This window comes from Strongylocentrotus purpuratus, unplaced genomic scaffold, assembly GCF_000002235.5.
Source record: "Strongylocentrotus purpuratus isolate Spur 01 unplaced genomic scaffold, Spur_5.0 spur5_scaffold_3, whole genome shotgun sequence".
NCBI classification, from domain to species: domain Eukaryota; kingdom Metazoa; phylum Echinodermata; class Echinoidea; order Camarodonta; family Strongylocentrotidae; genus Strongylocentrotus; species Strongylocentrotus purpuratus.
The window spans coordinates 15,953,036-16,097,214 of record NW_022145609.1 but is presented as its reverse complement, the minus strand read 5'-3'; the positions used below and the strand labels follow the sequence as shown (position 1 = coordinate 16,097,214).

The 144,179-nt window shown below is 37.0% G+C and overlaps 4 protein-coding genes across 4 annotated transcripts in view; 2 read left to right on the top strand and 2 right to left on the bottom strand.

Moving 5' to 3' along the window:
- Window positions 1-25,700: 25,700 nt before the first annotated feature.
- On the top strand, window positions 25,701-73,620 carry LOC593964 (zinc finger protein GLIS3). The gene is made up of 8 exons (XM_030996320.1): window positions 25,701-27,405; window positions 37,610-37,771; window positions 44,498-44,608; window positions 47,050-47,218; window positions 47,792-47,936; window positions 49,178-49,314; window positions 72,374-72,736; window positions 73,243-73,620. The coding sequence occupies exons 1-8, from the start codon at window positions 25,717-25,719 to the stop codon at window positions 73,383-73,385; spliced, it is 2,919 nt and encodes a 972-aa protein (XP_030852180.1). The 5' UTR covers window positions 25,701-25,716; the 3' UTR covers window positions 73,386-73,620.
- Window positions 73,621-79,075: 5,455 nt separating this feature from the next.
- Window positions 79,076-89,970, bottom strand: LOC764926 (tax1-binding protein 3). The gene is made up of 4 exons (XM_030996259.1): window positions 89,727-89,970; window positions 87,401-87,502; window positions 84,851-84,928; window positions 79,076-82,503 (listed from the first exon to the last, which is right to left on the bottom strand). Exons 1-4 carry the CDS (start codon window positions 89,757-89,759, stop codon window positions 82,387-82,389), a joined length of 330 nt encoding a protein of 109 aa, XP_030852119.1. The 5' UTR covers window positions 89,760-89,970; the 3' UTR covers window positions 79,076-82,386.
- Window positions 89,971-100,583: 10,613 nt separating this feature from the next.
- On the bottom strand, window positions 100,584-115,277 carry LOC581087 (alpha-N-acetylgalactosaminide alpha-2,6-sialyltransferase 3). The gene is made up of 6 exons (XM_781106.5): window positions 115,108-115,277; window positions 112,207-112,518; window positions 103,832-104,003; window positions 103,066-103,321; window positions 102,533-102,640; window positions 100,584-101,801 (listed from the first exon to the last, which is right to left on the bottom strand). Exons 1-6 carry the CDS (start codon window positions 115,207-115,209, stop codon window positions 101,144-101,146), a joined length of 1,608 nt encoding a protein of 535 aa, XP_786199.4. The 5' UTR covers window positions 115,210-115,277; the 3' UTR covers window positions 100,584-101,143.
- Window positions 115,278-133,797: 18,520 nt separating this feature from the next.
- Window positions 133,798-144,179, top strand: part of LOC578795 (nucleoporin NDC1) — a 13,321-nt gene continuing 2,939 nt past the window's right edge. The window contains exons 1-11 of the mRNA XM_778944.5: window positions 133,798-133,923; window positions 134,865-134,985; window positions 136,410-136,511; window positions 137,018-137,247; window positions 137,918-137,983; window positions 139,138-139,246; window positions 139,630-139,808; window positions 140,411-140,585; window positions 141,573-141,755; window positions 142,746-143,003; window positions 143,724-143,900. Of these exons, the coding sequence (XP_784037.4) occupies window positions 133,891-133,923; window positions 134,865-134,985; window positions 136,410-136,511; window positions 137,018-137,247; window positions 137,918-137,983; window positions 139,138-139,246; window positions 139,630-139,808; window positions 140,411-140,585; window positions 141,573-141,755; window positions 142,746-143,003; window positions 143,724-143,900 (1,633 nt within the window). The 5' untranslated portion in view covers window positions 133,798-133,890. The remainder of the gene's footprint in view (window positions 133,924-134,864; window positions 134,986-136,409; window positions 136,512-137,017; window positions 137,248-137,917; window positions 137,984-139,137; window positions 139,247-139,629; window positions 139,809-140,410; window positions 140,586-141,572; window positions 141,756-142,745; window positions 143,004-143,723; window positions 143,901-144,179) is intronic.

Here is a 144,179-nt window from a genome sequence, read left to right as displayed (position 1 = left end):
ATCTAGGATTTACAGCATTTTTCATTCACTCTATTAAGTCCAATTCGTTGAGTAATGATGCCAAAAAATGCAAGCAAAATTAAAATCAAGGATTTACAGAATATTGAGATATATTTCCTTGCTTTTAATAAATATCTACTTATACTTAAGACATGAAAATAGTATTTATAATTGATATAATTCATGTACAGTAAATATTTTGTCATTTTGCTATAAGGAACAAAAAATGTACTTATAAAGTGTTAACCTGTCACAAAATTTCACAGGTTAATATGCATAAACTCAATCAGGTGTCTGATATTTGGAATGTGATACAAAATAGTAAAAATTCCTTTAAGACCAAAACAATTTCAAACAAACCTTGGTCTTACAGAGCATACAAACAAACAAACAAACATACGAGCAAGCAGACAACCAGCATACACAAACAAACAAACATTCAAGCAGACAACCAGCATACACAAACATACAATCAAGCAGGCAACCGGCATACACACAAACAAAATAAACAAGGAGACATAGAAACCATGACCTTGAAGAATGTTCATGTTCAGATGTTCTGAAACATTCTTTTTTGTTTAATCTAGTATGAAATGCTATATCATCATTAAACATCAAGCCATTGATCATATCCATCGGAGCCCCTAAAATGTATTAGGCTGCGTTCATGCTTAAATTTTGAAGGCAGAATGAGCGATCTGAAACGCTCATCGTAAACGCTCATCGTGATCGCAGTTCCACGATGTAGTGTTCATGCTTACTTCTCTGGCTCCCAAGGCAATTCTACGTGTGTGGCCTTAATTGGTCTTCCAGCTGGATTCGCAAACCTTCACTGTGCATGCTACGTAGACCTACTAGAGGTCAGTGCGTTGACCCCATTTAAACGCGTTTACAAATTGTAAACGCATCTTTTTGTGAGTTTACGATCGGCGATCGTGATCGCCGTTTTTCGGTGATTCTACAAAAGTGAGCTAAGACGCAACCGTGTTTTAAACTAAACGCGTAACAGATGCCTGATTCTGGCCGTCAAAATCAAGCATGAACGCGCCCTTAGATGGTCCGGAGGCTCATCACCAAAGCAAACATGTAATTCTCAAATGATTAAATCAACCGTTCTTCTCCAAACTGAATGAACACCGCAGATATTAATTCCATGTCTTTCCACATTGTAAGGATGCAATTGTTTGATAGAACTTAATACTTGTGAAACAGGTGTTGATGCTTTATTTTTCCAACAAAATGCTTTTCTGTAAGTTTCAATGGGGATTAAGAGCTGTTTAGCGGATTTCTCTGGCCTGATTTAGCCACAAGAAAAGATTTTTCACCCTTTACCTAATCGTGATACTCATCCGAGAAGTAATTTATCTATTAATCTTTGGAAAGTTGGAAGGCTTCTACTATGTAAATGCCTGTGATGTTATGTCAAACTGCACGTCGCCCCCACCGCCCTCACCGCCCTCTGTCACTGTCACTTGGTGTATTACATCAATCGATCAGAAATTGCATAACTTGCAGCATTTCAATATAGAAAAGGGAAGGAAATATGAATTAATATTACTAAATAAAGTTTATTTTGTATTGTTATTTAAAGAGTGAGCTGAGAAGAAGAAATATTTCGTTCAGTGTAAAGTTACCCAATTTTGATCATGTTTAGTTGGCTGGCATGAGTAAAAAAATGTATGATGCATTTATGTAGCACATTACATGAATATCTCATTGTATGGGAGCACTGAGTGATTTCACTCTGTAGCACTCCAAAATCCATCTAAAATCCATCTAGAATCCAGCTTAAAAATTAGGTACATAAAAATGTCTGAAATGAAATTTGAACTTTTACCATATAACAAACCAAGGAGGGCTCCCCTTAGAGTTTTTTAGTTTAATTTTTTTAAATAAATATAATGACATGTTTAATACTATCAAGATAGTTGATTCTTTCATGTTTTATTTTAGATCCAATTATCATTCAAATTGTCAAATTCCCATGTTATGAAGTAGACATATTTTGAAACATGTATCATGTCCATATTGAAATCATATCACATTGACCTCATTTACTTCTCAGATATTAGAGGGTAATTTCAGTTCTAAGACTTCCCTCTCTACTGTTGTCTGTATTTTAACTTGGGTGAAGTTGTACAGGTGCAATTAGCGTAGTCTGTAATTTCAGACCCAAACCAGATATTCTGATATTGCATCAGTTTCTTCATGGAACATATATGCTGTCATCATTTATATTTATCACCAAAAGAGTTTTGTAGCTAATTGATCGCTCGGCTTTGAACTAATTTACCTTGATCCTGAGCATAAAATCAAGTTTCTCTCCATTAATTGAGAGTCTGAATATATGAGACATGATTAGAAAAGTCAGGTGCTTGAAGACTAGTGGACCAATTAGATACAGGTGGGCGGAGCCTGCAGGTGGATCACTGAATATGGCATGAAAAATATTTTTTTTGTGGTTTCACTTCATAAAAGCACACTTCATCAAAGAAGAGAGATCTTTTTTTCACAAGCGGCCGGACAACTTGCCCACTCTATTAAAAATGCTTCAGGTTGCGATTTCTCCAACGTATGGTGGTGAGTTAGCAACTTTAGGTATCATTTCACAGATAGAATCAACATTTTTTACTGCATAATTAATCTGTAGATTAAAAACAATTCATGGTGTGTTGTAATTATGGATGCACATGTTTTTGAATAAAAAAGTATGTCTTGTATTATGGTCCCTTGGATTAATTGTGGATTTCTACTTTTTTAGTTTTATTTTGTATTTTGTATTTTTGTATTTTTTAAGGGGTACTTTTATTATTTTATAAAAAATATTGCTTTATTTATACTTTTAACAAAATTGATGAGGTTTAATCGAAAGAGGTTGCACAATGTGGAAGGCATCCATATTTTTGTTTCAGTGTTTTTTTTCTTCAACTTCGTGAGAATCTTGTGAACTGTAAATGCTCCAGAATATTTGGCAAGAAATTTGTTCAGAATGAATCTAAACCCTTTGTGGAAATGTTTGAACACAAACTTTTATTCCCAGTTGGCTCTATTGCTTCCATTGTAAAACTCAAGATTAATGTGAAACCTGCAGCAAGATCTGTTTCAGTTTCTCTTTCAATCTCTCAAAATTGTAATCAATTCTCATCATCATTTTTTGTTGTTGTTGTTGTTGATACTTTCTATTGTCTGTTGGAGAATGTGGAAAATAGAAGTTAAAAAAAAAGGCTCTTCATACAAATGAATCTTGTGGTTTTGTGTGCAAGTCTGCAGTGCCTGTGTGTCATTATAACAATTTGTAGAAGTCTAAATTGGAGCAAAGCTTGATCACCTTTACATGCTTAAATCAACATAGCTCCATGTCTGTGAATCTAGTATAGGGAAAGTTGTCAAACTAACACTGCATTCAGACTAGCAAAATTCATCGCATAGCTATACAATAAGTTATCAAATTTATCTTGTCTGAATGAAAACTTGATAAAAATCAGGGTCCATCTAATCTGAATATTATATCTTACTCAAATTGTATAATTGGGTTGGGCTTATCGTGAGCATGCAAGTACAGATGATTGGGTAGCTGTCATGTCAATTGACCTCAGAATTTTTTTCTTTTTATGACTTTTGTTTATACGTTTCTTTTTACAATGTTGTATTTTAGTATGTACGCCCCTTTTATTATATGATGATTCTTTAAACGATGTTTCTTTATACAAGTTGTGTACAAATTTCTTCAAGTCTGAACGGACTATGACTGCACAGGTGTAAATAATGGCTGTAGGATTGGGGAACAACCAACAAAAGACGCTCTTTCTTGTTCTGTGGGTGCAGGACTTAAATGTTTGAACTCAACACCCAAATGCTATGTGTGGTGATCAATTATGGCTCATTCTTGCTTCCGATGTAAAGAACTTGTGCAAATTTATCTATAGCACTACTGGAATTAGGAAATATATAGCCTGGCTGCTGTAGAAGTAGAACTTTGCATTATACAATGATGTGGAGATGCAGTGACATGATCGTTAACTGTGACGATCCAAGTGAAAAAATGCTTTTGTGTGGATGTTGTTATCCTTAATTTGATTTAAGGCTCGAAGCTGATGATAATTACAAGTATGCAGATATTGTGTTTGACTTTGGTCTCCAATACAAGTGCTTGCTACAGTAGAAGTTATTTCTAATTACCCTCTCATGATCAACTGAAAAAATTTGGAACACTTTTCGTCTCAAAACGCTCATTGTAGGAAGTACATCTTCATAGAATATCAGAAAGGCAGGTAAAGTACAGTGAAACATGTCTATAGAGAGTGCTTAAGGAAGACAAGAAAAACAATCTTAAAGGTAAAGACCAGTATTGGAAAAAATGAAATGGAAGCTCTTGTTTACCAATCATGTGAAAAAATATGTTTTGACCCATACATGATGATAACAATTTTGCCGGGAAACCGCCTACTAATTGATAAATTTGGTAAATTAGTTTATCTATTGGTGTGTGAGAGATAAACGCACGTGTCGCGCACGTGTGCGCAGTCCCATATACATCTGTCTGTGTACAGTGCTTGTATCTTTACGAAGACTGGGCCAAATTTCTTATCATTTTGATGATTCCAGAACCTTGCAGTATATACCCCAATACTTATATGCTAGATGATCAACCTTTTCTGATCGGTTCCACAACGTTTCTTTCACAATGCAATCGCATGACCATAACTGGTCTTTATCTTTAATAGGCAGGTATCTTTAAATAAAGGTTCCTTCAGTACACATTTAATTGGGAATGCTAATCAGGGGAAACAGAAAACGTGGTCTTTATAGACAGGTGGTCTTTCTATACAGGGGGTTGCTGAAGCAAGTTTGACTGTATTTCTTCATTTTTGTTTAAATTGTATTATTATTATTATTTACTAGAGCTCTTATTTAGTTTTCTGGTGGAGCTTCCCAGAGGTAAATTGGTCTCTTCTGTGAACTGTTTATTTCACTGGCTGTTTGTTGTTCTGGATATGTCCCTGTAGGACTATATACAGCACAATTATTAATATTTTAAGGGTCAGTTACGGCCACATTAGCGGAAAACAAAAGGGGCTTCCCCATCAAATAACTGCCTCTGGTGAATAGCTCGCAAGATTTCTTTTTGTTTTCAGTCTGAGTGTCTGGATCAAGGGGTCGAAGCATAAGATGTGTTGGTATGTGTTTTGAGACAGCATGTAGATTAAAGACCTCCTACATTCATCACTATCATTGTATTGGCATCTAGGGACTCACACATTTGTGTAAAAGTTCTATTTATGAAATACTGGTGTTGTTCACACTTTTAAAAGACTTCTGTTCTGAAAGTAAATTTAACATATTTTTGCTCATGCGACTGATCGATTTTTTCCAGTGAAGAACATATGACGTTGTTTGAATGAGTAATATTAATTTCTATCTGTGCTGAATACTGAGATGGGAGCTGGCAGGTGTATTTGCAAGAGACCTTAAATGAATATTACTGCAGTTGCTTCAATGTAATTATGATATGATTATTTTTGTGAAAGAGAAATCGACACAGAGGTTGGCAAAGAATGGTGCAAGAACGAGGAACAGATTATGGTTGCATATAACATTAAGGAGATAAACATTTTTTTAATCACTCCTTGTGGAAAGAGTTTCATATCTTCTAGTGATATCATAGGTATCACTGACATTTATCGGAGCTTAATTGCATCAATTAGCTGTGTACCTGCTGACTTATCAAATTGAGTATGATTGTGACTCGATTGTAGGCCTATATAGAGTCTGTTTCTGCCAAATTATAAAATAGAACATGAATGATACGACCGTTGGTCATTTTGCAGTCTGTCCTTGCCTGTGAACTAATTGGGTGTAATTGAGGAGAGTCCAATCAGGGCCTCAAATTTGGTAGAGTACATGTATACTGGTATGTATGAATGGGACACTGTATTGCTTTAATTAACCCTGTAATAAGACGCCCAGCATTCATCGTATAGCTACCCAAATCTTGATAAATAAAAGTTTCCCTATTCAATGTTGTATAAAGAAATATTGTTTAGCAAAGTGCCTGTTTGATCATCGTTTTGAACGAAAATCTTCTAAAGAATCGAGATCCTGCTCTATAGTCTGAGCCAAGTATGGTACAAAAATCATATAACTGGGCGGGGCTCATCGTGAGCATGCACTAATGATTGGCCAGGTTTCATGTCAATTGACCTCGTCATAATTATTTATTTCCACAACATTTCTTCATACAATGTTGTTTTTTAGTCATGTACACCCCTCTCACTATATGCATGTATGATGATTCTTTATACGTTTCTTTATACAAGTTTTGAATAGATTTAATTTAGTCTGAATAGATTGATAGTGTCTATGTCTATGTCTATGCTTATGTGGAACTGTGTGAGGTGGGTATGAAAAACAGGCTATATATACAGCCTACCCTTCTAGACAAAATAATAGGATTTTACCTGGAGGAAGGGCAGAATTTACAGAAATATTTGCTTGGCAAGCACCCAAATACCTCTTGATGCTGCTCGAGGTGAAATTTGATATGTATTCCCTCAACGATGAAAAATCGTGTTCTATAAAAAAAACATGGAGAAGAAATTGAAAGGTATTGTGTCCTTTTTGATAGATCTATTTATTATGGATTGATTGTTTTAACATGAAGATGACCCTATGTTAGGCATGGACAGATATGAATGGTAGATCTGGTTCAAACGTATGATAACAGAGCAAAAAGATGTGCGATATGCGATCTGACGCAAAGCGAAAACACAATTAAGTTAGATATATGAGAAATCGAGTGAATGATCGAGAGAAAGAAAGTCAAGGATTACGAGAGAGAGAGAGAGAGAGAGAGAGAGAGAGAGAGATATAGGTATATATATATATATATATATATATATAGAGAGAGAGAGAGAGAGAGAGAGAGAGAGAGAGGGAGGGGGGCCGAGTGAGTGAGAGATTGAGAGAGAAGGGGATAGATAGAAATAAAGAATGCTATTGTATATTTGGTTGTCTTTGATGTACACAAAAAAAAAAACATGAATACAGTTCTAATTATCTGACTATCTTGATGCTATTGCTAATTTATGAGTTTATGAGACTGTTCTTAACAAGTGGCTAAAGTTTTTATTTCAACCTGTAAAGAATTAAGAAGGCAAACTTCCTCCCACTCCTTAATTCAAAGGTTCATAGAAGCTTAAGCCTCATGTTATAACTACCGACCAAAGTTTTCTATTTCAGATGTTTCTTAAATGTTTTGCTATGGGATCAATTTCAAGTCATATTGCTAATTTGAACCCCATATAAACTCAAACAAAAAAGTACAGCTCCACTTTACTATGCGCTGCCTCGATCATGTCTGCCAAGTTGTCGAACATGACCGAAAAAATGTCAATAGTTTTGGGGGATTACAAATGGAACATGAAATTGAGGTGATCAAATTCCCATCTGTAACGCATTTCAATTCCGTCTCGGAACATGTATCCCATCTTGATCCTTGTCAAAGTCCCCTCGTCAGCCCCAGACCTTGCGTGCGTAAATCTGGGCTTTGAGCCGTGGTAGTTAGTCTTGAATTTGAGACATATCGTTGCAGGTATAGAGAGGAACATGTTCTCTGCTGCTCAAAGATAATGTTGGGTTCTGGTCATGCGATTCAATTGCATTGTGAAACGGTGTGGAATCGATCAGAAATGGTTGATCATCTAGCATATAAATATTGGTGTGTACTGCAAGGTTCTGGAATCATCAAAATGATAAGAAATTTGGCCCAGTCTTGGTAAAGTTACAAGTACTGTACACAGAAAAATGTATATGGGCTACACGAATAAGTGGCATAAAAATCTGTCCCGATTTTTATGTTGTTACATGCCATATTTAAAAAATGAAAGCATTCGAAGAGCCATGCTTTTCAGGGAACATTTTTTTCTCTGATGTTCTTCCATCTTTGCATAATAACAATGATAACGCTCACAAATTATTATTCACCTCTTCCCAGAACTCAACCTTCTCTTTAAATAAGGAAGAGAATGGTAACTCCACCATCCTTGTAAAATGTACAGGAGTTTTTAATGCCACTCTGGCTCTCAATATCCTTGAAATCTGAGCTTTGAGAGATTTGGCAGTTATTCCCTTTTTTCAGACGTGGCAGGTAGACATGTCTCTCTTCTTTTTGTGTAATAGCAGGCAGGTAGACAGGTACAGTACTTAAATGTCTGATTGTCTGCCAAGTGCCAGAATGGTGTTAACTCTGAGAAGAAAAAATCAGGAGTTTATGCCCTTCTGGCTCTCAATCCAGAATGAATCTGAGCCTTGGTCGGCAGTTAGTCTCTTCGTTTAGATATCATCGCAAGCAGAGATGTACGTGTTCTCTCTTGTGAGTCAGAACGGTGTTATTTCTACATTAAAGTGAGTTAATGCCCTCTGCCTCTCATCTCAACCTGGTGTAAATTTGAGCTTGGAGCAATGATGGTTTTGGTAGGGACAGAGATACATGTAGGGTCTAACTATTGTCAGATTAAGAGCCAGAATGACGTTAAGTCTTTTTAATATGTGTTAATCCCTTTCTTGCTCTCAATTTTAGGAAGCCTCCCTCAGTTGAATGACGAAATTCTGATGCCTCTGTCAGAAAAGGATTTTTTTAATTTTTTTTTTTTACTTGTGTCGAGACAATTGTCATTCATCACTCACTGTTTGCGTTAGAATCAGATTCTCAATTTTGTTTTTGTCTGGACCAATTTTATTTTTCCTCTTTGAAAACTGAGCAGTATGATCCTTTTAATTAGTGAAGCAAACTATTTTTCTTGTGGTTTCAGCAGTTTCACGATTTCTGTACGTGACAATGAATTTATTGTTGTTACGCCTGCTTTCCTCACGAGCCAGCCACAAGCCTTACGCACGAGTCAAGCGTGCATGGACCAATCTTTATCAATAAATGTCTGACTTAATTCTATGGTGATTAGAGGCTCTAATTCAAAGGAAGACTTAAGAATCTACAAACTTTTGTATTATAAAGAAAAAAAGGGGAAAAGTTAGGAAAACGCTTGAAGTAACAAATTTTCAGATTGTGGTCTTCTTTAAACATCAATCATGATCTCGTAAACCTCATGAATTTCTGAGGGGTCTCTTTATTCTCTTCTTCCTTTTCAAACGAAAATGGCAGAATTTATGAGCTTCTATTGAGCTTAGTTTGCTTTATGTTCATGCATGATGATGCGATGCTTTTATGCAACACATTCTTACAAAAACAGGTGTAAGATTATGAAAAAGATTTTTCCTTCACAATTAATGCCTTTTATAAATTACTTAGCAAGTTAGGGAAAAGGTATTATTAATCTATAGATTAATAGAATCTATAGAATACCCCAATTGTTCATGAATTTCTTAAAGGTTAGCAAAACTGTGGTGCCGGTATTTCTTGAAACTGTGAGACATATTTTAACATAGATCTGTCAAAGCTAATCTTGAGCTCTGGTATGGGAATCGTTTTTTTGAGAAAAAAATTGCTTTGATTTATTCTGGATTGTTTATCCTTGCAGAAGGCAGAAGTCAGTGTTAAATGACAGCCTCTTTCACTTCATTATACATTTAAATTGAATTTTGGCCATCAATTTTGTTTGGCGTTAATGAAACATACCCGGATTTCCTTATCTTTCTATATGCTCATTACTCAGCCACTATACATTTTCTACCAAAATTGTTTGGCGCCATGTCATTTATTTGTAATCTTGAACATTCAGTGTAAGTTTCATTGGATTCTGTGGGATTTTGTTCCTATATTTACCAGAACTCAAATTTATCTTTAATAATGAATGTCTATAATGCCTCCAGGTCTAGCATTTAAGTAGATTTTTTAAAGCCCAAATTGTTACCAACACATATTGGAAGGAATTCACTCTGGCCTTGTCATGCTCATCAATCGTGTGATATCTTGACCCCCAAACCAAATAAGTAGTCTATTAGCTTCAATGGACAAAAAAGCTTATAAATGATAAATTTGCTTCAAAATGTGTTGCAGCAATGCAGCTGAATTTGCATACTTTTTGTATTGAGATAAATTTCTTGTATTTTTGCATGGCTCTAGGACACTATCTACGAACAGTCACAGGAGTTCCAGATATAACTTTGGCAATGTAAATTTGAGATGATCTGCAATCAGGGTGGGTCTATATGAAAGACAGTCATACATGGTGGAGGAAATTGGATGGGGTCAGGCTGGGTCAAATAAGAAAATGTAAACATAGCTGAAGGTTGCCTAAAGGTTGAGGTATGGAGCTGAAAATATGGAGAGAGAGAGAGAGGAAGAGAGAGAGAAAGAGAGAGAGAGAGAGAGAGATAGATAGAGAGAGAGAGAGAGAGATGGGGAAGGGGGGATAGAGAGAAAGTGGAGGGAGGAGGAAGAAAGAGGAGAGAGAGAGAGAGATAGAGAGAGAGATAGATAAAGAAAGTAACCAAGATCTGCAAAGACGAAGAAGCAGTGAAGAAATAATACATCGATCTGGGCTTCAAGGTGATTTGCCCATGATTGCTAAAAGCTTAAAAAGGCCATGATCACAACTGCTATCTAAACTATTATTAAAACTTTTGCACGCATGAAATGTTCGCAATTTTTGCGAGTCATTCAGATTTGCAAAAATTTCATGCTACAAAGTAATTTTGATTGCAACTTACACAACCCTGAAGTTTCTGCAGATTTTAAAGTAATATCTTGCCTTTCTCGTTCACAAATCTCAATAGTTTCATGCTACAAAAGTTACCAGATTTAGTATATTTGTTATCATGGTAGCCAAGCTAATTTTGGCTCAAAAGTAGCCCTCGGAAATGGAAATTCCCATTCTTTTCTGAATTCAGGAAGAAAGAGAGATGAGGAAGGGGGTTTAAAGAGATGGATAAAAAGAAACAAAACCTGTTGAAAATTTATGGTCACATCTTGACCTGCTTAACATTGACCTGTATTTTGGGTTTTCTTTAAAAGAGCAGCCATCTTAATATCTGTTCACTTCCAATTTACCAAATGTGACGGAAGGCTGACAGGTAAAATCTAACCGTGGGGCAAACTGTAAATCAAAATCTCAAAGCTTTCGAAGAGTCATTCATTATGCAGCCGATCATCTTTCATACCTTCAGAATGAACAGGACTCGTAACTTAGATTAAAATTTTAATCACCCCCAGAAAGCGTGAGATTGATATGAAATTTTGGCGTATTTTGATAACCAACATAAAAAAAAAGTTAAATCTGTTCACGCTTCATTTAAAAACGTGAAATATCGTTTTCTTCTAGAACAAATTTTTTTAACGATGCTGTCTCTTCAACACGTCTGTATTTGATTCGGCCCTGAGGCGCCATAAGTATTCCTCTTTGTATATGTCAATGAACAGCTTATATGCATTTGCCAGATAGCATACATAACCTCAGGGTGCGCTCTTTCACGTTTCTAAGACAGCTACTCAAACATTCAACAAACAGATGTTTAAGACTTCTTCTGTCAGGTTTTAATCTCCTCTTATCATATCCACTTTTCATAATTTTGGGGTGAAAAAATGAAGTCATTCAGGTTGTCTTTTATCAATGTCTGGAGCATTGTCAGTCATTGTATTGTGCTAGAAAATTTAAAGTGAGATATTGGAATACATTTCAAAATGTATGATAGAACGCGGGGGTTTATAGCGGTTGTATTTAGGGTTGGTATGACAATATGGTATGATAATGTGATATGATGGGATATGCACGTAGGGTACCCTCATCTGTATTAATAATGCCCCTTGTAATTACCCCTGCATTGCTGGGCTGGTACCTATCTAATACACCTGGGTTTATACGGACAATTTGGGTGAACATCTTGTCCAACAACTTCCAATGATGTAAATGAAAGCTCCGATCGTGGATGGAACCTAGGACCTTTATTATAAGATCCAGAGCTTTCACTGTTATTCCATATTGCTGTGTTATTTCTACCCCCCCCCCCCCCTCCCCCCCCCCAAAAAAAAAAATGAGGGTGAAGTTTTCCTCCAAAACAAGATGATTCACAGTCTTCTGCTACTGCTTGAAGGACATTTACTCATATCGCTTAACACCGAGTTAACGCTCTTCTGGCTTTCAACAATTATGCCATTTCTTTCATTTAATAAGCTTAAGAAGATATGGCATTTTTCATGGACGATTTCTTATTTGAATCTGTCTTAGTATTCTTTGTAATGATGTGTAAATTTGTCAGCCATGGCCCATCCATAACAGTCCAAGGCTCACTGCTCAAAACCTCATCTCCCTCAGGTTCGAGTAAACTTTAACCATCTCTGTTTGAAGTTTACAAAAGGCAGCCGAAAGATTTTTATCTTTAATATGGCGTTCGTGTCGCTCTTGTCACTCCCCATCCCATCACAAAGGAAGTGTGTGCTTCACGAGACTGCCTGACCTTCAAGGAGAGTCATGCCATTATCAATCATTGTTTGGTCACCTTTTCACGGGGTATATCCATGACTGTAAGTCACGCAGGATCTTCCAGCAGTTTCTCTTGACGTTGAAAGGTCTCCTTTGTCGCGTCTAACAATGCATGAGAATTGATGTGCATCTGCATTCAGACGCATGCTTCGCGAGGGCATCTTTCCCCTTCAGAGACATGTTCAACATTTTTGGAAAAAAGGGCCGAATGATTGTCGTATCGCGTTTGAAAAGAAATCATCAGTCTTGGTGCCCATTGTGTTTATGACACCATCAAAGGAGTTGTAATCCAATGGCTTTTCAGCGCATGAATGGTGAAGTGAGACTTGTCTGTTTCTATGGACCTGTTCCCTTTTCAAGAGACAATACGATTTAGCGCGATCTCTTAAAGGTGAGAACTGACGGGTTCCCTTTTGCTAGGTTCAAAGGGAGGGCCATGCACGGCTATCCACCATGGAGTGCCTAATGAGGATGCTATATTGTGTACAGAAAATAATGTGCGCAAGATCGATCATGCTTCTTCTGAATAGCTGCATTTACACTGGACACAAAAATAATCATTTTTTCTCACATTCAGGAGTTTCGTCGAAGAATGAATACGATAATGAGAATATTTTATGAGAGTGAATAACTACAGCAATGGCGGAAGAAATTCTACCTTGGTTATCATGTATGTGATTGCATCTGCAATGTTCAGTATGGTACATGAAGCGTCAAAGGAAGAGAAACGCTCAAAAAACCATTACACGTGACTGCAGATGTGTACGTGCAAACTGCCAAGTGCTTGTGCATGGCGTCACCGTCTACTATTGTGAAGAGAATAGGGTTCAAGAAACCCCCCATTATCATGCACAGTCTTAACGATCATTTAATTCCTTAGTAACAAGAAACAGTATGGGAATAAAAGCTCAAAGCAGGATGAAGATTTTAGTTCTGAAAACAGGAGACCATACGCAGACCACCGCCCCCCTCCCCCGCCGTTAGTTGCACATAGTTTGGCAGTCTTAGCTTTCTGCTTCATTACACAAGTTTAATGTTGATAGTGCTTGCATGGTATCCATATAAAAGAAAACTTGCTATAATTTTTTTATGTTGTAACCACCAACAGAAGAAAAATTGAAGAGCAGTACGTGTGTGAGAGAAAAAAGGATGAAAAAGCCGATTAAAAAGTACATGATTCCCTTGCGCCTATTGTAGTATCCAGTATTGGCAACTTTGAGGTGAGACAGCTAGCCTATATTGAAGTAGAAACTAGAATTATGAAAGTAAATGAGTGAAAAAGAAGCTGGTATACACCTGACAGAAAGATAGGGAAAGAGGGAAGAGGAGAGAGAGAGAGAGAAAGAGAAAGAGAGAAAGAGAGAGAGAGAGAGAGAGAGAGCTGAAGAGATACAGCAGGTGGGTGAGGGGACCGAAAAGGAAAGACAGATAAAGAGAGACAGACAGATGACCAGAGAGAGACACAGAGAAAGATAGAGAGAGAGAGAGCGAGAGAGCGAAAGGGAGGCAGAGAGAGAGAGAGAGAGAAAAAAAAAAGAAGAGCTGAAGAGATGGAGGGTTACAAAAAGATGAGGGACTTGGTTGGATAACCCAATGCACATGATCAGATTCAGAAGTAAACTGGACAAGGAAACCAATTTTTAAGTGTTGCCCGGGGCTACCAGACAACTTGACTGGTGTTTCGAAGATAAACCGTTTTTTTCTTTTCCCTCTGAAATTAAATGGTTTGACAAGATTTCACAGAAGCATGTGACAGCCTACTTGACATTGAACTTGGAATCCAAGAAGCAAAATAGTGACAGAAACTAGCTCTAATAGGGTCTCCTGGTCTCCTTGTTTACTTTGAAGACCAGAGAAACCTAACCTGTTTGCCTACTTAGTTTTTGTTTGAATAAAAAATTGGAAACAAGCGTCCTAGCTGTAGTCAGTTGTGCAGGAGTACTGTTACATCAGACACTTTAAAAGGGGCATGAATCTTTTTTAATGTGGGCCATGTTTCATGATGGGGGAAACTGTCACAAATTTAAAAACTCAAATTTTTTTTTAAAGCTTATAAAAAGCAAAGATGCTAACAATTCTAAGTTGATAAGATCTTTGGCGAATGTTTATATATATGACTTTTAAAACAATTTACATCTATCGACAGTATCTACATTTGCACGATTATGTGCGGTCTATCATGCTCCAAAGATAATCTCTAAACGTGTGATTATTTTCTATGCTATTGTATCACAACAAAGTTTAGTGTAGGATATAAAGAAAATTGAATGTAGACATCGATGAGCGAATGAATGCTTAACGCTCAGGTTAGAATCACAGTTCAATTCAATTCAATTCAATTCATTTATTTCACATCTCTTAGATATCATTTTCAAGTTTTCAGTCATTCTGCACCCCTCAACCCCCCCCCCCCCCTCCCTTCCTTCAAGGTGTTGAACTTGAGGTTTTGCATTAAGAGTCCACGTCTTGGGCACATGCTATAAATTCTTTTTGTTATAAGCATGTTGTTTTAGGTATGAGGAATGCTCAGCATAAAGTGGATAGGACTAGAAATGATTTACGGCCCAAACAAAGCTTTGAAGTCCTGATTTATGTTATGTCATTTTAGATGTCTTGGTATTTAGGTCTCCAGATTTTGTGTCACCACTCTGAACTAAAGGTAAAGGTGTCATTTGATTTTGGTATTGTGATTTTGCCGTAAATGAAGATTTCCAAACATGACAAATAAACACATGCAGATGATAGTGTTGCATAGAAAACATGTAGAAAAGGTAGAATGCTCAGCTTTGATTAACTTTAAATGAAAAAATATCTATATATATATATATATATATATATATATATATATATATATATATATATATATATATATTTGAAACTATTATTGAGCGTTAAACTGTATAACATTAACAGTAGAAAAACAGCTTTTCACGATTCAATGAAAAAAGTACAATGTAGTGTGGATAATATATATTATTTCTTGTAAATTAGGTAGCCATGGTTTCACTCAGAAGACAATTCATTTTAAAGAAATGTGAATTCCACAGGGGGTGGCAACAGAGAAAAAGATATAAAGAGGATGTCATATTAAAAGCAGCAATAAATGAGATCAGAATCACATAAATTATGATACTTCTTGAAGCAAATTTGAACAGCAAAATGAAGTTTATGGAATTATCAATGCATGTGTATACATAGATACTGGTTTGGGTGATTTATGGCGCCAAATCATGAACTTGGAGAGTGGCTGATTGGTTGGGGATAGTGATGTAGTGCTATGTGGGTTAAGGGTTACAGCAATAGGGAGTGGTATGCCAGCACTCTATAGTCTCACTCTTTCAGACAAATGTAATACATTCATCAAATTAAAACCAATGTAACACTAGCCTTTATCAGGGTGGACTTCCCCTTAAGTTGGTTTTAATAAAAGCAGAGAAATGAAACAAACAGGTCGGTGAAAGTTTGAGTAAAGTCTGATTAAGAATAAGCACATTTTCACCCGAAATGTAATTATTGCAAATATGTTTTTATACAACCCCTGTATAAAGCAAGTCTATTCTGTCATTAATAACTAAGAAAATAAAAAGTTTATAACATTTTCTGTACATGCATAGCCAATTGGAGAGAAGTTTGCCAGATATGTCACAGTGTTGCGATTTTGTGTTTCACTGATGAAAGCTTACAAAATTCATAACTTTCCAATTTTTAATTGGATATTGCTCAAACGTTCACTAATCTGCTTTTATTGTTTTTCTGTTTCTCTTGTTTTTCTGTTTCTCTTGTTTTTCTGTTTCTCTTGTTTTTCTGTTTCTCTCGTTTTTCTGTTTCTCTTATTTTTCTGCTTTTTATTAAAACCAAGATCCATATGGAATTCCCCTAAATAGACCATGTGAAAGCTACATGTTAATGATGTTTGATTAGTCTCAAATCAAGGAGCCATTTTAAAGGAAACCAATAATATACTGTATTTATAGAAAGTCCTATTATAGCATGATACCAATGAAATTTAATCCCATCGCTCACTACTGATAAAAAGGTTGGCTGACCCTCAAATAAAACAATACAAAAAAATTATTCCACCCCTGCTCCTATTTCCATCTATCCACGCAATAGTAACCATGGCGACCAGGCCAGCCTCAGTTCAAGTGAAATCGGACCTCATTTTCCTTATTTGTAGAATGCTGGGCTTCTTCTCTCCATATACCAGGCTGCAATTTAGGCTACTATATTTAGCCCAGAAAAGTATGTATTCACCTGTTGTTTACCAAAATGTATTCCAGGAGAAAGTTTCAAATGACGTTTGAGGCACAATTCGGGACAGACTTTTGGGAGCATTTAAGATGGGATGATTTAAAAGATTACAAGGATGTTTTAGAGGAGACTCATAAATCAGCCCAGCTCCATGTTTTCCCCCATTAGAAAGCAAACCAAAGAATTGTTGCATTGTGGAAAAGTTATAAGTACAGTGTTTATGAATTAGTTAATCTATAACACTGCATGTCTTTGAGTAGGGTACTCATGTATCTGTGTGACATTGATTATCAGTCCTCATAGCCTCTTTAGATTAGACAATACCATATAATTTATAAACTTTTCATCATGATTATAACAATAGTAATGAAAGGAAATTTTAGAGAAATTAAACAAAATACAAAAACAGACACATGATCATACTTTAATCAATGTTCGTACTTTAATCAATGTTTTTGAAATATTACGGAAGACTGTTCTAAAAATAATGTCAACTTTTGAAAAGATATAAATAAAAGCTATAAATTGTCCATGTCTGAATCAACTGATGCGGAGGGGGTTGTATAACGCGATTGCTTCTGGCTCTGTTACAGCAAAAGGGTTATCAATACAGTGTCCTTGATTTGAACTCATCTCTATGACATCTCTCTGTTTAACTCCCTCAACACCACCTTCACTTCCATCAACACATAAACCCTTATACATTTAGCCTAGCAGTAACAGAAGGATTAAAGAGTCCTCTGTGTTTACCCGTTGTGTTATGTCACCCCCTTATACCCCATTGTGTTCATAGAATCTAAGGAGCACCCCAATAGCTGCAACTGGTAGACAAAGGGGTAGGAGGAAGCCCCCTTTATTGATTAAGTTGTGAACCTCTTCTCTTCGATTCCATGCTAATCCTCCTCTCCAACTTTCTAGCTCTTATTATATACCTCCCCCTTTTGGCTTAAGCCATGGAAATCAATTAGATCCATTACCCATTGGTGTGCTCAGTTGGATTGAAATAGTTGTCTAAGTAATTTTCTTTGTTTGTTGCATAATATATCTGGGAATGTAAATGGCTGTTATTACAACGAACAAATTTCTCCCATCCTCCTTTTATGCCTGCACTTACGTGCATGTATTGTCTGCTAATAGTCAGAAGGGCAATAACCCTATGCAAAATTATATGAGTTAATGCTCTTCTTGCTCTTGATGTGATGATATGTCAGTGAAGGTACCTGGTAATTGTGTGAAGAAGCGTGAGCGTGTAGCATGAAGAAGCGTTATTATATCTCGGTCGCACTGCCAAACCGGCTCCTCAGTGGACACGTAGTGTTTTATTTTTTGTTCGGTCTGGTGTGGGTCTGGTGTTCATCTGGTGTCGGCCTCGGTCGCACTGCCAAACTGGCTCCACAATGGACACGGAATGTGTTCTTTCTTGGTCGGTCTGGTGTCGGTTTCGGTGGTGTGACTGAAGTATAACAGTTCAATATGGATTGAAGTTGCATTGAAAGTAAATTGTATCTGGTTCCACAAGTATATCTGATGAGTGACATGGAAATTATACAGACCTTATATAATCTGAAGTCTATCCTTTTTGTCTTGTTTACCCATAATGAAATTATGAAATATACTTCCCAAGTTTTAATTATGGAATTGACTTGTAGAACATATCAGAGCATTATTCCTTATTGTCTACAGACTTTAGGAAACTGTTTGTTTGGTGAAAACTTCAATTCTGCTTGTTTGAGAGAGTATTTCTCTGCTTGAATAATATCTTGATATATGTCCCAAATCAATAAATTGGACAGATTGCAAGGCTAAATCCCATTTAGCACTATAGTTCTCGTGATAGTCTGCAAGAAAGAGATTATCATTCAGTAAATGTAACTCCAATGAAGGGCTTACGCCAGCATTGTTAAGATGTCCTTCGGGAAGGACAGATGTATTCATGCAGTAAACACTTAAAGACACTCCAGGCGTATTAATGTTTATTGGGCGTCAATTTGTAAGTGTTCAGAGTTTGATTGTACAGTAGAAGGCTAGACAGAATCTTATTGATGGAAAGAAAAATGATGGGTACCTGTTCACCTGATTCTTTGAAAAAAGAAAAGAATCTTTCAAAAGTTCCAGGTGAACACTTGAAAGAAATAGAGCAAAATGTTTTGATACAGAAAAGGTCCTCAAGATTGCAAAAGGCTTCAGTCAACAGACTGAATCCTTTTCAAAGCAGTATATCCCTGGTTCTCTCCTTGAGAGCCAATCTTACAATTTGTACTGGTGAGGCTGAGGTGCTTCATTTCCTATTAGTGCTTCAGTTTGTATCAGTTGACTGAGGTCCCAACTATCGGTAGACTGCTGGCAGGTCCCTGCAGGACTGGTCTTCAAAATTTCAAAGCCCGACCAGACATTTGGCAAGTCCACTTGGTCAGAACAAGGAGTTACCAGCATCTCCTTGGTCAGAAGTTGGTGCTGCAGTTGGTGGCTCTTCTGTGATGTTTCTGCAGTGTTCATCCAAGGATCTTTCAATCCAAAGGCTACTCCGGTGTTTGTCCGGTGGATGCCACTTTCTCACCATGGACAACCCAGGGAAAGATTCCTCTGGTGTTCCTCTTGAGCTTACCTCTTGTAATCTTCCTTTCAAACATCCAGTCCACAACACGGGAATCTTGCAGGAGTAGCATCCAGGGATTATACCTTGAGACTTTGGTTTGATCTGGACGTCAAAACATTTTGTTTGTTGTACAACCCTTTTGTATCTATAGATATATATACTTTGATGGAGAAGGAAAATGAAGAGCTCCTTCTATATATGTGGATTGGCCAGTTGTTTTACGAACTTGGATGACCAAGGATTGATATCACAATGAAGCATTATAGTATTAAAACTTGTTGGTGATTGGTTTTGACCCAAACCACATTTGCATAACATGGAGTGTGTGTCTTCAGTGCTAATAGGCAGTAAGTAAGACATTTTCCCTCATGTGTGAAGTTACTACCCTATTCAAAATAATAAAGTCTTTAAATAGTCCAAAAATAGTACAGAATATATACATATTTTTCAGTTTTAAAATAGTATAGAAAATAAACACATTTTTCCAAATATTATTTTCACTTCTGAATATTATTTTCATCTAGATTATGTTCCAAATCCGGAGTAATATTAGTCTTTGTTGGTCTATTTTACATAAGAAATAGAAGAAAAATGGTCCAGTTTTCTAGGATTACCATAAAATAATAGAGAAAATAGCCAGGAAATATATTTTTTGCATGTAAAAACAACTAGGGTATATACATTTCACATCATCTTAGAAGAGCAAAAAGGTCAGTAATACTGTATTATAGGATATGAATTACCACCTTTCTTGCCCTCACAACCAGCAGGTAACTATATGGTTTTCAAGGCTGAGGATAGAATTAACAACGTATTAAATCTATATTGTAAATGGGACAAGTGCCTTGGAAATAGACAAATGGCTATTTCCAGTATTTCCTTTCTAATTACTACAAGAAGTCTTGTTAGCCACTGAATAAATCCGTCTTTTGTCCTCAAAGGATGTTCCGCTCCATCTCGTTGCACTTTTACTAGACTGTGCCTAAGCTGTTACAGAAAGGGAAGAATGTGGGGAGGGGTGAAAAGGAAGTATTTGGGGGAGGGGGGGGGGGGGAATGTTTGATCATCACAAGATGTAAACACAAGTCTCGAAACAAGAAACTAAATTGGTAGGACAGGATGGACAAATAATGAAATTAAAGATGTTATAATAGTAAGGATTTTTGTAATCTAGCTCAACTTGTGCAGCAAATATTCTTTTTTGGTCATTAGATGCACATGCCAGTCATATCTTCCCTTTTGTTTCTTTAGTCAGCCCATTGGACACAGTTTTGCCTATGTTTTATTGGTTATCTATTGATCAAGTTCATGGCCAATCAGGTTGTCTCTTTCCAATGTCCATAACAATTCAAGCTTTTTGTTTCATAATCTGGTCCCAGGGGTGTAGCGAAGCTCCCGTTTGTTGTTTATTTGATGAGCGTCTAGCCTGCTCTTTTGTTGCTTCTGTCATGCCACCTTGAGCATAAAACATGACCTACATCAGCTTCTCTATCATCCCATTGTGGACAGGCTTTTATCATATCGTCGGTGGACAATCGTGTTTGTTTTACATGGACGATGATAATAATTTCATGCCCTAGTTACAAGTTTACTGCGGTTGTCATGGATACTGTGTATACAAATCTCCAGGATGACGTCTACTCCCTTTGACATCGGACCGAGTGTCACATGAGCTTTGCGCAACAATCCCCACAGTTATATCTCTGATTAACTTTTCGATACGTATCAATATTGGGTCACAGATCTTTATCTTAATCATAATCACAATGTTGATTGTAAAACTTTGTCGACCTTTGATAGAACTTACAGGTACCGGTATCTAGATTTGTAGATTTGACTCGTCTGTTTGTTGAGATGATGTAAAAGGGTTTTGATATTGCCAACTCATGAATCCATTGCTCATACGCATCAATTAATTTATTACCGGTACACATCGTCTACACTATCAATTAGAATAATATTGTCATTTATTAAATTGTTAAAGTTTTGCATTTACAGTACCCGGTAGTTCACATTTTTTGAATATTTAACACCTAAATTAGTCTGTTTGTATTGGCACCTTTTAATCTCAGAACTTTTATTGAGCATATGTAGACAACTGTAAAGAACTTTTTCGAAATAGGAACTCGATTGAATAAGATGATAGGAACTGAATTCAATAATATGATTATACTAATGAGAAATTGGGGGGCTTTGAGAAAGGGGGCAACTTTCACTTAGCCCCAGTGTATTTGAGGGTTGGTCAAGAACTTTGTAGGTGTTGCTACTCAGGGAATGCTAATTCCCTGTTAAATGCAATGAAAATCAAAGGTTTCCAGTGTGCTTTTGTTCGATAGGCAAAGTTTGCTTCTATGATTGCATCAATCAGAGGTTACAGGTCGAGTTCTAATAGGAGCTTTGATAAAAGAAGCGACTTCTAAAAAGTTTTAAGCTACCCCAACTAAAGGACTTCTAACCACTTTGTATGGGTTGAGTCTGTTCAGGTGTGAAAACTTGTATTTGTTCCTGATATTTAAGGACAGCTTTAGGGGGATTAAGAGAGCAAGAGAGGATTAAAGTTCTATGGTTGTTAATCTGTTAGCATAACTGTTAACAGTTATAAACTGGAGCAGTGTAGGAAATGTTGGTCATTTTGTGTACATAGGGATATTTCTGATGGGAAATGAAATGTTTACATGAAGTTTAGATTGATGCACTTCAAAAATGATGAGACACGCCAAAATTTCTTTTAAAAATCCCTTTTGAAATATTCAACAAACATTTTGATTAAAACTATTCATTGTGTTTCTTTTCAAACAGTTTAAAGCAATGTTTGACAAAGAACATATTGAAATAAACAAAAAAGGGAATCGTTAAATGGGTTAAAAGATCCTGCATAAAGAGATTTTTCGGTTATTTTGACAATCCTTTTCCTTGAGATGCATAAAAGTGTGTGTTCCTTTTCAAACAGTTCAGGGAAAAAGACGAAGACAAACATTTTTGGTTATGCTTGAGAATGTTGAATTGTAAGTTGAAGAGATTATAGAGCTCATAGTTAGTTTGGATATTCCCTTTCCCCCTAAAAATGTTTTCATTATGAAAGAAAAAAATTGCGATCAGATGCTTGGCCTCATCAGAGAGTTCACCCCCAAGTGTCTTGCTGATAGAGCTGTTTCACTTTTAAAGAGATGGTCCAGTTCTGGTAGAAGATGAAACAAAACATGTGAGTTTATTCTTGCTTTTATGTCAGTTTGGATGGATATCATTAACTGCATTCGCACAGCAAGCAAAAACTCACATTCTGGAGTTTTGTCAGAGTAGCTATGCTATTTCCCATATACATTACACAAACTCACCTCTGGATTGTTCTTTTATTTCCTAAAAACTCCCTAAAAAAACTCCCTAAATACATGTAAACCCTGAAATAATTTCTCACTAAATATGTGCAAGCAATGAAAAGACAACTTTGAGGCAACTTTATGATTAAAGCATACTGTTTTGGAATGCACTGTGTAGATTTGCAATACCTTCAAAGCTATAGAATATGTGGAAAATTTTGAATTCAAGAATAGGTTGGATGTATCAAATTATCAGCAAAGACAAAAAAGATGTTGTGTTCATGAATATTATGATATGCCAGCCTTAAGATTTTGAAACCATGTTGAATCTTCATATTTCTACCTCAGAAAATATAGGTAAATAAACAAATATGAGATGATGGTAAGCTCTAAAAGTTGGATCTCTGTTCTAAGGTGGTTTAATTTTTGTATGAAAGTACCTCTCAAATCAATAGCCATATTCTCTTGAGAGCAGACTCGTGAATGATTGATAAATGTCATGCTGTTTATAGTCAGCCAAAGCTCAATATATCCTTACTCCCTGCTGCGTGATGAAACAGATAGGTTAAGCCTTTTGTCAGCCTCTCTGATCTTTAAATGTGTATCTGAAGTGCTTATTGATTGTTTTAATGATAACAAAAAGTTATTTCGAGCATTGTGTATTGACCTATGTAGACTTTTATTGATAATTTGGAATTATTGAAAGAATGTTTACAGTTGTCAAGTCAATAGATGTATTGATTCCACTATTCAACAACCGTTCCTAATCAAAAAAAAATTGCATTTACTTTGCGTGACGATTGTCCTCACTACCGTCACTTCGTGAAAACGGACGAATTATCAGACATTATACTGTTTATGGTGAAGTAGATATACAAAAAGATAGGAACTTTGTATTGTTTTACATCAATTAGGTTTATTACCAAAGAACAGGTGGTTTAAGGATACTCTAGTTAATAGGAAAGATATCAATTATGAGAAAGTGAAAGAGTGTGAGTATAATAATTTTGTATTGAAAGATATTCCTCAGATCCCAGAGCACCTTTTCAGGCTAGCTGGGCTAATGCCTGGGTAGTAGTATTATGCAGAGCTAAGAAACATTAGTATTATGTGCTATTAAATGTAGTACTATTATCAGCATTATTATTGATTGGAGAAAAGTGAATTTAAAAAAAAAGGCATATGAGATAGATGGAGAGAGAGAGGGGGGGGGGGGGGGTAAGGGGCAACATTGTATGAAGTGGAATAAGACGGGAAGAGAATATCAAAATAAAAAAAGGATAAATGGAGAGAGGAAGAAAGAAAAACGCGTTTGAGAAGTTGGTATGGGGAAATACCGGTAAATGACTCCACCATGACATAGTATATTAAATTCTAACAAATATAAGGAACAATTCAAAAAGACATTTTCAATTCCTTCCCTATAGATGGCAAAAGCAACAGTGGCTTTTAATATAATGTAGGGATCATATTGAATTGGGAAAGGATACAGGAAATGGCTCTATTCAATGAAAGGCACCTGTCACGACATATACCCAAATCTCTCTCTCTCTCTCTTTTTCCCTCTCCCTTCTTTCTCTCTCTCTTTCTCCCCATCTCTCTATTTCTCACTCTCCCTCTCTCTATTTCTGTCTTTCTCTATTTCTTTTTCTCTCTCCTTCTCTCCCTCTCCCTCTCTCTCTCTATCTCTCTCTTTCTATCTTTCTCCATTTCTCTCTCTTTTTCTTTCTCTATTTCTGTTTCTCTCTCTACACCAGTTTACTGATTTAAAAAAAAAATGTAGTTATAACATTTATCCAAATAAGTAATAAAGTGATTTATGTGAATCAAAAGATAACTGACCCTAGCTTACTTTAAGAATGAAAAAGTGGGAACACAGCACCGATTTCATTATGAGCCTGAAGAAAATTATGAATGGTGGGTGAATTTTTTTCAACAGATGATAAGACTGTGTAGTTATTTCAACAAATGTATTGATTTTGAATCCAATATTTCATCAAAACCTTTGAGTAGAAACCTCACATTGACCTGTAGAGAGCCCAGGGCGCGAGAGGTTCAGCCCATACATTCTAACCCTTTTCAGGTTTCCTCCTTCTTTGTGACTCCATTGCTGCATTCATGAAAAGTACTTGTTGATTCTTGATGAAAGATTCAGGCACATTATTTCCCTGACTTTCTGAAACCTGCAATGATTTATTGATTTGTCATCACCTTTCCTCTTTCTAAAGATCTCAGTGTCCTGGGCCCCATTTCACAAAACTTGTCATCGGTAACAAATGACAGTTTATGTTATAAGCTACTGAAGTCCTTGCTTCTGATTGGTTGTCAGCAGATTTGTCACTGATTTTCGTAAATTGTCATTGAAAAAAGGCTTTGTGAAACATCCCCCAGATTATGACTTAACAGGAATCACATCTAGGATAAGAAAAGATTTCAGTGCGTTTAAAATAAAGAGGACAAATCTAGACCCGGATAAAAATGGCATGGATTTATCTCTCTCATTTCTCCCTTCAGCATTTATCTTTGTATTCTTTATTTATCGTTGATTCCATAACCATCATTCTCTGAATGTATTTGTAAGGTGAACGATTCAGTGTACAATTTTTTTTTCTTCACGTGAATGATTTTGTACTCTACATTGACTGGAATCCTTCAGAGCTAGATGTTGTATTTGCCTATGAGAAATGAAAAAAATAATCAATCTCAATTTACACTGAAAGTGTATTAAAAATTATCACATTGTGTTCTTTATGTATTTAAAGATTTCTTCACCAACATGTAATTTGTCATGATTCCATTAATGATTATGTATAGCTTATGATATGAATATCTGATTTGTGAATGAAGTCTTCTAAATTGCTCACATACCTTTACCATAATGCAAACCATCTCTTGAGCTTTGATCTTCAGAGATACCATTATTCCACCAAAGATCCGGATTGATTCATAATTGTGTTGACTCTCTGATAGCTTTGATAAGGCACTTTGTTATCCTATTTGATGATGATATGGACTTTGCCCAGAAATATGATGCACTTCAGAATAGAGGTTGGTTGTAGATTTAACATGTTCTCTTCTTTGTGTGCTCTTTGAATCGATAGATGGACGATGTGGCAGTATGGAAGTGGTCATCACCAGTGCTAATGAGACGTCGATGCCATGCCCAGCGGCTCCGGGTGGCAACTTCAGGCAGAACCGCTTCCGCCAACCGGGAAGCCACCAGAACCAGCAGCAGAGCTTCAATTCAACTCATCACCGGCAGGGCACCTCGGAAAGGAGCGTGTCGCCAGCGGCCAGTGACCTCTCCAGCATTCGCCTCGGTCAGCACCATCCTCCCACCAGTGCGTCCAGCGACAGACATCTCCTGGACGTGAAGCAGGAATGGGGGAGCAATCGACAGGGAGGACATGGAGGTGGCCCAGGATCTCAGGCAGGAAGTGACGTTGCTGACCAATCCTTGATGCCCCCTGGCTCAGCCATGTCTCACTATGCCAGCAGCTTCAACTCTCTCTCCCCATTCCCCCTTGAACTATCACCATCAGGTTCCAGTTTTGCGAGTCCAAGACATTCTGCAAGGTCTTGGACTTCTGCGTGGGGGTCGAAGAAACGATCATTGTCCATTTCTCCACTCTCTTCAGAAGGCATGGACTTGAACTCTCTCATTCGCACTAGTCCAACATCCCTGGTGGCTTTTATCAATGGCCAATCCAGAGGATCATCTGCTTCAATATCACCCTTCCAGGGGTATCAGGTAGGTGATTATGGTCACCTGTCTGCCCACAATAGCAGCAGTCCCATGTCACAAGTGTCCTCCTTGGGATTCACCCAGGTGTCTGCCGCTGGGTCGGTGAATGGAGACAAGATGCCTCCTCCCTATCAACAGCTCAAGCAGGTGTCCCGCCAGTATGGGGTTACGGACCCGCAGATCGTCACACAGCAGATGCAAGCCATGGAAAGCGCAAACACCATGACCAATGAGACAGGGATGAACAGTCAGTTGATTGTGCAGCCACAGGAAGAAGCTCTACAAGATTATGCAAACAACTTTCCAAGCTACCAAGTGTACAAACAGGAGCCTATAGAGCAAGGCTTCAACGAGACCTCAGGCTTTTCACAAGGGCAGGAATATCCGCAAGGACAGTTCCAGCCAGGGACGGAACAACCCCACCAAGTGCCACCTCAACTTCCCCAGCATCATCACCCACCACAAGCCCTGCCTCAACATTCCCCTCAAGGAGCCCAGAACCTTCCCCAGCAGAGTCCAGCCTTCTCTCAGAACCAAACCTACTCCAATTCTCAGACATACCAACAAAACCCTACCTTCACCCAGCATTCCACCTACCCACCCAACAACAACTACCCTCCGATCCAGGGGAACTACAACCCTCCCATTTCTGGTCAGTATGCACTGGCACCAGGACAGCTTCCGTCCATGACTACCCACCCCCTCCCGGCCAACATGCCCCCTCCTCCACCCTACCACGCCCAGCACTTTGAGTCCAGTGCCAACCACTCGCCCCCCATCATCAACACCAACCCCCACGGTTCCCCCATTTCCACCTCCACTCCCAAACTGGGGTTGGAAGTGGAGGAGAAGATCTGCAGGTGGATCGACTGCAACGCCTTCTTCGAGGAGCAGGAGGAACTCGTCAGGCACATAGAGAAGGTGCACATCGACCAGAGGAAAGGGGAAGACTTCACCTGTTTCTGGCAGGGGTGCACGAGACGCTTCAAGCCTTTCAACGCTCGCTACAAGCTTCTCATTCACATGCGCGTGCATTCTGGAGAGAAACCTAACAAATGCACGGTGAGTAGACAAAACTAAAACACTTTAACCCATTAACACTCTCTTTTCCAGAAAGTTAACATATCATTAATTGTGAACATGAATTCATTATGACAGTATTTACAGAGTTATTAGCATCTGTACCAATCATATTTCCTCACAGGAAGCCATATCAATTCCTATCTTCTTTTTTATGAATTAAAAACAACCAGTTAGTATGAGGCCAACAACTATATATAGATTTATGGAAAGCTTGTGTATTTTTATCAGTGTATCTCATGATAGCGTTCACTTTTTATAAATATTGATTCTCTTGGGAAGCCATCTTCTCAATCAATTTTTAATCCACCTGTCAGGATTAAAAAAATATTGACTGTTTCTTTAAATGGGTGAGCTAGGCATTAGTGCATAAGGTGGAAGCATACATGGGTATGCATGGCTTCACTTACTTTGATTTTTCATTAAAATTTTGAGGAGAAGGGTAAATTTTGGAAAGTTGAAAAATTAATTTCTAAGCTTTGATGTTCTCCTTATATTATTTTCAAATTTGGAAAATTAGTATAATAATAATAATAATAATAATAATAATAATAATCTTTTAAAGTCCACTCCAAATTTTATTAAACCGAAAATGGAAATTCTTTTGCCCAATTGATCGTGAGCCCGGCAGCCACTGAGCAGCGCCAGATCGACGTTGCTCTATCCTCTATTGTTGAACGCCAAACAAGGTAGCAGCAACTCCCGTCTTTTAACGTCCTTTAATGTCCTCTGATAGTGATTGGTCTTCAAATGCCTTCATATTGACAAATATGAAAAGAAATGGATGCAATAGTGCAAATAATGTTTAGCAAGAATGTTTCTTTTTTATTTTGATCATTCCAAAACCTCACAGTGTAAACAAGCTCTCATGTACTGCAAAATCAACTTCTCCAGATTGCTTCCAGACACTTTTCAGAATATGGTGCAAACATTTTTAGGATCCACGATATTTCAAACGATAGTTCCGTTGGGAACCTCTATCCTTTTGTCGATGTGTCTCCCAATCATTTTCATGAAATTAAATGTTTTGTTGTATAGTGCACTTAGCATTTAAAAAAGTACCCTGGCCTTATATTATAGGAAAAATTCAGTCATCTTTTCTTTCTATCGCGATAACAGGGTTGTTTTACAGGGTATTTCTGCGGAAATCGTAAAAATTGTCTGATCTTTATATCTATGCAGCATCTCCCTTGAGTCCGACCCTCTCCCACCATCTGTTCAAATGCTCAGATCTGTCCATAGAACTGACAGAAATAGAAATTCCACAGAAGAGGAAAATATATTTTAATTCTTTCACCCACCCTAGCTGTCTAGTCCTTCATCCATTACATGGTTGTTATTTTATCACCTTGCCATAAATTGACTGCCCTTTTTGGCGCCAATACCCAACGGAATGTACAAATTCTCAATTCACAATTTTCCTGTTATGTAAAGAAGGACTTGCTTCAATGAGAGGTGCCTTCAGAAATATACAACTTTCTTTCTTTTTTGTAAACTCCCCTGAAAAGCATGGCTCTTCAAATGCCTTGATATTCTAAATATTGCATGAAATGGCATAAACATTGGGACAAATTTTTATGCCACCTGTTCGTGTAGTCCCATATACATCTTTCTGTGTACAGTGCTTGTTACTTTACCAAGACTGGGCCAAATTTCTTATCAATCGATGATTCCAGAACCTTGCAGTACACATCAATACTTATATGGTAGATGATCAACTTTTTCTGATTGATCCCACAACGTTTCTTTCACAAAGCAATCGCATAACCAGAACTCAACTTTATCTTTAAGACGACTTTATTCTTAGTAATGATCTTGTAGGCCTAATATGACATTATACAACTTTTTTTAAAGGGGAGAAGGTCATTGAAAATAAGAAGAAGGCATATAAAGTTGAGTCACAGGTTGGAGTATTTACCCCATACTCATTGGTCCTATAATTTATGTACATCCTTGCCCTGTTTATGGATCAAGTTCAAGGGTCAGGAGCTTTGGATCTGTGACTTTGACCTCTGAACTCTCATACCTAAACTGGGTCATTGCTAGACCAGTCCCTGTTTGATGTCATAGGAGCCGTCGGCCTTGACCCTGAACCTCCTACGCACACCTGTCCAACGATCAGTTTGAACTGGAGACTAGCTTGGAGTCTTTTACATAAAATCCTACTTATACAGTGTTCAGCCACAGTATATAGACGTTTTGAAATACGTTTTTATGAAACAGGGTCAGTCCTAGACCAGTCCCTGTTAGATCTCATAGGAGCCGTCGGCCTTGACCCTGAACCTCCTACGCACACCTGTCCTAAGATCAGTTTGAATTGGAGACGCTAGCCTTTTACATACATAAAATCCTACTTAGTGGTCTGTTCAGCCATAGTTTATAGACGTTTTTAAAAATGTTTTAAGAAACAGGGCCCTGATGGGCATCAACTCATATAATTGTATATAGACTTAAATAATGCCCTTCTGGCTCATAGCAGATGAACTGGTCAGTGGTCACATTAATATGTGCATCAGACTCACTCCAATTTTTGTCTCTGCTTATATACAATAATTCATGTGTACAATTTGAAAGCTATCAAAGGTAGATCTGATGTGAAAAAGAATGTTATATTAAAACACCACAACTTGCATTAATGATGGGTATGCATGCATTTCAATAATGCGAAAAATTGCAAACGTGCTCATGGAATGAGAGGGTTAATTCCGGATACCAGGATTTTCTTCACAACTTCAAGAAGCTGTTTTCTAGCCAACCTTCCCAGTCCCTTGAGCATCATGCACCTCACTCCCTAGCCTCAAAGGAGGAGGAGTATGAAAGATGCACAAGCAGAACATAATCTGAATGTGACATCTCAGGTCAGGGGTCACAGGTCACAATGTCAAGGTGAGAGATATCTGATAAGACAAGACAACATCAGAATGCCTTGAGTTTTTCCCTCACACTTTCATCCAGTGTGTCCTTGCTCATCTCTCCTCACCCAGGAGTCATTTTTTCATTACCACCATCGTGCCATCTCAGGATGCTTTATTGTTTTTAGCATACCTGGAGGGAGGATCGAGGGCGCAACTGAAATAGCTAGGCCAAGTTCAGCTAGAGGCCCAGTCTTTATACGACTTGTGACTGGGTGTAGGAACAGAGATGATATATCTCTCATTTCTATGATTACTTCAGTGTATACCTGGAGGGAGGGAGGACGCAACTGAAATGAGAAAGACCAAGTTCAGACGCCCAATCTGAGTACAACCTGTGACTGGTAGTACCATCACATCCGACTGAAACTGACTGGAAAGAACATCTGAAATGTGGCACATAATTGCTCTTTGAAGTATGTAGGCCTATATGATAACAACTAATTACTTTTCTTTTCTTTCTTTAGCAACTTTGTGTAAAAAAAGAATTAGTAAGAAGGCAGCCTTTATATAGCCCTTTATTACTCTTGTTTAAAGTTTACAGACGAACATAAATATAAATTTTCTTTAAATTCCTCTCTAAATTTTGACATCTAATTATTTTATTATGAATTGTGAAAAATTCCACTTCAGATTGAATGAATTGGCCAGCCCTGGTGGATAGTTTGTTACTTATAATGACATTATACTAAAAACAATTATCCACAAGCATTTTGTACATTTGTAAACACTGCAGTGAATTATTAGTTTGTAGTAAATACTAAATGAGTGGCCTTCATTTATGTTTGCGAATTAATTCCTAAAGGTTTGATCAAAACCAATGTCTACATCATTTATTCAATATCATTCGACTTTCATCAATTTTCTTACTAGATGAACCACTCTTGGACTTCCTAACTGAATTCCTTTGTGGCCTATGACCTTCCAGTTAAGTGAGAACAAAATGGAGCTTTGCTGACATATGTATTTAAATCATGAATCATTCCAGATTTTGCCACAAGTTCAAGCCAACTGCATCATTTGGAGACCATAAAATAATCTCCCCAAGGCCCCAAATATTTTTGTCTGAGGAGAGCAACATATATTTCTTCCCGCTGTATTTGTTGGTCTTTTTTTCAAGGGGTTTGGGATCCTGGGAGGGGTCGAGAAGGTTATTGGGAGGTGTGATTATTCTTGCAGTTTCGTAACTCCGAAAACATTGGAGGAAGGAGTCAAAATGAGGTCAGATTTTATTATGAGTGCACCCAAATTGTTTGAGAAGTTAGGGTGTCAATTTATAGTGCTTGACCTGAAACAGACAGGCTTAATGTTAGCGCTGGGAGGAGAGCTGTGTTTTTTTCCCCCCAAGAGGTCGTTTATTTGCTGATTTGAAATGCTGATTTATGTTGCATTACCATCAATTATTTAAACGCCTGAAGCTACCATTTGACATTTTAAAATTCATGTTGAAAGAAATAGATTTTGGAAAGTGCTTGCTATAGTTGATTGTACTGTAGGCCTATGCCTATTGTATTCGTCCACAAGTGATTAATTTAGGGATGTAATAGGAGTAGAATTTTTAGTCTTATTATTAAATCATACAAAAGAATCAACACTTTATTTTTCTCTATCAAATGTTTGTAACGATATAGCGAAATTAGGGATGTTTTCTTCTTGCTTTTGAAAAACTCTGTCATAGTTTTGACTTTTGATAGGTCTAAGGCTAGAGTATGAGATTCACTTATGTTGTTATAATAGTGATCTGTAGATTATCTGTGTCTGATTAACCCCAATACTGTCAATAAAAGGCACCTTATGCATGTAGCCTACCATTTTTTTTTTTTTTATACACAACAGTTCTTCATCTAATCTAAGTATGGGCCCACAATCATCTTGACTTTTAAATATTGCCAGCGAAGAAAAAAAACAGAGGGAAGATGATGAAAGCAGATCATTGTACAGTAGCATCAAGAAATTCGTCTTCCATTCTCTGCCACTGTCTATGGTTAATTGCACCAGCAGAGCTTCACTTTGTACAACGACAAGTAGTTTGCCTTTTCAAATCAGGAAAGAAACCAAGAAAATCCTGCAATTATTGGATGCAAACAATCAAGGCCCTGATAAGGCATCACATCCAATTCCACTTACGAGGAGGATGTATTCCATATTCCTCCTGAATGACGAGCATATCCCGAAATATTCCATATCGCTGTGGTTTCTGGATAATTCCTAAGTAGAATTTGTAGCGTCTGATTAGAAGCTTGGATAGGGAACAGTGGGGCTACCTCTTCGTATTTGGCCACAAAAGTTCACCTCTGTCATTTTCAATTTGCAGATAATGGGTGGCAAAAATGCAATTCCAGTGATTTATACCTACCACAATTGGATGCCACTTTAATCCTGGAGTTAAATTCTAGAAGTTAGAACTATTTTTGTGCAGACAAGTTCAAAAGTTCTATAGTTTTTTTCACAAGTGTCTTGATTTTACTTTTGGTCATAACAGAAGGATTAGAAAATTCTTGAAAAGTATATCTCCCTTTTCCAGTGCTCTATTCTTTAAAGAAAAAATCTTATCAGGTGAATTGCCTGTAGATCCCACATATTTTCTATCTACGAGATAGGAAAAATCTGATTGTCATTATGGTATTTTGAATGAAATCAAATAATTTTTCTCTCCATGAAACTTTTACAAACTGATAAAGATAAAAAAAAAGAGCATAACAAAAAGCTCACTATTGCGTCAGTTATGATACAGTTATTTTGAAGCAGGAAACTTCAGTAAATCTGAATCACAGGCATTAATGAGTAATGACTCTCTCCTGAACACAAAATTCTAGTGTTTTAGAAAGCACTTTTCCATTAACTGACCTTAGTGCTTACATTATTACATGTATTTTTATTTCTTTTGTCAGATTTTCTCAGTAACAGGCTTGCAGGATTTTGAATTACCAGCCGAGCTAGGTCTCACAATTGTCCCTTGTGTTCTCTCTGGCACACATCTTATCATGTCCATTTTACTCTCTCTTTCTCTCTCTCAGATAACATGGGTGTCCATTTTTTAGGGTAAACTTACTCCCGTTTCTGAGGTGGAAATGACCTTTGCCAATGAAATACCCGCTGTGAAGCAAAATTAGAAAAACCGTAGAGAGATCAGGTTTTGCCCGAACAAGTCTTGGGCTGAAAAATGGCGGGATGTCAACGGTGGGTCGGGCATGGGTCAGTAGGTGCGTCATTGGATGAGGGATAATGTTCCATTGTCTTTTAGTGGACTTTGAGGTGATAGCATCGATCGCTTTCTTTGGTACCTCAAACGAATATGAAATTTCACCCTTGCAAGATTGGAGGGTGTTTCAACTTTAAGTTTTTTTTTATTTGAAATTTCAACTTAAAGGAAGTCCTTGGTCTATTTTGATATTTGGAAACAAAACATCAAGTCATCCCTACAGAAAAGCAGCAAAATACAAAGATGCATGAAATTTGAATATTTGTCAGAAAACAGAGAGAAAAGCTGAAAGTCTTTCAGAGATTAATATTAGCACTGTTATTTGATAATATGGTCTCACACTCTGATGCAAAATATAAGATGGAGCTCTATTTTTCATATGAACTTCATGAACTTTTCACAGGTGTAGGACATTTCTTTTGTAGAATGGCAATTGAGAATAGATCTGTTCTATGGAGTTATTTACATATGGCTGAAAAACAGATGGCTCAATATTTTGACTGGGTGTTTATCTCTGGCATATGTTGACACTTTCTGCTCATCTAGAGCAACATGATCTGCGGAGTCAGTGACCGACAACATCATGAGGTCAAAGGTCAAAGTCGGGATGATTCCAATTTCACTTATTCCCGCTTTGAGGAACATGAAGATGAGCTTGTTTGTTTCAAATTCGAGTGACGCACATGTAGCCCGACACCCAACATCGGGTGCCACTTTTTCTTTGTTCGTATTATATTCATGAAGGAGTTGGATGATACATAAAGACATTGGAATGTGAGATCTCTCTCTAATTCTCCCAAGACTATGTTTTACAGTGATGAAAAAAAGCCACCAAAGCCAGCCTAATATGACACTGATATGCCTATTTGACATATTTTTGTGTCATAAATCAACACATTTCTATGTTAATTTGACAAAAAAATGTTGTATCATAAATACATTTTTACATAAAGTAGGGGGAAAGGACAGGTGAAGCCACTTTTAATTGCAAAAGCTGCTTTTCAAGGAGCATGCATTTATACAAAATGCATCGGTTTTTTCTTCACATTAAAGGAAAACTTGTACAGTAAAAGGTCATACATACATATACATGAAGAAAGGTCGTAAACGCACTATATTCGTATCATATGAAATGTCATATAAAGAAGCTTCTTTTGGGGAGAGCAGAGAAGTGCAGGTTAATTACATATATGTGATTCAAAGGAAGCCGATCACAATTCATTATTGAGATTTTGTTTAAGTGCGATTCCCAAACATCTCTGCTTTGCTTTCTATTTAGTTATATTATAAATACAAAGTATATGTACATGTTGAAACCCACATGGGAGAATTTTTGATACTCATCTTCTTGCTATTTATCTATCATCCGAAAATTCATTGTTCTTCATTACTTTAGAATGAAGAGATAGCGTATATTATATTCTTATCGATGCATGGAGTCACGGCTAGGTTTGTGTATACTCACGCAGCTCTTGACATTCCGTCATGTTCTCTCGTAAATGAAAGATTAATCTGCAGACAGTTTGAAACCACAAATACTGCTGTCTATAAAACATGCGGGTAATTCATGTAGGATGCTTGCATGACATGCATGTTGGCATCTGATTTTCCTCAAGCCTGCCAAAAATTCACTAGGCCTGTCCTCATCAGTTCGAGTATGCCAAATAACCCGCTATTTTAACTATCCCGATCGCAAATTAGCCTGTTAATTTGCGTCATCAGCCTGCAGTTGCAATTAGCAGGATATGTGGTTGAAAAAATTTCCCAAGAAATGTTGGTCTTGTTTCCAAAATATCCTGCTATTTCGGAAACAGCAGGCTAATTTGTGCCCGTCTGAGCTAGTTTGTGATGAGCGTATCGGTCTGGTGAAGACGCTTCCGGATAATATCCAGAGTCTGAAAATAGCGGGTTTATTTGGCAAACTTGAGCTGATGAAGACAGGCCTAATGTTATACCCTTGTCTATATGGCTGAACAGTTTTTTGTCTTCTGTTGATGCTAAGTTGGAGTCCATAGCAATAAATCATTATGTTATTTCAAAGAGTAAATCAAAGAATTTTGTTCATTGTGTTTGAAAGTTGTATTCATATACAATCTAGTTTGGGGAGTTTCGAAGAACCAAATTGCCCTTTTTTTTCTCTGTAATTTTGTAGTTTTCAATGTTTTATATTGTAGAGAGAGGTGAAATTATTTATTATCTTAAAGGTGAAATAAAGTTAATACTCAGCCTTCTAAAATTGAAATGGGAGTCATTCTTCTTGCTAGATATTCTGTAAATGTAATTTTTGTAAGTGTACTATGAATTAATGTTGAACAACTTTCTTCAAATTGAAATTAGTGTGAAACCAACCATCATTGTCAGCGTTTCCAGTACTTCAGATCAGTTCAGCCTCTTTTTTCATATTTCCACATATTGCAAGATTATAATATACATGAAGAACAAAATAATCCATAGTTACGTATGTACCAGTGAGAACACATGAGTGAATGTGTTTTTTTTTGCCCATGTTGCTAGCTTGCTGTGTCTTTTCTGACCCCGGAGTCACTGCAAGAATGCCCTAATTGGCTCAAATATCACCCCCTTTTGTCTCATCCCCCACCGTCTTCCGAAGAAAGAAGACAACAAAAAGTTTTTTTGTGTGTTGCAAAGATTGACTCAGCGAGGGCTTTTATCTGGTAGTCTTCGTTTGGAATCAGAAGGGGAGAAGCATTATTTTTCTGTCAGTATATCGATAGGACTTGAGTATAAATGTTTTAAAAACCTGGGAAAAAGATTACTAAATTTTGTTCTGGACAATTTTTCTTTCACTCAAATTCAGAAGTTTTTAACATGTAGTTTAAACAAAATAGATGAATTGTCGTCACAGAATTTTTGCACTGTAACGTCAGTTCATATATTGTGTTTGAACTACAAGTTAAAAAGTTCTGAGTTTGTCGGAAAAGAACTTAAGAAGAAACAAAACTTAATCAACCAGGAACAGGATCTACAGCATGTTGCGGTCAGGATAAATGGGAACAAAGTGGAGCAGATCACAAAAAGGCATTCCAGGAAGATCTTGACAAAGAGAAAGAGAAAGACAGACAGACTGACATACAGACAGACAGACAGACACAGAGACACAGAGACAGAGAGAGAGAGTGAGAGAGAGAGAGAGAGAGAGAGAGATAGAGAGGGGGAGAGAAGGAAGAAAGGAGTGGAGGAGGAATATGTTATGCACCTTGTAACCCTCATGAAAACCGATCTGCTTTACGTTGCTAGGCAACTATTGACTGCCATAAAATCCCTTTGCAGGCGTGATATAATAGGAGCCACATTGTTAAACGGCATCGAAGGTGCACATGCACTTTACGGGTTTGACAAGATTGTGGTACTTTGAGAAAAGAGCATATACACAAGCGTTATGTGATATGTATGGCATTTACTATTGGATTCAATGTAAATTTTACCAGTACTTTATCTAACTATTTTGTGAGATTTTATACTTTGATTGAAAAACATTGCTTGGTTGACCTCGCCCCCCACCCCCTTCCTCATTTCGAATCCGCGGATTTATCACTTGATAAATTAACCTATCATTTATCCATCATAAATGGATTTGCTATTCAAGTAATATATTACAAGTAGAGATATGAGAATGAATTCTCATATTTCAGAAATGCTATTTATGTAAATTCAAGAAGAGATATGAGAATTCATATTTTAAAAAAATTGAGATCAGATTATTTGTTTAAACCAGTAAGTTTCCTGAAGTCATTCAAGAAATGAAAGGATTTTTGATAGGACAGTGGCCTAATTAAGTAGTAGTAGTAGTCAATATGTTTTAAACTTTATTTCTGTTGCTAGGAAATTAGGAATGGTTCCAGGATCATGCTAACTTAGTTTGATAAAGCATTCTTGGGGGGGGGGGTGCACATAATTCTAAGATTTATGAATTCTAATTGAAATGAAAGTGTCCTCCATTGATAATTTCTACCAAATGCCCTTCTAACTTAGTTTGATAAATGTGTATCATATTGTAATCCTGCTAAATGTAATTCTTATTTTTCTTCTCTGTTTTTTCTTTTTTCCGCAGTTTGAAGGTTGCAATAAAGCATTCTCCCGTCTGGAAAACCTCAAGATTCACCTCCGCTCACACACGGGTGAAAAACCATACCTCTGTCAGCATCCGGGATGCTCCAAAGCATTCAGCAATTCCTCTGATCGTGCCAAGCATCAGAGAACTCATCTAGATACGGTAAGAACATTTGTAAGAACATGAGCTAGGTGTCATGGTCTAGTGGTTCATTCACTCGACTCACAATACAATGATTGAGGGTTCAAATCCCAGCCCGACACTAAAGTATTTAGCGTTCAGAAATGCCTCTGATCGTGCCAAGCATCAGAGAACTCATCTAGATACGTTAAGAACATTTGTAAGAACATGATGGAGGTGGGTGTCATGGTATAGTAGTTCATACACTTGACTTACAATCCAATGATTGAGGGTTCAAATCCCAGCCCCACACTCTAACGTCCCTTGAAAAGACGTTAATCTATATTTGCCCGTCTCCACCCAGGTGTAAACAGATACCTGGCCATTGCTCATGTATTATTAATTGCAGGGCCTGTTCGAAGAGTGACAAGAGGGATATTGTGTAAAATTCACCTTGAAATTGCATTGACTCCACTGGTATAGCCAAGACAATGATAGGGGTGGTCACTATCTTTGAAAGAAAAAAGTCCTCAAAGGGATAGAGGGGCATTTTAGAAGGAAAAAAAGATTTACCACGTAAGCTCTTATCTGCCCTGGGGGTATTGTAATTTCCACTTTGGTTCTATATTTTCAATGAATCATTGAATTTTTTAAAAAGTATAATAATCCCCCTACATCATGATTCTGGTTGACCCAACTTTTGCCATGCTCTATTTCATTTCAAGCCATGGGTCTGTTGATTCTTTAATCTTCTGTACCATTCATAATAGCTGATTTTTTTGTTTTGCAATAGCTATATTATTTTTTTATGTTGAGATTTGATGACTCTATACAGCTTGTTTGCATTTCAAGGCAACCTAGCCATGTTTCTTTATTGCCGTATAATCTGTAAGTGAAAAGAGAACCAATGGTCCATGACTTAACATGTTTTAATATTTTTTTAAACCAAGAAGAAAATGAAAAATTTGAATGAAAAGATGCAGTCAAGGTTAAAGATTCTGCCATTTTTTTCATAGAGATAGAAATATTGGAGAATTAGCTGTCCTCGTTTCGTCTCTGTCCCAGCTCATTATTGGATCTTGACCTACATTTGATTGAATATCTGTCAGCGCCCGCACAAAGGAACAAGAAAGAAAGAGAAACGTAGGAAGATTAGGATCAGTTGCTTTTGTCTGACTTTGTTCCAGCATTCAACCAGGACTGTTTAAATTTGAGGAACATTAACCAAAATTTGACAAAAGAGTCACCATTAGGTAGGTCGTGCCTTGCTTTTCATGACCCCCGAAAAGACGAAGCGAGCCCCTGTGGTGTAAGTGTGTCCCTCTGTTTGCGCTTGCCATGCATGATACCTCACTAAAGGTGCTTAATAGCTTGTAATTGAAGCTGTGCAAATAGTGGTCTTCTTTGATGGAAATATCTGGCAAATAGAAGTCGAAAAGTTGACTCGCTTTTGAAACGTGACTGCAACTTTCTTTAGAGTAATGGCCCTTTTCATCAGGTGCAAAGTTGCTCAATCATCCTCCTGTCATTATCTGTTGGCTTTTCTGCACGTCGTCATCCAGTACCGTCATCAGACAGACACCTACTCTGATGTGTATTTCATCCACCTGTCTTCTCCCAAATACTCTAAAATACTTTTTTTGCATTTGAAATAGATTGATGAATATACCCTCCATTTCTTCATGGAACCAAGAGAAATCTGTATCTTTTTGTGGCAGAATAGACCTCTAATTTCTGTATTGAAATGAAGAGAAATCCATACATTTTTGTGGCAGTACCTGTCTTTTAAATCAACTACTGTATATGTACTTCTCATATCAGAAGATGAACAAATTATACAAGTTTTTTAATGAGATAAACAATTTATATTACATTATATTATGGGTGAATATGAATGCTTGATATGAATCGTTAGTCCTGCTTTCCTTTCTGCAATGAACAAAATAAATTCTTGTTGAAGTCATAGCACTCATGATCTTGGAGTAATATCTTCATTATTTAAAAAGCTAGGTAATATGAGATAAAGTTAAATTGTTAGACCTCTACTGCTCATGCTTCTGAATGTCTTTGAATAGTCGGTGGAATAATTTTGAAGCTATAGATACCAGCATACCATCTTATGTTGGCACCTGTTGATAACATACTCGTGAGCTGACCAAATTCTATTTTCAAACGCAATTTTAAAGGCAGTGGAGGAGTAATGTACATGTATAGTGAATATTCTATAGAATTCGATATTGATGATAACTGTAAAATTATAATTATTTTGCGTCATGACATGATAAAGGGGGGGGGGGGTTCAAGTATTTCTTGCAGCGATAGAACTTTCTGAAGCCTCAGAAGTTTCAACTATTAAAGTCTGGCGATCACCAACTAGGCCTAAATGTATTACTATCCAGACAAGAGAAATATGTGCTTTTATTATTGATGGAAAGAAGAGGAATTTAAGTTACCTCATTGCATAAACCAATAGCTGTAAAATTGCCAGGGCATAGTACAAGACAGATTGATCTTGAGTAGCGGGCTAAAATTGATGACCAATATTAATATTTACTTTTTTTATATGATTGATATTTTGGTTGCAGTTTATATTATAGTGAGGATTTTTGTATCTTATTTCTTTGGGTCAGTTTTGGCTGGACACATGTTCAAGCTCTCACCTGTTCTAGTGGTCAGTTCCCAGTGGTCACACCCATGACTAGTTCAGCAGGTGGTCACTTTTGTACCCCTTTTTTTAATGCTTCACCACGCCCCTTCAGACTTCAGATGGTGACCGTTTTGAATTCCTCTACTAGCTGTCACCACACCCTGTTATATGTCAGATAGTTACTGCCTGAACCCCCCTCCCTTTCATCCTGGTTTGAGTTTCATTGTCTGCGCCTCTTATTGTCTCTACCCCCCCCCCCCTCCCACATACATTTCTCACTAAGCTTTTCTGCAGACTATCATATTCTTTCCCTCATTAATGAAAAGCGACTCTTCACAAGGTAATATCTCTATTGTTGAACAAGATTCAGATGCATTGCAAGATGGGGGCATGGGATATGACACCCCCCCCCTCCCCCACCTTATACATTTTATGTTGGCAAAGTCATTATTTAAATTGGCTGTCTTTCTTCAATGGTCCGACAACTCCCCCCTCCCCGCCTTCTTCATTTAAAATTGTCTCGTAATACCTCTGACCAGACCAACATTGGGTCAGAGCAATGGGCTGAACCCTTCCTCTTCTTGCAACATTTTGTGCCACCTCCCCCCCCACCTCCCCCCCACCCCCCCCCCTCCCAAAAAACTCACCATACCCATAAGCGGCTGGTTTGAATCTTAACAGGTATAATTTGTGACCTGGCCAATCAAAATATCTGTTACAGATGATGTGAGAGATTTTCTTCCATTTTGTCCATTTTCTACCATTATTTGACCTAAGAGATTGGGGATTTTCCAATCAAGTTTATTTATATGAACAGAAATGTGGATGCACTGAGCGCACTTTCATTCTTGATCTCTGCAATGATTGAATTGTGCCATTAGAGGCAAGCAATTTGTACCTGTAAACCTCATGTGACAGCTTTTGTTACCACTAGGTAACCACTTTGTCACAGCTTTATTTTTATTGATGCATTTATTGGTGATTTCTGCAGAGTTTAGTACTTCATTGAACAGCTGAATGATTAGTTCCTTAAAAAAAAAAAGCAGTCAAAGAAAAGAAATTACAAGGTGTACCTTTAAAAAAAGTAGATCTTCAACCAAGCTGACAGTTGTTCGATAATATTTGAAAGTGACCTAACCATTTTCCCTTGACATGCTCTATTACTAAATAGTAAATTTTCAGGAAGTTATACTCTAATGCTTCTTCACTCAAGTTATAGATGTATTGAAACATTTTTGTTGTCGTAATTAAGTGTACACTTCTAGAAAAAACGATATTGGGAAAGGAAATTGAAACTGCAGTGTTTGAGAGTTTAGTCTTTTGGGTTCAAGTGTGACTGCGTGCTATTAAGGTCTCAGGATTGTGTGGGAATAATCTGCAGGCACTTAGCCGATGCAATTGAAACCAATACGGATTTGGCTGAATTTCGGGGATGATGAATTCATCATTACTAAGCCCGGGTCAAATGTTCTTAGATGGGTAACAGATGTATTCATGAAAGGAGCGATGATTTGTGATGAAAACATAAATATTTGATTCTCTCAATGAAGCTGAGGAATGATGATGAGTGTTTGGAGTTTTTGCGACTTGTGTTCAGTATTTATCCAACTCAATTTACATTCAATCTTTGTTGAAGGCAAACCAATCAGATTTTTGTGTTATTGTGTTGGGTAAGTATATAGTTGAATAATGAATCCATACTGTGTTTAACTAATTTTCCTAAAGACAGTATCCATATTGCACAAGTATCATTATTATGGTCATGAGTGTGCATGAAAAACACAAATATCACATTTTAAAACTAGTTCGGTTCAAAGTTTGCTCAGAAAAGTGCAAATTTATGCATAACTGATTCTCTGGATGTCAGTGTAGGGAAAAACAAAGTGAAGACGTGTCTTAAAAGAGAAACTGGGTTAAAGGACTCTTGTCACGTCAGACTCTGTTTTGTGGATAAAGATTAAAAACATTAAATTTGAAAGAAAAAATGGGGTAGAGAAAACAGCGAGTCATACCTCCTACAAAGGTGATTTGAAAAACTCTCTAGTTTAGTAATATATTTATATCTAAAAGTTTAGTGACATATTGAGGTTTAGTCTTCTTCACGGAGATCTTGTCATCCAACATAATTGACAAATATTTGCGTTCGTGTCATTTCATTCTTCAAAACCATGTAAAGGATTTTAAAACATTATCAAGAAGTTCTTTCGTCTGGAAGTGAAATTGAAGGAGAGATCCATCACACCATGATGATTAGCAAATATTTAGTTTGGTTCATACTCTTTTTATAACTATGATCCATGTCCCACTGCCAATAACCAGTCACTTCAACTGTAACAGATTTTTGTTTTCTATTGCATCAGGCTATAAGTAACTTTACAGGGATGCATTTATTTATCTGTTTCGATGATTTGCTGTTAAATAGTTCAATAGGTGCATCACACTGTGGAGATTTGATTCATTCTTTTTGAAGATATTGACTTTCAAGATATTGTTTGTTGCAGCACGAGGCATTGTAACTCTACAATAGTCCAACAAGAGATCCGATTTTTATCGCTCTGATAAAGATCAATGGCAAATCGGCCATCCATGGTGTCGTATGATTCAATGTGAATGCAGGCGAATGTTTCGTCTTGTCTGCGAGCTGCTGTTGCCATGGTGAAAATGAAGCTCCGCCCAATCGTTCTCTTAAAGAAAAAAAGTAGCCGTCGTGCAAGAGATCGTTATCTATCGCCATCATGATGAAAGAATGGTCACGTTTCTTCATATAGACCTTCTCTCTAGAATTGAATGGACTAATTCACTGTAATCAGTGTGCCTTGACTAGCATACAACATTATTACAATTGAATGACTATTTGCAAAGGGGCAATCGGAGAACCGCGCCATTTTGAAACGCAGAACTTCAACCATGTCAGCATTATTATGACACCATTATGTGCAACGTGCAGAACCCAACATCAAAGGCATAATAGGGCTTTGTGGCAGGGGGAGGGTTAAGGGGTCTTCAAGTCAAGTCCCTCAAGGGTGAATACTGTGATAATGATATCTCGTCTTTTGAGATCCAAAAGTGCATTGACTCATATCTTTTATATACCGCTAGTTATTGTCCTTCCAAGTATTGCTCTTATCAGGGGGTGATAGTATTAAAGATAGCATTAATATCCAATTTAATGTCTCTACGATTCGTTTCATGTTTTTGTTTCATTGACTTGCTGAAAAGCATATTCTTTACGCTGATGTCGGCTTAATGTTATTAAATAAATTCATTCAATAAATCAATCAATCAGTCAATAAAATGTCTGATTTCTAGGAAGAATAAATATAAGGGTAGGACACAATTCCCCTAAAGTTCTCCCCTAAAGTTCTCCCCAAAACAATGAACACACACTATGCATAGGACAAATTTCCACCAAAATTCTTCTCCTTCTTCTTCTTCTTCTGTATGGGTACAGGCTACCATGTTGTGAGTGTATCTTCATACTTTTAATTATCCCACGAACAACGGACACATACATATGAATGTAGGACACACATACTCCTCCAAAGTTGTCTCAAAAAGACGTGTATTTTGTAATGAGAGTAGACATATCAGACTCCTGATTTTATCATTATCCTCATCTTGGCACTGCCTCCCAATAAAATGGGTTAAGTAGCAGTTATCAATCTCAATTTGTGGCACGTGCCCAGCTTTTTCCAATGAGTTTCACAGGCCTTGTTCCAAGTTCTGAAACCAAGGATGTACTCCAGTTTGTGGTAGTATATCCATGGTGAAACCCCACTGTATGCTGTTGAAAGCATCTGAATTTATTGTGAAGTTGATGGTAGATTTAGGGAAGGTTATTGGGGTAGCAATATTCAAAGGTTCCAATCTGAAATATATTCAATAAATGATGAAAGGATTTTAAAAGATATTTGATATCTGAATTAATATTGTTTGTTACCTGTTGATTGTAGCGAATTCGTTTGTAAATCTTCCCAAATAGATCTACATTATTGAAACTTGTTATCTTTTTTAGACCATCAAACAGAAAGAGCAAAAGCCATATAGAAGCATAGCGGAGATCTTTGTCTCTTCATCCATTTCATTGTTCTCCACTTTTTCTTTCCTTTTCCATTTTTTAGAAACCTTATGCCTGTCAAATTCCCGGTTGTACGAAGAGATATACGGATCCCAGTTCTCTGAGAAAACATGTCAAAGCTCACGCTGCAAAGGAGCAACAAGCAAGAAAAAAGGTAAGACTAACAATGCCGGCAAATGTCATAAAATATGTCCTCATCAGCTCCAGATTGCCAAATAGCCCGCTATTTCTGATCTGGGAAATATAAAGCCCAAAGTTACAAATCGCGTCTTAATCAGCTCGAGGTCGAGAAATTAGCTTGAGATATTTTGCTCAGCGTTTGCGCATTAATCGTGTGAGTCTTTGGGCTGGTGAAGACGCACCGGACAAAAAGCAGGATATTTTGCAAACCAGCCCAAGATATCGTGGGATGATGATCTTGACCAAATATTTGTTTTAATGTAGTATTATATTGGTAATGAATATTGTCTCTTCAGAATAGATTTCTATAGGTTATCTTTATTACAAATGGCAAAATTCTTGATACCAATTGCTCCTTTAAATTTCTGATGCACTTTTTTTGTGGACTTCAAAACTATCATTCAATATGATTATATGAATATGATCTGTAGGTCCTAGTGTGACCGTGTCAAAATATAGATCAATTTCTCAGAAGACAATAATCTCTTCTAAATTTAATGTTGATAACAATCCATCTTGCGTGACAAACATAATTGGGTGCCCTGCTAAGACATAAATTGTTCAGAAATTATTTTTAGAGTTGATAAAGAAGAGTTGAAAATCTGTTGAAGCTTGATAAACAGGCCCAATTACACTGCAGAAAAAGCCTTCAACTGCCATTTTCATTTTTTTTAATGCCGTTTTTTTTCCGCTAATTCTGGTATTTTGGGTGAGCTGTTCAATGAAACCCCAGAATGTGAGAACAAAATCCAGGGTTTTTGCTTGTGGTGTAAATGTCCCTAACCTTTATATAGTAGACAAGTTTTCATCCACTTCAATGGAGGTTGGAGGCTGGAGTAGGAGAGTGGGGGGGGGGGGGTAGCATGCAGATATGAAAGATAATTTTGTCAGCTTCATACTATAGTGCCAGAACGGCCTGATCGAACTTTTCATTTAACATGGGGGTACAAGAATATATATAACACCCTTAATTCCGCCGCTTAATAGTTAATATGAAGCTGAAGAATAGAGAGAACAGAATGCTAAATTAAAAGGTGATCAGGGCCCTTCATATGTTATGCCTATAATTTTCTGAGAAGACTAGCAAGATTAAGAAATTTGTAAACTATTTCATTTAGAGGGGGGTACGTAGCACATCTTTAGCAAAAGCTGGTATGTAGATGTTAAGACAAACCAGAATGCTGTGTGTGCAGAAATGCTCTTAAAGAAATCTTTGCCAAGTTTCCTTTGTTTCAAGTTACTTCTAAGCTACTTACCCTGGGAAAATTGTTATTGTTTTGGTGGAGGGTGAAAAGAATAAAATAAGGTTATCGCTACTCTGCTGGATAAAAATGAGGAATGGGGGGATGATCATAGGTGCCTAGAAAAGCAGCTTTGTTGGCTAGCCATAACCCCTTTCAAATGGCCTTGATTTTAACTGTTGGAGTAGACATTCTTGCATTGATATTAAATGCTGTTTCAATATAAAACCCACCCTAAGGAAATCTACCACTTCCATTCGAAAATCCAAAACGGAGCTCCCGTGCACGGAAGGGTAATTTATGCACCGACTCCCGTGCAGCATCGATCCACTCGTCTTAACGGGATCTTGGCAGACAAAAAGACAAAATGTAAATACATGAAGAGAGAAAAAAATGGAAGTTTGATCAATTTAGAGGTCGCGACCTCGCATTACCACTTAGCACCTTTTTCGGTACACAATAAGTTAGATGTCCTTGGGATGTGTAACATAAGGGATCGGGAAGTGAAAATCACATTATCTCCTTGAGGAAGAAACCAGTTTGCGCGAGCTTTCACTCTGGGTTGAACCCCGCCGAGAGTCTTGAAAGTGGATACCTCTTATCAAATCCAATATTTGAAAGCATTCAGGTTGATATTTCGGTACTCACTTTGAAAGTGAATACAAGCTAATGTTCCTTGCATGTATGTATCTCTTGACCTAGTTTAGCAGTGCAGGCACCAAGGATGCTGAGCTATGTTTACCAGGAAGGTTGCTACTTAAGAGAGAAAGTTGTCTGGGTTATGCCAGTAACTATTCTGAAGAAAACATGATGAAGTGAAACTTGTATCCAACCCTGAGTTCTTGAGGACGTTTTTTAGACTTTGCAATGTCATGACACTTATTTATAATCAGATAAATATGGATACCATTACTAATAACTTTACTAATCCCAAAATAGATTCATAATACCAAAGTTGTTATAATGTCACTTATTGTTCTCAGTGGCAGCCCGTTATGAGATGTCTACTTAAAGGGGGAGTCTTAGCTTTCAGTAGGAATTTGGTTGTTTAGGCCCTTGGTATGAAATGTGATACAATTGAATACTATTCTAAACATTCTGCTCTATTTAGGAGTACCGGTACTGGTTATTCACTACTAACCTTGTCAATAATTACAATCTTATATTTCTGTAGCTTCGAACAAGAGATGAGTACATCCATGGTGACATGCTTGGGGAGTGCTTGACGATTCAACCCCTCCATCCCCTAAGCCACGGAGACAGTCCTCTGGAACTCAGTGATAGTGGTTTAGGTAGATCACCTCACTCCTCAATGCATGGCACTTCTTCAGATATGTATCCTGGTGAGTACTCCATCATGACATGACAGTTCATCTGTTGAGCCAGAAGGGCAATATAACTCTGTAAAAGAATATATGAATTATCGCCCTTGTGGCTCTATAAGTAGATGATCTTGTAATGGAAATAACTTTTAGCAGTCATTGTTATTGTTATTGTTGTCATTGACAAAGCCACCTGAACCTCAAGCACCTTCACCACCACCACCACCACCGTCGTCGTCGTCGTCGTCGTCGTCATCATCATCATCATCATCATCTCCATCTTCCCCCCTCCCCCTCCTTCCCCTTCTCTATCTCCTCCTCCTCCTTCTCCTTGTCCTTCTCCTTTCTCTTTTCCTCCTCCTTCTCTTCCTCCTCATCATCACCTTTATTACAATTAGCTTCAACAACAATACTATCATCGTTATCCACAACCGTCACCACCACATTCCCCGTTATTTACATTTAACGTAGTGATTTCAAACCATCATTACCAGATTTGAGCCTATGACTGTGACACTCCTATTCCACCAGAACATAGAAAAATCTGTAATCATCATTTTCTTGTCTCTCAACTATCTTCTCTCACAAATTCAGGCATGTACTCCAGCGGACATTCTAGTAGATGTGGTACGGCGACAGGAGCATCAAACTATAGCAATCATGCTTCCCCTGTCCACAGCATGCAGGGAAGTCCCCACAACATACCTACCACTCAGTCGTTAGACACAACACAAGAAAGGTAGGAAGAATATGTTATTCTATTCCACGTATTAAAGCGATACTGAACGGATAAACTTTGGTCCCCTAGCGTAAAATTTCTTGCACATCTCGTGGTCAGATTGCCAACAGATAGGACTCAATGCAATAATCAAATCGCACCAAGGAAGCAGCATGTTTCGCAGTCATTCTGCTACAGCTCACCTGAGATGGCACTAGAGGGGATAATGCGGCAGTGCTTCTAGTACTGTATGGCTTTAATACTTTTCGCATGTATAACACAAACTTTCAATTAGTTGAAAAGTTAAAGATTTTGTACTCGATCGTTAGATATACCTTGTTTGCATGTACAGCATAATATTTTAATAGGTTTTTTTTTTGTTGCAATTTATGTAATTACAAGCACTACCTAAAATAATCTACTGAGCTAGGCACTCTTTTGCTACACCTACTAAAAGTTTTGCCGGAAGTACATATAGAATCCACTTTACTTCAAGCACATCTTCACAAGATGCCACCAGTCTAAGCAAAATGAATATGACTTGCAGACATTTCGTGCTTATTGTGAAAGAATCATAAGATATTAGAAGTATCAGAAGAGGACTGTTTGTACAGAATTTTGGGAAACAATCTAGCCATGCTCCCCCTTTTGAAATTGAATTGATGTACAGGACAGCTACAAAATTTGCTACCTTTAATGTTTAAGTTTGGGGCATTGTGCATTGCACGCCCCACCCCCATTGAAAATCTGGGATCTTCCCCTGCTTTTGCATGTCATTTATATGATCTTATTCTCTTTGATATGATTAAAGGGATCCAGTAACTTTGTCTTAGATTCCTTAAAAAAATTGTTGATTTAGCTCATGCTGCAATGACAATTATAAACCTTTAGGTCAGTCAGGAACCCCATGACTCTTACAAGCCGATCGCCTGTCTGATTATCAAGATATTTAGATTGAAAATCGAAATCAAATTTTGCCTTTGCCAAACGGTTTTCATAACACTTCAGTCTATTGGAGAAAACAAGTATGGTAAACCGGTCACTCAAAGGTTTTTTTAAACTTTTTTGAGGCACTTCTTGATCATTTTGAAGCGAATTTTTTTTAGGGCCTCAATATAACACCATATCAGAGACACTGATAACACGTAGGGCCATGCATCTCAGATTTAAGATTGTTAAACGATCCCTTTAAGGGTAAGTATGAGAACTACTATATTTCTTGTATGTTTAATATGCTCTTCCACTATTTCTCCAAACTCCAGGCGACCATTTCCTTCTCAGCCTCCGATGCTTACAACGAGAAGAACATTCCCCCCTGCCCTGCCCCCTCGGAGGATACTACAGGGGGGCTTCAATAACATTCCCCTCAAACCAAGACCCCCTGCAATACACTCCCCAGGTAAGAAGAAGTGGTAGGAAAGGGTGTGGCAGTAGGTGTGGCAGTGGGCGTGGTGGTGGTGGTGGTGGTGGTGGTGATGGCGATGGCGTTGGCGTTGGTGGAGGTGGAGGTGATGTTGATGATGATGGTGATGGTGGCAGTGATATTGGTGGTATATAATGGCAGGTGTGATGGTGATAATTGTGGTGGTGATGATGATGGTAGTAGTGATGGTGATCGTGGTGATGATGATGGTAATGGTAGTTGTACTCATAATGGTAGTGATAGTGATTAATTTTATGTGGTTGTTGTAGTGATAATATTGCTTTATCTCCTATACCAATGGTATAGATGGTCATGGTGATCATGGTAGTCCTAGTTTTTGATGTTGGGAATAAGGGTTGTGATAGGGGTGGTGGTGGCCAAAGCATATTAGTGGTCAAAAGACCTCGAGAGAAAGAAAGTGATTAAGGCTGGAGCAGTCAGTGATGGTCAAAGTTACAAATGTGTTTGTAATATATGTAGATATTTCAGGATAAGTTGAAGTTGCACTTTTTCCAGACATCAGCTTGTCCCAACAGATTATTTCATGTGCTACGTTTGTGTATTCCAGAAACCACAAACTTTATTACCATTTTTTACAGCCCCAAATTCATCTGATCAAGTATTGAAGATAACTACATTGTCTAACTACTCCTAAATAATTCAAATGTCTGTCCAAGATGCTTTTATTGCAGTTTTCGTGTATTTCAAAATGGTCTTAGGCGGGAAATTCTGGTGATTCATCACCAAAACAAATCTAAACAGTGCATTCTTCTCTAAAGAATCTCCAAAGTTTGTGACATATGTAAACGCAAGTGCCATTGTTACTGTTGCCAAGTGTAGGCCACTGGGAGAAGAAAAAAAATGTCTCGGCAGAAACCTGGGGCCATCCCATGTCAACGAAAGACAGAAAGATGAAAAATGACCCTCCAGATTTTTTTACATTTTACGACAAAGTGAGAGAGCGTGTCTGGAACGGTACACGCGACAATATATAAAACCATCCTCCCCTTCATACCCTTAACAAAAGGATTATGAAACCGAGCGCGAAGGACATTCAGGATTGCAGGAGAGAACATAAAAACGAAGATGAAATGATGTCTGAACGAGGTGACAAATTGCCCCCTCGTTAATCAACCATCGTAAAGCAGCTCGAACAATTCCATTGTGCGAAGAGAATACGACTTGAAAGTAAGATGAAGAGGGGGCTTTTGGGGAGGAATCCTTTTTTGTTACCTGTCATATATGTCCTGCACCTGTAACTTACAAAGATCTCTTTGTAACTGTCCTACAAATGAAAGATGTCTCCATTGTTAAACTTTCATTGACAATATTTTAGTGTCAGGTGCTTTTTTGTATTAAAAAAACTAGATAAAGAGAAGCATTGTGCTGTTTGAGAATAAATGAACTTGTATCTTACTTATACATATGCATAGGTTTACCTTCACAAAATAGTTTGGGTAGGTTATGACCCCCTTGTATTCATAGAGGTTTGTCATGATAGAGATTTATCCCAGTGCTTTGTGATGTTCAGTCAGTGTTAGATTTGTACCCATAGCTAACAAACTGTAGGGGAAAAGGTCCAACATTTTAACATTTGTTCCCACCCCCCCCCCCTCCTCCCCCTAACAAAAAATAATAAAAGAATGAATAACAAAATGTACATGAAAACATGAAGAAAAAACTGATGTAAGATGATTTATCAATAAAGGAATGTTCTTTTACCAAAGTGAGAAAAAAATGCCCACAAATGTTACATTATTGCAATCACTGTTGTCTGAATTCACAGCAAATCAACGATTAGATTAACCAAGAAGAAGTATTGGATTAAATATATACAAAATATACCATGGTCTGTATTGAAATCGAATCAGATCCACATCTACAGGCAAAATACATTGTATTTATGTTTTTCAAGTTCAATTTTATTTACACGTTCAGTTTTATTCACACATACAAATTTGAAATACAGCAGAGAAGCCAGAGATGCAAATCCTTATACCGGTATGTGGAATGAAGGGTACCATAAAATACTAGGGCGGTCTTGTCAAGATAGTCCCTTTATGGTATAGTACCCTGTATCAAAATATGAAGTGATTGAGCCAACAATTCGTGACAGGACGGTAAACTGTGTGGACAATTCGCTATTTGTCCATGGCAAATTATCCTTGTCGATCCAATATCATAGGGATTTGTGCAAAGTAAATAAATATGTATATATATATATTGAGTCCAAGCTGTTCACCATTCTCAAATGTACCAAATATGAAGTGATAGAGCCAACAATTTGTGACAGGACGGTAAACTGCTTGAACCATTCATTATTTGTCCATGGCAAATTATCCTTGTTGATACAATATTATGGGGATTTGTGCAAAGTAAATATATATGTATATACAGTCCAAGCTGTTCACCATTCACCCTTTCTTGGGCAATAACTATTTGGCAAATATGCTAAGAGATATTTGATATGTTCCGATCAATTTGTCCATGGCAAATTATCCTTGTTGATACAATATTATGGGGATTTGTGCAAAGTAAATATACATGTATATACAGTCCAAGCTGTTCACCATTCACCCTTTCTTGGGCAATAACTATTTGGCAAATATGCTAAGAGATATTTGATATGTTCCGATCAATTTATTTTGGCACTATGAAAGCATGCTTTTTTTCTGGCAAAAGAGAGTAATTGTACCAGCCAAAGTAAACTTGACCTGTTTAGGTTAGGTCTGTTACAAATTTTACGTAGATGCTTTTGTTACTGATGTTTGTATCGGCTTGTAAATGTATTTGCAGAAGTAATCAAAATGAGCTCTGCTTTATAAAAACTCACTATCGATAACAAGTTACCATAACTGCTAGAAGCTAGTGAAATCATTGAATTTGCTTGGCTGAGAGGAAATTTGTCATAGAATATTAAGCATTTGTTGTTGATAAGAAGTTTTTATAAAAAAATGGCCAAGGGTAATCTTTGTCAGTAGAGCTATGTATATGGTACCATGAATCAATTGAGTCTCTTCCTCATTGAGTGTATTAATTACAAACTAACAAATATTCTGTAAATAAAACAACATATTCTGTTCACCTAGCATTAGGGTATGATGGAAGTGGTAAAATGGATGTACAAATGACTACATTATCATACATGCCAACTGTTCAGATTAAAGAGGAACATTCCTCTTTTTGGGAGAAGATAATTATCATTTTAATGCAGGTGTTCCTCTTCCTGTACAAATTTGTCTGTAGTATTGAATAGGAGAGTTAGGATTGTTCCTCTTTTTTTTGAAAATAGCATAATTTGTACAGATTTCTGATTTTCAAATGTTGGCATGTATGCATTATGTTTCTTTTCTTATTAGGAGAACCCCCATCCTTTCCCTAACCAAACATCGTTTTTGTAATGTTATCAAATCTATAAATCTTTGTTAAATGCCATGTTTCAAATTATTTCATTCACCTGTTAGGAATAATTGTATTTCAATAGTCAGAATGCAAATTACATACATTAATTGTTGCTAGGAAGGACAAACTTTTGTGCATTAAATTTGATTACATTGCAAAAATGGTCTATTGACCATGCGACCATTATAGCTTTGTGTTACAAGCCCCCAGCTGTTTTTCCCCTTAAAACACACTTTAAGAGTGTTCCTTTTCTGTATTCCTCGTCATTGTTTACCATATTTCTTTCTAGAAGGTACTGTAACCAGTGCAATTCTGATTATTATGACATCGGATCAGCTGTTTCCACCTGTTTAATCAGGCAAGCTAGCTCTTCTATGAAAGATTTCAATTGTAATATCATTGTGGCTTTTGAACTTCAGGGACAGATTTATATTTTTAATGATTCAATGAACAGAAGCAAAGGATGGTGTGAGCCAAGGTGTGAAAAGTTGTATAATGTCACTGTCTATTTAGCAGAAATAAGTCAACCGCAGTTCATCTGGGAATCGTATAATGGACTTAGTCATAGCAGTTGAGCACTGGGTGATTGCATTACCCCTTAGGTGTGTCTTTCCAAGCATGTATCCTACTTTATTTTAAAAAAAAAGATATATTCAATTCATTAATTTCGTAAAATGCAAATATAAAAATACATTAATTTTACGAAATTAATGAAAATATGAAAATACTTGAACATATTGATAGAGCAATGCTTGATTAAGTGTGCTCATTGAATAGTCCATTTTTGTAATGTAAACAATGTTGATGCAAAAATCTTTGCCTGGTTACAATTATTTTATTCACCTGTTATGAATAATTGTATTTAATTTTCAGAATGTGAATTTTATATATTCTGTGTTGTTAGGTAGGACAAGCAAGTATGTTTGTCCTCCCTAGCAACAGTTAAAGCATATCCATAGTAAATAACAGTAAACATTGATTGTTTTTTGGAGGGAGGGTTATAGGGGAACTCCCCACCTTGAATGACTTAATGTTGTAGTTTGATTGATATGATGGTCAAGTTTCTGGATATCGTTTGTTTGGATAATTTTCTGTAAAACTAGGTAGTAATTGTTCCTTTAGATGTTCTATAATTAATTGTTTTTTTAAAGAAGTAGAGGAGGGGGGGGGGGTAATTATAGGGGAATTCCCCACCTTGAATGTCTCAGTGTTGTAGTTGATTGATACGATGCTCAAGTTTCTGTATATCCTTTGTTCGGATAATGAAACATCCGGGATCGATCTCACGTTTCAAATGGAAGCAAAGAAATTACACAACAATTGTTAAATCAATTTTCCTTTTCATCCATCTATCACCATCATTTGTGAAAAACATGAATCAATCGTTGCATTTACTTAGAATCGGTTGAAATTGATATATGTTTAAATTGCTTTCCTACAATTAATGATAGCAAGTTCAGCTATGGTTCGACGACACTTTACAGTCATTCCCCCTTACAGAATGAATTTGTGACTTCACCCTAAGACTCGACAGTATATTAACCATAAACCTGAAGCTAATTAAAGCTAACCTCTAAGCCCTAGTGCAACCCTATATCTTTGAAAAAGTAAAGCATGGAGCATTGTAGTCATAGCAAATGTTGGATGGACGACATAAATTATTATTCTCAGTCCATATTTTGCTATATTATATCACCAGGTAATTTTTCATGGCAATGGAATTTCAACTATTCTCTTGTATCTTTTTGTCCTATTCTGCTGATCAATTTCAGATACCATTATTCTATATTTTTCTGCATTGATTGGAACAAAAATATTTTGATATCATAGTTAATGTTTATTTATTAGTCTCTACCCAGTAATATCTGGTTCATAAGTATTTTCCCATCTATCATGATTAGGTCAGCTTTTATAAAACCCATAACTGTTTGCAGCTCTCGATAATGTTGCTAAATAACTGCTTCTTTTGTGGTGTAAAGGTGTCTTTGTCCTATCGACAATCGGAGAGATATATTACACTTGCTGAAAGAAATTCCAATGTCAGAAACTCCATTACTAATCCTCCATTGAAGGTGTTTACCATGGTTATATTCTGTTGCTATTGATATCTGCTATACACAGACTGACTTTGTATAAAAGAGCAATAACGTGGGTGTTTTGTGACACAAATTATTCATAAAGTTCAGGGTTTGTAATCCTTTATGCTATTAAAAACCATTTGCTGTAGTTGACAAGGTTTTGAAGGATTATTTTTACCACTCTTATACCACTGAACCATGCATACAAGAAACAAAAGGGGTAGGAAATCTTATGTTTTAATGTGTTTGAAATGCAAACATGACTTTGTGTATTTGCATCCAATAGTTACAATTATCATCATTACAACTGTAGAATTCTTCTTCATAATTCATTCCTTATTCAAACACAGCTAAGCTAAGCACATAAGGCTTTTCAAATCAAACACTGCTCAAGTCTCTTTCTACTGAACCACAATGCAAAGGAAAATGCTTCACTGGTCATTTTGTTCAGAAAAATATTTCACTTCTGTCAAAAGATCACTATCACTACCTTTATCGCATTCCTCATCGTCATGACAATGGTGTATATGTCAAACCACAAACAAATATATTTTGACTCCTGCATTATAAGATTTGCTACATCATTTCTTCTTTTATTGATTTGAAAGGCAGAATTGCTCTAGTAATCTCCTTGTCTGGTCCAAATTTGGAACTTAATTTGAAGCTATTCAGGCCAGAGGTGAGGTTGAGCTAGTAGCCAGCGATCTAGGGTCATTTACCTGAAATGGCTGTCTCTAGCTGCATGCTGATGTCCAATTGGAAAAAAAGTATAAAAATATCACACATCTAATTTAATTTCAAATTAGAAACATTTCTTTTGTATTAACATGTGCTTGATAAGAAACAAAGATAATGCTGATAAAAACAGCAACAAGCAAATGAATTTTAATACTTTATGTACATTTGGGGGTCATAAATGTTCTACCGGTATACATTTTCATGTGAAAAAAGAAGTAATTAAATTATGTCTAATACTGGCCCTAAACTAATGGTAATTTTTTAAAAATTATTGAAGGAAAATGATGATTGTGTTGTGGATTTGTATCAAATGGGGGTAAAACTGTCTCATTTGTATTTTTGTTTTATTTACTTCATTTGTTTGGCCGAGACATAATGACATGAAGGGTAACCAAAAAATAGCAAAAATACTAATTTTATTGAAAATCATGACCAAATGTATATTGTAAGTCTCACTTTGGATCGACTTTGTGGTTAAATACCCTTGAAATTTTTAAAATTTGTACCTGTAAATGAAGTTCAAAATCACATTCTTTTCTATGTTGCACTGTCATTGTCTGTTTCTCGGTAAATATGCCCCCTGTCCCCCCCCCCCCCCAATCAAATTTCCATGATAAACGTGCCATTGACCAGGAATGGACCAGTGGTGAAATCATATCTTGCTTTTTCTTCCCTTGTATGTCAGTTGTGGTAGTATGACTCAGCGTCGACCCCGGATATCAGAATTCAGTGTGGTTTCTTTTCTAACCATCCTCAGAAATTCTTTAGAAGATTATGAGATAGAGGAATGAAAATGCAAGAATTAAGATCATAATCAATAAGGAGATGAATGATGATCGTAGAGAGAATGGTTTCAGATACTGCAGCAATTGTTTTGGTCTGGGCATATAGGCGAAGATTAAAGGAACTATGTGAATTTTGAAAATCCATGTTGAAAAAGCAGTCTGGCGGGTTATTGGAAGAAAAGTAAATATGGATGGCAACATTAGTATTCAATTTCTTTCCAATAAATCATGTATTTCTTTATGATATCTTTGAATTTGAAGTTTTTCCTGACATTGTTGGTATAAATGTAAGTCATTTAATTTTCCTGAAAATGAACATTGATTTTCCACTTCAAAACCTTGATTTTATAAAAAATGTCATCTCTACCAAAGGATCAAACTATTGCATGGAACAAGATGATGTGATTATGAAGATGATCAAAAATTTGAGTTATGATGTACCAGTAAGTATTCTCTTCATGCACGTTTTGTGACCAGTTAGCACACAGTAGCTTCATTGTTGAGAAGACCGAATATGCAATGCACTTGTTTTTCTTGAAAATACACACTTCATATTACAAAATACCTTTTCAAATTTGCTTTCTGCTGCAATGCCACGTGCTTGTGCAAGATTGCGTTTAATACAAATTGCAATAAACGCCAATAATGGAAATGAACTTAGAGAGGTATCTTCATGCCTTGCCTGAAAGCATGGACCTACTAAGAAAACTGATGATCAAAGCATAAAGCATTCTGGGAGACAATGGTAGATTTATGTTGTTTGTTTAGTGCTTTATGGAATATCGGAGCTGCATGAAGACATGCTCGATCTCCGCCAAGATTGATGGATGTTTATCTGTTGTGATATTACCCTGTCAAAGACGTCTGCACCAAGTAACAAGAAAAGAATCAATAAAAAAATTAAAAGACAAATGTATATCATGACGTTTACTTTTTATTCTATTCTTTACGGAGATGAATTTATACTTATGGACTGGAACAAAATTCTATACACAAGGTCGTATCTCAAAGGCTGGTAATTTATGCGTCATTGTATGTTTCGGAAAGAGAAGACAAAAGTACATCATGTTTTCGAAAAAATAATAAAGGTGATTTGAGGACGTCATTGTCTTGATGCGGGACTAGACAAATAAATTTTTATCAAGGCCAGTTTGGTTTTAATTGGACCGAGTATCCGTTTTTTTAGAGTGTAATTGGTGTTGGGTTACGTGTACTATAGCGTGTAATCGTAAAAGTCATGTCAGAGAAGGCACTTTGTCTGCAAACTTTGTACACACTTCTGAAACTTCTGGGGCTCAACCAATCACAGAAAGGGAATTTCTTTTATTTGATCTGCAACATTGTCTCGTTGAATTTAACTTATGCTTTTATATAAAAGAGTATGATTTACATATAGGAGTATGATGAGGCATGTGTGTCCATAATTCAGGGATTCAATTTTGTCTGTTTGTGTATTCTATGAGAATATTGTTCAGATCTGTGTATTATTATTAACTTTAAAGACTTCCCAAATAAATGGTTAAACTATATGTGAATTTCAATTCTTTTCTTCTAAATTCCAGGGGTATCAATATATCCCAGGCTTTGTACGGGAATGCAGACATATATTAGAGAAATTCTCACTGAAATTTAGACAAAAATGGATGTAAAAAGACGAATATTTTGCTCCCACGATAAACATTTCTTTTAAAGATGGACATTTTAATTTCAACACGTCGATTATTGGATATCAAATCAGGTTTTTCATTTTGATATAATCTAAATTTCATCACTTGACTGATTTTTATGGGCAAATGAACTGCATATATGAACCCAGATATTTAGAGCAAAAAGCAATATGAAAAAAAGAGATCTCTTGAATATCAATTACTAATTGAATTGATTCAAAATAATTTCCCTGCTATTGATACTCTAAAGCTTGCCCTGACAACTTATGAGAAATGATTTCCTGTTTTCCTTGCCGAAAAAGAATAAATGCCTGCCAAAGATAATATTTGCAATATCTCCCTTTTTTTGTCAGTGCATGGTACTTTAGGATCATATCAAGATTTAAGTGAGTGGTAATTGTGCAATTTATCAGGCAGATGAGTTTTGTTGTCATTCATTGTTGAGTTTGTGAAATTGGATTTGGGCATTCAGAAAAACCACACAATCAGTTAACCACCACACAAAAGGAATATTCTGGTGGAGAGAGAAGGAGCTCGGCATGTTTTGCAGTCTCGCTTGAGGAGAGGGTATCGTTCATATAATACTGGGGCTAGGAATTTGGCTTTTGTGCCAGTTTTTTTGTTTGTTTGGTTAGATGAGTTGCATATGAATGGAGGGCAACCCTCGATCTTGACCCAGGAAAGAGTGCAGCAACAAGTGTGGTAGACCACGTTGTGGTAGACGGTTAAGTATCCACCACAACATATACTAGCTGGAGGGTGAGGATGAGAACAGTTAGGTGGAATGCCCTCGCTTGCCCTCACCCATTCTCATTCCTTAATTATTTATAAAAATGATGATAGCAATAATAATAATAATGATAATAATTTAAAAATAAAAAATAAAAATTAATAATAATAATAATAATGGTAATTTATACTGCACTACACAATAGTATTGTAGCACTTAATACAATGTAAAAGACAGAAAAATGTCTTAGAATCTCTACACTTAACCTATTTATTAAATTATGTCAGTCCTCTAGATTTTGTAAAAGGTCCACCTGATTTCCATAAGCAATGGGTTTATAAATGATACAGAATTTTCTATTGCTTTACGATATTTAAATTCAGTAGGTTTCATCCCTTTAAATAAATATAATTTCTTTTTCTATTAAAAAAAAAATCATATTCAAGTTTACTATTTTTGTGATATATCTTACAGGTAAAAATAATGTGAATTCGAGTTGATGAAGTAATGTTTATGCCCTTAATAAATTGCAAAAAAGGTGAAAGTTATGGCTACAATGTTTCCTACTACATGGATCATGATTAAATTATATATGCAGGCTCACAATCACATATTTATATCGCCTTGTATACATTTCCGATGTTATTTATTTTCTGTTGAAATGGTTTCTCTCTTGAGAACCATCAAAGCGCAACTAGTCATGAAACCGCTGTAATGTGATATAGAATGTCACAGCTCACATGCTTCAAATCGTGAACATGTCCAGGAATACTTGCAGAAGCAATTTTGTATTTATTGAGTGTTTCTTGAGGGTGGTGGGTGAGGGCTAGTGAAGCCGAAGGGCATTATGAGGTAAAATAGGAGGTAGTTGGTCTCCGTTTTACCACAAATCTCAGCAAAAGTGCCCCTCCTAGATTAGACACAAGTACTGTGTCATCACTAAAAAGACCAAAACAAAAGCCCCGACATACTCATTTACATATACCAGTGGCAATTATAAAGTAGTAGTAGTAGTAGTAGTAGAAGTAGTAGTAGAAGTAGTAGTAGTAGTAGAAGTAGTAGTAGAAGTAGAAGTAGTAGTAGTAGTAGTAGTAGTAGTAGTAGTAGTAGTAGTAGTAGAAGAAGTAGAAGTAGAAGTAGTAGTAGTGGAAGTAGAATTAGTATAAGTAAAAGTAGTAGCAGCAGTAGAAGCAGCAGCAGCAGCAGCCATCTTTTTGTAGTAGAATTAACAGTAGGAATGATTTTACAATGATTTTTATCAAATACATGATTACTCTAGTAATTGGAGTAATATTGCCTTAAAAAATGAAATTGTCCAGAAGGGTGTTAACTTTTTAAGAGTCATCGCCCTTTTGCTCCAAACAAACAAGATGGTTAAATACTAGTTAGATGTCAAAAAGTGATGGGTATCAAAGAGGCATTTGCAACGACTATATGATGAGTAGAAAAGCATTACAGGTGTATTCCAAGTAGCAATATGATACTTGTGTCATCCACAAAAGGGGCACTGTTACAGACTGACTCTTCTGCTGACCTGAAGATTATCCACTCCACCAAGGCCAATGCAATGAGATACCTGAGCTCCAATGTCATTAATACACAGTCCATCAGCCTTGCCCTTGTACTACCCCCCCCCCCCCCATTCAGATTGTCAAAACTCATTGTATAGCTATTTGAAAACAGCATAGTAGTCTGGATGTCGTTTTCTGAAAACATCTTGTAATGAAATGTACAGGGAAACGCACATTTGAGCACTGTTTTAAGAGAATTAATCCCCATGATAAATCATCAGGGCTTTGTTCTTATATGTAGGACTTATGTTGAGCATATAAACACTGACTGTGTGTTTTTCTTAACGCGATATTTCTTTATACAACGTTTATTTATCCATCGTGTATGCCCCTTTTGCTGTAGGAGGATTTTATATTCAACGTTTCTTTTTACAAGTTTCATATACGTTTCCTCCATTCTGAACAGGCTTCATTCAAAGCTGGTACCTCCCTCTCTTCATCTCATCTTTAGAGCATCTCTGTGACCTTTCTTGACCCCTGCCGACCCTGTCCCAGGTGCCCTTTGGTGTCATTGACCCAGTTATGAAGGGCGGAATTTTGTTGCCGGAGTTTGGTATTTTTTTTAAAGCACTCTGCTCTGTCTGTCCGCCCACGCCATTGCTTGGTTAGGAATAATTCCTTCTTTCTTGGATTCGCAATCTTTTATGTTTCTTTTATGTTTCTCTATCCATCCTAATGATGATGTACATTTGATTTATGATCTATGCTCTGATGAAAAGTTCTGTGATTACCAACTGGTGAACCTCCATGCCCAAGCATATAATGTCAATAACTCGATTACACTGGGTTTTGTGTCTACTACATCCTTGGGGCATATGTAACATTGGTGGGAGAACATTCACTTGCAGTTTATTGAACAATTTTTGAATCTGACCGATAACCTATAATATCCTGGCATAAATAGAATATAATAAAAGTATATGAGTAGAATGGGAGACATTTTCTAAGGGATACTTCTCAAGACTTTACAAGGCAATGCATTTAGTTGCTGTTGAAACAGCAGATATATAGTTGTTTTTTTTAATATTTTAATTATTAGAGATGCACATTGACTTTTACTTGGTACTCTGTATTTATAGAACCCGACTTTTCCTCTTCATTTTGTAAATAAGAGGTAATTAAATTTTTTTTATAAATTCTATTTTGGAGCTACCTAAAGATATAAACAGATGATTAATTTGAACATACCTTTATTCACTGCAAGGATAAATAACACATTGCATATTAATTGAATTTGAAGTAAGCATAGCTGTAGAACAATTTATATACGGACATTGGAAAGTATACTTTTTAAATAAAACATATTTCAGACTACACTGCCATTTTTGTGTATTGTGTTCTCAAGGGAGACGTCTCTTGCTGACATCTTCAGTGCACACCTGAAATCATGAGATAATGATAAAGGCCACTCAGCTATATAGTCTTCTTCATGCTTAGACCATGTACAAATACCATGTTTTGCTTGCTTGGAACACAATCCTTGCTGATCTCTTGCAACACCCTGACAATTGACATTAAATATTTTGAATTTGAAAGGAATAGAAGTGTTGGTTTTTGTAAACTATGGCTTCTGTTGAGAGCCAGAAGGCATTATAATGAGTCCAGTTTATATTTATGAGTTAACTCCATTTTGGGTCTGGTCAGATAAGTTATCAAGATAACTTTATAATGAATAGCGGAAGTGTAGCTGCAGGCAAATTATGAAACAAACTAGTTATTCCCTTATTCTCAATAAAAAACTATATATGATTCAAAATGAAGCCCCATAGAAACTTATAGGTGGGTCTGAAACCTTCAGACCAGTCTGCAGTTCAGAGCCATGTCTCACTTTTCTTCCCAAAGATAGAAAACTATTTGAGAGGTCAAGAGTCACGAAATCGGAGCCGATATAGGAGCTTCGGATGAAGGAGCTTGGTCACGCAATTTTCTCGTTTTGTTCCGAGGATGGGGACAGGTCGAAGAAGAAGCAAAAGAAAAATGAGACAAGCTGTTATCATTTTGTTATCTCATGAAATGTGTCTGGCTGGAGTTGATGATAAATAATGGTTGCAAAACATATTTTTGGATGATTCATTTGGTGTAGGAGTATTTGTAAACAGGATCATTTAGGGTTTGGTTTACAAAAGTTTCCTGGTAGGGCTCACCCTAACTGTAACGGTATTGGTTTCATGTGGGAGTGATAGGTTTCCCATTAGCAAATTAAATCAAAGTGCAGGCCTATGATGTTCCATTAAGTAATACTTTTTTATTAATAATATTTCTCTTTTTGTGTAAAAGTATATATTGAAAACCACATACTTGTGACACAAAATTTTCCTTTGACAAATACAAAGGTTTGCTGTTTAGGTTATTCCAGCATGATAGCTTTCAGTTTAAGGAATATATTAAATACATAATAAGTGAGACAATGGGAAGATGATGAAAAGGTTTTTTAATTGAATTAATTATGGTTGTATATGTGTAAATGGGTACAAAGAATACTGAGGCTGAATGATTTTCTTTGTTTTAGTGAAAAAGGGAGACTGAAGTAAAATTAAAAATTTTCATTTCATAATCTCATTTCTAGAGAATAAACTACATCCAAAACCACAAGGCCCACTAATTGTAATGATGCTTAGGCCTTGGCTTTTAGTATTTTGAGTAAGCCAATCATTTTCAGAACTAAAGTGCAACTTGAGAAGTGAAGTTAACATATTCTAGAAATTACAGGAGAGAGACAATAAAGATCATTTTACTCATCAGTCAGTATCATCCCATATGATTGATGTCAGAGAGATGGTCGTAACATTGACAGAGATGTATGTGTTCCATTTGTGGTATTTTTATTCACCAATATAAAACTTTTCTGGTGATCTGGTGACTAAGTTCAGTAGCTCGATCAGCGAAATGTATGGCAAGAAAACACACGTTTGGAATGCAGAAGGCATAAAAGTGTGTTGTTTGTTAATTAACAGGTTTTCGGGGACAGATCTCAATGAAAGTCTAGGTAATATTAAGTCAGATGAAGATAGCACATATAACAACCAGCTCCATATCACAACGATGTTGTACTAATAAAATTAAAGGGGTCTATCGTCGCATTTTGGTACCCTTTGATTCAGAAATGTTCCCACCATCCTGTCAAAAGTTGCACTTGATCCAACCTAACTCTGTGTGTTCCAAAGCATTCTTTCAGTCAACGTCGCACCAAAGGTATTCTGAAAGGCATTCATGTATTTCTTTTGACTGGCTTATTAATGATATGGGATTATTTCTTCATGTTGGTCTTGTCATATACATCAAAACCTGATTGAATGTGAACCCCTACCATTCTCTATCCCCCTCCCCATCATTTAATACGATGATGGTGATGTATGTAGGCCAATGTTGCATAAATGTCAATGCAGATTTCAATTCTTTGCTATCACAATAAGAAAGAATAAAAGTATGACATGCTATCTGTAATAATTAATGAAGCAGGGCACTAGGGTAATTGATTAACAAAAGGCCCTTGCTTGTATATTTTGTATTGAAATGTTTTTCTTTTGAAAAAAATCTAGAATACCCATAGGCAAGGATTTAATGTCTTAATTCCTATGAAGCTTATAAACTCTGAAAGTTAATTCACGGTTTTCTCTTTTCTAAATCTTAATTCTTCTTTTTACTTTTGAAATACTGTAGAAAGGTCGTGCAGTTCATAAACAAGCCGTTATTAAAAAGATAGTGTACAATTGCAAATAAAACTGCTTGATTTTGTCTGTTTTGGAGCCGGGAGGGTTTAAATCATATCCATAAATACAGAGTTAAGACTTATCTGGCTCTGAACACACCATTTTTCTTTCTTGAAAATGACTCTGGAACTCATAATTTTGCCCATTATTATTAATGCAGAAGAAGCTCCTCATAGATTCTCAATAGCTTGCAAATGTCTGTAAACTATTATGGGCGACTGTTTACATCGATATTACTAACCAGAATTACCACAATATTCAGGGTTAAAGGTAAATCTAGAAATTAAAGTGCTTCTCTTTAAACCTAATGATTGTTATAAACAAGTGCAGCTGATGTGGGCTAAATATTTTAGGATTATGAGGTCATTCGATATATTTTGACGTATATCCTACTTATATTGGATACGAGCTGCCATGATTAGGGTTTAATTCCGGAATAGGGCTGATATAGGGAAACTTGATGAAAAGGAAAATTAGTCTTGAAAACTTAGGATAACCTGAGTAAGTCCAGGTATTTTGGGATTAGCGGTGTTGTTGTAATACTTGTCATTTTAGGGCAAACAAAGGATTAATTCTCAATGGAAATTCTTGTCAACCACTTCTAGAAATTGACTGTCAAATGTCGCAAGTGGTAGGCGTTAATCATGCTCATTGATTTGTGAAAATATTATGACTATTTAGAATCATGAAAGGTAGAATTTTGACTTGTTTGTGAAATACCTTTGTTTGCTGTGCTGACAAGCATAAATTACCTGTACTGCTACAAAGACAAATTTAATGGCTTGTTACAATTAAATGGAGTTGCAGTGGGTACACTCTATATTGCACCATTTATCATGATACCCTCCAGCCCTTCTTTACTTTTCATTTTGAAAGTCCAAGACATCAAGAAAATCAAGATTCAAGAACATGAGAACTTGGACTTGTTGTGGCAAATTACAGAAAATCTCCTTTTTGCCATATTAGACTTGCAGACATTTCAAAAGAGGTAGCGACGGACTGCTGCACCTTATACACATTTTCATACTTTGGAAATAGATTTATTAAATGGGTTAATTGCATTATTATGCATGTTTTAGAATTTGCATCATATGTCATGATTCATTCTCTCTGAGTTGAATGATGTTCTCTTTTAATATTTGTTGTTTCATAGTTTACATACGTGATCTTCATCAAAGGACTACAAACTCTTAGAAGATGAATTGAAAGAAACATTGTATGAAACACGAAAGCAAACAAGACTGAGACAGGTAGTAATGTCGGCTTGTGCCAGGCAAGAGTCTGCTCGCTTCACTAGTTATTACTCTTTAAAAAAAATCCTCATATCTTGACATCGATCTCGTGACGGGTCTGATATTACCAACGAGGCGAGCGTAATATGAACAATCTCAACACAGAACACAGTCTTATCTGTATTTCTCACATGAGTTGGTTTAATGAGCAAACTCTGATATCTAGGTTTATTCGGTATTATTTGGCGTGATTTAATGGGTAGTTGCAGCCCATTCATGATTGGACATGGAACAAGACCATGACTAATATCGCCATTTCTTTTCTTTCTTTTTTATTAATGGCAGGATAAAAATAGATTTGTGTGATGAAATAGTGTTCACATAAGATTTATGGTTCTGCAGGGGATGGATAAGGCAAAACATAAAGTTGAAGTCGCGTGACTTGATCCATGCCATAAATATGTGTAATAGAATTTAAAATTCAATTAATGACAGATATTAGTTGCATTAACATGTAACAGTTAAATGAGTAAAATTCCATTCGGTGTTTGATGAAGCATCAACCGCTGACAGTGAAACTTTTATGGCTACGTAATATTGATGGTTTGTGACGTACTGCTTTAGTTCATACCGCCATCTATACAAAGTGATATTAGAAGTTTATTGTATCTCACATTGTGAGACGGATCAACAAGTTTGATTGTGATGAAATGAGTAAATATGCCTCCGTTTGGAAATTATAGTATTACTTCTCTATAGCACCTGCTAGTCAAAGCAATTTTGATGCTTTATTATATGACCAGCTGGTACCGTGTGGTACATATTCATGTCTGGGCCCTGTCTTACAAAGAGTTACTATTGATCCAAATCAATCGCAAGTCCTCCAATCAATCGCAAGTTTGCAGTCTCCTATATAGTTGCGATTGATATCAATCACAAATAAGTTGCGATTGATATCAACTCTTTGTAAGACGGGGCCTTGATATGCATCATTGGATTGGATTCAGCCTATATGAATATGTATAGCTTAATGAATATGTATACTATTAATGAAAATATATCTTTAATCATGAATAAGTAATTTAGCCATATGTTACAGAGTATATCCTCAATACTCAAGAAGCATTTTGCAAAATAAATGAATTATTCATGAAAGTTTATTTCACTTTATGAGGGATCCATACCTACAGTTAATACACCTGCAAGACCATACTTATCACCTGCACGCAATAAGGCAGTAAGAGGTTTGCATTGGTAATTATGGCAGTATATAGCAGCCATCTTGCTGGCAGCAGACAGCTTATGACCTACCAAGTTTTCAAAACTCCCTGAGCATCGATTTATTATACAGGATAAACATTTAATGCCAAAATTTAACACCTTAATCGTGCTGCATATCTACTCGATCGTCCCAGTGTCTTGAAAATCTCAGCAACCTGCTGGACAAACACGAACGCAAACCGTTCCCTCCAAACACCCTACAGGAAAAATTCATCACATTTTTCATATCCAGGTGTGCCCCTATGTCACCTAGGGTTACCACTCTATTCCCATTGGATATCTTGTTCTATTTTTTCTCTTTACAGAAGAAAAAATGGACAGGAAACTTCATGCTGTGACAACTTCTGAAAGTAGTTTCTATGTTTGTCCAAAAATCCCCATGGCTTTCTTATTTTTCTCTTGTCTTGAATTTTTTTGGGTCGTTGTAAGTGTTCTCATTAGCAGACAAGTCTGTCTCGTTTTTTCGATAGCGTATATGCCCCTAAGTCATAGATCTATTTTGGGTCGGAGGTGGAAAGAGTATACTTGTGGATATCTTTTCATACTTTTCTCTCTCTCTGGTTTTGACTTCTCTTCTGCCACATGCCTTAAATGCAGAACTGAGAACTGAAACTTTGCATTAGGCTTTGTATCAAATTGAAGCTGAAGTGCTTATCATCATCCTAGAAAACTGCAACGTTCTCTATTAATCTTAAAAACTTAGATTCATCGAAAAAGGAATCTTCAAAACTTAGATTCATCGAAAAGGGAATCTCCAAAACTTAGATTCATTGAAAAGGGAATTTCAAGAAGTTTCATTTCAGAAAGTTAAGAGTTGATTGCAGGCCTAACTAGCCTATGTAGGTAGAGATAGCCTAGCATACAATCATATTACTATTAAAGTGTATTTATCACAGCCTAATATGGGAAAAAAAATATTTCAAAGAGGGGCCAATCTAACAGACTCAAATTTGACACTTACCCCAATTCCTAAAGACTTGAGCAGAGCCTAGATATGTCAGTGTCTGGCTGTGCCTATAGTACAGAGCCTAATGTAGTCTCATAGTGCAGACACTATTATGCAAAAACAACTTACAAGGGTTTATGCCTGCAAACTAGGCAAAGATCATCTTTTCCATACTCTTAAATTTCTCCCAGAATGTACATTTTTTTAAATAGTAATGGTAGTATAGTTACAACTGTTGTATTGCTCTTTAAATACCTAGTAATTGTGTTGAAGGGATATATTTGAAAGGCTTGGTTTTCACTGCTTGCATCTGTCACAATGAATACTGATGTGGTCAGCTATGTGTGTGACCATGGTTACCAGTGAAGCAATAACAAACAACCATCTTGGTTTCATGGGGAGGACAAAGTGCAAATGAGGTTACTTGGCCATTCTAGCCCTCTCTCTCTTTGTCTCTCTCTCTCTCTCTTTCTTAACCACTTTATATTTCTCTCTTTCTCTTTCTTTCTTTCTCTTTCTCTTTCTTTCTTTTCTTTCTTTTTCTTTCTTTCTCTTTCTCTCTTTCTTCTTTCTCTTTATCCCTTGCCCTCCTTCTCTATCTCCTTGATTTTTGCTTGCTATGCTCGTGTCTTTGATCCTTTTTCTTCTATGCATCTTTTTGTATTTTCCCCTGTTAATACAGCTCTATTCACTTGTTATCTGTGCTTCTCTGTATTTGGCTTTATATGTGTGCCATCCCCTTTCTTTTGACATTACCCTCCTCAATCTCCCCTTCTCTCTCTCCCCCTCACTCTTCCACTCTCACACACCATCTCTTTTTTAAAATAAAAATGATAAACATAAATAGTTGTACCCATTTTTTGTTTTGTTAAATGACCAAGTGCAATGGAACACCCAAAAGTGCATTGGGCAAGACTAAATTACAATAATCAGTAAATGGCCTGCAAGTTTTTAGTGTTGATTTCTGCAATTTCCCCCTTTGACAAGAGCCTCTTTTTTCTGTTTTTTGTGGAAGCATGGATTCTTGAGCCATGATGCAAGGTCTTGACATTAGCTTTGCCATGTTTGGGTAGATTTGAGCAGATTACGGTGGTACATTCAGCCAAGGTGAAAAAGCAATTGACCACAGGTGAACTGGACAAGGTGCCAGTCGAGCCACCTGCAGTGCGCTGATAGAGGGCTGACTTTGAGTTTGAGAGAGGCATTGAGAGAGAGAGAGAGAGAGAGAGAGAGAGAGAGAGAGAGAGAGAGAAAGCGAGAGAGAGAGAGGGAGATAGAGGGAGGGGGGAATAGACAGGCAGAGAAAAGAAGAATTGGAGAGAGGAAGGAAGAGGAGTCGAGGTTCATCAAGAGTTAGAGAAAAAAGTTTGCCACAGACAGAAAAAGATATGAAGATAAATTGATAGCAAGAGACCGAAGAAGAGATGAAGAGAGAGAGAGAGAGCGAAAGAGAGGAAGGTAGAGGAGTAGGGGTAAATCAAGAGGATGAGAGAGGGTGAGGAAAAGAAGACAGAAAGTATACAGACAGATAAGATATCAAGAGAAATTTATAGCAAGAGACAGAAAGAGGGATGAAGAGAGAGAGAGAGGTGGGGATTCTCTTAGCATTTTGATTCAAATTTGATGTACATCTATAATAAATTGGAAGGAAATTACTAAAAGAATTCTGATTTTGAATTCAATTATATGTTATTTTTCATTTCATTCTTAATCACAAATGAATGATATGCTGTAATTGCGATTGAAATGACCAGAGAAACGCTTGACTTGGTATCAAAAGAGCATCAAATTATTAGCCTTATTGCACAAACAGGAGATAAACTATCACAAATGGATATGTGCACTTCATAAAGGCTTTGATATTGAATGCATACGTTTAGATTAATAGAATTATAGAAGTACATCATAGAAATAAGTGAAATAATTGTACAAACACATGAAAAGTGCACCGTGCTGAAAAACTTTTCAATGACACAGGTTTCGTAATCCCTTTCCATAATGTAGCTCCAGGCATTTCATTCTTTCTGGGAGTTCTGGTACCATCTACCCATAGAGAGGGGTAAATCCGATGAATGAGGATCTAAGTAGGCACTCAACACCAAGTAATGCTCTAAATGCCACAGATAATGAGATATGATATGATAGATAATTGGGATGTTAACGCTATAAAGCACGCTGAAGATGTGTGCTCGTCAGCTAAAGTGCACTCGCCACTGCCAGTAACCAAACATGAAAAACAGTTCACCTATGTCTTGAAAAACAACGCGCATCGGAAGCTTACAGCTATGACGATTCAAAAAGACAAAGATTAAGAATGACTAAGATGAATGAATTAAAATGTGTTACTTGGTAACCATAAACAATTGCATAAAGCCTGGATTAGGCGGCGATTTGGATACGATTTTCACCCTGATTAGCCCCGTTATTCATGTTCAGCGCCCCATGTCTCCCCTCTCCCATTGTTGGAAGGTGGAGCTAGGGCGCAACGAGTTGTGGTTTTGAATCTCCAACTTGCAGGATCATCATCTTCATCCTTGCCAGAGGGTTTCTTCATAGAAACTTCATTCTTATTTTGTAAATGGAGTCGGTGATTCGAAACAGGTCTGGATTATAAGCTAATTTTTGAGAAATAAATCAGGCTTTTCTTTTCTAAGTTGATGAATTGTCCACATGCGATTGGGGAAGCAAGGAAATTAATATCTGTTAAGATGAAAAGAAATATTTGGGTGGCATTTCCATATAGACTGCCAAATATGAATTTCCCATGGTAATATAGAACAGAGGATGTTTCAACTAAGTCAGAAAATGTTTTTGAAAATCTGTTTGGTAAAAAAAAAAATGTATGATTAAAGATAATTGATACCTTTGACTTTTTAAAGTCTCAACCACAAAACCTACTGCAAAATACAATGTAATCCAAACCTTGTCTCTTGGTCATTGTCCTGGGACCCCAGTTCTCTACTACACCATTGGTGATTATATTAATGTTTTCGGTATTTATTACAATTTAAACTTGTGAAATCTCTGAAATGGCTGCATTTACACTGCAAGCAGAAACCGTCGGTTTTTCTCACATTTCTCTGTTTCGTATCTAAGCAACTACCCATAAACATGATTTTAAAAAAAGCGCCTCTAGTGCTTTTTTTTTCTCCAAACGCCAGCAGAATCTTCACTAGCATTTGCAATGTAAATGCTTTTTGGTCACATGACTTTTGCTACAATGCTAACATATACAGGGCAGTAGCAAGTGGCACATGGGCACAACTCATTAATTTTTTTTTTATCAAACACCGACAGTTTCTTATGGGTTTTTCCAGTATTTTAAATGGCAGTCCAATAAAATGTTTTTGGAAGTGTGTAAATGGGCCTAATGTTTTATCCTTCATGGCTACAAGCTGAGGTCATCTCGCACCTACAGACTGTCGTTGGCCTTAGCACTCAGCGGGCCATCCATCCCCGGAGGTGCCGACGAGGCAAGCAATCCTAGAATTGCGCCCTCGGGGTTGACGAATGTTTAGCCTAAGCTGTCTCCCTAGACACCCCTGGGTGAACCTTGAGCCCTTTCACATTTATGGAGTAAACAATAGCGATCTCTACAATCTGCATTCTCTCTAAAGTGTCCATTTCATATTCAATTTTTATCTAGTTACATTAGGCCTGTCCTTATCAGCTCGAGTTTGCCGAGTAACCGCTTTTTTCAGACTTGGGATATTATACCGAAGCTCAAAACTGCATCTTCACCAGACTCGCCAGACCAATACGCTCATCACAAACTAGCCCGTTTTTTCCCAAATAGCGGGATATTTTGGAAACAAGACCAACCTTTCTCAGGATATTTTCCCAACCAAATATCCCTCTAATTGCAACTGCGGGCTGATGAAGACGCAAACACTATGAACATGACAGACAAAGAAAGCGTTTAGAACAGGCATATTCACCTGTTCTACACATTTTTACATAATAGCAGTGGATGTTCCTTTATCTACCTGAGGAACTGTGTATTTTGTCCGCCTTCTTTGTCCGTCATATTTATAGTGAAATTAACTGGCTAATTTGCGATCAAAATAGTTAAAATAGCGGATTATTTGGCAAACTCGAGCTGATGAAGGCAGGCCTATTCATGAGGCTGTTTTTCATTTGGATTATGTACTATAAGTTCAACAGCATAAAGAATATTTTTTTTTCTTTAACTTCAAATGTATCGAATAAGCTGCTATCAGAACATAATTTGATCAGGGTTTTTTCTTCTTCTTAAATATACCTGTGCAGTGTTTTATGGTTAAGCAAACATTTTGACATCTGTTGTGGCCGATTTAATGGGTTTTTTTAATCGATGCAAAACTCTGTGTAGCCTTGTTGTTTCAGTCAAAAATAGTGTGGTGGACTCTTTTGTTATACTGTCTGAAGAGTGAGTGAACTGTTTGGTATGGTTTGAGTAATGTCTTGTGAAGGGTGGCCTGTGCCAGTTTTGTCACAAGAGGGCGACATTAACTATATTTTGAAGCTACCCTTCACCTTTTCATGACATATCACATGCTTGTAGTTTGTCAACATTATCAAGTTGACTTTCATATTTAGCATGGATGTTCAATGAATTATCCAGTTATTATGATTAAGTGCAGGTACTTATGTATGTAAAATTTTATGAAATGAGGTTTCAATATCATCAAAATTCATTGTATAACATTATTACAAAAACTATTCTTTGTTTACTCAGATAGCTTTCCATCAATCATTTTGACTTTGTTATTATTGTCATCTTAATACTCATTCTTGTGATTAAGTATTATAATCATCAAAAGCAGCATGGTCGCACTATGATTGTCAGGTATTATATTGTATAATAATTAATTTTATCTCTCTCTCTACTTTCCTTGTCTCTCATGTACATCCAGGTCACAGCTTATCACCCAAGCAGCCCCTCCCATCCACGTCCCCTCATCTGCCCGGGATCACCGGACCTCTCTCGCCCTCTCTGGCCACTTCGCCCCGCCCGATTTTCCGGCAGCCTTACCCCCCTAGCCAGCGCCCCAGCAGCCGCCCCTCGCCGGGCATCACGCTCCAGACCCTCCACCCCATCCACCAACGGCAACTCAGCCTCAACGCCTTGACAGCAACCAATAACAACAACAATAACAATCACTATGGCAACAAGGGCCTGGTCAAGACAAGAGGGCTGGCCATGCTGGACAACACCTGCCTCTCTCCGTTTGATAACCTGGAGAGGGCGCTGTCTGCACATTCCATCACAGAGAGAGGTAATTAGACAAATGCATTTCACATTTTCATTTGGGAGGGATCGAGATATGTACTTACAAGTTATTCATTGCAGCCTCTTTAAGTGTATTTTCCAAGAGCAAATACTCCCTTTGATGATAATCAATAAGACTTTAAAATCAATTTGATGATAATCAATAAGCCTTTTAAAGTATTTTGTACAATGAACAATAGCATCATTAAGAGGAGAAATATCTTAGAGCTTGTACTAAAATTAGCTTCTTAAAAGTTGAAATCTGTGTATGCCATATTCTATTTTTTTTTAGCCATACAGGATACAGTCATAACTTACAGTATTTCTCTTTTTTTCTCTCTACCCTTACTACTTTTGTCTCTGTCTTCTATTTCTGTCTCCCTCTCTATCTCTCATTGTTTCTGGCTCTCCCTCTTTCCATCTTCATCTCTATCCATCTCTCTCCCTCTGTCCTGTTTCTTCCCCCTGTCTGTCTTCTCTTAACCACTATCTTCCCTGCCTTGCCTGATGCAGGTCTTGGTAATACAGGAGGGGACTTCCACAGCCCTCTCTTGACAGTCGGACCCTCATCCGACGACAACCACCTCCTCCAGATGAGTGCCATCGACCGATGCCCGAGCCAGCTCTCAGCGGTCTATGCCGACGGCGCCTCGTGATCTTGGGGCGGAGGCATGCACAAACATTTCACAAGACAGTGCATGTATTGTTAGTGCTTACATGTACTTTATCTGACTCCTGCAAAAGCAATGATATGATTGGTCAGCAATTAGAGGACATACAGCTTCAAGTCCTGTCCAAGAGAAGTATTGGTAGCCAAGGATGTATGCCTTGCCAAAGGGTACAAGTGTACTGCCTGGGTTACGCCGTAGGGATCTTGGTTAATCTTGATGAATGCCGATGGTGTGAAGTGCCATGGAGGGACTTGGATGGAAGATCATGTGGATATGGGAAATCTAGGTTTTACAGAATACAAAGACTGTTGTAATGGTGTTAAATAGCAAACACACACAGTTCAATGTGTGTTCTCAAAGACATGTCTCATGAAACCATGCGGATCTGGTAATATCAGCTTCTGCCTTTGATCAGGTAACTAAATGTTGGCACTCTACACATTCCCAAGTTGGAAGGGATCAGGAGTATAGAGGCATAATTGAAGAGGACGTCTGCTCCGGTAGAAATTGTGAACACCCAGGCCCTGATGATGTTGATGATGATGACGAAGCAGATGAGAATGATGATATCAATGGATCAAAGGAGTACACAGTGATAAGATGAGGAAGACAGTTTGTCCATCAAAGAGAGTAAAGGCATTCAAGGGACCTCTCTACCGATGATGTATTGAGATGTGTAAATTACTTTCATTGGTCAAATTCGAAGAGAAAGAAAGAGTACTTAGATTGATTCCTTGCAGTTAGAACTTCTATTCCAAAACCTTGATAATGTACTTATTCAGTTTAGATGAAATATCTCTTGACACCAAAATTATATTATTAATATAAATCATGATTTTCAGAAAATTATCCCGTCCTATTTCTTGTCATAATCATGCAGAATCATCCATTTTCAAAACATTATGTTACTGGTAATTTTAGTGAATATTGAGAATAAGGATTTTCCACTGAATGTATCAGTTTTATATATATATATATATATATATTTTACAATGATTTTAGGCTCATAGCTGTCTCCTGTAATCATCAGCGTCAGGTCTAACAATTGATCTGAAAGGTTTATGCATTTAATGTCATCTTTCGTCCTCGGTACTTCATAATTTACTTTATTTAAAAATCCGTCCATATAACTATGTCAACTGCCAAATTATTTCTTCCTTGAACCATAAAACATACAATCAAGACCAATTGAATTGTAATAATGTTTATATTTTCATACACGTTACCTCAAGTATATTGTATTCCATCACTTCTAATTCATATGTGAAAGAGGCCAAATAGTGCTTTGTACTTGAATAAATTTGCAACTGCCTTGAATAATTATTCCAATAGATTTATGACAGTTAGAGATGATATTTCAGTATGATCCAACAAATTACCTTGAATTACTATTTTCAGGTCTGTGTTATTGATTTGAAATAATTTGTAAAATTATATTCATGGATTTCAAGGAACAATGAATAAATGTTATCATAAAGAACTAAATTATATTTTGTAGTAATGTATTTCATTCTCATATTACAGACAGATTTATGAATTATACCTTGTACACAGATGTATTCATTATCAAAATCGTCTGTTCAGAACTAGAAGGGTGTTAACGCTGTGTTAAAGTGTAGGAGTTTATAGCCCTTCTGGCTCCAAACATAAGAAACCACAGTAAAAAAATTCTGTGGGTCAAACAAAATTGTATTTTCAAAGATATTTTTAGATCATAAGAATATTCTTATTTATCAAATTACCTGTAAGTTCCTGAAGTGACTTCATTATCAGGGAAAATTATAATGTAGTGTTAATTTTTATATTTGTCAATTTCATATCATTGTAAACCATGGCTGCATAAAAATATAGGATTTAAGAATTCATATTGTATCACTATATCATCCAGATGTCCCTATCTTTATACATTTATAAAAGATTAAAAAATCCTTTAAATATTTGTGGACCTTTTATAAAGGACATTCTTTTTAGATAAGACTTGGTTGATGCCAACTTTTCTTGCCCTTATGTACATGTAAATTTAAATAAATTCACAAACCCTTGTTTTTATCTGTTTTTCCTTTCTCTTGACACAAATATTTTCTAGTGTCTAGCTATCTGCCACAAACATAACATTTTTTATTACCATAAAATGACAATACGTTCTTACTAAGTATGGAACTGTATGATATTTAGGGTACAAGGAATAATGTAGATCTCCCAACAGATATCTAACTGAAAAATGTATTGTGAGCTTAAAAACAAACTCAGAAATACATTGATAGTTATTAGTGTATTTTTTTCATAAGGGGTTATGTCATTGCATTTGAAGGGGTTTTTTTTCTTCTGTTTTACAAAATATTAGTGATTAAATCTGCAAAGCATTTGGAAATGGGCAGGTTTCACTTATGATCTTTCAAATGATTTGAAGGTTACACTCCTATAAGCCCACATACATGATCGCCTATTGGTAAATTATTGTCAGTTTGAGAAGTATATCTAAGAGATGCCTTTGAGAATGAAATGAATAGCTCACCAAGATGTACAGTACAGTGAGTGATTGAGACACCACCTTAATTGCTGAAACACCTTGTAGAAATGTTGTGAAGGAAAGTTAGAAGTTTGCTATAGGAATATGTCAAAATGTAAGCATTGAATATTGAGGGAGAAATGTATCATATGCACTGTCAAAAAGGCCTTACAAAAGTCCATAAGTACTTGTATTTTGTACCAAACTTTGTACAGTAAATTCTTTTATAAGTATATAATTGTATATATGATAAAATATATATATTTACTGAAAATTATAGATTTATTTCTCATATTTGTGTTGATGTTTTTCTTATTCAGTAAATGTTTATTTTTTATTGGTATATGAAATACCTGAAACCTGTTTTATACATTTTACAATTTTCTCACTTTTTTACACTTTACTTTACAATCAGGGGCTTTTTCTGTTGAATTTCTTAACAAGTTATTTGTTTTTTATTTCTCTCTGTTTCAGCATATGATGTGTTTAGTGCTTGTTGTACAATCAATGTGTTTTTGTATACATGTATATATAGTTTGTGTGTCCTTTTTTGTTACTCTTTTTTGTATATTGAAAGAGTATGAAATATGTGCCTTACATCAAGGTATCTGTTGAATCCCTTATCACGTTCTCTGTCCCAGGATTACGCTGTTGTAATTATATTTTGTCACAATGCTCTGTACTGTTATTTGATGTAGTGCTTATGACCAGAAATGTTTGCAGTTGAATGAAATAAGGACAAAGTACCAATGTCAGTGTAAACGCATGGATTGAGAATGAAATGAAATGAATTGTCTGGCTCCAATCAACTATTTTCAGGTAAAATTGTTTGTTCTATCAATTGAGATATCATATGATTTGCAATTATTTTTGTACTTTACTTTCTATGTGATATATACATGCAGTATGTAGCATATACTCTCAAACAGCATATTTCTTGACACGGTTCTATGTGCAAAATATCACATTATTGCATTTGTCAAGAAATACTTTTCAGTGCTGATGTTGTTGAACTCAGTCTTGGTGGAAAATACAGCTGATTTAGGATATAGTTATATCATACACAAGACAAACAGCTTGTAGTGTCAGCCTAGTTTTGTAAAGAAAATCGTGCTGCATTTTTATGTGATACTCTTGCCTTGTTTTAAGATACCCATTGTAATCTCCAAAGTTCCATTTACTATATGATCTCTCTGTGGAAATACTCTCCTTTATATTTTTTCCCTTCACATTGTGCGACTGGCAAAAGGACGACACCAGAAAAATCTACTGCTGATGTCCTGCTGCTGTTCACACATGGATTAGATTTATGCAAACTAGACAGTGCTTCATATAAAAATGCCAAATTCAAAGAAGCCTTTTAACATTCATAGCATCCAGTCCCTTTTATAAAACCAATATGCACTGAATGTGCACAAAGGCTTTGTTATTTTATTAACATTATCATTTGTACATCACCTTCTTATGTGTTTGTTATTAATGTGGTTTATACAAATATGTTTTGAAATATGAACAACTCTACAGAAATAAGTGTTATATAGTATTGTGTGAATATAGAGTGTTTTTTCTTCATTTTTTTTTTGGTAGAACCTTCACTTAAAAATGTACAAAGTTTATGTTGCCTAGAGTGTATTTTTTAATACTGTTTTCTGTTGTGTAATATTTTAAACGGAAATATTAAAATATGATGTGTGATCCAAACAAGTTGTTGCGCCCTCTCTCACTGTCTTATTGACACATTTGTCTGAATTGCTTCTTCTGGTTCTTGTTAACCCATTGCCTATGGGAACCAGGTGGTTCCTGTATTAAGTCTATGCGAATGAGAGAATTCAGTACTCAACGGGTTAAAATGGTTTTAAAGGGTGTTATGATACTGATGATTGTGATCTGGTAGGCTTGATACAGGACCAAGGAACGGTTAGTCCAATATCCTTTCAGAGATTTACACACACAACTTATTGGCAACACTATAATCTATGTAATTCAAGGAGAGGGAGAGAGATAGATAAACAACAAAAAAAAAAAATATATATATATATATATACATATATATATATATATATATATATACATATATATATATATATATATACATATATATATATATATATAAAGAGAGAGAGAGAGCAAGAGATAGGCAAAGAGAGAGAGAGAGCAAGAGAGGGGGGGGGGGAATGAAGAAGAAAAAGGCCCAGGACAGAGAGGGATGAAGAAAGGATTGACCGCATGGCTTTGTTGTGTGGACTGAGCTTTTTAATAGGTTCCTCACATTTCACCCTGTATAACCTTCTATTCAGTTAATTTCGACGTCTTTTCAAAGAATTAATTGTATAATGTGACACTTTTCTTTTAGTATATTTCATATTACCGTATGTTCTAATTTTGTCAATTATGTGATTTCTTTTTTTGTGAAATGTGAAACAAATAAACTTTAAACTTTAAACTTGAAAGAGAGTGAGAGAAAAAGAAAGAGCGAGCAAATGAGAGAGAGAGAGAGAGTCAGAGTACAGAGGGATGGAGAAAGGATTGACCACATGGCTTTGGTGTGTGGACTGAGAGAACTTGAGAGAGAAAGAGTGAATGAAAGAGAGACAGAGAAAGAGGGATGGTTCAAAATTAGCACTTTATAGTATCAACACAGGAAAATAACCATTTTGTATTATGACCAACATTAAAACATGACAACGTACATCAGTAGTATGTTGTGTATTTTCTAATCAATATTTATTTGATTACCGTAGTACTCATTCATGATTTAGTCAGTCAGTATAAAAGCCATTTCAAGCCAAAGCTATCACATTTTAAAAACATTTGAATACTGGTACATGATGAGCGAATACTTAGACAATTGCTACATAATTGTTAGTACGCTACATCATTGATAGTGCAAGCTATGAAATTGAGTCAACGAGATGCATGTACTACATGTATCAAGTTCAAGTCAATATAATTAATCAACAGGTGAGAGAAAATGTGAGAGAGAAATAAAAATGCAGTAAGGCAAATAGAGAAAAAAAATGGGAGCGGAGATTTCTGTTATAAAGAGAATGGGATGAGAATGAAAAAAAAAATAAAAGCAATAAATAACAAAGATAAACAGCTTGAGATAGAGATAAATATGAAAATCTTTACAGCTTGCGTGTGAAAACTCAAATAAAATTATAAAAAATTACGAGATGAAAAACAACAGTAAAAATGAACTAACATTTCAAGATGCGATACATAATAAAACAGTACATACAGATTTCATAAAACAGTACATACAGATTTCATAAAACAGTACATACAGATTTCATAAAACAGTACATACAGATTTCAGAATACAGTACAACAGTTTGGCGAATATAAGTATAAAGCTAAAACATTGGTTCACACTTGAATCTCTAAGTGTTTTTTTTTCCATTTTAGTTTAGTACTGATAATTTTGCCCTTTTTTCCTACAATTTAAAACAAACCAAAATTACATAATTTATATGTGTCATTATCAAAAAACCTTAAAAAATAACATCTCATTTTCTTTGGCAAGCTGCTTCCATGGAAGAAAATTCCTTTGAATCAGTACTTTTGGAAAATGGAAACTTCACAATATTTACACTGTACTGCTGCAGAATGCAGATTAACATTATAGACAATTTAACATTAATAATTTCTGATTTGCTTGAAAAGTGAATTGTATTCCTAAATAGGCCATTAGAAAAACGACAGGATCCTCAAAAGAAAACCTGCATGACTTTTCAGATTCAGATATCATTCTGAAATTCCTAACACTTTGATAGAACAGTTTACTAACACATTCAAGATTATAGACGTTTGTCCTTCTTTGGACCTAGTGACAAGGTTTACCCATTAACCTGTTATTAATGAATCAACTACAATACTTGAAATCTAGTCTGTGTACATTACTTGTTGCTATGTCGGGAAGCTTTCAGGATGTCAAGAAAAACCTTTCTTTAAACAGTATGCACAAATATGTTATTCAACCGGTCTTTCAGTCCTAGTCCTGAAAAACAACAAATTTCAGCTAGAATGGCAATGAAAACAAATGTTATTGTCCAGATAAAAGAGGTGAAGTTCTTGGAAAGGTGGCAAATAATTTGTGAGTTTTTCAATCACTTTATGACAGTGTGGAAGAGAAGCGTAGAAAAAATGTCCCCTGAAAAGAATAAATGCCCGGAGGATGCCTCTTCAAATGCCCTTAACAAGTAACAGCTAATGGTTGTGGTCCACACTTTCATGCAACATGATTGTGTGGTCCCATATACACATTTCTGTGTACAGCGCATGCGACTCTATGCAAGACTAGCCCAGTTACAATCTTGATGATTCCAAAAAATCCACAGTATACATCAATGTGTATGTGCAACATGCATGATCAACCTTTCTAATCGCTTCCACATAGTTTTTTTACATGCATTAACTTGCAGTTTTTGCATGGCCAGTACTCAACTTTATCTTGAAATACTTAGAAGATTCTGTCATTAATTCTATCATTCTATTTAGAGAATTTTCTTTAAAAATAGACATATTATCTACAAAGGTACAAAAATATATGGTAGAACCAAAGAACAATTAACATAGATCTGCAAAGCATTAAAAACATGACATGACACCTAAATGTTCTCTTTTGTCTACTAATACTATGGCTAAACACACGGCTTAATTGAATAAATGGAAGACATTAATTTTAACATCATAACTAGATAACAGATTAAATACTCTACAGAATAAATATATATAGCATTTGCTAAAAAGATTCAATTCAATGCTCAAATTACCAATCAAATTCACATTACAATAATCATCACTAAAAGGATGACATACTATTTGGTTCCCATTTGGGAGAGGCAAATAAAACCGAACTTAAAAGGACAAGTATTCTCGTGGAATATAAATACCATCTGAATACTAGTGATTGACATAGGTAAGTGAATCAAAGTGAATACTAATTGCCAGTAAAACAAAACAGTTACAATTAGAATACATAGATGAACAGACATTAAGAGAGAGAGAATAAATTTGTCCTCCAAGTGTAATGGAAAATGTACTACAAAATTACCATACTATTGCAGCTTTCAAGAAATGTCTGAAAACACATCTTTTCCCAATTTCTCTCTATATTCCTCTTTGTTTGTAAGTATTTTTTTTTATGAATAGGGGCTTTAAAATGACATTTTATTAGCAGTATTATTGTATGATTTTTCAAATCTTAGAATAAACGTTTGATGAATAACATTAATTGTTGAGTACTTTGCCTTCTATCTCCAATCCAGGTCAATGACATGATATTTATCATTCCAAGTAATACAAATCACTGCAATGAATGTCTTAGAAAAAAACATACAAACATACTTGTATGTGTCAATAATAATTGCACTAAAAGTAAAATACAACTCCACATTTGTGTTTTTTTAGCACATGATACTTTAAGTATGCTTACACTACAATTTCAAAGAACTACCAGGTATAAGTACTTTCAACATTTTGCCTTTATGTTTCTCATTTGCTATGCTCTTAAACAGAACTTTCTACAAGCAAAAAATTATGTTTTTCCTGTAGTTACACTGTAGCTGCAGTATCACACTTCTTTTCCTGACCATCTAAATATTTTCTAAAAGCATGATAACAAAACAGGGTAGGATACTCCATTTGATTAAGTTTTCAATGTTAAAAATGTATTCTTAATCAACCACAGACATTTAAAAAGTAGGGTACAAGAAATATAAAATAGGGATATACCAAGAACCTGAAAGTGGTGTGTGTGGATGCATTAATATACTTGTACACTAAAAAGTAGTCAATGACCTTCTCATTGGGAAGAATCAACATTTAACAAATCTATTTTCTACAACTAAGTTTGTACAAAACTCAAGGACTATTCTCAGAATAGTTAAATGTTGCAGAATCTTGTACCCAATCAGACTACCTTAGTTTTAAAACAAGATATTTTATTTCAATATCTTTAAAAAAAAAAAAAAAACATAATTTATCTATAACATTCAAACCCACACATGACAATGTTAACAATTTGATAAAATGGGGATGAGCAAAGGGCCATTTACAAAATTATTTTGTTGAATATTATACATCGGTATAAAATGGAAAAGAATGATTTTCTTTTCTTAGGAAATACAACCCTGTATTGCATGTAGCTCTTTGATGCAATAGTACTTTGCAACGGGACATTGAAATATTCATAAAACTACTGTTTAGGAATATTTCACACAATTATTTTACCAACTATGCCTAAACTAACACAACTTGGGCTTCCAAAGACTAGCATCTTCTACAATGAATATAATCATTCCAACGTATCAAAACGCACTCCAAATGCCATATTCATTTACCGTTAAACAAAAAGAGAACCGACTCCTTGCAGGTTTTACGCAGTGTATGCTGATTGGAGGGACATGCTGCACTTCCGCATGGTGAGAGGAGGTTTGTTCGGAGGGCGAGATGACTCAGATGAGATTGATGCGGTTAGCTTCGCATTAATCCTTGACGAGTCATTTTCATCTTGAGAATAGAGTATTTCTCCTTGGTGAGGATCTTGACTGCATGGCGATGCGTTGCCATGGTAAGATCGTAGCCATTTACCTTGGATGGAGAAGGAAAAAAAGATGAAAAAATAAACAATTAGTCAAGAGTCAAGAATGACTTCCCGACGCACCAGAAGGCATTCGCATGCAAGGCTTATGCAAGACCTAAGTTTGACTTAGGTTATTGCAATATTATGCTATTCTATATTTTCCTCCTGCTAGCCTATAGGTTGATTTGACACATTCTAGACGCACACAAATTATTTTATAGGTGATTGCTATAGTTTGAATTAACAAATTTGGGTACATCCAGAGTTGGACGCCAATGTAATGTATACAGCTAGTGAAGTACCTGGTAGTGTTGGGCTCTTTTTAATCAATCAATCTAAAAACATATGCACTCATTATCAAACCACAGGAAGAAATATTTGCACAATATAAAACAGTACGGTACAATTGAAATCACAGTTTTTATTCAATGAGCATTATACAGTACAACAGTTTGTGTGGAGATTCAGTCTCCTCATCTAAACATACATTTTGTTGTTTACTTAATATATCAATTGTTTACATTGGAAGGAGCATGGTAGAGATTATGCCCCTCCATCTCAAAACCAATCACCATTCCACCATGTCTAAACTATGTCAAAATAGTGAAGGTATTCCTTATCAGAAAAATGTAGGTTTTACATTTTAAAGTTTTTACATTTTAAAGAGTCTACATATATGCAGGCCATTGTAGGATATCTTGCTGCCAATCCGTGTTCTTTCATGTTAGCTATAATCCATCAGGTTACTTGAGATTACATTAAAAATATATTAAAATTAAGAGTCTTGAATAGAAAAATTGTTCAATTTGATTCAATTTGGATAATCCTCCATCACATTAATATACAAATAATGATTAAAACAATTGAAATAACTAATCCTTGAGAGACTGAGAGTTCACTATGACCAGTATCCATTTTCTATCTGCAATATATATCATTTGTATTCCAAAAGGGAGCTAGAAGTTTCTAGAAACTACATACGTTTACAGTTGTTGTCACTGGGTATGTCACATTTTAGAAGATTTGTACAATGTACCTTCCTTGTATGAGATCAGCTTTGAAGTTTTGTTAATCTGTTTAATCCATTCATCTATCCTGCACAAACAATACCCTCTAATCAAAGGCTAAATTTAGTTCCATCATAATCACATTGAATGAAACTTGAGGGAACTGAATGAACAATCGAGTATCCTGTTCCTAAAAACATGTCCTTTTCAACGTCAGAATCCATTGTTAGGCATATCCTTCTCTTGATAACCACATTCGCCTTCATTATATTATGTTTACATTCCTGAATGAATAAACGAGGTTAATCTTTTCAAACAGTTGGAAGGGTGTGGCCATGTGAAATGTCACTGAATCCATACCAAGTAAAAGGACAGAGCCACATTCTTCTGAAACATTTAATTATTTCCTTTTCCTGGTGATTCACTTCAAACCTTACTTACTGTTGTGTTGTATTAATTTGTTTTGATTTTGTCTTTGCTGAATAAATAATAACAATAATTTGTTTTAATTCAAACAATGAAACAATACTTTTTGGTAGACTGCAATTCTAAATGTTTCTTCTGAAGCTGTTTTAAGGTTTGGAAACAGATAAAGGGTGCTGTTTTCCCTGTTTAGCTACAGGTACTTGTTTTCTTTCTTTCCTGGGACAAAATATGATGATGTCCATGTAACGTTGGTATGAGATATTACTACACATGTAAGATCAAATCATCTATTGATGATTTCTATGCAATAAATATATACTGTATATATAGTAGTGCACGGCCAGAATCATTCTTGTTTCAGTTGCTTCTTTTCAAAATAATTTTTTAATATACTTTTTTTTTTACCAGCGTTACATGGCCATCACATTTATATAACATAATTGGGTTGCATTAATAATGGTTTAATAATGGGTCAATAATATTGACTCACCATGAAGCTAGAGTCATTCTAAACATAGTTGGCTACTCCCTTGTGCTAAACTCAATTTGAGTAAACAAACATTCTTATGGTTGATAGGATCGAGACATACATGTAGTTTCCTACTTCTGGTATGTCACAAAAATTGCCACAACCCCCATACATAAACAGTACATCTTTTCAAAATGAACAAATATTTGTTCATTATTTGCTCTGAATGAGACAGGTTTTTTAATATTATTTAACTGAAATTAAACGTAAAGGTGAGCTTGATAACATGAAAAAAGGGTAGTGAATTTCATCTCGACTGTTGCAAATGAAAATAATGCCGAACATACATGATATTTTCTTCTACACTTTTTTAACCAAAAAAATAACCAAAGATGTGTTCATTTTGAAAAGATATACTGTATGTCACTAGGGTATCTCAAATCAATGTCATACCTCTAATAGTTTATCGCCTACTTGCAACCCTGCTTTCTCAGCTGGCTCTCCTGCAGCAACTCTCGACACGAAGATGCCCTGATGGAAAGAAGTATGTTATTACATTAAACTAGGAACAGAACGACATACATAGACATACATGTATGTATTAAATGTAATTTAATGTTTTTAATATTACCAGTGATCATATATTCATCATATAATGTATGGTTGGAAACTCTAAATGACTACCGAAAAACAATAACTTTTGGGGTATTGATTCATATTTTACCCTATTCACCGCATTGATCACATTGTCATAGTAATATTTTTATAAAAGAGAAATACAAAGGTGATAGCTGAAAAACATAACAAAGCAGTCAGCATGAATTACATTATAACTAAGAGTTGCTATCTATTCTGCATCTTTCTGATTTTTATTTCATCTTCATAATAAGTACAAAAAGCAAAGTGTGAATTATATTTTTAACTTATTCATAAACTCCTCAAAAAAGGTCTGAAATTCACGATTGAGCATTGATATCTCTTTTGCCTAGACTCTCTGTACTGTATAATCATATATGATTATAGCAACATTTCACTTTTGACTTGGCCGCATATTCAGGTGTACTGCACATTACATGATTACATAACGAATCATTACGAATGGGGCATCATTGTAAAGGGGAATAAATAGGCTTTTCAATGATACCAACATCAAATATGATAACAAAGTAACAAGAGAAATATCAATGCTCAAACTTGAATTGCAGATTTTTTTTTGAGGAGTTTAATAACTTTAGTTACTATTCTCCTACATTCTAATTCTTCTTCTCAGAATAAGTACTGTAACGATCCAACCTCACAATATTATACTTGTAAAATGACTTCCATGCTACCTGTCATATCTTTTATCTGAAACTTCTGAAAACATGCAGCTTGAATCATCCCATCCTTTCTTTTCTCAATCTTGTCTTATTTCTGTCTTTTCTCCTCTGTCTCCCTCTCTCTCTCTCTTTGCTCTCTCTCTCTCTCTCTCTCGCTCACTCCGAGATCTTGCATTCAACCAGCATATTTCTCATCACTTCCTTCACATTCTTCATTTATAGGTAAACATTATCTCGATTAACTTTATTCTAGAAGTACCGCTGCGAGTTATAGTCTGGATTGTGTGCGTTTTGTGTATAAATACCTGCTTACAAGCAAAAGTTTCTAGTTTGAAGAAGTCTAGTATGAACGGCTTCACGTATAAACACAACCGGAAGCATACGCGTACGTTGCTTCCGACACACTAGATCTAATCTATAAATCGTAGTAATATGCCTAAGAATTCATTATGTATGAAATATGTGATAAAGTTGTATATTTATTCAGATAGACAAACAAATTATCCCTAATATCATATTATTGTCTTAACAATCTCTTGTCAAAAACGTAAGAAAATTCGAATTTTGTACTTCTTTAAGTTTATTAACCAGGATCGGAATTCAGGTTGTGCGGTTGACGCGCATTATGTAAACAAAAAGTGAATCCCAAATTCATGCTATGAAATATTTGTTTGTTAAATTTCTGCTCTTATTACAAAGGAGAGCTTGAAAAATGTATCTTATGCCTTGTATAAAGTTTCAAATAAACGCATTGTAATGTTTCCATTACTATAGCAGTGTAACTTTTGGAATAAATAAGCATTTAATATTGAATTAATAAAGATTTGGAACTTTATAAGGACCGGTTGCAATGTGTACGAGCGCATCTAGTTATCTAGCTAGCTCTGTGCATGATCGCGGCGTTGCTTACAGCACGCGCATAGATTTCCCCCACGTACGCATGATTTCCCCCACGTACGCATATAGTGCATATATAAAATAGATTTTTCGGATTCGGGGCGATTCGGCAGAATCGCGCAACAAACTTGTCCAAACGTCGTCTCGCAAGAGCCGCCCAAACAAATTGGTCCAAACTTAACACTAAATTTTAAATAACATTGGCTAATTTTTAAACTCTCCTTCATAAACAAACAGGTATAGTTTCTTAAAGTTAATATAAAGTCCATTACCAATTTACAGTGTTATAACAGACAGATTTTATAAACATGAGTATTAACTTGTGTGTATATGTATATATTATATAAAGACTTATTAAATTTGTAACAGTGGCGATAATATTATTGATGTAAAGAAAGAAATAATTAAATGAAGTTTTTGTTTTTGTGTTCAAACTAAAATCTTGTCTCAAACAAATGTGTTCTTCTTTTTGAGTGTCAATTTAGTATTCCATTTACCTGTATTTCTATAAGTCATATATTTTGACTGAAACGAATTAGGATTTTATAAGATACATCGCTTCCTATCTCTCTTTCACGAGATATGGCCACAAATACCAGGCTCGCCGTGAGGGAAGGTAGGGGCGATGCGGTCGACGCCCTCAACGAGGGCGACGGCCGGTACAGTACATACAAGTTTTGTTTGGATTACATATTATTGTTATTTTGCTCCTTATTGATTTTCATTTCATAAGTCCAATATCAGTGTGAAGAATTATTATGAACTACCTTAAAGAAGATAATATTACCTGGTCATTTTTAATGAATGGATTCTTGGAGCTATCCTGGTCGATACCTCCAACAACACTGAAACCTAGCTTAGTGCCATCCTTGTGTAGTTCTAGTTCAATCTGAAGAGCAAAACCAAAAAAATCATGCTTTAAACAACTTTGTTGCAAATGCAAATGTTTTCATAGTCATGCGCATTTGACGCGAAAGGCTGGAAAAACAAACAAGGCATGACATCAGAATTATTTTTTATTTCAACAACGTGTTATTAAGGCGTTCGATACGGTGCCTCACCACCGACTGCTTCTCAAATTAGAATCGTATGGAGTTCGTGGGAATGTACTTGCATGGTTAGAGTCTTTTCTGAGTGGACGGCAGCAAAGAGTAGTGGTCAGAGGCAAGCAGTCTAAGTGGGGCAAAGTCCTGAGTGGAGTGCCGCAGGGCAGTGTGTTGGGTCCATGTTTATTTTTGCTATTTGTCAATGACCTTCCAAAAGTTGTCAACTCAAATATTTCGATGTTTGCAGACGACACAAAGTTGTATGTCCGTGCTGATACTGCAGATTTAAGAAAGCAACTTCAAGAGGATCTGTCACGTATGGAAGAATGGGCTGAGAAATGGCAGCTTTGCTTTCATCCTGATAAGTGTACTGTTTTAAGGCTTGGGAAGTTACCGGCAGAAGCCTCTACAGACTATTGTATGAAAAAGGGGACAGACTCTGTAACACTATCTGTTACAAAAGTAGAAAAGGACCTAGGTGTCCTAGTAGATTCACAACTATCATTTAAAGATCACATTTCCCAAACAGTTCTCAAAGCGAATCGAGTACTTGGAGTTATCCGTAGGACATTTATGTACCTCAATACTGATACTATGCCGTTTTTGTTTAAAGGCCTCGTTAGGCCCATTTTAGAATATGGACAAGCCGCATGGTCCCCATACAGATTAGGAGAACAGAGAATGTTGGAGAGCGTACAAAGACGTGCAACAAAGATTATTCCTGGCCTTAGAAATTTAACATACCAGGAGCGCTTGACCAAACTCAAACTACCAACTCTTGTTCACAGGCGTAAAAGGGGGGACATGATCGATGTGTATAAGTACGTGAATGGCTTGTACACTGTGCAAGAGATGCCCTTTAAGATGAGTACAGAAGATCGAACTCGAGGTCACTCTAGAAAACTTGAAAAGAAATATTCAAGGCTAGATATAAGAAAATACTTTTTTAGCAATAGAGTCGTGGAACTGTGGAACGGTCTCCCAGAAAACGTTGTGGCAGCTGGGTCGGTAAACTCTTTTAAGAATAGACTTGATAGTCACTGGTCAAAGAGTGTACCAGTAAGCCTTCTGTATGAGCCGGTCTAGGTGTTGTCTATTGTCTCATGTTATTACACAACCTCCTCCCTCCACAAAATAGCAGTAATCACGGAAGAATCCTGGATCGATGAACAGGCTTAGACCTACAACATCGTGTTTTAAAGTAAAGTAAGTAAAGTAATATAAAAGATATCTACTGGTAGGATAGACCTATGTAATATTACATTTTAAAACCGCACCACAGGACTCAGTGATATATAGTCCCTCAGCGCTGGAACGCTTTGTGGTAAAAAAAAAAGGGTTAAATTACCCACCCTACCGGTCAATATCTGTAAAATATTTATTGTCAATAATGCCCAGATCATTTTCCACAGGATTTGTTTCATTTAGAATTGATGCCTTTTTCTTCCTCTTCCTGTTTCCTTCTTCTTCCTGTTTCTAATCTTTTCGTCTTCTTCTTCTTTTGGTACAGGCCACCTTGTTTTGTTTTCAACTGTAGCCTCTACTCAGTGCAGTAATCTCTCAAATGCATTCTCCAACACAGTAGTTAAGAATGATTTATGGACAATAGACTACTAGGCTAGCTAAATCAAATGACTAATTGTGAGTCATTAAATCATGGGCACTTTCGCTTTCACACCGAATCATGTTCTTCAATTTTGTCTCAGGCAATGGATGGCGTGGGCTACTCAATAAGACTAAACACGCCCGGTGGTGTGACAGTACACTAGCACCCAATTAATTGTGAAATTATGCTGATTGTCCCATGCCTATGATTTGATGGAGCTGCATGCTGCAAACGCAGGCCGCAGAGCGCGGCGGCCGCCCCGTCGGGGGCAAGGCCAAGGCTGCATCGATGAGCGCAAGTCACGTCCATGAATAGATTACCGTACATCAATTTCGATTAATGGGACCAAAGAAAAATGGGTGTGTCTACAACATTCCACTCAATTCAAAGTATTAAAACAAATATTTGGTCCAACAAAATGAGATTGAAACATAAATATGCATATAGGGTCTATATCTTACAAATGGAACTCCTGTCGCAGGATCGAGATTCATTTTTGTGTGAAATTCTTCTCTCGTTCAATCAAAGCTGTAAATAAATTCCGACGGCTTTCGTGAAATGTTTGACTTCAGGTACGGCAACAGAGACAAATCATAAAGGAAAATAACGACCGAGAACCAGTTCACGGTTAGCACATTACTGCAATGACCCCGAATATCCACAGATCTTCATGAAGAGGTCCCACTTTGTACATTTTGAAATAACCACTCCTACAGCGAAGGCGGTGCTATATAAATAGTCTTTGTTTCCCCTTTTCAAAGAATACTTCCACCTGTGGATCATGGAGTGCAGTTGTTTGTGCATGAATGAATAATGATTACATAACTTTCATGAGCACGTATCCAGTATTTCGTATCCGTGTATTTCAAAATTTTGTTCTGCAATGACCTTTATCTGCTCATGCTCAGACTGCAACCATGAACTGGCTTTTATTGTGCAGCGTTTGCAAATACCTAATAATACTTCTTTTCAAGGGCTATCGATGCACTTTAAACTACTTCTTACAATTTATTTTTGAGATTATTCAATAGCTAGACATATTGTGTATTACTTACTTGTTAACGTTTGTTAACGTGTCAGTGAGAAAGACTTGACTCTTAAATAATTACCTAATTGTTTTCCAGATTATATATGGACGTAAGTGATATGTATTTATAAAGTGATGTGCCTCCCTTCTTTTGAAACCATATTCATGGGATGATATTCCATATATAGTTGGCTGCACAGACATCACTTTAGGTTCCATGTCCAAAACTCGCTTGCGTCAATTACTAGTAATGTGGGGGGGGGGGGGGTGCGTATGCAGACAAGAGGTCAGCTATAAAATATAATAAAAACTTGTTTGTCAGACATAAGAATACCAAAATGCCGGCCAAAATGTTCCCTACCTTGGGAGGGGGCGATGGTGTTAGTGGTGGCAGGGGCGGCCAAGCGATTTCCAAAGTGGGGGTAACAATAAAAAGGGACACTTTCTGGAAGAAAAAAGGGCACCTGTTTCCTGCCTGCAAGGAAAGTCTCAGAACGAAAATATACAATTTTCTTAGATATGGGTATATACCCTTATACCCCTATATTTTTGATTATCAAAGATGATTTCAATATTAGTTTTTCTTTATACATCACACAAGATATGTCCAGTGTTATGGTCTGAATATTTGTTATGTTTTTTGAGGTCGTAGTGCGAAAATTTACATCTTATAAAGAGGGAAAAGCCCGATCCTGGTCGGGTTATAAGCACATTTTCATAACGGAAGACTGAAAAGAACTTTGATAAGTAACATAATTATATCATCCATAAATACGAGCGAGCGTAGCATGCAAACTTTGGGGTAAATTGCTTTTTGTCACTTGAAATTAGGGGCATGTTCAATGATGAGAGGAAAAGGGGATTATCGAAAGGATAAGGAAAGAAAAGGAGCACGTACGTGTCAAAGTACAAAGGGTAACTATCAGAGGTGAACTTGGGGCACTTCTCACACCTAAAAAAAGAGGCACTCATCAGGGATGAAAAAAACGCACTTATGAAAATGGAAAATGGGCATTTGTCGACGGAAAAGGGGCAACCATCATATTTTGATAGGGGTATTTATAAGAGGTGAAAGGGGGCATTTATGAAAAAGGGGAATGGGCGCTTATAAGAAGGGTAAAAAAGCATATATTAGAAAGGAAAAGGGTCGCCTCTGGGTGGTGGTGGTGTGGTGGTGGTGGTGGTGGGGTAGATGGTGGTGGTGGTGATTCATGGTCAGTGTCTGTGGTGGACCACGGGGTAGCTGTGTACCAACCTTCGACCTTTAATCATGTCAGAAAAAATAGTAGGGTAAAGAATATCACATGCAGATTTGGATTTTGTTGTTGTGATGCACCAAGTTTGTGTATAATTTATTCAACTAGGTTCAAGGACGATGACCGTTGACGAAGATTAGCAATACCATCGTTTATATCTAATCTTGTCTTAACTTTTTGTCGGAAGTTATTTATAACTAAGTTACACAACTACATAATATACCAATAAAACCCAAATAAAAAACGATTTATTATAAAACATGATTTCTAACAGTGCATTGTATGGGGCATATAACACTGACCGTAATAAATAGACTGAAGCTAGTTTGGGCTATAAAGGAACCTATATTTTGGTAACAATATTGAACGAAATTCATTACATCTCGTTTTTAAAGTTAAAGAAAAGGGTATGTCAATAATTATAACATATAGCACCCCATGGAGTAGTCCATTCGGTTCCACCAGGAACAGCGTTAAAACTGTTGAATGGTTCAACTCTGTGAGGGGATGGAGTTTGCGAAAAGAAGGAAGGGGATAATTATTTTCATTTGCCGACCAAAAACCTTGATGAAATAAAAAATCAAAGTTAGCCTCGTTATATGTGTTTGACGTGCTCCGGCTACACGCATGTCTAACTTCAGCCTTGGAACCACCACCATACCTTACCCCAACTTATAAATTAAAACCCATGTAAATCACATCATTAACCGAAATCCTACATTTTTGTCGAAATATACCCGGCTGCGAATGTTGATGGAACACTAATTTTGTCTGATCACCGTTTGCCGATCATAGAAATAGGAAGAGGGATGGCCATGCATATTTATAGCCATGGGTGTCGATCCAGGGGGGGGGGGGGGGGGGGGGGGGGGAGGGGATATATCCCCAAAAAATATTTCAGGAGGGGGGGGGTGGCCTGTGGCCCAATAATTTCACCATCAAAAAATGAAGAGAAAAATTAATGATGAAAGCCCGATGAGAGTAGTTAATGCATGGTTATTACTCGCAAGATGACCATCAATATACACATTTTGCTATCTCATTTTCATAATACATACATATATAAATAGAAAACGAAGTAAATGAGACAACCGTATATGAGACAAGAATAAATTGAATTCTCGCTCATACGCCTTCATCAGGAATTGATGAATTTATTCAATTTATTCAATCAAAAGCATCATAAAAATGCAGTGCGGCTAATGCAAAGCCGCAGCGTTAAAAAGCAACGAGCTAAATGTTAAGCGCGAAAAGTGCAAAAAGAAGTAGAGAGTGGGAGAGAGAGAGAGAGATAATGAGAGACAGAGAGAATAATAACCCACGTAGCAAGCCCACATGGGTCCCATATTCTTTGAAACATGGGCCTCATAATTATGGAAAACCACCTCGGGCCCTAAGGCATAATAATAATAATAATAATAACTATTTCTTATATGGCGCTTTTTCAGGAGGGTCCTATCAAAGCGCCTTACAGAATTATATACTATTACCCCGGTCATCGGATTCAAGGCTTACCCGCACACAATGTATGCACATTCTCCACTCACTGGGGAGCATTCCAGCCAGGCGTCATTGGGTGCATAGTGCACCCAAGAAGCAAATGGAGATAATGATATACATTTTCTTCTATTTTCGCAGTGGCGGATCCAGGGGGGGGGGGGGGGGGGGGAGGTGGGGAGTCCCGGGCCCCCTGGCAACAACAAAAAAGAAGAAAAAAAGGGGAAAGAATTATTTTTGTTGTTGTGTGTATGTTTTTGCTAAAAAAAGCACAAAAAAAGTGTTCCTCCCTCACCCCCTCCCCCCCCCCCCCCCAGGCAGTGAACGAAATATCTGACGACGTAATTTTTCAATTTCCGGAGCCAAAAAAAAAGAAGAGTTTTTTGTGCTTATCTGACCTTGTTTAAATGCCTTAAAACCCCTGAGCTTCCGGAGGCTCTGCCCTCTGGACCCCACCTAGGGTCCTAAGGCGGACGGCTGGATGCTAATATGACGGTAATTTAAAGCTTAAAACCGGGTCTCGGCCCCCAGGACCTCACGCCAATTAGTGTCCTGCCAGTGTCATAAATAAGGTATCAAAATATGTTCATCTGACCGTAATTATATGCCTAAAACCCATAAGTTTCCGGGGCTCCGCTTGAGCCCAACAGGGGCCCTAAGGCTTGTCTGATCGTTATAAAAATCCCTGAGTTTCTGGGGGCTCCGCCCCCTGTACCCCACGCCAATTCGTGACCTACCAGTGTCACAAATAAGGTATAAAAATATGCTCATCTGACGATAATTTTATGTATATGTCTAAAACCCATGAGCTTCTGGGGCTCCGCCCCCTGGACCCCACGCCAATTCGTGACCTGCCAGTGTCACAAATAAGGTATAAAATATGCTCACCTGACGATAATTTAATGTAAAACTGACCTCTGAGCTTCTGGGGGCTCCGCCCCCTAGACCCAACGCCAATTTGTGTCCTGCCATTGTCACATTGTCACAAATAGGGTATCATAATATGCTCATCTGACCTTAACCCTCGATTGCTCGAGAACGCAAATGGATGGCGCCCCGCCGCTCGCTGACTTTTTTCTTTCGAGTCTTGCGCAACTTTTAAAAGAATTTTTTTGAAAATTGGATCTACGGTTACAAGGTCACGTGACCTTTTGTCTTTGCATATATCAGCCCGAAAATCGCTCATTTTCGTGATTTGTGTACAAAACATATGGAAAAGTCATTATTCCTAAAAACAGATCAAACATGGGTTATTGGGTCTTGTTTAGGGTTTAGGTGGTTATTTTGGGAGTCACAATAGTTGAATTGTAGTAAGAAATGAAATAAAACAACAAAAACAATGAAATACATAAGTTAAAAAACAATGAAATACATAAGAAATTATCAAAACAAGGGATAACATAAGGAATAAGCTGGGTCTTCCAATTTTTTTTTGTCGTATTATTATTCAAAATGGTCTAATGAATATATGTAGTGAAAAAGAATGCTTAAATATGAATAATATATGATTTATGGGTAAAAATGTGATTTTTATGACTTTATTTGCATAAATTACCATAAATATGCAAATGAGTGAATTTTTCAAAAAATTGAAATGTTCATATTATTCTATACACTTCACTTGACATACGTGCAAATTTTCGCGGCGATCGGCAGCTTTGCGGCCGAGATCTTAAGGGGGGCCATAATGCCCCCCCCCCCCCCCCGTCGTACTAAGACCTCAAATAGCCCGGCCTTTTTAGGGTTAATGTATTACCAAAAACCCCTGAGCTTCCGGGAGCTTCCCCCTGGACTCCACGTCAATTCGTGACCTGCCAGTGTCACAAATAAGGTATCAAAATATGCTCATCTGACCGTATTTTATTGCCCAAAAATCCTGAGCTTCCGGGGGCTCTGCCCCCTGGACCCCACGCCAATTCGTGACCTGCCAGTGTCACAAATAAGGTATAAAACATGCTAATCTGACGATAATTTAATGTATAAAACCCCTGAACTTCTGGGGGCTCCGCCCCCTGGACCCAACGCCAATTTGTGTCCTGCCAGTGTCACAAAGAGGGTATCAAAATATGCTCATCTGACCTTAATGTATTGCCTATACCCCCTGAGCTTCTGGGGGCTCCACCCCTTGATCCACGCCGAGAAACGTTCAGCGGGGCCTGCATGTAAGAGTGGGGGTGATGGGGAATTTTTTGTCTACCACCCCCCCCCCCCCCAACGTTTTTTGCCACTGCCGCTGTCACCATTACGTACCAATATTTTGCTCGCATAATTTCAAATGTGGGCCCCCCTAAGAAATCCTGGATCCGCGCTTGGGGGCACGTGTCCCCCCCCCCCCCGTAATATCCAAGATCGGTTGAATTTTTTTTAGACCCCTCCCCAGGACGCCAATTAATTACATGTATGTGCCCCCCCCCCCAAAAAAAAAAACACAAAAAAAAACACACAAAAAAACACAAAAACACAAAAAAACACAAAAAAACATAAAAAACATGAAACTCTGGCTACGGCCCACAGTGGGCCAGGGAGGAACCAAAGTGCGCTAAAACTCATGTTTGGGGATTTATTTTTTATAAATCCAGAGGAAATGTTTGGATTTCCAGGGATTTTCGCTTAAATTTTATTACCAACATTTTCTCTGATGTCTAAGCTTTAAGTTGATACCAGATTTGGCTGCCCGATTCTTCCCGTTATTATGTTAGAGCCGTTTTCCTTGCAACATTGCCCCGAAAAATGTGTTTATTTTGGTCCGCGGTGTCAGAATAAGTGTCACGCGCCCCCTCGCGCCGTGATTTATGACCACGAATCCTTCATGATTCAGCCGCGGACCAAAAAACCCCACATTTTTCGGGGCAATGTGGCAAGGGAAATCGGCTCAAACATAACAATGGACAAGATCGGGCAGCCAAATTTGGTATCAACTTAAAGCTTAGACATCAGAGAAAATGGTGGTATTAAAATTTAAGCGCTACACCGCGGAGATCTAAACATTTCTTTTGGATTTATAAAAAACATGGATAATTAGTCAATTTTTCAGTGAATTACCCTATAATATATCATGAAGATTGTGTTTCTATTAATTTTAACCCATTCATTCAACGAAATGAACTATCAGGAATATGTGAGAGCAATTTTATATCAAAAACTTAAAAACTTCATGTTGAATTGAAAGATTTATAAAATAAGTCACTTTTGCACTAAAACTGTGAATATGTAGGATTTTGCTGTTTGAAGTAGTAAATTTAAACCCTTATTTCCTTTCAACTGGACAAGCAAAAAAATTGGAAAAAAAAATCACCCAAACTTAGTTTTGGCGCACTTTGGTTCCTCCCTGGCCCACTGTGCGGCCCTGCCTGTCACACGCTTTTACCTCTTGGTTGCTTTGATCCATTGCCGAAAATATTTTGGCACCTATCACCCCCCCCCCCCCCCCCTAACCACGGATACAAATCGACAATAGCACAAAGAAAAAATGGCCACCACTCGAAGCTCTGAATCCGTTTTATTTCAGAACACACATGCACATCTATAATTTTAGGGGCGCCTGGGCGGACCCATAAAGAATTGTTATCAATTTATGTAATTATTGGTAAAGTCCACTTTTGGCGCACTTTGACATTTGGGAAGTGAGGGCTAAAATGCCACTTTGGATTTGTTTTAAGTACCTAGCTTGTGTAGTATATATTTTCTTAATGTTATTTTGAAAAAAAATTCGATGGATATGAAACGTAATACAAATATAAAGCCTACGCCAGTAAAGATTTTTTAAATAAAAAATTCAAAAGACGTGATACAATGCAACATGAAAAACACTGCCAAAATGGATCTATTTCTGATAAAATTTAAAAAAAATTAAAAAAAACTGTCGGCGGCCATCTTGAAAAATCGCCCGACTGTCAGGGATTATGTACCGAGCGGCCATTTTGAAAGAAAAAAGAAAAAAAAAGGGCCCTTCCCTTCCTATATTTCGAAAAAACAGGAAACATATTTATTGTATCTCTCTTTCTGTCATATTTACCATCTTTCTCTCTATCTTCTCCTTGTGACTTTTTATTTGTCATATATATATATGTTATCTCTCTTTCTGTCATAATTCTCATGCTCAATTTCTGTTGCTCTCTCTCTCCTTTCCATTTTTTTCCTTCTTTTTCTCAAGTCTTTCGTTTGCCGTTACTCGACCCCTTCCCTTTCTTTGTCACTCTCTCTCTCTCTCTCTCTCTCTCTGCCTCTCTCTCTGCCTCTCTCTCTCTCTCTCTCTCTCTCTCTCTCTCTCTCTCTCTCTCTCTCTCAATCATTTATCTTCCCTTTCTTTCTTTCCCTCTCTCTCTCTACCTACCTACCTAGCTATATATAAGCATAGTTATCTCTCTCTTTCGCTCGCTCATATAATACTGCACACTGTTTTTATTACTCCCTATAAATCAACTTTCTTTTATTATGACATAAACAGATTTAGCGTTAAAAAAACGGCAAAGGGAACATGGATATACTATAAAATATTATGTTCTTTAATCGACAAAATGATCATCAGCAGCAACAATATGTAACTTATATCATAATATTTCTTTTATAAATCGACGTCAGTTATACTTTATTGTAATCAATGCACTTTGCAATATACAATAAAGGAAAAACTAATAATGAATAATAAATGTTTGCTGGAACAATGATTATGACAACGCAATCATTTATTCTATTTTAGATACCCTTAAATTGAGAGCGGATTCCGCTATTTTTATGGTTTATATTACATGCCATTTTATTGCTAAGAAAGCATGTAAAGGCCTGTAAGTAAGTAGCCAGTATGAACAGACTGCTTCAAATCCTCTCTGAGGGAATTAATTAGGATTAATGCCATACCAAAGGGCATCATAGCGAATCAAATTGGTTTCGAACCCGGGTTCTCCCAGTTACTAGACCAGTGTTCTACCACTAAGCCATCTCGCCTTGTGAGTGTGGATTTCCATTCTAAAATAAAGTGATATGACGCCGAAAAGAGTGGATTTCCATTCCTGTTTAAATTATGTAAAGTGCATGTATTACCTCCTGGGTGTATTATTTAAACACCCGAACAAACAATAATAATTATATTTGTGATGTCATATACGGTATTTTATATTTCGACGATCTAATACTCATTGCAATCTGATCAGTGTAAGAATAAATAGAATAATCGACCATTTCAAAAGTTATTAGCCAATGCTGATTTGTAATCGGCTCAATATGAAATAATATATATAATACTTTTGTTTATCTTTCTGTTGGAAATGAAATAAATATGAATTGAAATTGAAAATTGAATTGAAATGAAATAAACAAAATAAACAACAACAAAAACGCTCACAATATATTATAATGTATTGTATTTGAGCAATTTTGAATGCATAGAGGATAGGCTCGTTGAGTTGTCCTCAAAATAATCATCACATAAAAATAACGTAATTACTGAAATTGCGTTGCACACGTGGCGTTTTTAGCATGACGTAGACTTGCGTCAGTAGAGACTTTTACATTTGCGTGGACTGGTACGTGTGACGTCCATTCATGGCAGTGCATTGAAAGGACGTCGATCGTAGCAATCCACGTTGTCGTTGTGCAAATCTAAAATTCCCAAGCAACCAAAATGCGGTCTTTGACGCGCGCCATGTGGAAGCGATAATGTAAAATTAGCGCAACACATTGCGTCAAAGTACGGGAGTGTAGAATAATTTCATTCACAGGCTTATTCCGCGCAGGTAGTAATGCAATTGAAATAACGTCTCGTGTGCAACGAGCATAACACAAAATAATTAAAGGAGGAAATTAGGCAAAGGTAAATATTCCATTGGCACCCAATATACCATACACTGGCTATGACTGTCTAAGAGAAAAACTAAATCACTTGGACCCGCCAAATGAAAAATAAAATGAAGATACATGTATACGTCTACTGAGAGACATAAGAACGTTTACTTAACCACTTTAACAGTGATACACTGTATCCCTCTGGCACTCAGTCAATTAAGGACCATACAATATGTTCGCGTTGACAAAATGCATTTATTGGTCATTACTGACCAATTATAGTTCCTAATGCTTGCAGATCTTGGAATTAAAATAATGACAAAATATATTTCAAGGCGAATCAAAGATATTGAGGGAAAATTAGTCCACAAATTAAAGAAAAAGTGTTCTGAAGGAGCAGTAGTCACACCCTTGTGAAATTCGTACAATCTTTTTGATGAAAACATTATATTATTAAACAGTCGAGAGAAAGTACTTCAATTCTCGTTTTAAACATTTTTCTATATCCACTGGAATTACCGGAAGCCTATTAAACCTAAAACATGCGAAAGATGGTTAACTTCAGCTCCTTAAATTCATATACACTTTCCGAATAAAACCGAAAACGGACCTCATAATATCCATTAAGAAAATTAATTTAAAACAAAAAATTGAAATTTAATGAGTTATTGACTCAATCATTAATGCTCATTAATGTTAAGATATGGGTGCAGGGAGCTTTTCGTTGGCTATAAACCTACCTTAAACAATTTCGCATGCGTGGTTGCATGTAAATTTGTTATCCTCTTATAGGCTAAGAAGCATTACAAAAGGTAAAATCACTTGTAACGATATAGAACTGCGCACCTGGTTATATGGAATTAATCAATTTACTATAGCACATTATTTCAGTGAATGATTTATTCATTGTAAAACATGTAATAGAATGCAACCACCTGTAAAGATACGGATGTGTTTGCGCACATGGTAATATAGAATCAATTGATTTACTAGCATAATTTTATCAGTGATTGGTCAATGATGTTGTAAAATTTAATGGATGTTTTTTTAATTTTATGGATGTGTTTGCGCACCTGGTTATAAAGAATCAATCATATACAATCAATTTATTTATTAGCATAATCAGTGATTGATCAATGTTATTGTAACATTTAATATAATGCAATACGTATAAGATACCATTATTTTGTGTTAACTAAACAGACATTATAAATAACAAAATTCACACAATATACAGAGCACCGTTAGAAAATTCTGTCACTTTTTGGCAGTCAGTATAAGGGCTTCTCTCTCTCTCTCTCTCTCTCTCTCTCTCTCTCTCTCTCTCTCTCTCTCTCCCTCCACCCCCCCCCCCCATGGCTCTTTGTCCTTTTTTCCCTTCCGTTTCTATCTCTCTCTCTCTCTCTCTCTCTCTCTCTCTCTCTCTCATTCTCCCACCTGTTTTTTTAATTTTCTTCTCTCCTTTTCTTCTCTCTTGTAACCTGCCATTCATTATCTCTCTTTCTACTTCATTCTCTTAAACTACCCCGTCCCCCTCTATTGTGTCTGTCTCCCTCCTATACGGACACAAACACACACACACACGCACACACATCTTCTTTTCTCTCTCATCCTTCCTCCCTCCCTTTCTCTCCTCGTCATCTTCTCTATGTGTGTCTGTTTCTCTCTCTCTCTCCCACACACACCCGCACACATCAGACTCAAGATCAGCCCCCCCTCCCCTCCTCCCCATTCTCTCTAACTCTCTATCTCTCTCTCTCTTCCCCCCTCGCTCTCTCTTTCTCTTTCTCTTTCTCTCTCTCTCTCCCTCTCTCTATCTCTTCACAATAGAACCCGCTGTGCCATCTATACCAATGGGTATTATGGCCGCGGATGAAGACATTTTGAAGACGTCAATGTAATAGAACAGAAATCAACCATTGGGATTGGATGGTCGAATTCTCCAGCATTCCACAAGGAGGCGAAACGATTTTGATGATTAGGGCCTTATCAAATTCCCTCTGAAGTCCAAACGCTTCATCATAAATATAAATGTCTAATGGTAAATAAATTATATTAAGATTATTTTTCGAGTGTTTCTCTCTCCAGCGTCTTGCGTCAATCAAATTTGACACGAGGAAATAAATATGCGACGGTGTGGGCACGATGAGGCTTGAATGATCATTAAGGCAATATGGTATGTTTTCATTTTCCTTTGAATCATAATCATCAGAAAATAAATAACATTCTTCAAACCAGCAGAAAGCAGAATCCAGCTGACAGGACATCCACGTGTGAGCAATGTAAAATAACGTCGAAATGTTCCATTTGTTTAGCGCTATGTTTTAAGCTTTTTATGAGGCAGCCGACCAACAATTGGCATTTCTCTTGCAGTTAGTTGCCGCGTGTTTTTCTTCACCTTTTCATGATGTACAGCGTCTTTCTTTTTTGTTTTTTGTTTTTTCGTTCCATTCCCATCTTCAAGTTTCTTATTATTATTTACAACAGAATTCTTCGCATCGAGACTATCTGCATGAATGACAGCTTTAGTTTTATTGGTCTCGTCGTGGCTGCCTGAAAGTTTGATGACAACGTCGGCGTCTTGCAACGGTTTACTTTCGTTCAGCTTCAGCGGCGCCACGGCGACTTTCGGACGCGGTTTCCGTACGCGTCGCCGTATGACTTTGACGCGCCGTACGACTCGTACGTGCGGCGCTGCCTTGCGTATCTGTTCCAGTGTGCCGTTCTTCAGGGCTTCTTTGTAGAGTTGCAGGAATGGTGTTTCCAGTTCGGCGGTGACGTTTCGGATAGTGGCTCGCCAGGAGGGGTAGTGGAAGTGGATGTTGTAGCCGAGCGACCAGCGGGCAAAGACGGCCTTCTCCGTCATGAATTTGTGTCCTTTGTTCATCTGCGTCTCGCTCCATTGGTAGTATTCACACTCTCTTCGAACCCCTGGTTCGTAGTAGTGATATGAAGAAGAGGAGTTTGGGTGCCTCCTGTGTTCGTGGACAACAACGAAAGATGCAAAAATTTGTTTGAATTATTATTATTTTATTTTTGTAAAGGAAGAATCGACGGAAAATACAAACAATTAAATATCTCTGAGTGACAATATCGTTCCCCCCTCTGTACATTTTTTTTTTTTTTTGGGGGGGGGGGGGTGGTCTTTTTTAACACTTCGATTTGGGACATATTGTGACGCTGGCCGGCCCATCTGTATTATAATAACAAATGGTAACATATTTTCCCCTAACATGATCTGTTAATCCTATTCATATTAAATTACATGTACTTATTGCACTTTATACATCAATAAAAGGTGTGGCATAGCATTTCATTATCAGACATTCAAGTGGGCAGAGCGGCCCATGCAGAGACCTCTGAAGGCGGAGGGGATGGGGCTCTCTGGAAGGTCGTGTCACTTCCATCTCAACCCACCCACCCACCCCCCTCTCCCTTTTCCTTTGTCCAAGGTGGGGGGGGGGGGGGGGGGGTCATTTTTCAGCAATTCGATTAGCAGTATATTTGCCCTCATTAGATATAGCTAGGGTATATAGTAACTACAAAATCATCACTATCTGGAAGTCCAAATTTGGGTTATTTTTTCAAGTTTAACCGCTTGCCCTAAAATCTGTCTTTAGGCAACATCAATGCTTGTCCTGACTGTGGGCATATTCAGAGCGATACTGGTATATCACAGGACCATTATAATGTATTGTTGACTTACGAGCAATACTCGACATTTGACAGACCGTACACGTCTATCCTGTTGCAGACATCCAGGGCGAATAACATGGCAACGAAACCAGTACTTAGCCATGTCTTGGCATCAGTTCTGTGAAATCGAAAAAAACAAAAAAAACAGAGAGCAACAATATTTGTTATACTTCGTTTGTAAAGATCATGAATGCAACGTGAATATTCTGTCGCATGATGCCCACTCAGGTTAATGACACGAATATAATGGCAATCACTGGTTTTTATCATTGTTATTATTATTATCATCATGAAATCAAATAAGAATATAACTTAGCGAATAAGGCATAGGTTCTAAAGGGGGTTTAGGGCCCAAGCGCCCCTCCCCTCTTCTATATTTATTTTTGTTTATTATTTTTATTTTTTATTCATTTATTTTTTTAAATTATTATTATTATTTATTAATTAATTAATTTATTTATTTATTTATTTATTTATTATTATTATTTTTTTCTTTTTTTTGGGGGGGGGGGGAGAATAGTGAATCAATTTAATCGGACTTACAAGCTGACACCTGTCTCGATAAGAAACCTGTCCTCGGTTTTATTGATTTTCTCTGGAGTCAAGAAATAGAACTTGACGTGCGGGTACATGGCCGTCATGTTCCTGGCCGCCTGGTAGACCGCATTGTTTGTCTTGTTGATCTTCTCCTGGTAGAGCCAGGGGACGACCACGATGCCGGTCCTAGTCGCAGGTTCGCCCAGGATCTCGTCGATTAACTCCTGGCTCGTCATCAACCCCCTCGCTAGATTCACGTGGCCTAGAGAGATAATGATTGATTGATTGATTGATTGATTGATTGACTGGCTGACTGGGATATTAGACATACAGAACATGGTAACCCGAAGGCTGAATGGAATTCAGCTTACCAAAAATAAGTTTGAAAGCACAGCAATACCAAACAATCCTTTGAAATACATGTAAAAAATTATGACGGCGAATTGGTGTATTAGGGGAAATGTATTCTTGTAGCATGATATTATTAGCATCGGGTATCGAAGAGCGTCCGCCGGACTTTTCGAAATTAAATAAAAATTGGCGACTCCTCTTTTCTGAAAATCTTAGATCTGCCCCTGACATAACGGTGACTATCACGATAGGAAATTCCTCAAGGGAGTATGTGCACACATTAGTGTACAAATCTAATGAACAGGGGATCGGACAAGCTCTGTAATGACCTTATATTGGTGATTAGACGTAATCTTGATCCGGAAAACAAATGCTTGTGTTTGCAGCACCCATGACATATACAGACAATTTATCGTCTCACCTATGACCCGGACGTCGGTGTGGAGGCCGACGTCCTCCTCGTAGCCCCTGACCGTGGCGCTGTTCATCCGAAGGACGCAGTCGGCGTTGTCGATGTCGGCTCCGGCGCCGCTGTTGAGGAGCTGGCCCGAGCTTGATACAAGTGAGCACCGGTTGCAACGGAGGTCGAGCGGCTATATAAAGGTGATTGACAGAAAAATAAATCAAAATGTAATAACCAGAATATAATTAAATGTATACCAATTAAGACAATGATAGAGTATATAACATGTATAGGTCTATTGTTTTTTTTTTAGTTTTTAGTTTATATATTGATAACTGAGGCGTTATCACCACGGAGCGTTACATCACGTACACCCACAACAAAAAGTGAGTCATTTGACACATTTAAGCATAATTTTCGTGAGTCAGGTGTAAATTGACTCATTAGTAACAACCAATGAGTCTCTATTGACTCATTTATATTTCACCAGTGTGTCAATCATGAGCTGACGCATTTGCAAAATGCTTCGACTGACTCACATGGTCGTAAAAAATGAGTCAAGATCGACATAAGAGCATTTTAGAAGAAAAAAGTGAGTCAACTTGAAAGTGAGGCTGTATGCATGCGCGCGCATGCTTTCGTGACGTCATCCAAAATGCGCATTCTCGAGCCATATTTGAATTCCCGATCGACGACGCGACGTCGCCATCTTATATCTTGGATTCAGAAGAGTTTTGACTGCAGCTAGTGAAAAATTGGTACGCATAATTATTCATATGGTTTTAAACGATGATTTTTATGACTGGATTCGTGGGCTGAATCTTCTGATTATTATACAAATGATGCATGCGTTCATTTTACGATATCCGCACTCGAGTTGATGAGGCTGTGTGTAACTTAACTATATATTCTACTGTATCGCACGAAGCCGTGTCGAATGAAAACATGCATGATCTTGCATCATTGTTTTATACAACGAAACTCCTAGATCCTTGTTATTTGATGTAAAACGAATTAATTCAAGATTGTTTTGTGACAGTATGGGTGACAAATAAATCTCAAGTTAAGGCTTAATTTAGTGCGTACAAAGTAGATTTTTCAGATTCGGGTAGCGGGACCACCGATTACATCGCTAAAATGTGATATTTTAGGATATATTTCCATTGCAAATGTGGACAGTGACTCTGGCATGGTATGGTATGTGTGTGATAGGCCTAGGGAGTAGGGGGTCTATGTCATGATGCACCCACAACAAGAAGTGAGTCACCCTTACTCAAATTGATGAGTCACTGGTTTGTCCGTACAGCGAAACACTTGAAGGATCATGTGAGTCACTATGACTCGATACAAATGAGTCTCTTAGATAAATAAGACTCATTTGTATCGAGTCATAGTGACTCACATGATCCTTCAAGTGTTTCGCTGTACGGACAAACCAGTGACTCATCAATTTGAGTAAGGGTGACTCACTTTTTGTTGTGTGTGTACAAGGTTTTAACAGGAGAACGTATTGACATTGAATGGAACTGGTGATGAACTTTAAAGCAGTAGGACTTTTTTTTATAAAGTCACCGTAGTCAACTTATGGATAATATTAATAACTGATAGTAATGTATAGAGGTGAGCTATTCTAGCCGGGAATACAGGGTTTAACCAGGTGTAAGGCTACAACAAACTCTAATTGAATGGCAAAAAAGGTGCCATTAAAGGTAAAGACCAGTTATGGTCATGCGATTGCATTGTGAAAGAAACATTGTGGAATCGATCAGAAAAGGTTGATCATCTAGCATCTAGCATCTGCAAGGTTCTGGAATCATCAAAATGATAAGAAATTTGGCCCATTCTTCGTAAAGTTACAAGCACTATACACAGAAAGATGTATATGGGACTACCCTATATCTCTCACAGTCCATGAGAGAAACAAATTTACCAAATATATGAATTAGTAGGCGGTTTCCCGGCAAATTTTTGATCATCATGTATTAGTCAAAACATATTCTTTCACATGATTGGTAATGAGAGCTTCCATTTCATTTTTTGAAATTGGGGCGTTTCCAATACTGGTCTTTACCTTTAAACGAAGATCGAGAGGGAATCGAGGGGGAGGGAGAAATGCAATGTAAAAAGTGGATGGTAACCGCCCCGCCCCCTCCCTCCCTTCAAGGGAAGCACAAGCTCCCGTGCCACTTGTATTTACGCTACTGTATTATTACTAGCCCACCTTAGACATCTCCCGGTGTTTCCTTACTTTTATTTCGCAAATAGCCAGCGGCGAGTGAAACCATATCATAACGATCAAAAGAAAAACTAGCCCTGTAGTAATAGGAGATGTATGTCAAGTGCAACTCTTTCGACATCTTGGGTATAACAAAAATGTTCTATTTTGAGTGTTGGATCAATAGTAGCTTGGCAATTTCTTGGATACTTCACTCTAGTACTTCACTTTTTAAGTGACATCTCTCTGTCGGTGTCTTTTTGATATTGTGAGAGCTGCAGTCAGCTATAACGTATGTAGTAGCGTAGACAGAGAGGGGGGGGGGGGAGAGAGAAAGACAATGAGGGGGGTCTCCATATAGACGGGAGATGCACCGCGAGAACACGTTTGTAAGAGCACGATTAAGGTCTGTACTTTTGTATTTAAAATGCAATAACATCGCATATCATGTTTGGCTGGGGTGGTGGTAAGTGCCCCTCTGCCCCCCCCCCCCCCCCCCCCGTAAATGAACAAGGGGGAAATCCATATTATATTCCGATTAATTAATAAGTATATGATTTATTATCCATTAATACATTTTAGATAATATGGAACATTATTAAACATAACGTTACTTTCTATTAATGCTAATTGATAGCTAATTACGTTATTATAATCAAATTCATTTCCAACAGTCTGTCAGGCCGCAATAAATCTCCTCTGTTTAAGTTTATCTCAATTACGCAGTTACAATTAGGTGAAGTAAGTGATACCTGGGCCCTGTCTTACAAAGAGTTACGATTGATCCAAATCAATCGCAAGTCCTTCAATCAATCACAAGTTTGCAGTCTCCTATCTCGTTTGTACTTAGTTGCGATTGATATCAATCGCAAATAAGTTGCGATTAATATCAACTCTTTGTGAGACAGGGCCCTGGTAAGAATCTATTTCTTGAGTGCTTTTAGCGCCTTAGGGCAGCTGAGCTAAAGCCAGGATAATGATACTACTTTGTAGGCGCCATTGCCATCCCCTGAGACGGATACGTGCGCAATATATATGTAGCTATTACTATTATTACTAGTAGTATTAGTAGTAGTAGGAGAAGTAGTAGTAGTAGTAGAAGTAGTAGAAGTAGTAGTAGTAGTAGAAGTAGTAGAAGTAGTAGTAGAAGTAGTAGAAGTAGTAGTAGTAGTAGTAGTAGCAGTAGTAGTAGAAGTAGTAGAAGTAGTAGTAGAAGTAGTAGCAGTAGTAGTAGTAGTAGTAGTAGTAGTAGTAGTAGAAGTAGAGGTAGTAGTATTAGTAGTAGAAGCAGTAGTAGAAGTAGTAGTATTAGTAGTAGTAGAAGTAGTAGTATTAGTAGTAAGGGTAGTAGTAGTAGTGGTTGTGGTAGTGGTAGTAGTAGTAGGAGTAGTAGTAGTAGTAGTAGTAGTAGTAGTAGTAGTAGTAGTAGTATGTGTATTTATTATTATACACTTATATTCTATAAATATGTACCTGGCAATCAGCACCTGGCTTTTTAGATGTAGAAATATAGTATGTGGATTCCATTGTATTATATTCTTAAGTTATAATACTTTTTTTATCGAGTACAGTTACATCAAACTATGTACAATCTTGACAGAAATAATATACCTTTTGACTTGAAGAAGAAGTATATAAAAGATAATAGTATACATAAATACAACACTAGACAATTACATGATTATCACTTGCCAAAAAGCAGAACGTTTTTTCCAGCAAAAATATTTTTCACAGGACCAAATATTTGAAGTTCATTAGATAAAACATTCAAAGAAGCCACCCTTAACTGATTAATACCACTTGTTAAAAACTTTATATTGCATTCTGACATATATATTCTGTACATTATATATATATATATATATTAATTAATTATATGTTGTTTGTTGTTTTATTTTTTATTTTGCTTAGCTAAATCATGTAATGTAATCACAACAATTTTGTAACAATCAGGGGGCTACATGTTACTAGCTACAAGATTAGCTTCTCAGTAAACCCTTACAAATTTCATTACATTTGTTGTTTTAGTTCTCATTCTGTCATTGTTCTCTTTGTTTTCATCTTTTCGAATCAGTGTGAATTTGTTTTTGTTATAAACTCGATTAATTTTGTGGAATAACAATCTAAATGAATGAATGAATAAGTGAATAAATTAATGTTGGACCTTGCACCATTAAAAGCGCCTTTTCATGCCGTTAATGACACGGGTGAGATAAGGCCTTGGCTGATATTGACAGGGTAAATAAGGTTTTGGTCGTTTATTATTCCCAATGATTGCCTTCGGAAAAGTTCGAGTTCAATTTTTAGGAATAGAGTATCAATAATCTAAAGTAGAATAATGAAATATGTTGATAGTTAATTCATCCAAAAAGAAGCCGGTGTCCATGTTAAAGGGATTCTCGAGTTTCGGAAATGAGGGAAAAGAGATTTTCCATGAGAATCAAATGTTGGTGTGTCGTGGTCAAGTCGATACGTGGCTCACGGTTCGAGTCTCGCCGCGGCACTAATGTCCTTTGGCAAGACATTCTACATTTTCCACTCTCTATCCAGGTGATGTAAATGGGGTAAACCATGCAGGTAGAAAGAAATTCATGGAATGCCAGAGCGCTTTATCATTTCAGGATAGCTTGGCTAATGCCGGGGTAATAATAGTACCACGCTTGGAAAATAATATGATGTCATTATCATTTTTTTATTAATCTTAATTATAGTTTATCTATTGCATGATACTGGTTCGAGCAGCCATATAGTGCATGATCTATTACAGCTTTTTAAAATTATTTTCATCGAAATCGAATTCCATCAATATCATGATTATCAGAACTCAAGTTTAGCTTTAAATCATAATATTCTCATTTTATTACTGAAGTGGGTTACCAAGTTAAGCGCGGTACCCTTATTATCGTTGAAATATTAAGTCATATTTAACTTTTATTTTATGAGTAAACTATCCAGGTCACAAAGATAAGAATGGATGATTTATCACAAGTTAATTGCTAAGAAATATGCCGCTGTCAATTAATTTTGAGAATATGATTTTTTTTTCACAGGATATTATTATGAGGCCTACAGTTTATGGCAGTCATAAAACAAGTAAATATGTTTAAACTCAATATAACAAGAAAGTGTAAGATCAAGGAAATTGGACGGCTAACATACATTATATCTCAGGCACAGAAACATGGAAAACTGGAGCTCTGGAATTTCAGTGCTTTTAGCGAAAAATAAAAAAATCACTACCCCTTCTTCATTACCATCAGTGGTGGTGCTACATAAGACACGGGGGCGTTCGCCAAAATCAGATGGCGAAGAAAGAAAAATAAAGAGAAAAAAGGAGAAAAGGAGAGAGAACAGGAAGAAAGTGAGAGGAGACATGATAAAAACGACCCCACCACACCCGACCAACGGCTTTGTTAATCTGATTTTTTAAGCCATCGAAGAGACCAGGGTGCCCCCCTCTCAATTCCTGGTCGTATATAAGGTAGTACCACTAATTACTGCACCGATACCATTCTTGCTAGAATAACAATTCTCCAAAGCGTTTTGTATAACTCTATAAATGCCGACAATATCAACGTCAAGAATTCAGAGCCAGGTGTTACACGATTTTACTTTATGTCGACGATTCAGGAAGCTGAAGGGGCGCTGCCTCTTTTTTAAGAATAAGAGAATTTTTTTATTTTTGTATCATACCCCTCCCCATTCCCCAGCCCTCTTGGGCTGAGTGAGTATAGCGGAGAGCAGATGAAGTTTGAAAATCATTTTTCGGGGAGATAATGATGCCACAAAATATTTTTAAAACGACCCCACCCCCCCCCCTCTTGACGACCCTAGATCGACCGGCCCTTGTACATGGGGGGGGGGGGGGTAATAGAAGGACCAAAAAAGGGGGGAAACATGCACCCTCCTTTATTTTGTATGAATCCAACTACGAGAAGGAAGAAACACGAAATTGAACTGGAAGCCCGACTGCTGAGAACACAGCCATCTTCCAGAATCTCAGTCAAAGGTAAAGGTAAAGCCAATATCAATAAAGTTGAGTTCTGGTCATGCGATTGCATTGTGAAAGAAAAGGTGTGGAATGGATCAGAAAAAGTTGATCATGTAGCATGTAAGTATTGGTGTGTACTGCAAGGTTCTGCAAGGAGTCGTCAAAATCATAAAAGCACTGTACACAGAAAGATGTGTATGGGACTCCACTGGTGTCGGGGCTACTAACCTTGATTTCCTTATCTTTCTATGCTCATTACTCAGCCAGTATACGTTTTCTACCAAAATTGTTTGGCAAATCACATCTATTTGTACTCTTGAACATTCAGTGTTAGTTTCGTTTGATTCTGTGAGAATTTATTTTCTTTTTTTACCAGAACTCAAGTTTATCTTTAATGCAATCATTAAAAGGAAATGAAACCAATGTTTTCGTAAATGATAAAAATGTAAACGTAAATACCTAAATTAGACCACAGAGATGAGGTCAAATAGATAGTTTTTGATATTTCTAATTCTCATTGCTACATTGTCAATGTCACGTTAGCTCCGATTAACACAATATTAATTTTATCGGCAGAATATAAATATAAAGTTCAAAGGGGAAGATAAAATCCAAAACGGAAGTCTAAAGATTATATCTATTCAGCTACCATAGAACCATAAATATTGTCGTGCTTTCGTTTTCTAGTACTCTTTTCTAAAATGTAATAACGCTTGTTAATGGCGTAATGGCAAACACGGTAAATGCACAGCTTACGCATAACGCCGGAAGGGGCGTGGTATCACGTTCGCACTTTAAATCAAATCCATTTTCAATTGACGGACTGTCTGCTTTATAATGACCCTCTCATTGTTACCCTGCCAATGTCACGAGCAGAATTTCAACACGAAATCATAAAGTAAATTGCTTTTAAAGCTTGGAATAGGAGGCGGACCGTGACATTTTGTGAATACATCTCGGCATTGTTTGGAAATAAAATTTGTGAGAGAAGTAAATGGCTAAAAATGGCATAAGCGCCAATAGCATTATTACATTGTCAGTCACCATTAATATATGAAGACCGCCTCACACTATATACGATCTGACTACGATCAGATTTGGGAAGACTTTGCTATATAGCATTTGATACAAACTTTCAGACTTCTAAAATTATACTGATCAAGGATTTGAATACACCCGTACAAATTAGGTTTTTTTTTTTTCAAGAGAGGGGGGGGGGGGGGGGGGGGGGTGTTGATTAAAACAATAAATGGTGCTCCAATTATCCCCAATTTCTAGAATGATTTTGACACTGATTTATTCCTAATAGATCTAGATAATAGTATACATTCTGAGATGTTATTGAATAATAATTTGCGAGTGTTTATTTTGCGTGACTGCTAAAGCATGTGTATTTTACTATGTTTATCAACTAGGGGACCTACGTCCTTAAGTCATAACTGACGGTGATGAGGATTAATGCCTCACAAAAGAGCAGTACTATAGCTGATCGACACGGTTTTGATCCTTACAGCTACGAGGCCAATGCTTTGCCACTGAATCATGACTGTGCGCAGCGGGGGCTAGGGTAGGGGGCAGCCCCCACAAATTAAAAAAAACGAAGAATATGCAATAAACCATCAATAATTCATTGCATTTTTCCCCGGCCCCCAACAGGGAAACTTCCTCAGTACGGCCATGCATTATGGTTCAAGACATGCCCACAGTGTACACGTAGACAACAAAATAAAAAGATATTTAAAAGGTAAATATTAATTTTTTTTTAAAGTCGGTCTATTGGGCCTTCTGTCTCCTGTGGTTGGACTTAACTATGGCAGGCCGTTCATGCCACGGGTTGCTCTCACCATTTACTGGCATTGGTCTCTCAAGGGACATACAAATCATGGTCACAAATCTACAGAATTTAGATTTTTTGATAATTCATTAATGAAGCAAAAAATATTATCTAAAGATCATAATTGTGAGACAAATGGTGAGAGCAACCAGTGGCTTGAATGGCCTGTCATAGTTAAGTCCAATTTAAAGTCGATCTTATTCTTTGTGAAACAACCCCCCGAAAGTATCAAAGAAAAGTTGTCAGAAGGTCCTCAAAGGCTCAAACCCTGCACTTCGTTGACGGGAAAGTGTAGACAACATTGTAGTCAGGCATTTCGGTACCCCAGTTAAAAACGCCGATTTACAACTAACCGTGTCTTTATCCAACAGCGTGTACCCTGGATGTCCCTTCGGCGTATCATCCGTCGTGTTCGCCGTTGCGATGATGACCTCTGGTTCGATCGTCGTCGTCGCCATCACCGGCTTCGTGTTGGCGTTAACGAAGGCCACCCGCATCCAGCCAAATTGGTCCTGTGGATCGGAGTTATCGGAGCGCGCCTTGGCTACATGGTTTGAGACCCTGTTGGTCCCGATGGTGTCGGAGTGGGTGTGGAGGACGTAGAGCATGCAGAGCGAGACGACGAGGGAGTACCAGCAGATGACGAGGAGTGTGGCGTCACGGATCTACAGGAGGGAGGGAACAAAAATCAATTCAATACAGGGTCTTAAACAAACATTACGCACAAGACATGCCGTGCAGGACGTGACTCTGCTTTGCAGTAAACAAATCAAAAGACGCATCACTGTAAAATTGAAATAATAATAAAGCATGTAAAATATAATGAAATAGTTATATATGTATCATGAAATGAGTTACGTTGAGAGAAAGACAAGTTACGGTACAATCACACACATAGGAAGCCTGTTGTTTTAAAAAGAGGAAAAGACACTCGATTCATTATTATTATTATTATGACATTATTTGAATATTGATAACAAACATTTCAGAGGCCCAAAATCAACATTTTGAGGGAAATCTGATAAATAGCATAGGGGCTGATATATACATGGTGGAGATGTCCGCAGTTTGTAATTATTTTAATTTAAGGGAGAAAAAATTCTAATAACAGCAAAACAATTGAGACGGGCAGAAGAAGGGAAAGAGAAGGGAACGAGAAACTAGGAATTATAGAAATTTCAAGTATTTAACCTGATGGCTGAAAAGTTGTATGTTTAATTAGAATAAAAAGTAAATCTATGACTGAAATCCGAAGAAAGAAAAAATGTATCAAACGAAATGAAGGTTGCAGATATCCAGCATCGCTTCAAAGTAAACAAGTTTACTAAAATTCGACGAAATCTTACAAAAACTTTATTGTATTAGTTGCCCCTCTCGATCTCTTGTCCATGACTCGCTCTCAATTTCGGGCTTCGTTTCTTAGTTTTACTTTCTTTCTAACCTCTTTTTCAAATAAAACCTAGATTCTCTACAAATTCTGTTCTTAAATGCCATTTTACATGTAGCATGTACATAACGTTACACCAAGTGATGCCTAAGGCTAAGGCTGTATACCTGTCTAAACTAAAGCGTGGGTGAATAATAATGAAATTCGACCCTTCTCTCACGAAAAAGGTAATATGAGGCCTCATTTCAAACGGGTTGCCCTCGAGGGCCGTCCAGAAACGAGATAAATACCACGCAATATTGTGAGACATGGTGGTGTATTCAGATATTGAGAACCAGAAAGGGTCGGAATCCCCTTCAATGGGGATGAGGGGGGGGGGGGGCAGCCCCCGTGTGACGTCGACTTACTGCATGTATAGTATATGTAATTTCCATTGTTAGCTTGATTACAGGTGCATGCCACAACGCCCATTCACAACGCCCAGGGGGGGGGGGGGGCGTAACCCGGCTTTATCCTGTCTGGATACGCCACAGAACCACCCCACCCCACCCCACCCCCATAATTTCTTTAAATTTCAATAATTGACACGGAGAATGTGAATTAAGGACCCTTCTTTTCAGAGAACGTCCTAGTTTCAGGAAACCTCCAAACTAAAAAAACAATAATAACGACAATATAATAATAATATCGATATACAACAATAATACGAAAAACAGAAATGATAGAAATAGATATTACAATGGTGTACCATCGTAGATATATTTATTGTAAAATGGTTACAAGCTATTAAAGATATATATTCTTTGGAATACACCGTGCGCTGCATAACGGCTGCAAGTAAGGTCTTTATCCTAAGGAATCCGGACGCGCATAAAAGCATTATCAGTATTTCGTGAGAACACGGAATCAGTTACAATCACATCATGTTGATCACCACTGTCTACTCATCCTCCAAGTCAAAACTGATTAGTAGGAAGGAACACTAAACGTAATAAATATACGTAGTTCTATTCCCTACTAACTTAATACAATATTTTCTGATTATGATATATATTTTTACAGAAACTATTTACAGAAACTTAGAAACTTAGACTTTGTGATTATCTCGTTATTTATCGACTACAATCTGGCGTGTAACAGAATCAAAGCAATAAATTATGTCGTTAAAATATGGGAAAGAGTGATTTTACGACAGAAAAAAAATGTAGAAACTGAAAATCATGATTATCAGCTGCAATCTGTAAACCTGGCATGTTGATTTTTGAGGTGTGGCCCAAATGACCAATTCATCCCAGTGTATAATTATATTGGCAGGCAGCAATAGATTATCTTATTATGATAAAACAGTAAATTGTATACGACAACTGTAGTATTATATCTCTTAATTAAAGACTCTAAAGGCCATTACCACACCCTACGGCGGAATGACGTCATCATGACGATTTTAAAATAATGAGAATACGACATGAACATGACAATTAAATTGCAAACAAGAGAGTTCAAAATCCATGGCTTTGGGCCAATGATACAGGCGGAAGGCGACATGCATCGAAGTGATAATTCCCACGCAGAAAAATTAGCAATAGTATAGATGGCTGAGTCGAAAAACAGAATAGACTGATTGGTGATTTAATTAGCTCTTGGTAAGGAATATATCAACAGAGAAATAAAAAAGGTATATATTGTTTATCTCTTTTATATGAAGAGGCCTACAACCTTACTGAATACGTAAAGATATGTTAGCATGTGTTTATACCAGTCCTCAATTATTAACTCCGCAATGAACGGACGTTTTCGTAAGCAATCGCCAGACAGCATTGAATAAAACAAAACATAAATTGGATTATATCGAAAATCGAGAACTTACCCCCATTTTAGGTCCACACAGTGAGATTAGCTTTTTGATAGAATAATACTCCTCTAAAATATATGAATCAATATCCGCATCACATTCCGAAAAGGCATGCATGCAGTGAACTTGAAGACTGCTTCAATACTACGCACGTTGAAACGTATTGCTTCCTTTATGAGTGTCAAGATAGATAATGCATACAGGCGGTACCGCATTTGCGTCGATAATAATGACGTCACATTGTAAACGGACCACTCAAAGTTAATTTAGATAGACGCTGCGATAAGTGACCATTATTGCATTTAAACAAAATGTGCGTCAAGTTTTCCATGGTAGGGTTCACCTTACCTTTTAAATCCTAGTATGTAATTTAGTTGTTTTTTTTTTTTTGGTAAATACATTTATGATTTAGTTTCCTTTCATTTTCATCGCTTTTAATTATTCGTGGATTATAATGATAATAACATTGATAAACAACAACAGTATTAATAATGATAATAATCATACTAATCATACTAATAACAACAGGAACCACAACAATAACGAAGATGATGATAATGATACAAATAATAATAATAATAATAGCAACAATAATACAATTAATAATAATAATAATAATAGCAACAATAATACAATTACAAATAATAATAATAATAACAATTTAATAAAAAAATAGTAGTAATAATATGTCCATTATTTTATTTAATTAATAATCTCCTTTTTTCCCCTTCCTTTTTTATGAGGGGGGGGGGGGCGGGGCGGGTCTTATGCCCTTAGATTTGAAGCTTGGAAGTGGCAAATTCCGGTGTAGAAGGGGCACGAAATATTCGTGGACTGGGCAGCAAATAATGATAATTCCTGAATATTTTTACTATAGTTTTTCTTTCTCCTTTCATCTCATTTCTTCTTTTCATTTTCAATTACGTTCATACTTTCATGTTTGTCTTTTTCGACGGGGAACTGGAGTTGCAACGATTGTCCTTTTGGGCGTCCGTCTTTCAAAGAATTCATATCGAAAAGTACATATGACACAAAGAATACAGTCGATCGTGTATGCTGTATGTTGCCCAAGCAACCAGCAAGTGGTTTGTATATTCGCGATGTCCCTTCAGGGCCACCATAGGTTTGGACCTAGTTCGCAGACACACACCCTCACCTGTCGCTATGCGTAAAAGCGCCTGCACCGCGAGACTAGGCTGACGGCATACTGCATGGAGGCTCTGTAGTTTATGTGCAACGGACACAGCTGGAGACTGACAGAGCTAGGCTCTGCTCAAGGATTTAGGAATTATATTAAGGTGTCAAATTCGAGTCTCTGCCGGCAGACTAACAATACGTGTTAAGTAGGCCTATTTAGTTCGGTGTTAGGGCGGTGTCTTCCTATTTGCTCACATGCCTCTATGGTGAGATACTCAGCTGGACTTTGGTCTGTTTGAGTCAATCCAGCATGACCATTCATACAACTTATTTTAAAAACCAGAACACGGACATAACCCTGCCCTTGTGTACTTGCTTCTCTTCTTCCATGACAACATACTTAGTAATATTTGTTTAGTTTGTTTTACCCGACTCCTAAGAGCGCATATGTATGCTTGTAAGTAAGCAACCATGCAGGTACCCCCCTCCCCTAACCCCCACCCCCTCCCACTGGAGGGTCGGTGGGTCCGCATTCGTGTTCCCTAAATCTCCGGTAAAGGGGTACTTTTCACGCAACAAAGTCCGACCCGTAATACACAAATCCGGACCGTATTGACTGTACACACCGGAAATAGGGGCATGCTTTTAAAGGGAGGGAACATGCATACGCGTACCCTAAATAACACTGAGTGGGGGGGGGGGGGGGGGGGGGCAGGGGACCGACGGCTTTAGGTTCTCTCCGAGGACTAATCCATCACCAAAGGCCTTCTCTTGTTATTTTGTTTTATTAGTAATATTTATTGTAGTATGTATCTTGTGCTACAAAAATGTTGCGCATATATCAATATGAATATTGATGAAAATGCATGCCATATATGGTAATTTGCGTCGAGCGAGTCGTTTTTTGTGATTGTTATTAATAATGATATCAATAATATTCCGCATTTATATAGCGCCCAATACATCAATGATGTGTCTAAGCGCTTTTCAGACTTTTATTATTATTACCATGGTCATCGAATTCAGGCTCACCGGCACACAAATAAATATTTTTAACAAACTTGTTTTCCTTTTTCACGTATTTGGAACATTATATACATAATTGATAAACAACTGATGTATATATTTTTTTGTGAGCATAGTAAATATAGTAATACATGTACGTGCATTGTCAACTTACAGTGTATATAATTACATACCTTGTTTCCCTAATGTCTTATTACATGGTAAATCAAAAATAACATTTACATACAAAAAAGAATCACAATTCATTCAACTATTATTACACAAAATATTAAATTATAATGTGTTTTTTTTTAACTCGGACCAGGTTTTATAAGTAGGCCTACAGAAAAAAAAACAGAGAGACAAGACACTAACAGAACAAAAAACAGAAAACAAGAAACACTGAGGGGAAAAAAGAAAACAAAACAAACACAGTATGAAAAAATACAACAACAGCAAAGTAACAAAACAGACACCGTTTAGGATGGTTATGCCTGCATCCCTACATCATTTTTTCTTCTTCGAATTCCATATGTATATCATCGTTTATTTTTGCCACTATACTCTGTGTTGATCTATTTTGTTTTTCCTTTAGGCGATTTCCTCTTTGGTCGATTTGTACATGAATGGTTATATAGTGAACAAAGTAGTTTAATTTGGGAAAAGTGTTTTGTTACTTGCATCTTAATATAAAGTGCTTTTCAAGTAACACAATAACGTTAAACGTTTGTATGAATTTATGTTTGGGTTGTATATGGCACCGAGAAAGACGTTATCGCAAGAGTATAGAATCGTGAAATATCAGATGTCCTGTTCAGTTGTTTTCTATTAAAAGATTGAGCGCGCAATCTTTTTCTAGTATAGGAACAAGCCGCAAATTTCTTTAAAACGTTAATTAATCCATTCTCATATACCTTTCCTATTTGATTTCTCATTTTCCTTCTTCATCTTTTATTTCTTTGTCTGTTTTTCCTCATTTTTCCTATACCCCACAATAATTGAGCATACCCCGAATGAAATCAAAAGAATCATGGATGTACGATAAATTACATTTCATTTTATTATTATTTTTAGTAGGAAACCAAGGGACCGAAAGCTTTGAGGCTTTAAGTCCTCCTCAGTCCAGCAGCTCTAAACAAGGATTTGGGAAATACTAAGTAAATTCATATAACACATCCTTCTGTTCTCACACAATAGACTATAGATTCCAATTCGGTTGCATCAACATAAATCGACCAGTAGCATGATTATAAAAATATTAATTAAATTTTAGTTTCGTCGCCTTTTCAGTATCATTGAATGATAACTCCTACCGCAGTCATATGGCAAAACCGAATCCACAGCTATCGCAAACCGACCCATTCCTCCATTGTGTTATAATTTGTGCATTTGGTTTTGATTTGTGGTTTTGTAATCCTATTATTAGACCTATTCTATTGAATAAAAATATCAATTGATAACGAAAACTCGTGGCCATTAGGTGTTAATGAAATGTTTTGTTCGGTGCATTTTTGGTCTGGTATCGGTATCGTTAGTGTGACAGTGGGTATCACACACATCGGACATAAACTAATACGAACCAGTTGAGTATCATCAAATAGGCCTAGATGAAGATTGCAACTGAACCACAGGCGTTTACAATAGGCTAACTTTAAAGAGAAGGTTGAGTTCTGGGGAGAGGGGAAAATAATTTGTGAGCGTTATCATTGTTAATATGCAAGTGTGGAAGAACATCAGTGAAAAGAAAAATGTTCCCTGAAAAGCATGGCTCTTCAAATGCCTTCATATTCTAAATATGACAAGTAACAGTTTTAAAATGGGGCCCGATTTTTATGCCACATGTTTGTGTAGTCCCATATACATCTTTCTGTGTACAGTGCTTGTTACTTTACCAAAACTGGGCCAAATTTCTTATCATTTTGACGACTCCAAAACCTTTCAGTGCACAACAATGCTTATATGCTACATGATCAGCTTTATCTGGTCGATTCCACACCGTTTCTTTCACAATGCAATCGCATGACCAGATCTACTCAACTTTACCTTTAACCACGCGTTGGAATGTTATACTTTATACAATTATAGACGCAATGATATGCAAAGTACACACAACTAAGAAGACGCAATGTTGTACCAAAGTACATACAATTACAAATAATGCTTAACGTTGAACTTGGGGAAGTACTCGAGTGCTATGGACGCTGGAGAAGAATCACAAATGGGTACAGTACTTCATTGAAATGGTACAGTCTGTGCAGTCAAACCTGCTTTAGTGACAACCTGTCTACAAAGACCACATTTTTTTGTTTCCCTCGAAAATTGTTTCTCATTGGAACATGTACTAAATGCACCTGTCTACAAAGACCACTTTTTGTGTTTCCGTGGGCGGTCGCTATGGACAGGTTTGACTGTATATGCAGATGATACAGCAATACAGTTTCATGCCCCATGTTCACTTGTTTCAGGTTCAACCACGAGTTCTGCGCTCGCATCGTAGTGCATAATAATTGTATGACAACCATTTACATAAGAACACATACGCGATAATCAGTTTTCTTGAAACTTTCTTATCCAGTATTCAGACTTGAACTAAGGCCATGACAATTAATGTGAACTTGATACGAGCTCTGAAGATAAAATATCAGAATATTTATCTGGATACAATCTGGATCAACATGGACATAAATTTAATCTCCCACGTAGTGTGCTATCAAACCCGTGATAAATTGCGTTATTTGTAACACCTGTGGGGCATTACCTTTTAAAGGATTTATGCCAAGCCGATTTTTCAAACTTATCATTTCCTCTTTAAAACTACACAGTCAATGGCTTAATTTCCGCCCCTTGCAGCTTGCTATACTTATCTCCGATTATCTACTTGTACCCACTAGTGTATTTGAAAGGGGCAGGGGCAGTTTGCCCTCCCATCTCTGCACCCCCCCGCCCCACTTGAGATAGAAACTTGAAGACTGAAATTATGTAATTATGTTATGACGTGAACTAAATTTGAAATATCCTCAAACATAAAAATCAACGGATAGCACTTATAGCATGTGACTTGAGGATTACAAATCTGCGGATTTAGGGGGCACAGCCGGCTCGTGCCCCCTCCCCTTCGAAACTCTAATAAAAAAGCTTTTGTACTCAATTTTAAAGAATTTGCCCACCCCCACCATTTAAAAAAAATATTTAGCAAAATCCTGATCATCGCCTGCACACATGTTCGAATGTACTTTCAGCATCAATACGTGCAAAGGTTAGGGAAACAACGTTTTATCGATCTTGCGTTTGATTGCACGGCACGGTGAGGTGACGAAAAACTGTGACCTCACATGGTGACGGTTGATCATTATTTTTCAGCCACAAACCCCTTGCAAGTCGTGCATAACAGTGTCTCAACTTGGAGACTATGATGACTGTACGGTTGACTGCACGCAATAGGCTTTGTACTTAAGGCAAAGACCAGTAGTGGTAAAATTGCGGTTCAAGGATTTGGGGCGCAAAATATTCATTCAATATTGTTTAAATATTGCCTTCAATACTCCAACCTCAATTCCCAAGATATATGCCCAAATGTTCAATGTTGAAGTGCATTCGCGATATCTATCCAGGCTGGATCGATATGATCATTTACCAAAAATATATCAATTATTAGGCGGTTTCCCGTCAAAATTTGTATCATCATGTATTAGTCAAAACATATTATTACACAACATTGGTAATAAGAGCTTCCATTTCAAGTTTTGAGAAGGGGGCGTTTCTAAAAACTGGTCTATACCTTTAAGCTATTCCTGACACAGCCAGACACTGACAGAGCTAGGCTCTGCTCGAGACCTTAGGGATTGTGGTAGAGTGTCAAACTAGAGTCTGTTCATGCAGACTAGACGAACATCGATTAAAACGAACAGGTGTGCAGATTCTCAAAGTCAAATTTCATGTAATGAGAAAATACGTGTACCTTTAATTAAAACCCATACAATCGATAAGGCAATCTTTAGGTTTTCTTGTTATAACATGACATAAATTATCACAGAAACATAATTGGCTTCCATTTGGGCTTCAATATGTAGGACACAACCCCCCCATCCCCCACCCCACCCCCCCTCATTTAGTATTATCATAGGGGGTAACTTCGGATATGAAGGCTTCTGCAAAGGTCCCCAGAATGTTCATTTTTCTGATTTCGTCCTTTTCTCTTCTTCTTCTTTCTTTTCCTTTTTTTTCTTTGCGTGCGCCGGGACATTTTTAGGTGAACTTGTTGGAAAATGTGATAAGACCCTCGCCCCTTCCCGACCATCAAAAAATCTTAAAATGTCTGCGATGTTTTAACAGAGCGAGCTACTTATATATATTAAAGACCGTCTGTACCAGATTGGCCACGAGGGATTAGACCACCCTGCTGGTCACTGACAGGTGGTTATCTCATGAGCTCAGCATAAGAAAAAGAGGATTATGGGGGACCAACGGGCACCACTTATGCATTGTTTTCTATATAGAGGGAGCAAGTAGCTACAAGTAGTGCAGTGGGGCTTGAAGCTAATCCTGAGCTCTGGTTTGGGAATCGTATGTCAAGAGAACATGGCTATAATTCATTCTGGATTGCTTATCCTGGAGTGAATTGATTGTTTGCACCAGTGAAATAAAAACAAACTCACAACAACTTGCTGAAAATCATCTTCATTGGTGTCGAGCCTACTTCCCTTGATTTCATTATCTTTCTATGCCCATTACTCGGCCCCTATACACTTTCAACCAAAACGTTTAGCACATGATGTCATCTAGTGTAATTTTGAACATTAAGCGTTAGATTTTTTGGATTCTGTAAGAATTTTGTTTATCATTACCAGAACTCAAGCTTGTCTTTAAAGCTTCACATTCCTTTTGTCACCTCGGCCTTTGAAAATTGGTGAACTGTTTAAAGATTTGTGACGTACTCTTTGCTCAATATAAATGGATTAAAAATTCTTTTGGTGCATTACAATGCCCCCTTTTTTTGTTCCAAGTAGAATTCCTGTTGTGAGATATTGATTCAATTTAATATTTGCTCATCAATATTTGAGAGGGTTTCGTCAACGCAACACGGAGACCACTTGACTACGCAAATTTATTTCCGCTCAAATACAAATAATGATGAAATCTGCTCTATAGATATTTTCAAGTTCTTCCTGTGTACTTAAAGATAAAGTTGAGTTCTGATCAAGCGACTGCATTGTGAAAGAAACGGTGTGGAATCGGTCAAAAAAAGTTTATCATGTAGCTTTTATGTATTGGTGTGTGTTGCAAGGTTCTGGAATCATTAAAATGATAAGAAATTTGACCCAGTCTTGGTATAAGAGTAACAAGCACTGTACACAGAAAGGTGTATATGGGACTACTACACAAACATGTGGTGTAAAAATGAGGTCCCATATTTTAAAAGCTGTTACATGTCATATTTAGAATATGAAGGCATTTAAAGAGCCACGCTTTTCAGGGAACATTTGTTCTCCCATGTTCTACCACACTTGCATAAAAACAATAATAACGCTCACAAATTATGTTTCACCTCTCCCCAGAACTCAACCTTCTCTTTAAACCACCGATGGTAAAACAAATTAAAGCAATTTTGTGCTCACTTCAATCATGATGATAATAGTATTCTGATCTCTCTTTTTGCTGCATCTCCGCTTGTCAGGCAACGAACTTTTAATTAGTCATTATTCATACAATCATCCACCGCGTTTCCGAATTACTATGAAATGATTAATGGTTTGTAATTATTTGGGGGGGGGGGGGGGGGGGGTTGGCAGTTTGGGCTTTGGGGATCAAGTCACATGGAGAAGACAAACAAATCCTAAATAAGATCATACCATGGTAGTGGCATATGACATTCAGAGAGCACTGGTGATGTGGGTATGGGGGATGTCCATGGATGAAAAACGAATTAACAAGGCAATGGATTTGGTAGAGAATGTTGGAGGGGTGGTATTAGGGACTTTTAGATTTGCGTGGACTGATACGTGTGACGTCCATTCACGGCAGTGCATTAACAGGACGTCGATCGTAGCATTGACCTATTGTCTTCGTGCGAATCTAAAAGTCCCTAATGTCACCATTTCACGTCCCACCTTTCATTTCCTTTTCTTAATACCTTCTTTTCTACCATCCATTTTACCATTTTATTTTGCGGCTACTGCCGTTGTGGTATAGTGTTCCAGATGGATGGTCCATCCAGCACAATTATGAGCGTTCGGTTGAATTGTTTGTACACGGGCGTAACTAAATGGTATTTTATGTGGCGTGAAACTACTTTCCGTGAGAAAATCTCAAACTGCTGTCTGAAATTTCTATGACTCAAGTCGGCTAATTTGGAATTCTGTCAGCCTTTTCCTTCATTTGCCAGGAAATTATGACAAATTGTCTTAAAATTCGAGGTGAAGTCGTCGAAGCATCATAATCTGACAACATCCCATTTATTTTAAACTAGGATACGCGACGCGGACGCGACGCCCTTAAAGGTAAAGATCAGTTATGGTCATGCGATTGCATTGTGAAAGAAACGTTGTGGAATCGATCAGAAAAGGTTGATCATCTAGCATCTAGCATCTGCAAGGTTCTGGAATCATCAAAATGATAAGAAATTTGGCCCATTCTTCGTTAAGTTACAAGCACTATACACATAAAGATGTATATGGGACTACCCTATATCTCTCACAGTCCATGAGAGAAACAAATTTACCAAATATATGAATTAGTAGGCGGTTTTCCGACATATTTTTTATCATCATGTATTAGTCAAAACATATTCTTTCACATGATTGGTAATGAGAGCTTCCATTTCATTTTTTGAAATTGGGGCGTTTCCAATACTGGCCTTTACCTTTAATATACAAGATCATATCAACGTCTCATTTACAAACGATCTTATCTTTAACATGATAGTTTAATTAATTAATTAATGATTAATTACATTACCCATTGTTCAATGATTGAACACTCTTGTATGAAGATAGTGTTTGGTTTGCTTTTTTTTAACCTACAAGAACAACAGCGGTGATATTACGATGACCCTTTAAGATGAAATAATTAGATCCGTTGTAAGCGCTGTTCATGCCTGATGCACGCGGGGCGTCTTGTCTGACGTATGCTTGCGTCAGCAGCTGGCAAAAAGGTCTTTGACTCGTTAAACAAATGTGAATACAAAAGGACCAGCTAGTGCAAACATTGCATGGATAAAGGTTCGTTCAGATAAGAAAAGGTAAAACCCCGCATTTTTGTTTGTTTGTTTTGTTTTGAGTTTTTATTAAAAATGTGACATTAACAATGAAAATTACAAGTTATTCTCATGTCACCCACATTGGGGTATTGGAAAAGTTTACAATCAGTTTGAATTCATGAATTTAACACTGTACAATATACAATTCAAATCGAGTTATTGTTAATCAATAACAAATGTCACTAACGACGATAGTGATAAACATTATGAAAATAGTAATACCAATGACAATGATCATGCATGTACAGTAGTAAAATGAGTTCTTAATTAGGCGGTTATAGGGCGGAGATTTGTTGTGCATACATTGCAATACACGCTATAGTACCAATGAATAGATAATGTACAGGGATTAAGAGATAATTTATCTCGTTTTCTTGCTTGGAATGTTTTCAAGTTTGCACAAGACACGTCAGCTTTTATCAATAGTTGTAGCCTCTAACTTCTCATATATCCTTCTTCGATATTTTAGTTGCTTTACGCTTTACTTGGTTATAAGCAGTCAAACAATATTGTCTCTGTACGAACGACCGATTATATTTTAAAAAAAAACGTAGAATGAAATGAGAGGTTGGCTCTTTGGTATAAGGTTATGATGCAAAAACACGATACGAGCAGACTACTCCAGATCATGTGTCATCTTGTACCATGCTATCTTATCTACTCAAATAAAATATTTTAACGTTCAAATTCCATGCCAGAATATCATGGGAATTTGTACTGTTTGTTATGTTCTACCAAATTACGTAAGAGACAAAAACATAGCAGTGGCACGTCCAAATGGACACAGGGGTACGTGCCCCGCCCCCCCCCAAAAAAAAATAGGTATTGATTACACGAAATTTATATTCATCATTCTTGTAGACGTGTGCCGCCCCCTTCACTCGCCCTAATATTACCACCTTGCTTTTGCTATTGATAATTATACATGCATTTTGTACCCACCCTTGAATTAGATGGAAAATGCCCTCATGCCCCCTCACCCTTTGTCCACCCCCCAATCACCCTCTCTCTTTCTCTCTCTACCTCTCTCTCTACCTCTCTACCCCCCCTCTCTCTCTCTCTCTCTCTCTCTCTCTCTCTATATATATATATATATCCCTTTCTCCCACTCATATCCTCCGACCCCCCTCCCCCCATACCCGCTAATGTTAATTGGTCACAACAGAACAGAATAGAAAGGAAAAAATACACGGAACAATCATGATAAAACTGAAATTGGAGCCATGCACAATACTCAAAGGCGTTGACATCCGTAAGTTTAGGCCCCAACTTTGTTTCTTTTGTTCTCTATGTGGTCATAGTTCAAACATTTATTTCTCCTTTGAGTCATTAGTTCGGGTGAAATCTTTTGAATCTGATTTCAATGATTAACTAGGGTGGACAGAATTTTCTTCAAGTATCATAATGATAAATTTGACCTGATTTCTAAATGACATTTCTGTCTTACCTCCGCAAAGGTGAAACTATTGTAGGCTGGATAATTGAAATTATTTTTAGCACCACTAAAAAGGAAGGACAAAGTCCCTTCTTTTATCTTCTTGTGCGTTCATATTTCAATCATATATGTATACATTTATTTTGCTTTTGAATAATCACATGCGTTCCTCTGAAATCCGTGCAGTCAACTTTATCGGTCGTTGACTCACTGCAAACCTTTACTTTAAACAATTTATGAAATTTTCGAATTCAGACTTTCAGACTTAAAAAAAGGAATCGCTCTGTCTCCATGGAGCGAAATTCAACTCTCTGCACAAACGGTCTCGATCAATAGTTTGTGAATTATGTTAACCCATGCAGGTCTCAAACACTGACATAGCTACGGGGGTGACAAGGGTACCCCCCCCCCCCCCATGGCGAAAAATTCAATTAACAACCTGATTTTTTCCCTTAAATATTAAAATCAAATAAATTAACTCTGATATGTGATTGTATTTATTTACTAATAACAATATCAAGTGACGATACATTAAAATATTTACAATACTACAATTTTGTGAAACGTTGGACAAGTCTATAGAATTTATATTAGTAATGGGCGTTCCAAACACACGTTTATGCTTTCCGAGGTTTTCGCCTCATGCATTCTGCTTTTTGAAATTGATTTACTGGACTGTCATATATGTTGATTGTTCAATATATTGTCAAAGAGAAGGAAATATTGAAATCGTGACAACCCCATGAAAAATGGTAAAAGGGATAAAGACAGGGAGAGTGAGAAAGTAACGCACACCCTCCCCTGGCCCCAAAATAAGCCCCCAATATATATATATATATATATATTTGCTCAAAGGGGGAAGGGGGGTCTTGAGTTTAAAAAAAAAAATCAAAAAAAAAATCGAGCTCCAACCCCCCTCCCCCTGTTGATCAAAAAAAAAGTGCACACTACCCACCCCACCCCCCCCTGCATATTCGGCCGGCCGGCTGAGTCGCCGCTAAATATTTTCTCATGAATTGGGCCCCCTCCCTCGCCGTCGACTGGATCCCCCTGCACCCCCCGCACTTTCAAGGACCGTATTCCCTCACACGTCATCCACTGTTCCCCTCCCGTTACCCAAGGAGGTGTCTCACCTCCCTGCATTACCCCAGTGCCCACTTATTGACCTGACCCTTGCTATGCCCCTGCGCTCGAATGTGCCGAAGTTCGAGTCAGTGCCCCCGGGATCCCGCCCATTGTCAGCCGATGGTATTTGATACAGTAACTCAGCACATGCGGTGGACCAAAACTCAATAAAATTTTCGTTCTGGAATCGTTGAATTTCTGAATCACTTTTATTTGAACAGCATTCGTCAGAGTAGTAGATGGTTTTTCGTCCATTTAGTTTTTTTGTTTTGTTTTGGGGGTGTATTTCACTAGTATTTTTATACAGTAGCCTGTACCTAATGGCATGGACCAAACTCGATAAACTTTCATTTTGAATTTCTGAATAACTTGAACAGCATTCGTCTGACGGCAGACAGTTTTCGCCTATTCTGATTTTTGTTTTGTTTTGGGTTATATTTCCAGTGGTATTTGATGCAAACGATCAATTACATGATTAAGGCATCGATCTCTGTGTCAAATAGTCGCGTGAAAATAGAATGGTGGAGACATAAACTGTTTTGAATTTCAATTTTAAAAAAATAAATAAATCACAGTCCAGAGGCCCTTTTTGATTGATGATTGCATAGTTGCATCCTCCCTTTCCATTAATAATAAAAGACAACAAAATTCCTTATCAATTTTTCAAACATTTTTTTTAAGTTCTTAATTTTTTTAAATTTCCATAACGCATACAGACTGGCCTTATTATTTGACGAAAATTTCTAAAGCAAATAAAAAAGGAAGACATCAATTTTTAGGGAATTTGTCGACAAAGCCCTTTTTGGGGAAACAAAGAAAACATGGAATGGGGGTTGTCATCTTCCCCCTTCCCCTTTCTTAAAAATCCTGAGTCATGGGATTTTAAATATCTCAGTCCCGGATTTAAAGTGAAGGTTGAGTTCTGGGAAGAGGTGAAAACTAATTTGTGAGCGTTATCATTTTTATCATGCAAGTGTGGAAGAACATCATGTAACAAAATGTTCCCTAAAAAGCATGGCTCTTCAAATGCTTTCATATTCTAAATATTGCATGTAACGGAATACAAATTTTAATACCACATGTTTGTGTAGTTCCATATACATCTTTCTGTGTACAGTGCTTGTAACTTTACCAAGACTGGGCCAAATTTCGTATTATTTTGATGATTCCAGAACCTTGCAGTACACACCAATACTTATGCTAGATGATTAACCTTTTCCGATCGATTCCACACCGTTTCTTTCAGAACTTAAAGGTATTACAACGTTTTGGGAAATTTTGAAAAATGGGTTGATAGTGATTCTTTACAATTTTGATATATTTGGATGCCCCTGTGGATGTATTAAAAGCACTAGAATTTTTAGCCCCTAAAATACTTCTGCTTTCGAGAAAAATTGAATATTCAGATTTACCGGTGCTCCCGGTAAATTTTGATAAATTTCTAATAGCTCCTACGGCCGTACAATAGTAGCTTCGACCATGAAAATCTCAGAATATGTAGCCGTGGTATATAATTTCCGAACGGGAATAGCTAATCGGTCGATTTTTGTCAAGAAACATTGTTTTATAGCTTAATTAATATCTTGATCTTGAAAGGGAACTATACCACATGAAGTGTTTATTATTTACAACTTCATATTTTTAGAGTCGATTTCGACCGCGACAACGATCAGTGAATATTGTTGGATCACATTATGCTTCCAATATGTTCATTCGAACCAAATTTAAGATCCCATACCGAAACTTTGTATTACCTTTAACTTTCTCTTTTAAGATAAAATAAAAGCTTCAACTTCAGCTCAGCAATCCGGTTTGCATGTGGTTTTTTGCCACTCATTATATGTATTTATATAAGCGTTAATATAATTGGATGCAACTATAGTTCACACAAACATTCAAAGCCTTTCTTGTCCGCATCGTGAAATCGAGTTGTTCTTGGAAACCATTTCAATTAATTTGTGAGGTTAACGCTATTAAGACATATTTTATATATAATAATTAATAGAGCCATAGTTTCAGAAACAGGTGAGCGTGGAAACATCATCGAAAATCCCAAATGCACTCTCTTTTGAATGAAAACTTTGCAAAGTTCACAAGTGCAAGAAAAAGAAGGTGGGAATTTTTTGTCTTCTTTTTTATAACCAAATTTTCACACTTTCCAAATCGAACATTTCTCAGACACAGACTATGTTTAAATAGAAAGAAGGGGAAGATTGCAGGGAGAGGGATGGGGAGAGGGAGGGAGATAGAAAGAAAAAGAGAGACAGAGAAAGAGAGACAGAGAAAGAGAGAGAGAGAGAGAGCAAGGGACAAAAGGAGGGAGAGGGGGAGAGCGAGAGAGATGAAATATCTTTATAGAGAACTGTAATTAATTTTGCCTTGTACACAAATTGACTTGAGAGGGTGCTGAAGGCTTAATTGCTCAGGGCACGGTAAATTCAGCCTATATCTGTAGAAAATTGTAAATAATTATTGCTTCAACGTTTTTACTATAGTAATAACCAACCATTCATTAGCTTGTTTTAAATTGTAACAATAATTGACCGAGCTTGCATGCGGAGCTTCACTCTCTATTTTCTTAAAATTCAAGCCCTCAAGAAATAACTTTTATTCCCCTCCCGCACATTGTGTCGCTACTCCTCGTGCGCATAATGTCATTTCGGAATGCTCACAATGTGTGACGTCACAATGCGATCTGGTACTGAAAGCAAAGGTCGTTGTCAATGGTAATGACTACTCTTTTGACCTCAAGGTCATATCATGTTGCGTGGTAAACAGCTTAAATCTAAATAATGTTATCCGGGTTAAAGGTCTTATCACTCAATCCAACATACTTTAATTGTCTCTGATTTCCACGGAAAGGATAAGAAATTCTTATTTAGATGAACAGAGTGGGGAAATTGGAGATCACTTCACGGCCTTATAATTACGTCAGTATAAACTAAAGTTTGTAAAAAAAATCTGCATATCTAGATCATTTAGAAAGGGGGGCAGAGTGTCGGTCAAAAATTAACTTAGATTTGAAAATATTGCCGACAGACGTTCGAAAAGTTAATTCAAGAAGCAAAAAGAAGGCCTTCCAAAAATCAAAAAATGTAATTATTAAAAATCTGAAGGGGGACGCCCCCCCTCCCTCCAGCAACGCTCAAAGTATGTCTCTGTTCCCATTTTGGCGGGAAAGATGAGAGGTCATGAAAACTGACAGACAGCCCGGGTTCATTCTCTTGACTCGTGAGAAGAATGTCACTTGATCTCATGCCCTAACAATGAATATTTATGTTTCTCTATCATTGTTTATAATAATGTTTGTGTAAAACATATAGATATAATCATGATGTGATTTCAAACAGTAGCTGTTATGCATTCCATCGGGATGATGATAGTTCGTTAAATCTTTAAAGCAAAAGAAAGACTATTATTGCTCACAGCTACATTTTATTCACCACAATCCCTCCATTCCTGAAAAACAAATGATGCTCCAATGATGACCATAAATCGTTTAAACTACTTGCATTCGCGAGCAATGCTGAGAACTAAAAGGGCGTTAACTCACACAAAGTAAGAGCCCCTTTTTATCATAATCAAACAGTGATGATGACATATAATGGTCCATTTAAAAAATAGATTGAATTCATGTCTCAACAATGACTAATCTTTGAAAGATAACGGCCCAAGCTGCGTGAATGAACTTGAGTATCTAAGAGGTCGACCCGAACAGGGGCACATTTTGCCTCGTTGGGTGACTTGGGTCTATAAACTTGGTGGAAGGGCAAACAAACTGTGCACGCACTGGATGCGTTTCCGTCTCATGACCATATTGCGTTTGATTGATGCCAGGAATTTCAAAAGGTAAATAATCATTAAATCCTGAACTTGGCAAGACCTTGAGAAATTAAAAGAAATTATTTTGTAATAAAAACTGGCATTTTTGCATATTTTCTACAACGTCCCTATTCATATATTAAGAGACATTTTTATTTTATTGGAACGATGTAGCAATAAAAGAAAAAAATATTGTTGCCAATTTGAAGAACAGTGTGTGATCAATTTTGCCCTTTCAAAAATCCCGCCCTAAAAGGGTTTAAAAATGATAATGTTTGTCGCATTCCTCGTAACGCTTACAAGGGATTTTAGATATTTCGCGGCCACCTTTCGAACAATCTTCTTCCCGCCGATATGCTCGCCATAAAATTGAAAATATATACTTGCACAAACAATCGTTCTTTGAAGCTGGGGTTTTCCCCCACTGTGTACCCTATACCTAAAACTGAAGTCTAGCATACAAATAGATACCTTTGCATTAATCAATTTTCAAAGAAACTGCATTGGGTACTAAATCAATACTAAAATGAGAACAGGAAGTGTCATAATTATATTTGCACAACGGAATATGATTCGAATTATTAATTCGACGTAGCCATTGTTCAGATAATTTAAGAAATATTCTCTAGAGTATAGAAGCATAATTATGTTGATAGAGGCACAGTTTCCATATCCTCGTTCTACACCTGCAGTGAATAAAAAGAAAGACAATGAATGACCGAATGAGAGAAACAGATGAAAATAAAATGGACAGTGAATGTATTAGTATGGACAATGAAAATAAGCTGACACTGGTGAAGAGACAAATTAATGAACAATAATAGTATACAATCATTTTCACAGATGCATATCCATGCATTCAATTTCATATTTTCTGGGTTTTTTTTGCCCGATATGTTATTAATTTGGACATTTGACTACTCAATAGACCTGTTTAAATTTGTAGTTTACGTTGTTTTTTTATGAATATTTTATTCCCGTATTTTGCATGTCAGTGAATTTGTGTTCTGTCTTTCCATTCTTTTCTGTCAACAATGAAGAATACCTTAGCTGTGTTGCACAAGTAAACCAAATACGTATAACTTACGATGATTTAAATGACCGTGAGTGAAGATGTAAGATTAAACGATTCTGTTCCAATTCTTGATTCTGACTTTAATCAACAATATGTAAATGATTGCAAATATTATTTAGAAGATGAATTCAAAGAGTCTATAGATCCAAATTTAGTACAACTTAGTGCTAAACACTTTAACTCGAGGAGTATGGCCAAAAACTTTGATCTAATTTCTGCCTACCTTAGCAGCCTCGGTATAACAGAAACCTGGCTGAATTCAGAAAACGAAAAATTGTTACATGTTGGATGGATATAACTTTATTAATAATAACAGAAAAGTTGGTAGAGGAGGAGGCGAAGGAATATTTTTAGATGAAAAGTTGTGTTATCGATTACGGGATGACTTGAATCCCACGTTTTCTTCATGTGAAATTGTATTTGTTGAAATTAATATACCTCGAGTAAAAAGTATAGATGAAAAGTTGTGTTATCGATTACGGGATGACTTGAATCCCACGTTTTCTTCATGTGAAACTGTATTTGTTGAAATTAATATACCTCGAGTAAAAAGTATAGTAATCGGTGAAATCTACAGATTAGTCATCGCATGTTTGAATGAAGTTGGTCGTGAAGTGCATGGGGGCAATTGAGAGTTGCCTTTTGTACCGCCATTCTGAAAGAAGACAAATTCTCTCGATCGTTCACAACATGTTGTTTATTTTCAACAGAAAATTCCTTCTTTTCTTCATGTACTGTATTGTTCATCCGGGCCAGGAAGGAATGATCCCCCGGTGTTCACCTCACCTCGCGAATCCTTAAATATAAACCCTCGATCGACCCCCCCCCCCCCCCTTAAGGCCCGGAAAGGATGGGGAAAGGGGACGGTATAGGCTTCTACTAGATCTGCAACAATGAATGGAATTGGACATTTCGCGACATTGGCGGATCCATTGGAGGAGGAGACAAAACAGTTACTACAGTTGCTGGCAGCAAAATGAAGGGGCAAAGAATAACATGGGGGGGGGGGGGGTGTTGAAGAAGAAGGAAAACAACCCGGCAAAACACAGATATTGTTTACACCGACGCCGAATGTCGCGCTTTAAATCGGTGATCAATTCGGCGTCATTTTTGTTTACTTTTCAAAAAATCTCACGATCTCCTCAGATATGTTATGCTCTGATAAGCGTGTCAATTGGTGACAGAGCGTACAAAGTGGGGTCACCGCTTTGAACCAAGCTCTGTTAAACTCTGTTAAGCTTTCCTACGCTTTGAGCAAAACTTTGATAAGCTTTGTGACGCTTTGATAAGCTTTAATACGCTCTCCCCGCTTTACGCAATTCGTGACAGATCGCCTCAAATTTTTAAACAGTTTAAAAAATGTTGGCGCTCTTGCCGAATGTCCCGAATTGCTCAAAGCTTTCTCACGCTCTATTACGGTCTTTACGCTTTAATTAAGCAAAACACAGATATTTTCCAGAGTTTTGATAGGCTTATCTAATAATCTAAATCTCTTACAAACGTGCGCAAACAACATGGAATTGGGGGTTCATTACATAGTTTCAGCTGGGTATATCTCATAGAGATATATATATCTACATACCACTTATGACAAAATTTTTATCCGCATTAAGCCTAGACCTGGGCTACAGTTAGTAGGCTTGGATCTTGTGACAAATGATTTTGAATACACAAATACATTTTAATCTTTATTAGGCCTATAGTAAGTTAGGTATTTTTTTAATGTAAATTTATGTATTTACGTCATGAGAGTATACTATTTTATTTCATTTTACTTAAACAAAATTAATAGTTTTGCACAAAATAAATTTTCACATTTGGCACCCCATAGTACAATGCATTGCAATTTAATTTTCTGTAGGCGGTTTTTCAAAAGAAGAAAAGTCCAAAAAAAAAGACTCCGAACTGCTGTAATTTGCTGTCATTTCCACTCACTGGTGAACCATGGCGTCAAATAAAGACTGGTACATGAAAGATGTAAGCATTTTGTACCGATGTTTGTAGTTATTTATTAATTAATATTAATGAACTCAAATTATCAAAGAAAACCTTCGACTTCGAGAGGCGAAATTCTCACATGTCACGATGCACTGCGCGATGTGTAAGACGGAAATGACAAAGCAGTGAGCACAATGCTCGACATTGTACCGGGCCCGCTGCCGTCGGCCGTCGGGGAGGCTCCACCTCCACGATGCTACTGACGCACACTAACAGTACTAACTAAGCATCTTTAGGAGTTTAGCATAGGTAGACACATAGATCTAGAACTTTTGTGCATTGAGTGCTGTACTGTACAGTGAGCTTACGCACTCCCATCAGTAGGGGCGCTGGTACAAGAATAAGGATCGTCTCGTTAAACGCGGACTGATTATGGCGATGCGTCCTCAAAAATAAGGATCGTCGTTTCATAATATTTTTGATTGGCACATTTTGACATTGGCGATGCAAAAAACGGATTAGATCTAGACTCTAGTCTAAGCGGCCTACACAATGATTTTCTTGATGCATTATTGCATTTTGCATTGACTTTGTCTTTGTACAGAGACTTTCACATTATGACTGAGCAATAATCCTTGGCCTTGGCCCTTGGGTAGATGGACAACCCATAAAGTAGATGGTGAACTAGGATTATTTTCCCCCAGGGAATCAGTTTTTGGCATCGCCAGCGGGCGGTTCGGAAACCCGAAACCCGCAGAGCGCTGATGAAAAAAAATGTCTGCGAAAATGCAGACGATCCAGGCTTATTTTTGAGGATGTATTTTGTCAGCGTTTATGAGGACATCCTCATTTTGTGAAACACTAAGCGGACGAGTCAAGCGAAAGCATCGAGATGTCGTTGATCTTGTTGTACTTATGACGGTTTTGTGAGAGAAAAAAAAACCCTGTTTTCTATCATCTTTCTTCTTTACCCACTGCAGGTGTTTCATTGGAGGACAGGGGCAAGTATAGCCTGGTCTATGCTCTTGCTTCCACCAGCTCTAGGGGTTTATATCTGCCTGGCCCATTTTTCTCTCCTTCATCCTACAGCATGGCTTATAGGTAAGACAACTAGCCAGGTAATATATCTTTTGCTGCTTGCAGTGAATTTCAATTTCAGCATGCATCACTCAACCAAACTTTGAAATATGATATGCCTATAGATTGGACAAGCACTGGTTCTCTCAACACCAAATGCTTCCATAAAATTAAATACATGCCTCCACCCACCATGCAAGTAATTATAGTTCAGTTAAGAATCAAGCACCACTCGATGAAACAACCAGAAGTTTAACAGGATCACCTCTCACTTCCCTACACTAATGCTGATGCTGATCATATACATTAATTTGTTACTTTGAGCACATGATTGTTTAGACCCAAACCTTCAGTCTCTGACATCCATGACACTAGTCCAGACTATTTTTGGCTCAAGGTTTAAGAGTTGTCAGCTTTAAGAGTTTCTTATTAGGCCTAACAAAAAAAGATGTTGTATTGCCCTGGTATTGGGTCGGTCAGTCGGAAATCTTTAGACAAAAAAGCTTTTTTTTTCTCCCTCTTTGGGCTGATATTTGACAGCCGACCGTAGATTTCAAGATTTTTGGGTCTGTCGCAAAGGGCAATACATTAATACAACATCTTTTTTTTAAAGGCCTTATCAAGGTTCTAATATGGTTAGATTGCTAAATTTGTTCAAGGCCAAGGTGCTTGGTCATTTGCTCTCCCATACGTTACCAATCTTTGTGGGATGATAATGATGGACTTAAATTGACAAAGAATAATTATTTTACTTGAAATTTGATCTGGGCCCTCTTTCTGAAAACTTGTTATCAATAACAAATGCTAAATTTCTATAACAAATTTGCTCCCAGCCAATCAAATGCCACATTTTCAGTAGCTTATGGCAGTTATTGATAACAATTTTTATGAAACAGGACCCATTCTAAGCTAAAGTAGGGCTATCTGCTAATACAATCTTCGGTCGAACTGAAATATTTGATTTTGTTGATAACGTATGGATTACTTCATTAGTAATACAAAGTCATAGTTCTGTTCTTTTCAAGATGCATTTTCTCCAATTATACACGTTTGCAAGAAACTTGGTCTGTTCCACTTAAAACATGACAAGGATACAGAAACATCTCCTTCCACTAATGCTTAAAAATTGAGCAAAGCTGTCTAATTTGATTATTTCTTATACCATTTCTTTTGACCACCATTGACCCTCATACCTTGAGGAGGCGCGATAGCTCAGTTGGTAGAGCAGTGGTCTCGTAAACCGGCAAACCGGGTTCGAAACCAAGGCGATGCGCTAGTGCCCTTTGGTAAGGCATTAATTCTCATTACCAGCTCTCTCGGAGAGGACCTAAAGCCACCGGTCTTCTAGTTGCTTACTAACAAGCATTTATGCTTTTTAAGCAGTCACGCAAAATAACCACCACTACCTACCTGTCCTTAATCATTGCCCCTTATATTTGTTTTTGCAGGATGGATAAGGACCTGCTTCTCTTTCCATGGTATGAGCTGTATTTTCCTAGTCCTTCTGTGTTCATTATTTGCTGGATTCAGCAATGCAATGTCATATATTGGTGAGTTCGTACTTGTTTTGTAGTTTCTGTTGATTTATTTGCTATTTTAATAGTGCAACCAATTACAAATAGTTTTACTGTGTACCAGTTCAAATGTACTGAAAGTCATATAATATCCCTTTGCAGTACAACATTTACCAATATGCCAAGTAATATTTGTTTTTAAAGTTGAAAACAATGTTCAGTCTAGAAGTAATTTTAAATTAAAGCTCCTCACAATTTTTTTCTGACATCCTTTTCTAACCTGCACAACAAATGTGCACATATTGCATACGTCAAATATTATGACTTACAGTGGAAAAGTAACAAAGGCAAACTGTTGCTGTCTTTATATATATATATATATATATATATATATATATATAAACAAGCGTTTTAGCATAGATCTGTCAAGGAATCATATGAGTGTTGCAGAATCTGCTTCCCATTTATTTTATAAGAATGCTATTTAAACATGTTACTTATTTAAGTTTGTGAATTTCCTTCTCGTATCTCTTCCTTTCCAGCGGTTCCCTACATCCATAGGAACCGGGTGTCAATCATCCTGTCAGTCACACGGCCGCCACGCCTCCTTCATGCAGCAGGCCACGCCCTCCTGGGCGGGGTCACAGCCTGGTCCTGTTGTAAGCTGATTGGTGGCAGCTACCAAGAGCTGTCGACACGGTGTAACGGGGAGGAGAGTGGGCTGTGTCTCAATGAACGCCACCTCTTTCTTGTCTTGTTTGGGGCTTTCTTGGTAGGTCTGTCATGCTTGTTTGTTGCCTGTTTTGAAAAGTGAACTGGTATTAGTATCAAGATGAACCCCCACCATTGAGATGTGCCAGAATGTGCACATGATGCTTCCTAATGGACATAAGAAATATATGTGTTATTCTATGGATGGCATTAGAGAAGTTTTACTGTAAAATTAAAAAAAATAAAAAGAATACCAGTGGAAGGGGATTTCTTTTTTGTTTTTTTATTGTTGGGAGGGATGGGGTAGTTAAATGTAGGAGTAATGGAGCATGCACCAAATGGTCCTTTGAGTCCTTTGTGGTCTTCGTATAACAGAAAAAAGAATTAGAAACATATAGGGGCCCCTCTTATAAACAGTCGCGATTAATCAGTAATTATTTGCGATTAATATCAATGGCAACTTTGTACATAAGAAATAGGACACTGCAAACTTGCGATTGATTTAAGGACTTGTGATTTATTTGGATCAATTGCTGCTCTTAGAAGTGCACTGTGAGGCTCTGTGTTTACCTCATTTCCGTCTGGCCACAGCACTTCACTGCCTATGTCTGAATGGGTCTGTACCCTTCAAATGAACATTTATATTTACCACTGAGCTGTCAATTCACAAATGTAAATGTAAAAATTATTTGTTTTTGTATTTTTTCCTTTTTTTCTTCTATACACCACAGGGAGCTGTATACAGTGTTGCTTACTTTCTTCACAGACAAAATCTCCTGACTTTCAACATTATACAGGTAACTAACATGAAGAGATAGAGAGAGAGAGAGAGAAGAAGAAGAAGAAGAGGAAAGAAGAGCGAGAATGGGAGATGGATAGCGATACAAATTTATTACTTTCCTTTTTTTTTTTGGGTAATCAGCATCGCGATTTGAATGAAATGTTTCACATTGGTATTTTTTTTGGAAACTTAAAATGCCACCTAGTTACACTAATGGGGCGTTGCAAGAAAGTTGCAATCAATTGCAAATCCCCGAAATCAAGCGTAAGTCTTGCGATTAATTGCAGTTTTGCGATTGATCGCAACTCAACTTTCTTGCAACGCCCCATAAGTAAGAGAGAGAAAGAGAGGGGGGAAATAAAAGCTAGATCTAGCTAACTTAAGTTAATTGTTAAAACTTTAATCCTAACAAAATCCTAGGAAATTTAGGACACTAGTGGGGCGTTGCAAGAAAGTTGAGTCGATTGAAAATATCAGTTGCAAATTTTGTAACTTGCAATCAATCGCAACTTTCTTGCAACGCCCCATAAGATGCATAAATCATCTGGTTTTAATCATAACACAGATATGAGACTGTCATTCTGTGGATGTATATTGCTCTATTTTGTAACGCATGACAGCTGTAAAAAGAACACCTGTTTTACCAGGGTTCAATCTGACCTTTTGGGATTGTCATAGAACATCAACTTTAACATTCAATAGCAGTTCTTGAGTTCTATGGATACAAATTTGAATGTGTCTTTTTATGTATTGAGAAAATGGACCAATGCCTAGTAGACACTCACCATACTTATGTCTGCCTTGAAGAGGTTTACACGTACATGTAATACTAAATACTTAGAAATACTGTGGGAACGCATTATTCAGTTGTGTAGCTTAAGCAGCATAAGTTGCTTCTTTTATACATATAATCCAATCTATCTGCTTTACTTTCTTTCCAATTGAAGATGTTAATGCGTGGGTATATAAGTCGTTCGTGAAGTAGGCAACTCAGCGATTACTACATAACACTGAACCACCGAGTTTAACACTCCCGTGGGTAAGTCCGTGTGCTGCCCTCTATATACCCACACATGAGCAACTTTAACATTTTGAGAATTTCCATCATTTTTATTTCACATTACACCTGTCTTTTCCTGTGTCCCTTGCTGTGTCTATTACTCTTTGCAGCAGGTGAAGTTCTTCCAAGTAAAGTCTAGTGTTCCGCAGTCGGTCTTGAAGAACTCTGTTTGGGCCCTCCGTCTGTGTGCATACTACTTTGCCTTCTATTACTTATGCGGTAAGTGACAGTTTCTTACTATGATATTGTGAAGATTCTTGGCTTTTTTTCCCGTTGGTCCAGTGTCTCATTATGGCTTAGTGTTAGTGACTCTAAAGCTAATCTTGAGCTCAGGTATGGGAATTGTATTGTTTATCCTGCAGTAGATTGATTATTTGAACTTGTTTACTAGGTGCAAGCCAAATTTCTGTACAAACTAAACTAAACTGAAACTGAAGCCTAACTTGGTACTTGGTACTTGGTTGGGTAATCACTCAAGAAGCTAGACTGGGGTGGTAGGTGAGGCAAGTTAAACTACAAGGAGTGTCATGAAGTGCTTGAATGGTTTGTTTGATTTACAGTAAAATATGCTGAATGACTTTAATTTTGTTCTCTGTCTCCAGGTTGTTTGTTCAAATCCTGGCTCCTGACCAATCTGCAGCTCCAGGAGCTTCCGATCCCTGTGGACTCCATCAGAGGTCTCCTGGATGTCAGGCTGCTATGGCAGGCATGGCTTGTGGGAACCATCATCACCCACCTATGGACTTTCTCTCTTTATTTGTTCAAGGTGTTCAATACAGAGGTGAGCAGTTAAGCTTCTGGAGGCCACACAGCATTTCTATGGATTTCAAGTGATATGGAATCGAGTATGAGCTCTCAGGCTAGTAATGCCCATAATGATCATAGAAAAAAATTGCGGTATTTTACCAAGAACATGGTTTAAATGAATTGTTCAAATGGTTGTAAATACTAATGTTACAGAAATACACAAAGTATGAATTACTATCAAACTCAGGACATGTATGTATCTTGCAGAGCCAATGAACTCATTAGATTTTAGGGTCATGAGGTCTAAGATCAAAAGGTCATATATGTATTATAAAAAAATAGCTCGTAACCACGATATTCTGTGAACCTGTTAATGGATTATAATCAAACTTAAATTTTAAAAAAATGCTTCTGTTTTGGTCTGTATAATCGCTCTATGGCGGAGGCATCATTTTTCGAATTGCGCACAGTCGAAAATCCATCTAGTTTGTCTTGTTTTTGTGAATTGAGTATTAGTGTCGGATTTAATTGACAACTTGCAAGGGATAGTATGGGGTCGGACTTTGTGAGTTCAGCTCCAGAATACCATCAAATTTTGGAGCTTGATTTTGATATTGATACTTATTGATCCAACAGGTGTACGAGTTCCCGATAGAGACCGCTTTCAGCACCAGTGAGGAGTGCACCCTGTATCGGGCTTTGGGTCAGCAGAACAGTCCTCTGGTCAAGTACCTGGCTTATCAAGACCTAAGCATCCTAGCTGAACACTCACCAGCCAGGAGAAAACAGATCTTCACTCTGAGTCAGCCAGGTAGGTCAAGTAATAGATAATAATAAATCTGGACTTATATAGTGCTTAAAGGTATAGACCAGTTTTGGAAATGCCCCCCTCTCAAAAAATGAAATAAAGGCTCTTATTACCAATCATGTGAAGAATATGTTTTGACTAATAAATTTTGCCGGGAAACTGCCTACTGATTGATATATTTGGTAAATTATCATATCGATCCGGCCTGGATATATATCGCGAATGCCATCTAAACCTCTGAAGGCAATATTTAAACAATATTGAATGGATATTTTATACCCAAAACCCTTGAACGGCAACTTTACCACTACCGATCTATATCTTTAATATGCAATACCGTTTCTAAGCCTTTTATAGATACTATTATAACCCCTGTTATTGGATTTATTCATGCACAGTGCGTACCATCTCCATTCCCTGGGAAGTATTCCTACCATATGGTCAACATGATGGCATATGGTTTTCGTCATCCGACCAGGTCCCCATTTCTCTCCTTGGTATGGAGTGGCAAATGTAGATTACTGGCTTGACAAAAGATATTGTTGTCATGTCAGGGATGAAACTCACCAACTTCGGTTTTGTGCTCAAACCACTCGACTACAGCACCTCTTAGGGCATCAGCTCACTCTGTGCCTTGTAGAGGGGGTTAGCAGGGGAATTCCCAATAGTCTCTTGCGCATACAAATTTAAAGGCACAATGAAATACACGTTTCAAATTAGAAGGACATGATGCGCATTACACTGTTTGGCTGCGCTTATGTACTGTGATGTCATTTAAAGACAATGGTGTCCCCCATGACTGTGGGAGTCTTGGAATTTTTATCATGTTTTTTTTTTTTACTTGTCTCCCTACTTTACATTCAAATTGTAGACCTGTCTTATAAAACAAATCATGTTTTAAAGATTGTACATTAGTGAAATGCCCTTCCAAACATAAATTAATTATATATTGAACTATTCCATTTTCCCCCTCCCACACTCTTATTTCAGGTGGTCACCCACACAACTGGACAAGGATTAGCTCAGAGTGCCTGGCACTGATCGCCTCGCTGACCGATCGGTTGATTGTCCACCAAGAGTGGGCAGCAAACGGGATCAACAGGGAGAAGAGGATGCAGATAGAGGAAGAAAAGAAGAAAAAGAAGAATCAGAGTGGGAAAGACACACAGAGAGGTAGAAATGATGTTATGAACATTGTACTAAATTGTCTTTTTTGTGGCATGCCAGCTCTAGTATTAAAAAACATGGCTTATGTCAGATATTCATAGTGTTGCAGAATTGAATATTAAATAAGAATAGATATATTGCTGATGAGTTCATCAGACTAAGAAGTGGTGGAGATAATTCTTTGTGTGAACGTTTTATTACTGAATAGTATTATATACCCAATAATAAACATACTTGAGTTTAAGATAAATTCTGTAGTTTTCATACAAATTATAAAAAAGACAGCTTCAGAAAACTAATAATCAAGAGGAAAAAGGTGTTTTTTCCACATATAAAAAGCGAGGATCACACCTATCCAAATAATTGCATTTTTTAACATAACCGTAATGCCCCTGCCCTGTAAGGAATCACTTTAGTGGTCTAAATGGCACCATTGTTAGTCCTGCTAAATACTTCCACTTAGATAAAAGCATTGGTGCACATTATCTAAAAGAGTTACACTATGAGATCGTAATTTTGATCCAACTTACTCTCGAAATTCGTCACAGTAAAAATTCGTCCTTTTAAAAGAAATGCTTGATGATGTTGTGATTATAATTATTGCAACAACACCTGGGGGTGTTTCACAAAGATCCTAAGATGAACTTATATCTAAGTTGGACTTTAAACTATAGAGAGCCATTTGTAGCCTTATAATGAAATATATTCAAAAGCAAAAATTGAAGTATTTTAGACTTTTCATACATTCCTCATCAAGAACATGAAATCTCCCATGATAATAGAAAATATGAAAGTTTTGAATCAACATTTTATGCCTTTTAAATTAAATTTTACAAAATCTTTTCGAAGATGCTAACAGCTTTCCATAATTGTTGAGTCCAATTTAGAGATAAGTTCAAATTAGGATCTTTGTGAAACACCCCCCAGGAGAGAAATTCCAAAAATATAACATAATCATCCATTGCTGAAAGACTTTCCCATGATTCCTCCATGCAGCATCTAGCAGTACCTCCTTCTACTCGACAGCAACCTCCCCTGGGCCTCACCAGCGTATTGCCACCCTGTCCGCCACCCCCTACGGTACCCCTGCTGACTACCCCGCCCCTGGGTATGGCACCCCCAGGACGCCAGCCCGTCATAACGCCAGCTATAGCGCCGTCACACCTGGCCGTGGTGACAGCGTGTGGGTTGATTCCCCGGGCAGTCAGAGCTATGTCCCTTCAACCAGGAGACCTATCCATGAGCAATATAGTGGTCAGTTTATTTATTTATTTATATATTCCGTTTTATTTAAAGGCTGGCTGTACTAGTTTGGCTAGGAGGGATTAGCCCTCCCTTTATGGTCACTGACAGGTGGTTATCTCATCAAATCAGCTCTCAATTAACATAAGAAAAAGGGGATCATGGGGGACCAACGGGTACCGCTTACGCAGTGTTTACTATATAAAGTAGTGTAGTCCGGCTTTAAGAAGATGCGTCGTAAATAAGCGAGACAAGTGATAGCAGTTTGTACTTGATGTGTTTATACTAGGAAGATGTATTCTAATAAATAAGGAGTATTCTAATCGTAGTACTAGATGAACTACTTGTAGTTTGAATTGATCAGCATTGTAAATAGATACGGGCATAGAGTGATTTCCTGTAATAGAAATAATCCAGAGTTTAAAAAAAATATATGTATATTTTGTTTGTTGTAATTATTGATTTACGCCTTTGTTGAACTTTTGGAGGGATTGATAAAAGAAATTAGATTTCCTACTTACATACATGCACAAAAATGGTGTGACATGAGCATGATCAAACTCCTCTTTGGCTATGAAAGTGAGTAAGCTTTGAATGAAAGAGGCACTCCAAACATGGCCCTTTTTATGTTTGGCACACTAAATTTTATTTTCTCATTTAAAACAATGATGTCTTTATTAAAAAGCATGCACTTAAATTTTTTTTTTCTTTTTTTATCATGATAATGCCCAGGTATGTCCCCTCAACGGCCACCTTATCTATCATTCAGAAGACCCTTCGTCTTCCTGCAGCCCCGGATCGCAGTCATCAGACAGCTGCCTCTCTACCGATATTTTGTGGACCCGTTTCCCGAGGCTGATAATCGCTTGCTGTTCACCGACACACAGCTCCACATATGGGCTTTAGAAGGTAAGAACTAGTCTAGAACAGAACAGAACAGGTTCAACATGGCAGATTTGTACACAAAAATGACAGGTTTGAAAATTCATTGATATGTGGCTTTTGTCGGTTGTGATTTATAGATATTTTTAATATTATTGTTCCTTAATAAAAGCAAATACAAAATTCGGGCTTGAATAAGTTGGACCAATGAACCATGTGTTTTTAAATTATGCAATAAAGCTCTGAAGCCATAACTATAAAGCGAAGGGTAAAATCTGAAGTGTCTCTTTTGGCAACACTTTGTGA

Coding starts and splice junctions, on each gene's coding strand:
- LOC581087 (XM_781106.5), bottom strand. CDS start 115,209: ATGCATGCCTTTTCGGAATGTGATGCGGATATTGATTCATATATTTTA. Junction 112,519..115,107: donor TGTGTGGACCTAAAATGGGG/GTAAGTTCTCGA, acceptor TCCCTCCTGTAG/ATCCGTGACGCCACACTCCT. Junction 104,004..112,206: donor CGCTGTTGGATAAAGACACG/GTTAGTTGTAAA, acceptor ACCTTTATATAG/CCGCTCGACCTCCGTTGCAA.
- LOC764926 (XM_030996259.1), bottom strand. CDS start 89,759: ATGAATCTCGATCCTGCGACAGGAGTTCCATTT. Junction 87,503..89,726: donor CTGCGACAGGAGTTCCATTT/GTAAGATATAGA, acceptor TTTGCTCTTCAG/ATTGAACTAGAACTACACAA. Junction 84,929..87,400: donor CATTCATTAAAAATGACCAG/GTAATATTATCT, acceptor TCTTTCCATCAG/GGCATCTTCGTGTCGAGAGT.
- LOC593964 (XM_030996320.1), top strand. CDS start 25,717: ATGGAAGTGGTCATCACCAGTGCTAATGAGACGTCGATGCCATGCCCA. Junction 27,406..37,609: donor AGAAACCTAACAAATGCACG/GTGAGTAGACAA, acceptor TTTTTTCCGCAG/TTTGAAGGTTGCAATAAAGC. Junction 47,937..49,177: donor TTAGACACAACACAAGAAAG/GTAGGAAGAATA, acceptor TCCAAACTCCAG/GCGACCATTTCCTTCTCAGC.